Raw genomic sequence first — 117,563 nt, forward strand, 5'->3', positions numbered from 1 at the left:
TTACAAAACAAAGAAACACCAACGGGCTTATGTCTTTCCATGTTTGATTTATTTTTTTAGCCATTCCTAATATAAGTCTGCATATTCTTAGCATTAATGTAACTATGTAACTGTTTGTTCAAGCCTGCTGAGGTCTCAGCTCCCCTACTGCAGTGAGCTCCCCTAGCTTACTGTGCATTTCCTTACCCTTTTAATCCAGTTTAAATTTGTTGCCTGGTTTTGCCATTGACTCCTCTGGCAGTTCTGTGCCTTGCAAGGCAGTAGGTACATGGTCAGGCAGCTTCTGAAGGGCAGCACCAGGGGTAGATGGGGGAGCAGGGGAGGTGAACTGGTGCACCTGCACCCCCCCCCCCCCTTGAATCCTGTTCAGCTCAGTTTAAAGCCTGGCAGGGGCAGCAGCATGTTTAGGCAGGCACTGCTGAGAAGGTCAAGTGACTTCACGGCTCATTGTCAGCTACCTAATTCCTTGTAAATTCTTGGTGTTCATCATGATGCTTTCTTCTTTTTAATGGTCTTGATGTTCCCCCAGCCATGCCAGCCTTTGTTCTGCAATTCTGCTGTCCCTTAGCTGCTCCTGGGCATGCGGCTCCTATTTTAGAGCCCTGTAGTAGGGTGGCCATCATAGAGGACATTCTGGTTTTCTGCTACTCTGTTCTCTGTCCTCTCTTGAGACGAAACCGGACGCCTTTATGTCCTGTATTTTTCTCTTAAAAAAAATAGAGGACATAAAGGCGTCCAGTTTTGTCTCAAGAGAGGACAGAGGACAACTGGACTGTCCTCTATGATGGCCACCCTACCCTGCAGGCTGTTTTTAACTCATTCCAGTGAAGCTACATTTGTTTTTGCTTCAATCTTAAATAGAATAATACAGTCTTAGGCCTCTGGCCTATTAGTGAAGCTCCTAGTTTATATTTAACTGGAGAAAAAGATATGTTGTTTCATATGTGCTGATGCACCTCACACTCTGCACCCCGCTTCCAAAATCCTAGATTCACCTATGGCAGCAGGTAGAACGAGCTGGGACTGGCCCCATGTTAGGCACTTCAGCACGTTTGGAACCTAGCAGCATTTACAGCCAGGCCTGTGGTGAGGAGAGGCGGAGGGAACCAGAAGAGAAAACAGAATTTAATGGCACCCTTCAACTACCTGAAGGGTGGACCCAAAGGGGATGGAGCTGGACTGTCCTCAGTGATGGCAGGTGACAGAACAAGGAGCAATGGTCTCAAGTTGCAGCAAAGGAAGTTTAGGTTGGATATTGGGAAAAACTTTCTCCCTAGACGGGCAGTGAAGCACTGGAACAGGTTACCCAGAAAGATGTAGGATCCCCATCTTTGCAGGTTTTTAAGAGCCGGGTAGACAAAGCCTGGGCTGGGATGCTGTAGGTGGGGCTGGTCCAGCTTTATGCAGGGGCAGGACCAGACCTCCCGAGGTCCCTTCCAACTGGCATTTCCTAGGATCAGGTGGGTGACGCCCCTCGGCCCTGCCTGACTGGAGGGCCGGGCCGGTGGCTTTCCCTGCGGTGCCCCGTGCCCGGAGCTACAGGGAGACACCCAGCCCGGCAGCCGAGCGGGGCTTTGTGACGTAGCGCCGAGGGGCTCTGTGACGTGCCGCCGAACCCCAGCCGGGAGCTGAGCGCCGAGGCGGCCGCGCGGAGCCGGCGGGATGCGGGAGCGGGAGGGGCGGCACCTGCTCCCGCTCCTCCCCGCGCTGCGCCCGCAGGTGCCGGGGCGGCGCTTGGCCGCCGCTCTCCCCGCCCAGCGCCGCTTGCGGCAGCATCTCCGCAGCGGCCGCCCGGACCCTGCTCTCCGCTGCCATGAGCCCGCGCCGCCGCTGAAGGATGGGCGCGGACCGCGGAGCGCTGCCCCCTCGGCTCGGCCTCCTCCTGGCCGCCTGCTTGCTGCGCGCCGGCACCGCCAAGCCAGGTGGGTGGCGGCCCGGCCGGCCCCCGGGGGACGCTGCCGCCGCTGCTGCCTCGAGCAGGGCCGGGGGCAGGGCTGTGCCGGGCAGTCCTGCGCCGGGGGCAACTTTGTGGGTCCGCCGGGCAGTGCCAGCCCTTGTCACAGTCACCTGCCTGCGAGAGCAGGGCTGGCCGGTGTGGTAGCCGCACGCCTTGGCCTTGGGCTTGGCTGCGCCCTGCTCTATGGAGCCTGAGGTCTGTCTGAGACCAGCCCTACTGGGTCCCGGTGGCAGAGTGGGGTGTCTCTGCGGCAGGGATGGAGCTGGTGCCTTGATAATCCTGCTCCTGTGGCGCTCGCGGATCCTTCAACAGGCAGGGACCCACAGAGCAAGGGAGCAAGCTGGAGGTGCATCTGGCTGGGGAGCCAGGGACACCCTAAAGAATTCCCGAGCAGCCTCCTCAAAGCCTTTCCGGGCTCCGGCAGCAGTCCCTGAGCTCCTTCTTGGCTGCCCAGGCGGACACGCAGCCTGGTGTTGACAAGCTAGAGTTCCCTTTGATTGCGTTGAGATTCACTAGTGGCCCAAATGGTTCAGTATCTAGTGTGTCTCCTTCTGAGCTCTGAGTGGAAGTGCAGCATCTTCCCTGCAGGTTTGCTTGGACCTTATGAATGAACTGATGTAAAGATGTCCTGCCGATTTAGAAGCTAAGTGGTTTTGGCCTAGAACTGCTTCTGAGCTGGGGGACTGGGGTGGGAGTGTCTGTGTTCAATAGGCTGGGGAAAGAATTCAGGTTTACGCAGAAGCTTAACTTCATAATCTAGGACAGGAGTGGAAAACGCCCATGTGATTTGGGAGCGCAAATCCCAGAGTCAATCACATAAAGGCTTTGGAAAATTCTTTCTGGGTAGTGTATCCCCTGCTTTTCTCTGTGCTTCTGATGCTTCTGTCCTTTTATTGAATCCTAACTTCCTCTGAGTCACGGCCTGAAGTACTTCCAACATGAAGAAAGGTGACAACGTTTGGCTCATGGTTCTGTGGCTTTCTTCCGTTCCCTCTTTTTTATTTTACCGAAGCTTGATTGTGACTGACTCACTTGGGAGGCTGCACCTAATGGTGTGTGGTGGGTTGATGGTTGTGGTAATAGAGTGGCTAGTGGCTTTCCCTGGGTCTGGTCCTGTTTTGAAATCCTTTCTCCTGCATGTATCTCCCTTGAATGAATCTTCTTTGGAATTAAGATCATTGTGTGCAGGATAAGACCTGGAGAGGAGACTCTCCACTGAAACCTTGAATTAATTTAAGGGGGTTATTTAGAGGGACAATAAAGCCTAGTGATTTTGGCAGCCTCGGGCAATTTAGTACAAATACAAGCTCCCCTTGTGGCACATTTCTGTGGGCAGAGTCTGGTAGGTGCTGCTGGCAGTTGGCACTGCCTGGTGCAGACTCTTGCACTTGGGTAGGTAATTCTGTTTGCTGAAGGACAAAGATGCTTGTACTCATGGGGAGAGGGGGGTGTTTTGAGATCAGTGAGAGACTATTCATTCTTCACTGGGGCAGATTCTCCTTGGGCTTCAGAGCTGGGAAGAGCTCTCTGGCAGATCTCGTTAATAATTTGAGTTCAAATTGTAGCAATTATTTTAGTGATCTAACAGTCCTTCTGAGTTGTCATGAAAATGTACCCACTAAAGCACAAAGCTTGTTCTCCTGGTCTGTGCTGTGATGACTAACTGTGGACAATATATTTGCTTCCCTGTCAAAAAAAGAAAAGAGGAAAAAAAAATTCAACAAAAGAATTACTCAGTTTGGGGGAGTGTAAATTTGCAAAGCTTAAGTAATTAACAGGCGCTTCTCCAGTGTTCTTGTTAGGAAAGTCAGTGGGCTTTTTGCCCACAAAAATGATCTGTGCCATCTTTTTTGAGTGGTGGCAAGTCTGATGAAGAAGCTTGTTTTTCAGGGTTCAAAGATGTTTGGATGTATACAGGCATAATGCTCATTTGAAGAAACGCAATGGCTGCTTTGTGGCAAGCTCATCTGGTACATAGAAATAGAATAAAAAATAGATAACTGCACAGCTGTGCTTGCAAATTGCAGAGTGTGTTACAATGCAACTGTACCAGTCCTCTGACAGCTACTACTGATCCCGAGTGGCTTAAACACTGTCTGTAGAAGCAGTGACTTGAGATGAGCTTTCTACTGCGTCCTTAGCTTGCACTGCAGTCAGATTCTGATTGCTATACACAGTGTGTGTAACTTCTGGTTAATACCAGCCACAGAAAGTCAACAAAAAAGGCCTTGCCTTCTGGGGAGCAGCATGTCTGTAGTGGAATGTAAGCAGTTTCTGTTTTAGCTGTAGAAAGGATATTAAAAAGTAGTCTTGGGCAGGGAGTGCCCTTTGACATTTCACAGTGCCTAGTCACTCGAGATGTGGTATATGGTCAAAACAGTCCTGTCTAGCCCTTCTGGAAGGATGGACATCATACTTAGAAAGGAAGGTGGTGGTAAGGAGTGGTGTGTGGAGGGCATTAGTTGATGAAGTAAAGAATGGGTAGAATAGATCTCTGGTTTTGTCCAGCTCATGGATGATTCCTCCCCATTGATTTAGGCTAGCAGGTGGCTGCTGTGCTTTTCAGCCGGGGGGAGGCTGTGCAAAATGGGAAAGGACACTGGGAGTGAATGCTTGAGGATAAAAAGGCATTTGCTCTGTTGCCTTGCTGGCCACTGCCGCTCCTAGCTTTTCCCCAGTAGTGTATTTCTCTACTTCCCAGATTCTGGAATACTTCTGTCTGCTACTACTGAGGGAAACTCAGCAACTACAGATGTACAGGTAGAGGCCACATACGGAATATAAATGGTAAAGTCTCCATTTTTTAGTTTTTAAAGCCTCCTACCTCTCTCTGGGGAGTTCTCGAGCCTTGTTTGTTGAGGGGGAAGAGATCATACCACTATCTATATATGCGGTATAAGGACATTTGCAGTCCCTAGTGGGTTTTGCAGAAAAGCCTTGTAGCTGCTAACTACAGCAGCAAAGCAATGAAAGCCCACGTTGCACATTTCCCAGTAGAAAGAATGCCAGGGATCACAGTGTTTAAAATCAAGTTGTTGCTGTAGCAGCACTTGCTGGTTTAAAAATGTCTCAGGATTTGACATAATCTCAGCAAGCCACAAGTCAAGGTCATTGCAGAACTGTAAAGTTTCAGCTGGGGTTATAGGCTTTGAATCAGAAACCTTTTCCCTGCCAAGCTTCTTCCTAAGCAGTTTTTCATGGGGAATAGGCTGACTAGGCAACAGGAGCTTCACCTCTCTGGCACCTCAGCTTGCTGATGTGACTTCCCTTGTGGCATCGCTGAGAGAAGAGAACTCGTTATGAGGGCTTTCTCATAAAGCGCTGATTGTTAAGACTGTTTTTAGCTGCAGCTTTGTTGAAAAAGCAGGGCAGCATGGAAGAGACTTGCACTCAGGGGTTGACAAATCCATTTGCCCCCTGTACATCTTGGAGACATTAAACTATGCTCTGTTTCGAGCCATTTTTTAAAACACGCTGTTTCTAGCCTCTCTTTCTTGGTTTCCACATCAGAAGATCCCCATCAAAAAGCAAACCAATGTGGCTGGTTAATGCTTCCCAAGAAAGCAGTATTTCTGCTGCTGCTAATGGTTTTGTGGAACATGCACAGAGACAAATTGGACTGGGCAGTGTCACTGGTGTTGCTCAGAGCTCTGTGGGCAGCTGTCACTTTCACTCCACATCTGGTTGGGGAAGCTGAGCCACAGCATGGAGCAAAGTGGACAGAAGATGTGGAGACTTGCTTTTCTGACCAACTAGCCACCCTCGTAAGCATAGAAACCTTGACTCTTTAGCTCAGTGCACCTGTGACTAACCAGCGGCCCAGGAACAGGCAGTTATTTTGGGCAGAGGGCCGCTTACTGAGTTTTGGCAAGCCATTGAGGGCTGCATGACAGGCAGCCAGAGGCAGATAAATATTAATTTTCTACAGTTTTTAGGGGCCCCGGGGACCAGACAGAATGGCCTGGCGGGCCACATTTTGCCCACCCCTGAACTAGCCACTACTTCACGAAGTGGCAATGTGGGAACACTGCCAGGGGTCAGGTGCTGTCTGGGTAGGAGTGATCTGGAAGGAGAATGAAGGCTTCTGAAGGAATTACCATGGGAAGGATGTATGTGGGAAGCTCATGTATAAGGGTGAACACAAAGGTGAAAAGCTGGGAATCTTGATTAAAGCTGCTGCAGGCCCCGGCAGAGCTAGAGCCCTTAGGTCTGTATCTGGGGCCAGATGGGGTAAAAGACTTTCGTGTGCACTTTGAGAGTGCTGCCTAAAGCCTTGCAAAGCCCAGGTGGGGCAGGGAACGCTTGTTGCCTCTGTCAGAGGAAAGGTAGAGTATGGAAGAGAGTCTGCTTCAGTTGGGAGTATCAGCATCCACAGTGGGGCATTTGTCAGGGGTCCCCACCTCCCACTACCCCAGCATCTGAACTAAGCTGATCTCTCAGGCCTGGCTGATGGTTCTCCCAATGCAGTCGCTGAATATTCCCCCACCACACCTGCTTTAATCTCTGCAGAAAGGTTTGGCATTGGACTTGATTTGACTGGCAGGTGTGCAGGTTGCTTGTTCATCTCTGGCTATATCCAGGAAGTATCAGGATGCAGTGGAGTCCCCAGAATGTGTCTGAATAGTGCTGTTTCCTGAATATATGGGAGAACTTTCTTTGAGCTGCATGTACAAGATATTTCAAAGCTGTCTACCAAGATCAGTCATGGCTTTTCCTGTATTTAATAAAGGACAGTCCAGACCACTGAAAATATCTAGTGGAAAGAGAAATATTTGTTCTTGTTTAGAAACAGGGAATTGCTTACTGAGCGATCTTCGTCTGCTGCTTCTCCACTAAGTCACTGCCTGATTGAAAGGCTCCGTTAGAAAAGACAGATCTTTCCCCACCCACAGGCCTGTCAGACCAAGCTGTGGGTGCCCATGTTTCCTCTTGGCGGCTCCTTGTGTGCAAGGTGCGGTCTCTCCCCTGTGGTATTTGGTTGTCATTCTCTTGACATCTGAATCTGGGGTGTGGAAGCTCAGAGATAAAGATGCACTTGGTTGCTTGAAAACTGTGATTGTTATTGAGCCTGGTTGCTGTAGAGAGAAATGCTATGAAATTGCAGCTATTGGGCAGTGACTGTGAGGCTCCAGGAAGGAAGTTTTTGCTCTAATGAAATATTTCATGTTGGGCCAGTGGAGCTTAGAGTTGGGGCAGTGAGCATGCAGTCTCATGCGGAAGGGGAGGTCTGATTCTCTTTGCATTGTCACTTTCCCTTTAAATTTTATGGATAAATCCTCAGCAGAAATCTAGAGGGGGGAAGCCTAATCTGAGGAGCAGAATAGAAGAGGTGCTCAGTATCGTTTCAACAGAGGATCGTTTTGCAGAAGGGGTCTATTGGTCTGTCCTCATTGAGCTCCTGCTGAGAAACAAGACCTGAACTCCTTATAATAGTGCCTGATACATGCAAAGGGAAGGGGCTTCCACATGGCAAGGAAAAGGACTTCTTGGGGGCTTTCCCCCCTTTTTTGGAAGTTCTGTGATTTGTGCTTTTTAGGGACCTGATTACAGCCCCTGCCCCAGTTGGTGTTAATGTAGGTTAACTTCAGGTACATCTTGTGTCTGCATGTGTGTGTCCTCAGGAAAGGGGATTCAAACCATGGTACTTCCCAGCTAGCCCTGAGTGCCACTCTTCTGCCTGAATCTGACAATTTGTTCCTGGGCAGGGTGACAGGTAACAGGTGTGTCCTGTATTTGCTTTAGGCCATGGCTGCCTGCCTCTGCTGGCATGTATTGCAAAAGTGATCTAGCAACAAGTGTACCTGCATGGCTGGCATGGCCTGGGGCAGGGGTGTCGAACTTACAGCCCGCGGGCTAGATCCGGCCTGTGGAGCCCTGAGATCCAGCCCGTGTCTCAGACTGCCCTGTGAGCCTCATGCAGATCTGGTCTGGAGTGTGGGCTGGACTCATCACTGTGTGCACTGCACATGGCACAGGAGGTCAGTCCAGAGCATATGCAGCATGCACCCACACTGGACCAGCTCTGAGTGCTAGTCCTGATCCAGCTCACAGACTGGCCCAGCGACCCTCACCCAGCCTGTAGGGCCTGATGAGTTTGATACCCTTGCCCTGTGGGATACTGCCTGGAAAGGGAGCCAAAAGCCTGCTTTCAGAATGGTAGGGATGGGAAATTATCTCACTCTGGGGCACCCTGCAGCTGTTTGCACAGGTCTGGCCTTGGCAGCACAACACTTACGAGAGCGTGCCAGGGCTTTAGTGCTTTGTGGGCTAACTAAAGAGCAAGGGGGGTTGGACTCCGTTCCAGTGAGGATGTCTGTAGCCTTCAATTCTGTCCTGAAGGAAGAGTGCCTTATTGCCAGGAAGCAGTTGTTTTCCAGTGAAGTGTTCACAAGGGTGTGAGTATTAGGTTCCAGGAGAGAGCGTATGCATTTGCTGGGAAAGGGGTGGGTGCTAATATAACATTGTGCATTCTGGTTGTTTTATGGAAGACCCTTTGAACAACTGAAATTCCTCAGCAGCAGCATCTCCTGGATAGTAAAGTAGGGAAAGCTGTGACTTTTTAAAATTTTCCCTTCATTGGCCACCTCATGTTGGAGAGATCATCTGTGCATGTTATGGGCAGAAATTACTGCAGCTCCATGGCAGCCTTAAGTTAAAGGATAACTGGCTTGAGATCAGTTCTCTTCCTCCTGGAATGTGTTGTGCTCACTAGCCTGAGAGGGGTGGCAGGGGTGGGGGTGGAAAATGAAGTAACAGACCTTTCCTCCTATGTCCAGGCTCTTGCCTGTGAGGATGGGATGCTTCTCTGCTTTTGGTTCTTTGCAGCTTAATAGAAGCAAAATGCTGCTGGTAATTGCTGCTTTCTGAGTCGTGGGCCAGGCTCTGTCCTTGGTGATGTGAGGGAGGCCAGCTCCATGGTTAATTTGAGTCCCTGGGTGGTGAATTATCGGGGGGCAGGTCATGGTTCTAACACAGCCTGCATGGTCTTGGGCAAGTCACGTCCCTGCACTGCTGTAAAATGGGGATATTTCCTCCTGTTCTATGAATTGTTGGTTTAGATACAGAGCAGGGACTGTTCCTATTGCAAACATAAGCACCTAGCACAATGGAGCCTTGATCCTAGTCAGAGTTATTAGCCGCTGCTATAAAAATGCTAACAACAGGCAGAATAGCAGGGGAAACAGCAGTTGCTCGGGAGCTACGGGGTGTTGGGTTCCTGCACTAGGCTGATTCGAAGGCTGGGGATCAGCACTGGAGGAGCAGGAGACTGGAAGCTGGGAAGGGGGGAGGAGGGAGCCATCCTAAGCAGGAACGTTCCTGAGATGAGTTCAGAGGACATTTGGAAGAATCAAGGAAACCCAACAACATCCCTGGGGAAGGGAGATCACAGACTGCTTTCCAGCCCACCAAAACAATTTCATGTAGGGAACATAGCTTCAGTTTTGGACTCTGAACAACTGATTGAAGTGGCCTGAAAGATAAGAAAAAAAATAGTATTTGCTGTCTTGTTTTGGCTGTATCCTCACAATTGTGTTTTTCAAAAAACCTCTTTTTGTTTTATCCTGTTCTTTACCTTCCATTAGAAATTAATATAACACCTAACCTGTTTTTCTGGATATATTTCCTGGAGAGCTGCTGCAGTTATGATATTGGACACCACAGAGAGGTAGCTTGCCAAGAGAAGAACATTTTTTTTTAAATTGAGACTTAAAAAAACAAAACCTTTTGGTTATCTAGTTTAACTTGTAGTAGACAACCATTGATCCTTCTGGATCATCACGTATGCATGAGAGGTCACTTGAACCTTTGATGTGTGCCGAGGCAGGAACGTGGAGGAGCAGAGGCTGCCCAGACCTTCCATCCCCCTTTAGACCATTGAGGCAGAATCCAAAGGCCAGACTGAGTCTGGATGTTCAGTGCCTCAGTGGCTGTAGTTTGTGCATGTCTGGGAATTGAACCCAGATCACCTGCATGGCAAACAAAGATTCTACCTCTGAACCACAGTAGTAGGGTATTTTAACTTGAATGCCCCCCAGAATGGAAAAACTCATTGAGAAATATTTTCAAGCTCTGCTGTTTTGTAGTAGAGAGTACTCCAAGGTTCAGGCTTGTGATAAATGAAGTTGAAACTAACTGTGTGCCTCTTTACCATATGTAGTCTTTATTGCTCATCTTGCAGTGGAGTTGTCAGCCTCGCTACCTTTAATTATGCTGCTTTGCAGACACCCTGTTGGCAAAGTGGCTCTTTGGACAACTTTTTCCTGTGATTTGTGAGCTGAGCAAACTGGGGCAAGAGCTGATGGGAGCATGGAATCATAGAAAATGAGGGTTGGAAGGGACCTCAGGAGGTCATCTAGTCCAACCCCCTGCTCAAAGCAGGACTGTCCCCAACTAAATCATCCCAGCCAAGGCTTTGTCAAGCCAGGCCTTAAAAACCTCCGAGGATGGAGATGCCATCACCTAAATGCCACTGTCCTAGGGTTTCTCTTATGGCACTTTGTTTACCTCCAAGAAACCACATGCATAGGAGATGCTTCCAGTTCCCTGAGTTAGGCCATAGCCACAGGGATGGGGGCTTCCCTGAGCTTTTGCTGCCAAATGTAGCCTGCATTGTAAATTGTTCCTATTCTAGGATTTTGCATTTGATAGCGGGGCAGGGGTGGGGATGGGCACTTTATGGAGAGCAGCCTCTGACTGTCTGTGGGGCTGCTTCCTTTGCTGTGCATCCCCTTTGAGAGGCCAGGAACTGGAGCTGGGTGGGGGGAGAAGGAAGTTGAATGGCTCTGAAGAGATGATGCAGGGATCACATGGACAATCAGGCTCTAAGTGTAATTATGGCCTTACCCCTGAGCCACTCACTGCATTTTCACTGCAGCCCACCAGTCCCCTGGGAGAATGCCTTGCTTGATTCTGCATACATTGTCATGTGCAATCTGGGATATCCCAGGCCTTTTGCTGCCTATTTCAGTGTTAGTTAATAGTTCAGGCCTTGGGAATTTTTTGTAAGTACTTTGAGGTTGTGTGGTTCATGTTTAGGGCAATGGACTTGCAGTCAGGTTCCATTCTTTGCTCAGTTTCTTACCAGTTGTGTGACCTTCCCCCTGCCCCCCATCCACTGTGGTTAGACAGCAAGGAATATCCATACCCTGAAGAGCTTGCAGTGTTTATGTGCAATATCTAGCATGATGGGGGATGAAGATGATTTCGCAGGCCTCTTTGCACGAGTGCAATGTAGCTACCTGCTAGGATGCACCTCATATGGTTTACTGTTGCTGGAGTGCAGCTCTTCAATCTAAATTTAGTTTTAAAAAAGGCTGCTGGCCAGAGGGGAACCCTGGAACAGCTCTCATGACCACTGCCTCAGATGGGCTGGAGAGTGGCCATGGGGGACTTCCCAGAGCAACTTCACTGTCACATTTCTGCGGTTGGAACATGTGAAAGCAAGTGCTTCTAGCAGAGCAGGGGATGCATATGCAGTGTGGACATACCCCAAATGATCAGCCCAGTCATGTACCTGGGGTACCCTTGTCCTGGGCAAGACCCCAGCTGCTAGACCAGGGGCTGGCAATTATTTTGGGCAGAGGGCCGCTTACTGAGTTTCAGCAAGCCATCGAGGGCTGCATGACAGGCAGCCCAGGGTAGATTAATGTTAAATTTTCTAAATTTTTTAGGGGCTCCGCGGGCTGGATAAAATGGCCTGGTGGGCCACATCCGGCCCCTGGGCTTCATTTTGCCCACCCCTGTGCCAGATAGTCCTTCAGCCATGGTTGTATGTCACAGCTTCTTCCTGCATTGGAAATGCAGCATCCTATGTGCTAAGGGTCACAGTAACCTTGTGGGCTCTTAAGCTTGGGTTTGTAAGCACCTGAGACAGGCCAGCAACCCGAGTAATTCCCTCTGGGCACGGTGAGTGCTGCTGTCAGCCTGGCTCGGCACTGGTGCATGGCTGGGATTTTGGCAACATGCAGCCCTCTACAGCAGAGAAATGCAGCACCATTCACAGTGCTCTGCAGAGGGGGAGGGAAGCCTCACTCGCCCTGCACTGTACACAAAGAAACGCAGGCACCAAGGGAGACCAAAGCCTTATGGAGAGCGGCCTCTGATGGTCTGTGGGGCTACTTTCCCTGCTGTGGGTCCCCCTTGAGACATCGGGGACTGGATCTCTCAGGAGGAGACGGGAGGATCTTCTTACCCTGGAGATCAGACCTCAAGCATCTCAGTTTTGGTTACAACATCAGAGGCCGCTTCTGGCCATCCTGGCCATTACCCTGGTGCCAGGGTCACACAGCAAGTGTGGGGCAGAGCCCTGGTAGAACCGTGATCTCCTCTTGGCTCTGGTTTCTGCTGTCTCCTGCATAAAATGAGTTTAACACATGGGGGGAGCACTTGAGATGTTTCAAGAGGCAAGGATTTTTGTGGGTGATGCCCCTTATTGGATCAACTGTATGGCTGGGGTAGGCCAAAACAAGCTTTCGAATGAGGCACCCTTCATTTAAACGTTGGGTGACCGTACATCCTGGTTTGACTGGAACAGTCCTGGATTTCGTAGGCTCGTCCTGACAAGTTGGTGAAGATTAAAATGAGCGTCCTGGAGTCACAGGGGTGCAGGGCGCAGTCCGGCAGGGAGGCAGAGTGGCGTGGTGTGCCAGGAAAGCAGGTGAGCAGGTACCGCATGCTGCCTGGTGCACCATGCCTCTCTCTGCCTCCGCCTGCTGTGGCACTGCTGAGTTTGCCAGGGGGGCAGTGTCCTGGATTTCCTATGGTCCCATACAGTCACCTTACTTAAACATGTTGCTTTTAAAGGATTTCTCTCTGAAGAAGCCTGGGGGACTTTTATCTTTCTTGGGGTCAAGATAAAGGAAAACATCTGAAAGCAAAAAGAGCTCCGGAGAATCGTGCTCCAAGTCTGTTCCCACCCCCCTCGTGTCCTGTCTCATTGTTCCAGTGAAACCGGAAGGAAAGTGCCGCAAGGAGCAAAAGGCTGCGCCTGCAAACCCGCTGGCTGGGATGTAGCTGCCTCCCCTCTCTTTGCACTGCAGCCTCCTCAGAGCAGGGATCTACTTCCAAGACCTCTGCAGTGGGGAAAAAAAAAATCAGCCCTCCCCCATGGCCTGTTCTCCCCTGTTAAATGGTGGCTGAGTCCAGTCTCTGCAGATTGATTTTTAAAGGGCCACCACTTTTGAATGCTGAACATATGAGGCAGCGTTTGGTTTAATTGACAGATTTCCCCTCCTGTGACATCTGTCTAGAGTTTCAAATTCCGCACCAAATGGCTCCCAATATCCAGAAGGGCCTACCAGCACAAACCAAAGGAATTATCTGCAGAGACAGAATTGCACCACATTATGGGCATTTTTAAACCTATATCTCTCCATGGAAATTCCCTAAAATGATCCTTTGTCGGCCACAGGTCAGTTGCTGCAGATAGATCTAAGTTTTCCTCCTGGCTTGTCCACTGGCATATATTTTGATAGAAAATGACGAGGCTGTGGTTAAATACTAGAGTGAATTCTGTGGCAGCTACTTCTAATTACAATTTGCAGGGAGAAGCCTTTTAAAATGTGTTGCTGCCTCCAGCGCTTTCTTGGGTAGATGTACAGAGCATTGCATTTGCCAGTGGATGTTATCTCCTAGGAGTTCAAAGGCTGAAAAATGGGTGCGTGTGTGTGCTAGCAATGAGCAGCTCCTTTGCAGTAGAAGTTGATAGATCCTGTTGAATTTATAGGTGAAAAACCTGTAGGCTGTGCATGCTTTTCTCATTGAGGGAATTCCTCTTGGGTGTTACCATTTTAGGAAAACCCATTCCCGCATCAGGTTTGTGTCTGCGTGTGTTTGCCAGTGGTTTTCCATGGCTTCCCATTTCCCTGCAGCATATCTCCAGAATGCCAGGGGATGGGTCCTCTGCTGGTATAAACTGTCATAGCTCCACTGACTGAATAGACTAATAACCGTTCATATCTGTGGAAGTGATGCCCCATAGATCGCAGATTGTCACTGGAAGAGCTGGTGGCTTGAATTCCCTCTTGCGCAGGCCAGAGGCGGTTCTCTAATAAGGGATTTCAGCAGGGAGATGTGGATTCCCCTGGGAGCGTTTGTAACTCAGCAACACTGGCTTATGCTTTGGTGATGAGCAGGGCACAGATGGAGGGAGCCGAAGGACTAGTGTGCCCAGTTCGTGTTCAGTGTGCATGCACCAGAGCTGCAGTTTGCAGTGAGTTTGGCAAAGGTACCTTGGGAGAGCAGCACTTCAGAGCATCTGCTGTCAAGGCACTGAGGAGACGATTCTGGCTTCCTTCATCTTCCCTGTGCTTTAAGTGTTTCTGACAGTGAGAGCCAGAAGACATCAAGCCTGTCTCTGCAGGGGTAGCTGTAGCCTGTTAGACCTGCAGAGAGAGACTGGGCAAGGCTTGAAACAAAGGTGCTGTAGGGGACTGTACTGACCTGGTCTCCAGGGGCAAGTTCAAGTGTCTAGTTAGGTTATTTGTGGATCCCTCCTTTCACCGGCGCTTGGATGCAGGAATGATGGGAGGATGCTTCAGAGCTCATCTGGCTGCAGGAACCTGTTGAGTTTCTGATGTGCTGCTTATTGCTGTGACATGGGAACAGCCCTTTGTGATCTAAGCACTGTCCTTTTCCCTGCTCCCCCCTTCCTAAGAACAGGGTAACTAATGCTCCCTCAGGCAGCTGCTGGAGGTGGGTGGCAGTGGTAAATTAGCAGCAGCTGTTAGAAGGAGAAAGGGTAGGTGGAAGCAAGTGGGAGGCTGATCCTTGGGCTCAGCTTGTTTGCTTGGGCTGCGGGAGCTGGGAGAGTCATCCCTGGGAGATGTGGCATGAGGCTTAGATTAATGCTGTCTTTTTGCAGTATTGGCCCTGGGTGGGTGGATGTGTGTGTGTGTGTGAACAGTGCTCTGATTTAGAAGGAAGCAGGCTCCTGATACGTGAGAGGAGAACCAATTACTGCTCAGGTCTGTGAAGGTATATGAAGCTTTGTCTTCATTATAGTCCTAGCATAGCCCATTAGCGGCCCACATTAATCTCCGTTGCCTGCCTGCTCTGGCCTGCAGGTCTTTCCTTGGCTATTACCTTTGGGGCAGCTTTGCCACCTGGCTGCCTGGCTCTTTCCAAAGCAAGTAGTTTCATGTGGTCCTGCCCTGACATCTCTGCAATGCCTTTTATCTGGAGACACTTGTCTTATATCCTTCACCAGGTACAGGCACAGAAGCACATTAGCGGGGAGTGCTGGCTTAGCACAGCGCTTCTTCTGGGGCATTGGAGCATTAAGGGACTTAATCAGCTTTTGTGTCTCCTTGGTGCTTATTTGGGGCAGAGAAGGATTTAGCACTGGGTTTCCTGGGTGTGGGGAGCCCAGCTGGTGCAGGAGCTGCTATGCCAGCTGTAGGCCACTGGTGTGAACCTCTTCTTCCTGGCTGCTTTGCAGGAAAATCATGTTTGTGCCATGCCATGGCTTGAGGCAGGTCTGGGTGACATGGGGGACAGCTGGCTGCCTGGTGCTACTGAAGACTGTTCATGGTCAAGTTCCTCAGGAACAGGCCAATAGTCTTCCAGCTCGCAGGTGTCTTCTGAGCGGTTCTACAAAACCTGGTGCACTTGCTCATCGCCTTGCGGCATCCTTGGGTTCCTTAGATATCAGGGCTCCCAGCGGCAGTTAGGCAGGGCTGGTGGGGAACCCTTCTCCTGACTTTGCCCATGACCCACTGATCTACTCCACTGAATGCTTTGCCTAGGATCCCAGAGATGACAGCTTCATTCCAGGGCATTGATCTTCCTGTTGACAGCAAGCTGGCCTTTCCCCCTGCTTACTACCTGGCAGTGTTTCTGGAATCGGGTCGCGTTCAGCTTCACCTCCCCAGACGCTTCACCTAGGGAAGAGATGTCACAACGCCTTCAGTGCAACCACAGCTATTACAAACACAATAGAAACGTGAAGCAGAGGTGGGAGCCCTATAATTAGCAGTTTCCCAATGTAGCAATAGCTGTAATGAATATAAATGTAGCACAGCAACTGCTGAAGATGTGTGGTAGCTGCTAGTCTCAAGCACTGGCTTTGTCTGGATGAGAGCTTTATCCCACGGCATGTGCAGAAGACCTCTCTTGAAGAGTCAGATCTTGTACCTGTGACTTCTATCTTGCAGTAGCCCAACCCTGCAAAGAGTGTTGATTAAATATTTTCTTGATTGGGTCGAGCTTTGTTGATGTTGGCTCCTTTGTAAGCATGTTTGCTAGGTGCTCTGCCCGCAGGGCTATTGAGCCAACCAAATCCTTAACAAGCTCACCGCTGTAGAACTGGAGCTGTTGTTTTGAACCAACCAAGTATCAGGGTCTCTGATTTCAAAACAATATTTTCAAGTTCTGGGTCATGCTTGGAGCTGGGTGGCAAGTCCGAATTTTCCATCCCATGGAAATCCTGTAAACTGGAAGGAAAATGCCAGATAACATTCTTGAAAGTGAAGAAGCAATCTGTTTTGTTTTTGTTTAAAAAAATGTTGAAATTAAAAGTTTTGATTATAGGAGAGACCTCTTGAGGTCATTTAGTGCAACCCCTGCTCAAGGCAGACAAGGTTCCTTGGGTGAATTTGATATCTTTTATTAGACCAACCCAAATGGTTGGAGAATAGTTATTAAGCAAGCTTTCGGGTTCAAAAACCCTTCGTCAGGCTAAGGAAGCTTCAGCAGTTGGTGTGTGCACCAAGCAGTTGGTGTGTGCACCAAGGAACCTTGTCTGCCTATGTCCTTAGACCAACACGGCTATAAACTAAACCCCTGCTCAAGGCAGTCATCTTTGAATAAACTATCCTAGTCAAGTGTTTGTCTAACCTACTCCAAAATTTCCAGGGGTGGAGATTCGATAACCTCTCTAGGTAGCCTGTTCCAAAGCTTGACCACCCTTATAGTCAGAAGATGCTTCCTCATCTCCAACCTAAAGTTCCTCTGCTACAGTTTGAGGGCAGTGCTCCTTCTCCTGTCCCCTACAGTCACTGTAAATTCTCTCGTTGTCAGATTTGTTCAGTTTTAAGCTTCTTCCTGCAGTGCCTTGTAGGAAGTCTAGTTCTGAAGCCTTATTCCCTCATTCCTCCTATAAACTAGGTTCTTTGGTTAGATTGAGGGTTTTTTCAGTTTAGCAGAGAGAGGTGAATGGACTTGAGCATGGGTAGGGTAGAGCTGGGACTGGGTCTGGACTACTAAGAAATGTTGGATGAAGAAGGCCGTAGAGTCCAAAGCTGGAGTCATGGAACAGAGACAAACTTGGGGGCTGGAGCTGGGCATTTGGCTGTGAGACAAGGATGAAAGACAGGCTCATCCAGGTATAATTTTTTGTATACCTGGAAGAAAGGGGCTTTGGTGGGGAGTGCCAGACTGTTCATGGGAAGTGGCAAGAGTTTCCAAGGAAATTGCAACCAAGAAAGCACCACTTACCTTAAGGGTTTCCATGTGCAGTTGGAAGGAAAGTACAATCGTCAAGTTGTTTTTCTCCATTTGTTCCAAATCTGGCTGTCAGTATCTGAGTTACACATGCCATTCTAATCACCTTGTTCATGGCCTGTTCCCCTTGGCAAAGCACCAGTATAAAGGAGAATTTGCTTTTATTAAACCAAATGCAGCTCCCCTTATAGGGCAGGGGGGAAATGTCCTTGAATGTTTACCTCAAAAAGCCAAAGCTGCACTTAAAACCAGCCTTAATTCTTTTCAGAGACCATCTGATATTTTAGTGCTATCAATAATTCAACCAAATTGCTTACAAGGTAGAACATTAATGAATAGGCAGCCAGGATTAACGAGGAACCTGCGGAGCCGGACCAGAGAAAGAGTTGTGTTTTGGGGGGGGGGTGTAATTCTCTCCCTCTGAAGAATGCCATGTGGAGTTGTGGTGAGGATTTCACAGCAGGGATCCTAGCTGCTCTGCTTTCTCTGACATAGAAATAATCCCTGGGCTGTAATAGCCAGTGTGTGTGATTGGTTGCTGTTGAGGATAGCTTTTATTTGACGTGGCGAGGGGAGAGGCGAAGGCATCTGCAACTCAAATGTGCAGTTGGTCCCAAGGCTGTTTTCTGGTACTTGCATGCTGTCCCTGAGTAGAAATGATCCTGGGACAAGAGAAGAAGCTCTGTGTGAAGTGCTTGGTACTTCTGCCTGAAGTGTAGGGCGCCTGGGAGGTGAGGTAAAGTGTGACTGTCTTGGTCAAAGGCAATTTCTTTGACTCGAGGGCCTCACAAATGGGAGAAGAAAAAAGCAGAGTTATTTTTAGAGTCCAGCCCTTTGCTAGGGCATAACGAGCGTCTAGTACTTTGTCATGTCTTTTCTAGACTGAATGGAGCAGATCTCTGGTAGGCCTAAACAGGCAGTGGAGTTGCATTGAATGCATGCAAAAAATAGGCAAGTAAGATCCTCTGCTTTAAAGGAACAGGAGGGTGAGGTAGGAAGAAAACTAATGTTCAGCTAAAATCCTTGAAGAAAGGTTTTCCTGTGTCTGCTGTTGCTCTTCCAGGCCTTCTGTAGAAATGTAAATGAAACCAGATTTCCTAAGAATATACCCAGTGTCTGCTCTGCACTCTTCTGCACTTCGGCGCCTGGCAGGTTGGCTTCAGACTTGTGCTGCCACGTGGCAGAAGTTTGGTGATGGTGAAGTACAGGGCACTGGCGTTGCAAGAAGACAATACTTGGCCTCTTCTTCTTTCTCCTCCTGGCTTGAAGGACAGCTATCTTGTTTAGTTTCCTGATGTCTCTAGTAGCATCCTTCTCCCCTCTGATGGCTGAGCTCGACAATGTGTGGTAAGAAAGGCCTCCACTTGACTTTGGCAGCCTTACTGAATAGGTCCTCAGGGGAATGTGGTACGTCTCACAGTCAAGCAACCCTGGGCACAGAAGAGCCATCTGTTAAGATGATGGGGGCAAGTCGTTGATGGAAGCATCCCACGTATAGCATGGCACTTGAAAGAAAATACTGTTGAGCCAGTTTAAGTCCTTCCTCAGTGCCCTCTAATTTACAACATTGCTTTATCCTCTGCCCTTTCCGGTCCCTTGTTCCCTAATGTGTCTCTGCTGCAGACACACAAAATTAAGTTAGTATGTTGTCTGGACACTGTCTTGCCTTTTTGTATCCCTTCTGTGAGCTTGAGAGAAGCTGTACCAGCAAGGGAGTGATCTGTAGGATGGCAATGACTGTCCACTGGCATTTAGGCATGTCAGGGATGAGATCCTGTGAACTAGCTTCTTAGCTGAATGAGTAGTAGTCTGAATCTAGCAGTACATGGCAATGGCCTGGCATTTCTGTGACTGGTGACTAGAGCAGGATGTTCTGCAGGGTTGGGAGCATCTGCACTGTCCTGTATACCTGAGAAGGACTCGGCACCTTCTCTCTGATCTGAAATGGGGAAAATAGGGCTTTCTTCCTGAGAGAGGTCAGCCAGGAGAAAATGCTTCTGACAGAACTGTGCTAGCAGCTGCTGCTTGGGAAGGGAAATACCAACCAGAGGAGAGGGTCTGAGGGAGAGAATAGCCAACAAGGCTGAGAATAACCATGAACAGTAGAGACTTCAACTCGGGTCTTTAAGAGAAGGTTGGACAGATATTTGGCAGGGGTGATATGACCACGGCACCTGTTCCTGCCCAGGGCAGGGGGTTGGACCTGATGATCCGTTTAGGTCCCTTCCGACCCTAAGTACTATGAAACTATAATCCGACTCAACCAGGCTGCTCCTGAGAATCAGAGCTCAGAACCGAAAAGCAGAGAGTGATTCAAAAAGGATGTGGAGAAGCTTGAGAGAGTCCGGAGAAGAGCCACGCGCATGATCAGAGGTCAGGGAAGCAGACCCTACGATGACAGGCTGAGAGCCCTGGGGCTCTTTAGCCTGGAAAAGCGCAGGCTCAGGGGTGATCTGATGGCCACCTACAAGTTTATCAGGGGTGACCACCAGTATCTGGGGGAACGTTTGTTCACCAGAGTGCCCCAAGGGATGACGACTAGGTCAAATGGTCACAAACTACTACAAGACCATTTCAGGCTGGACATAAGGAAGAATTTCTTTACTGTCCGAGCCCCCAAGGTCTGGAACAGCCTGCCACCAGAGGTGGTTCAAGCGCCTACACTGAACACCTTCAAGAGCAAACTGGATGCTTATCTTGCTGGGATCCGATGACCCCAGCTGACTTCCTACCCTTTGGGCAGGGGGCTGGACTCAGTGATCTTCCGAGGTCCCTTCCAGCCCTAATGTCTATGAAATCCCCAGTTGGTCTAGTGGTTTGGGCATTGGATTGTGAACCCAGGGCTCACACGTCAGCCCTAGCAATGCCACAGACTCTCTGGATGGCCTTGGCCAGCCGTTTCACTTCTGTGCCTCAGTTCTCCATCTGTGATACAAGCATGATCATTTCTTTGCCATGTCTGTGCAGACAGTAAGAGGAATTGGGGGGGGGGTGTGTGTGTGTGTGTGTGTGTGTGTGTGTGTGTGTGTGTGTGTGTACACAGAGCCTAGCACAGTGGGTGTTGTTAGTCTTGATTGCGGCAATCAATTGTTAGTCTCTAGGTACAGCAGTGTTTCTGTCTAGTAGAGGAGCCAGGGAGGTTTATAGCTGTGCTTGCTATCTGGAGAGCTTGTTGTTTCTCATCTGCTGGGGATTATTTCCAGGCAGCCTGCTAAACTGGGAGAAAAGGGGACAGTGCTATCTGCCTGTAACGTGACCCTGCCTAGTGGCGCTGGGCAGGGCTCAGGGAGAGTAATCTGCTTTGTGCCTCTGTGATTTCCTTGGCTTCGTTTCTGGAGATGGGAAGACTTCCATTAATAATGTACACTAAATAAAAGCATAGATCTGCTGCCTTGAGTCTGTGCAGCTCAGAGCCCACTTCCAAATCTCCATTAGTCCTGGTTTTTTGCCATTGATTCAAATAAAACCTTTTGCATTTGGAGCAGTCCGTTTTTGTGCCTTTATCACAAGAATAATCTAGACACAGTCACTCACGGGGCAGACCCTGGTACTGCCAATATTGACTCTGCATTGATTCTCTATGTTGGTTGTCTGTCAGGAAGAGGTACGTCTACCAACTACATTGTCAGTTAATGTATATTTTTTATCTTACATGATAAAGGATGGTTTACACCGAAAAGTCTGTGCTGGAAGTCTGGGTTTGAATTTCATAGATTCATAGATTCATAGGTGTTAGGGTCGGAAGGGACTTCAATAGATCATCGAGTCCGACCCCCTGCATAGGCAGGAAAGAGTGCTGGGTCTAGATGACCCCACTAGATACTCATCTAACCTCCTCTTGAAGACCCCCAGGGTAGGGGAGAGCACCACCTCCCTTGGGAGCCCGTTCCAGACCTTGGCCACTCGAACTGTGAAGAAGTTCTTCCTAATGTCCAGTCTAAATCTGCTCTCTGCTAGCTTGTGGCCATTGTTTCTTGTAACCCCCGGGGGCGCTTTGGTGAATAAATCCTCACCAATTCCCTTCTGTGCCCCTGTGATGAACTTATAGGCAGCCACAAGGTCGCCTCTCAACCTTCTCTTGCGGAGGCTGAAAAGGTCCAGTTTCTCTAGTCTCTCCTCGTAGGGCTTGGTCTGCAGGCCCTTGACCATACGCGTGGCCCTTCTCTGGACCCTCTCCAGGTTAGCCGCATCCTTCTTGAAGTGTGGCGCCCAGAATTGCACGCAGTACTCCAACTGCGGTCTGACCAGCGCCCTATAGAGGGGAAGTATCACCTCCCTGGACCTATTCGTCATGCATCTGCTGATGCACGATAAAGTGCCATTGGCTTTTCTGATGGCTTCGTCAGACTGCCGGCTCATGTTCATCTTGGAGTCCACTAGGACTCCAAGATCCCTTTCCACCTCTGTGCCGCCCAGCAGGTCATTTCCTAGGCTGTAGGTGTGCTGGACATTTTTCCTCCCTAGGTGCAGCACTTTACATTTCTCCTTGTTGAACTGCATCCTGTTGTTTTCTGCCCACTTGTCCAACCTATCCAGGTCTGCCTGTAGCTGTTCCCTGCCCTCCGGCGTGTCCACTTCTCCCCATAGCTTTGTGTCATCTGCAAACTTGGACAGAGTACATTTGACTCCCTCGTCCAAGTCGCTGATGAAGACATTAAAGAGTATCGGTCCAAGGACCGAGCCCTGCGGGACCCCACTGCCCACACCCTTCCAGGTCGAGACCGACCCATCCACCACGACTCTTTGGGTGCGACCCTCCAGCCAATTCACCACCCACCGGACTGTGTAGTCATCCAAGTCACAGCCTCTTAACTTGTTCACCAGTATGGGGTGGGATACCGTATCAAAGGCCTTCCTGAAGTCTAAGTATACGACATCAACCCCTATTCCTGCGTCCAGGCATTTCGTAACCTGGTCATAGAAAGAGACTAGATTGGTCAGGCACGATCTGCCCGCCACAAACCCGTGCTGGTTTCCTCTCAGCATAATTTGCCCTGCCGGGCTCTCACAAATGTGAGCCTTGATAATTTTTTCAAAGACTTTACCAAGGATGGAGGTGAGACTGACTGGCCTATAGTTGCCCAGGTCCTCCTTCCTCCCCTTTTTGAAAATGGGGACCACGTTAGCCCTTTTCCAGTCCTCCGGGACTTGGCCCGTGCACCACGAGCGTTCGAATATTCCCGCCAGTGGCTCTGCAATGATGTCGGCCAGTGCCTTCAGCACCCTCGGATGGAGCCCATCCGGGCCTGCCGATTTAAAGGCATCCAGTTCTCCCAAATGACTCTGCACCACCTCAGGATCTACGTATGGAAGTCTGGCGCCTTGCTGCTGCCTCTCTACAACCCCAGTGAGAGACTTGTCGTGCCCCTCGCATAGGAGCAATTTGTTGCAATTTGTTGCACTCCAGCATCTCTAATCCCCAACAAGTTACCAAGTGGTGACCTAGGGCATGAACTTGGAGTAACTGCTCATGTGTATGTTCTTAACCCACAGTAAATGTGAGGTAGCTCACTCCTCAGTGAGCACTTACTGTTGGGTGATTGTGTGCCCATGACCAGTTACCACAAGAATAATTTTATATGCTGTAGTGTCACATCCTGATAGTAACTCCATGTAGAAGAACCTGCATCACCATAAATCAAGTCTTAGACTTGGCCTATGCTTTAGTTTTGTGTCCAGGTACGTATTTCTTTTAATGTTATGACTTTACACTGATCAAATCTAGATGCAATTATATACTGGTATAAATGTATCTTTTATACTGGTGTAGTTTTATTCCCTTTGGCTCTGGAACTAAGCTAAACCAGTGTACATGGGCTGTTACTGGTGCTCCTATGCCCGTGCTAGGAGTATTGTGCTGCTTGAATGATACTGGTAGAGTTCAAACTAGCATGTATGGGAAACCGTTTCCCCTGCTCTCTGGCTGGAGCTGTTGTTGGGGTGCCTCTGTCTCCATTTTGGTTTTAAGAGTAACTTTGTGCATTGTTGCACAGGAGAAGACACTTTCCCAGGAACTAGGAGGTTTGCAAGGACTGAAGTTAAGCTCTGGATTTGAGAAGAGCCAGGTCATGCAAAACCTGTGGATGAAACAGAAGGTGCTGATGAGGTAGATTGCTATCAGCAGGTGAGTATTTCAGTGATGAAATGGACTATCAGCATTGCACTCAAAACACCTCTGTCTTAAATAGAGGCTTCAAAACACCTGCTGATGTTCCAGGTAACTTGTAGAACCGGTCATGAGGATGCCAACAAATGTTTGGCCACTCTTGGGTCAGCTGGTGGCATGTTCGCTTCAGATTGCTCTATGCGCTTGTAGTCCCAGGTCGTTCCATTGTTACCATTGTGGGAGCTTCATTGTTTGTGTGCTAATTCAGGGAAGCTAATTGCAAACAAGTTAAAATATAGCAAGGACTTAAATATGCCTTTGCATTCCTGCTCTGAGAGACTAATTCACTCCTGTTTGCTTGCAGTCTCGTCCTGCTCCTGCACTGATGTTAAGCTTTGCACTAAACAATTATCATTTAAACTGCAGCCACATTATATTCATGCCCCAACTGTCTCTTGGTGGACTTGGTATTTCAGTGGCTTTCAGGGTAGGCTGCTACTCTCATGTGTTTGACAGCTTTTGAAACCAGCTCTGCTAAGCGTTTTCTGTGGGTTGCTTCCCAGATCAATAAAAAGGGATGGAGCAGAATCTTCCTCCAGAAGAAAACCTGCCCCTGATGTGGGTCGGGTCCTTTTGGGGAGGTGCTGTTCTGGAAACGTAGCCTCCTTGCTCAGTTTGTGCTTACAGTAGCAGTGCTGTTGTCCCAGCACAATACAGCAGGGTCACTAGTGTACCAGCAGAGCACCCTGGTATGGGTCCAGCCATGCCAGCAGAGCTGTGCTGTGCACTGGAATAGAAAAACTGCTTCACTATAAGCAGAGCTGGCTATGGCTTTGCCTCTATAACAGCTGTCCAGGCCCCAAAGAGGGAGGCACCCTGCCTGATGGCTGCACTACTATTACTCCCAGTGTACGTTTGGACTAGGGTCCCCTTCCTTGCATGGGAGAGGGTGCAGGGAAGTTGTGGATTTAATGTCTTACTGTTGCCAATTGTGCAGAGTCTAGGGGTGTGAACTCAGTTATTCTCTGGCTCTGGGAGTCTTTCTGTTGCCAAGGAGGCCAGGTGCAGAGCTGCTTGTATAAACCCTGCTGTCTTCACAGACTGCCCTCTGAGAAGCTGTGCAACCTCAGCCAGAGGCTATGTGGACTCGATGTTACAGTCAGTGGCTGGGAGCCTAAATGACCTGGGGTGGCTCACCCCTCCTAGGCTGGGTGTGCAGGCCAGGCAGCTAGAGAGAACTACTGCTCGCTTGCAAACTGAAGGCACTTGCCCTGAAGTCTTTCGGGCACGATGGCTGTAGAGCAGGTGTGGGCAAAATACAGCTTGAGGACCAGATTTGGCCCACCAGGCACTTTCATCTGACCCGTGGTACCCACCAGCTAATTGTACCCTGCTCAGCCCTTCTGCCCATGAGGGTGGGAGCGAGGCACCCCCCTCCAACATACCTATTGCACCTTGCTCTCACCCTCGTGGGTGGAAAGACCCAGCCCGGCCAGCAAACAGCTTTCAGGTGGGGCTGCTGCTGCCATTGCTGCAACCGCCAGGGGATCTGCTCAGCTTCCCCAGAGTCCCATTCGCTCTGGGCAGCAGGTAAGGAAGTGGTGGGGGCAGGAGCAGAGCTGCAGCTGGGCAGGAGCATGGGGCTGAGGCTGGTGGCAGCGTGGAGCCCACACCCAGGGTAGGGGTGGCAGCATGGAGCTCAGGTGGGCAGGGTGTGGATGTGAGGGATGGTGGGTGGGGGTGGAGACCCCCCGCACTCCCCCCATGGTGCACAGCGCTGGCAGGCAGCAGTAGCAGCAGGTGGGGGCACTCAGGGCACTGGTGCCCGGCAGTGGGGCACTGTTGCCCGCCCCTGCTGTAGAGAGGCCTCTGCACTGTGACCTGGTAGCTGAACCTGTTTTTCTGGGGGCTGCTATTGCCCTACATTTCTCCTAGAACTGCAAGTGCCCAGCAGGGCCAGGTAGTGAGTTCCCTGCGTGGTCCCGCTGTGTGGCACATCCTTGTAGGAGTACTGGTTGCTCTGAACTCCAAAGCAGGGCAGGCTCCATACTTGGCTGTTGGGGCCCCTTTTATTGTGTTTTGCCAAACTAGTCCAGCCTGAAAGGGTTTCCCTTAAGAATACAGTTCCTGGAGAGTTCTTCAGTCTGGCAGCATCTGCGTACAAGAGCTGAGCAGCCGCCTCTTGTCCTCGCCAGTACAGTTCCTGTCTTTTGTGCTCCTTTCCTGTTTGCAATGGCAGCATATCAGCCAGGCGTGGCGATGCTGGGCTCTTGGATTTACTGCTGCTTTGGGAGTTGGGGATCTGCTGAGCACACTTTGCTAATTAAAGGAAGGAGCGCAGTTGGAAATTCCCATCTGCTAATGGAGAGAGAGAGCGAAAGAGAGCAAGCACATGTGTGTAAGAACTGAATCTATTGTTTACCATTTTTACTCATCAGCTCTTTCCTTTTCCTGTCCCTTTTGAGGGGTAGCTGCTTGCCCATCCCTTAGGAGGGGAATATGGCACCTTCATGTCTTGAGGCAGGTACTGCTTTTTCCCCCTGAATGCTGATTCCGGGTGAGCTTCAGACAAAGCAAAACTTTGCTTTTTCCTATCTTTTGAAAGCAAGTGGTTTTGTTAAAGGCCTGTCTCCAGTGTCTCCTGCAGCAGTGATATGAAGGGGATGTATAATCTTGTGTAAAATTAAACCTCACCTAACAGTCCACAAAGAACAATGTGTTTAATGGGAGGGAGGGAATGGGCAGCGATGTACAAACCCAAATGGTTGGCATTAGACTCCAGAAAGTCTCCCCAGAAAAGTTGCAATGGGATACCTCAGAAATGGGGATTTTAAAACACATCTGGCATGGGGTATGAAGGGAGTTGGTAGGACCATGGGCTTGAGACAGGCATGGCTGGCTTAGCAGGATCAGCATGACATTAAGTGTGGGATATGACCAGAATCCTCTCTGCTGGGTTAGGACATTTTGCTTATATGAAAAGTTATGAGATGGACATTTGCTGCAACTTGCATCTTTTCCACTTTCTTACCAGCTCCAGTTCATATCCAGCTTTTTGTTTATCCCGTCATACTAACAGACGTGTTTCCAGTGTGATAGTGCTATGAGTCCTCCATTCAGAGGTCAGGAATGTTTGGTGCTGGGTGCAGTACAATAGAGGCATAAAAGGGCTGCCTGTGCCCCAAACAGCTGCTGGTTTCGGGGTTGAGTGTGTTGGCATCCCTAAGGCATTGCTGATGGTTTAAAGGCGCCTTCTGAGCAGACTGCAGCTACTATGAAGTACGGGGGAGGGGACTTCAAGTATCTCTTCCAAGAAGAGCTGGAACTTATTGCTCTGGCTGGCTTTCTATAGGGGAGTTAGCTTGGAAATGGTGGGGCAAGGGCTGTTGATTGCTTTCTTGTGCAGCTGTGCAGTGGCTGTTGTGATCAGGTAGATAGTGGTTCTCAACCTCTGCCAGTCCCATGGACCACATGCCCTGCTTACCTCTCCCAAACCACATATACATTTCCAGAACCTATCTCCTTGATGCTGCTGCAGATCTGCATAGCTGCATTCGCAATCCTGCATCTGGGCTGGTTCGCACTGTCTCAAGGTGAATTATTTCACCTGAAGCCCTGTGCTAAGGCGGCTCAGCTACTTCCCATTTTAGCTAAATTTGTAGAGCAGCCTAGTCTGGGAATGTTTACAGGGGGTGAGTGACCCTCTTGTCCCCCACCACAGCCATCCCTGGAGTCCCTCCATGGTGCCTCTGTGGCTCAATAGTTGAAAACAACTGATGTAACTCTAAGGATGAGCGTAGCACGGCTGAGCATGGTGGAGTCAGTCCCATACGCTGAAATCCTGCTTAATGCAGGTGCTTTAAATAAGAGCTGGCAGAAGCCAGCAAGTCTGGGGAAAGAGCCAGAAGCTCTGGCCAGGGTCATTTGTCCTTCTCTAATGCTTTCAGCTATTAAGTGGCGATGGCCTTCTAGTTTTGCCCGGGCCTGATGAGGTAGGAGCCTGCTGGCCTTCCTCTGACAGGACAGAGGTCACCTGGATACACTGCATCCTGTGGTGTGCTGATGAGGAGCTCTCTTCCCCCTTCCAAGTCTAAGGGTGGGGTGAAATAGCCAGTCTCCGAGTCTGTCTCTGCAATGGAGCTTGCCCTTCATTTCGGATGCCGCAACTGCTAATCCAGAGATTTGAAGGGAGGGGGGCATAGGTCATTGTCATTTGCCTCTCTGTAGCTGTGTGCTTCTGTGTTTAACAGCCAAACCTTTTGCCCTGGTGGACTGGGGATCTGGCAGGCTCACGGGAATTGGGCGCTGACCTTCAAGGCTCCTTCCTTTACTGGTGCTGTGGTTCACAGGAGTTGTCTGCATCCCTCCTGGTGCTGCATCCCCTTTCTGAAGTGCCCATTAATTGTGCTGCTGTTTCCTTAATGCGTTAGGCCAAATGCCAAGGCAACAGATAATCATTTTTTTTTTTTTCTATCCAGTAAAGGTTTTTAGTGGCAATGATGTGAAACACTCCTGCTTCTCTTTGACATAGGGAGGCTGCTGGTTTTGTGGGCTGAATACTCTAAAAGGCAAGAGATGCCTGGTGTTTTAAGGGGTATGTGCAAGTGGGGTCTCATGTTTTATATTGCCGCTTGTGCCTTCTGAACCATAGTAAAGGCATTTGCCCCATCTGTAGGGGTGTTGCTCCATTTTAACCAAGAAATTAAATGTGCAAAGAAGCAAGGTCAAAGCACCCTGTTCGAGTTGTTCAGTGCCCATGGTCTGCCCAGCCCTCCTTGGCACTCCTCTCTATAGACTCCTTTCCAGCCAGGATAAAGTGATTTCAGTATCTGTTTCCTGATGACTAATTGAAGCCTGCTTCCCGCCTTGTCCCACCCTGTTGTGGCTGTTCACTGCCAGAGCCAGCTGGGGGATATGCTCTCCATATTGGGCCTGTGATGGAGACACCAGCCACCTTTTGAGAAGCGTGAAATTCTGCTAATAGCAGTGTTCCTTGACCAGACCACCAGATTGTGGCACTGGTGTATCACGTATGTTGCAGTGTCTGGACAATGGGATCCCCATAAAATACAATGGCAATGAAAAGGGAGCTTGCCTTGATTCATTTAGACCTTTGCCTCCTCCCAAATGGCTTGTCCAGTTTGACTCAGACTTTCCAGAAAAGTGTTTCCCAGCAGGACTGTTCCAGGAAGTTTGTGACTGGTGCTTACATTGAAGGTAGGATTGAAAAAGTGCTTCTTTGTTGCTTAAATTCCAGGGCTTGCTCTGTGAGAGATGCTGTTAGACATCTCCAAGTCAGGCAATTAAATTCTTTGTCCTCTCGTAGAAGGAACAATTTCCTCTTCCATCCATAGTAGAAGAGCAGGTGCAATCTTAGCATCCTTTTCCAGTGGTCTAGGGCACGGGTAGTCAATCTCAGGCATGGGTGCCAGAGTGTGGCACGGGCAGGCATTTCACTTGGCACAAGCGCCTTGGGACAGATGGCAGGGAAGGGGCTGGGGCTGTGCTGCCACAACAAGGATTGGCTCCTCACAGCTCCCCCACTGTCTATTCCTGCCATGCCAACAACTTACAAGTCGAGGTTGTGGGTGTTTTTGGCACTCTTCTCAAAAACATTGCTGACCCCTGGTCCAGGGGCATGTGTGCGGCTGTCCTCCAAAGACATGGTCAGAGATCCTGCTGCAGCTGCGTCTCTGACTGACCCTGGAAGGGACAAGGGCATTTGCATTCCACACTAGCTGAGGGCTTCAGCTTCTCTGCTTAGTCCCTCTGGTGCCCTCATCACATCAGACGCAGTCTGGCTGCCTTTAGCATCTGTTCCCTCCCATAGTGCCTTGCCCTAGAACAGGTCTGAAAACGAGACTGACAGGTTGACATTCACAGTGACATTGGCTGCTTTATTTTTCTTTCCAGTTTAGCAGTAATTTCTTTTCCTTTCCTCCTGCTCCATGCTCGCCATTTCCTCTGTTTGTTGAGGCTGCATCCACAGGTACCAAGAGACCTGGTGTCACAACATGTCATTCTCTTGATTAAACTGCTAGGGAGGATTCTTGTGCGTGTCCTTGCTCTTGGATTTGAATTCTGGGGAGACCAGGCATTAGTGTGACTGACACTTTCCTCTGAAGGGAGAGAAATACTGAATGGTTGAGAGAATGCACACCACCCATCCAGGTGCCTGTGGCAAGCCAGCCAATCTGAATGATTGCAAAAATGTTGTGGCCGTGGGGGGGGTTGGTTGAAATGTAAAACTGTTTTTGGAGGAACTCTCTTGTGGCATTAAGTAGCCCAAAGAGCTTTCTAGTGAAATTAAAATTCTCTTCTAGTTATTATACTGCTGGGGGGAGGTTGGTGAACTGTTGGACCTCAATGGGAAATGGTCTGCAGACTCTCATAGGAGTGAAAACTACAGTATTGAAATTGTACAGTATTGACTATTGAAATTGCTGGAGGCAGGGATAGTTAGCACTGGAGCACTAGATAGGACTTGTGAGATCTGGGTTCTGATCTCTGGCTGGTTTGCTTGGATGCTTTGGTTAAGCTATTTGACCTGTCTTCTTCTAGCCTTCCTGTCCATAAAAGGGCTAATGATACTGCCACCTTTTTGTAAAGCACTTTCAGATCCATGGATGAAAAGGGCTCCATAAAAGTTAGTGGTTATTGTTGGACCAGGGTCAGAAAACAAAACAAACGCGCACAAATTTGCTGGAAATTTTTGTAGCTGGCTTCGAATGGAACCAAAAGCCTCTAGAACTTCAGGACTGATATTCTTGTTGCAGAATTGCACCCCATGTACTACTTCATGGCAAGGACAGAGATCTCCTGTTAGGGCCTTGTTACAGTACCTTATGCTGAAAGCTGCACAAATGTTAATTGGCTTAGTGTTGTTCTGCTCAGTGGAGCAGTCGCACCGTAGAGCAAAAAGCCATCTGACTGTCCTTCACCTGCACATCTGTGACTTGCCACTAGAGGCCTGGCGAGCAGGGGCAGGACTAGGAGCCTATGTAAAATGTTTCTTAGGCACCTCCTGGCTTGCCAGCAGCCTGGGCAGGGGCAGTGTGATGGGGCTTCAGAGAAAAAAATTTGAGCCTGAACTTGGAGAGGCCTAATTCTGCCCCCCCCCCCCCAAGCTGGCTCCCACACCACCCCAGCCTGGACTGAGAGCCAGCCAGGTGCTGCCAGAGGTCCAAGGGGTCCGATCATTTTTTCCTCTAGAGCAGTGGTCTCCAATCCTTTTAGGTACCAGATCACTTTTTGAATTAAAGTGCAACCCAGGATCTACTGAGTGCCACCCCCCCCCCCCCCCCGCAGGTCAGTCTGGGGCGGGGGGCAGATTGATGCCCCCACAGTGAAGGAGGAAGGGGCTGGGGTGAGTGGGCTGGGTAATGGGAGGATCGGATCTTGGGCAGCTCGTCCAGGTATGGGGGTATTCCTGCTGCTGCATGCACACCAGCGGAGGCCTGGGGGGCACATGTCCCTCCCAGTCTGTGCGAGGGGTGGAGGCAGCTGCTGCTGCAGGCTGGGCTTTGTGCCCTGAGTCCCGCTGCAGTTGCCCTGGGAGTGGCATGACCCCATGTGCGTCCTGCTGCTGGGCTGAGTCGTGCCCCCTGCCCACCCGGCCCCAGGACGTGGAGCCTCTGACAGTTGATCAGACTGAGAGAGACTGCCAGAGGCTCCACAATTGACTAGTTGATCACGATTGACTGGTTGGTGACTACTGCTCTAGAGCTTGCCTCCTTTCTGTTGCAGCTGGCAGGAGCAGCAAGCTGGTCCGTGTGGTAGGAGGCTCTGTAGCCGCCAGGCACTCTGGGGCTGTGGCACTCGCTCTGCCCAATGCGCCTGGGGGTAAGATGCCATGCCCTAGGCCTGCTGAGCCCCACCATTCCCATTGGCCGTGACTCAGGAGGGGCCACTGCATCCTGGGCTGCTGGAGGACTTCAACTTGGGTGGAATCGCTGTCTGCAGTGGCCACATCTTAAAGGGACAGGAGCAAAATTAGGCAGATTAGAGATCATCCTGCCCTGGAGTGGCATAACTTTAAAATGAATAATAGGTGTTTTAAGACACTTAAATGTGTTAATGTGCCGCTAGACCAGGGGTTAAGAGCTCTGGAAGCCACCTAAACTGACTGTGTAACAAGGCCCTTAACTTCTACAGGTGTTTTCCATGAGGGTGCTGATGTATATTTTTTTTTTCCTCCCCGTGTGAAGGGATCGCTCTGTATAACCTTTCAGCTCATCTTTCTCCCATTGTTACAACACCCCCTTCAGCAAATCTTAATTTATCGCTTCCATTTGGCAAAGAATTTTTTTTCCCCTTTCAATCTCAGGCCAGCATGGCTGTTTATCTGCTTCCTTATATAACAGCTGTTTCAGTAGTGTTAAGTATTCTAGTAACAGGTTTGGTTCAGCAGACTTGTGTTGTTCCAGAGAACTCATGCAATAGCAGAGAACAGCCTGTTGCATGTTGAGTGGTTTTTTTTGTCTATAAATAAAGTCTACTGTTGAAGTTAAACAATTGGCTGGACAGCCCAAGGTCAGTAGGGGATATTTTTTCCAGCTCTAACAATTGCAGGGAAAGTTGCAATTTAGCTTTCAACTACTTGGCAGTGTGTGTGTAATATATATAGTTAATGTTATATAATTATATACACACATAAATATTTTGTGTGTCTGTATATACGTATATAATATAATTTTAGTTCTTGTTTTCAGTACTTGATCCAAAAATGGGCTTAAGTTGTTGAGTAAAAGTGATGTAGAAAAGAATCAATATTCATCTTCAAGGGAAATAAATAGCTATTGGACCCTTCAGAATCCCTCAGCCTGATAGGTGCAGGCAGTGACGTTGATGTGGAGCGTGTTCTCAGCTTGAGCACAGAAGTGGATGGCCATGTTCATCCAAAGTCAGGCAGAAGGCAGAGCAGAGTGGCTGGCACCTTAGGAAATCATTAGTGTCTTAAGGTGCCACTCTACCCTGCCTTCCACCTCTTCTCTGCTTGGGAGACAGATCCCATTGTTATCCCACTTTGAGCATCAGAAAAAAGCCCAGTGCCTGAAGATGGCAGTGCAGGAAGTACTTTGTTAAGGAACATAGCACCAATTTAGAGTAACACCAGAAGATCCCCTCATGATGGATGATTTCTCCGATTCTTTCGGCTTGTAGCACACAGATGTCAGCAGAACATAAGTGGTCTTGGTTAGTAAGCGGATGCTGAGCAGAGCCTTCTCTGTCAATGCAGAACAGCTGTTCTTCATGCCACGCAGGGGAATTCATGCAGCTGTTTGTCCCCTGTGGTGGGTACATTGCAAAAGTATCTGTGACCTTGTGCCACGTTGGCATCTGACATCTCTGCTTCAGTTCAGAGAAGGGGCGGTTGTGTCTCACTGGCCCTGGGTAAAACTGCTCAACTTTGTCCAACGTGAGCCTTTGTAAAATGGCTGGTGGCTGTTAACGCATTGGTTCTTAGCATGCTCCATCCCCTTACAGCTCTCAGCACTGAGCAGAGAGTGCATGTGCTGTCCTTGTAGAGCAGTTCAGTCTGCTGCAGCCCATGGACTTGCTCTCCATTTGCTTCTGGGATGAGGTGGGTGTGGGCACTGGAACTGAGAGTGGGACCCCTGCCACCACTAGCCCCAGGCAGCAAGAATGAGAGAGACCTCTGGCTATCAATGTAGGGGGGTAAACCCTGGACTTGGGTGGGATGGAGTAGAATGGGACAAGAAGTCTGGGCCTGGGAGTTGATGGGAGTCTGGGACTGAGATCAGAAGTATGGTAGGGAAAGGGCTTGGGGCTGTGACCCAATGACCTTGTCGAGCAGGAACTCTGCCTCACTTGCCCATTGCCTCAAAGGACTGTGGAGATGGGTTAACTGTCTCTGAAGAAGTTCACTTGCCTTAGTGATGAGCCCCGTAGAAAAGTCTTTAGAGAAGCTAGTAATCCAGTCTTTCAAGCAGGGTTGGAGTACAGTAGACCCCCATTTTATGCGTATTCGACTTACCTGTGTCTCGCATTTATGCAAATTAATATCAACACTCAAACGGAAAACTACACCCTGAGATGCACGTCATTCGCGTCTATATGCGAACGCCTTGCGAGATGCGCAGACTGTGTCAAACAGAGTTGCGCGCAGCTTGGATTCCCAAGCAGGATTCTGGGGGCTCGCTCGGTTTCAGTATCACCATTGTGGTAGCAGCATCTCCTCTTAAGTGTTCAAGATGAGTGCTTCTAATAGTGATTCTGCAAGTGCTTCTGCCTCTACAAGGAAAAGAAAAGCTGTAACTTCAGAAGAAAAACTTGAAGTTGTGAAGAGATACGAAAGAGGTGAGAAGGCAAAGGAAATTAGGCGTGCTACAGGGCTCAGTGAGTCAACTCTCTGTACAATTAGGGACAATGCGGAGAAAATTAAGGAGTCCTGTGAGAGTGCTACACGTTTATCTACTGCCCGTGTTTCATTAACAAGGTCGGCTATCATGGAGAAAATGGAACGCGTGTTGATGACACGGATTGAGCACCAGAATCAAGAACATGTGCCGCTTTCGACCCAGGTGATTCAAGCAAAGGCACACAGCATTTATGAAGTGTTAAAACATGATGATCCTGAAGCCAAGCCAGTTAGTGCAAGTGCGGGATGGTTTGATGGATCTAAAGCATGCCATAGGTTTCATAATCTCAAACTGACGGGTGAAGCAGCAACTGCTGATAAAAGTGCTGCAGATAAATTTCCTTCAATCCTGCAGGCTGCCCTTGAGGAGGAAAGGTACGATCCAAGGCAAGTTTTCAACTTGGACGAAACCAGACTCTTCTGGAAACAGATGCTGGGTCGAACGTTTATCTCAGTCGAGGAGAAAACCGCCCCAGGGTTCAAGGCAGCGAAGGATTGCTGCATGCTGCTGCTTGGGGCGAGTGCAGCTGGTGACTTTAAGCTCAAGTCATTGATGGTTTACCACGCCGAAAACCCTCGGGCGCTTAAGGGTTATGCCAAAGGGACACCGGCCTGTTTATTGGAGAGCCAGCCAGAAAGGATGGGTTACTGGATCATTGTTTGAAGATTATTTTCCAAGGAAGAGCCCATGGAAGAAAATGAAAGGCCGTCCCCCCGAGTTTTCACAAGGGAAGGCATGGCTGATGCGTTCAAACTTTTGGGTGGTTACCTAGCCTTCTTTGATGAAAACGACCCCAATCGTGAAAGAAGTGCTAAGGTTGCCAGGCTGATGCAGGAAGCCAATGCTTGCTATGCAGAGCTTTACAGGGAGAAGCAGCGCTGCTCAGTGCAGTCTTCCTTGGACAAGTTCTTCAGGAAGCAGAACAGCACTATCTCGACTCAATCAACCGACTCTCAGCCCTCTGCTTCTGGGGGAGAGATACCACTGCCATCTTTTGATGTGTTCGACCTGGATGAAGACTCGGCTCCCCGTTGATGGATGGATTGAAATTTGTTATACGTTCATTTTGTATTTTTTGTGTTCATTTCTTATAATGTAACTGAATAGCTATTATGTTAAAAAACCATATTGTAAACATAAATAAGTATTGGTTGAAAGGTTTTATTTTGGTACCTTTGGTGTCATAAATGTAAGGTCTAAGGAATGCAACCCCTCACTTTTCTATTTTTTCCTCTGGGAAAGTTCACCTCAAGTCATGCAAATTCGACATATGCGAGGTTTCTCAGGAACACAATATATCGTAAGTCAAGTGTCTACTGCAGTAGGCAGTAAATAAGGCAGGTCCTATGCCTTAGACAAAAAGAAATCAAGATACTGAATGTCCAGTCACGGAGCAAGCTCTAGTCATTCTGCGCACTAACAGAAGCAAGGATCATGTAGGGAAACATGTGAGCAGGTAATTAAAGGCTGTATAACAAGGTGCACACCCTAGGAGACAAATGAAGGTTGAGCATGGCTTGTCCGAACCCTTCAGCACTTGACTTTGCATCCATAGACTATTGGTCATGCACAAAAAATAATACATGAAAAGAGCATTACTAGCACCCATTTGAAGTCTAGTTGCCAGGCTGAGGGCTATGCCAGCACCTGCTTGGAAAGGTGGACAGACAACCAGATCTGAAGTTGCCTTTTGACTGATGTCTTTTGCTTTGCCCTGTAGAAAGGGCCTGTTTGGGAGACAGTTGCACCGTTCAAAGTTTGAGTCCTTGTCTCAGCTGGAGTGGGCAGGATTGTGAATCAGAACCCAACCGAGAATCAAAACCGGGATCTCTCAGTCTTTTATATAAATGCATCACCAGGGTAGGTTGCTGCCCAGGGAGCAGGAAGTTATGTAGCCCAGCTGTAAAAACGCCTCTATGCAGGAGTGTCATAGCATAAGATAATGCACTCTAGCAGCTGGGTGGGCCTGTGCTAATGTACACTTCTGCTAAACATCCAGTCTGAGCAAACACGTGCACACCCTTGGTGAACACTCGGATACCAGGCTCCCTCCTAGCTTCACCAGGGTGCTAGGTGTGTAGCAAATAACACCTTTTCTCTCCAAACCTTCATTTCTTTCCTCTTTCTAGCTGCAATTTGGAAGTCAGCTTTGTCTCTGGCTGATACTCTGCAGCATAGGCAGCTTGGCTTTCCCTTGCCACATGTGCAGGGTCTTGGGGCCAAAACTATCTCAACCTGTTCTCAAACTCTAATGGGATGGAGCCAGGTGTGGAATGTGAGTGCCTAGTGGGCCACTTGGTAAGCAGAACTGGTGCTGTGGGATGATCCGAACACCGGGTTAAGGTACCCCTGTACCGATGTTCATCAAACCCCAGAAAAAGGTGTTGGTCGATATAGACAGCAGGATGGTTGCCTTGGACACTGGAATCCACTAAGGAGTGTGTAACAACTCCCCTGCCAAATCACATGCCCTGCAAATAGATGGCTCTGGAGCTTCAGGCCCCTACCAGCCATCACCAGTGAACAGGCTTGGCGGAATCAGTGGAGAAAGCAGACCCTGTTGAGCTGAACTCTAGTCTGACACCGTGAAGAGATGAGAGGTGTATAAAAAGTGGGAGGTCCCCAGGCCACTGGTGAAATACCACTACTATCATTTTTTCAATTGGCGGGGGGGCAAACCCTGAAGGTCTCTTGCATGTGGCTCCAAGCACCTGGCACTTGCTGGGTGCAACCTGCTCTGGGTACTGTCAGATGGGGAGATTTTCATGGAGCCATACACCTGTCAAACTGTAACACGGGTGTCCTAAGGTGAGCTCAGGAAGGACAAAAACTTGCCATGGAGCAGGAGGAAGAAGGCTCGCTTGACTTTGATTTTCAATATGAATGCAGACCGTGAAAATGGGAACTTGCAATCCTTCTGACTTTTTAGGGTTTTAAGCAGGTGTCAGAAAAGTTACCACCGGGATAACTGCCTTGTGGCGGCCAAGTGTTCAAAGCAACAGCCCTTTTTCATCCTCTGATGTCAGTTCTTCCTAAGGTTGTGGAGGAAGATTTACCACACACTGTTCGCCCATTAATTGGGAATGTGAGCTGGATTTAGACTGTTGTGAGACAGGTTAGTTTTACCCTACTGGTGATGTGCTGTTGCAATAGTAATCCTGCTTAGTACATGAGGAACTGCAGGTTCAGACATTTGGTGTATGTGCTTGACAAGCCAATGGGGTGAAGCTCCCATCTGTGGGATTATGACTGAATGCTTCTAAGTCAAAATCCCCCCTAAATATAATAATATTTCAGTGCCTTAGAGCCTCAGTTGGCCTTGGACAATAGCTGGCCATCCCCCGTGGAGAGGCAAGGCCTGGTGCAGGAGCCGTATGTCTTGGGACCAGAGAGTGGACAGAAGGAAGATGCCTCTCACCTATAGCATGTGCCATGTTCCTGAGGACCCTACAGCCGCATCATTCATAGATACCTGATTCTGGGTCAGGGTTTCATATGCAGCATAGCAGGTGCCTTGCTGCGATCTATTGAACATCAGTCCTTGATACAAGCTTTTGTCTTGGATCCTATGCCAACATCTCTCCCTGCCTGGAGTAGCCATCCATGCCTACCCCAACAAAGGCAGACAGTGTTCCAGGAATAGTGGTGCAGGGGGAGGGAGGGGGCAGGGGGCAAGGTAATCCTTGTGTGGGAAGGGTTGGGCCATTCTCTTGTTTCTCCCACCCTAACCTGGACTGTCCCTGTGCTCATCTGTGGCTCCCCAGACTACAGGTCAACCCACCACAATTGCATGGGGGTGACCTGCTGCCCTGCCACAGCTCCCCTGACTACAGGTCAGCCTGTCATAGGAATGTTTTGGGTTGACCTGGTGGGTGGCCACGGCTCCCTGGACTAGACAAGAGGACAACCTGCCTTAGGAATTCATTGGGTTGACCTGGTGCCCATATGGGACTTAGGGGTTTTTCATGAAAGAAATGTTTTTCTTAGGAATGTGTGGGGATTGACCTGGTGGTGGAAGTGGGCACCACAGCTGACTCAGCCCTTTGTGCCCTACCACCCCTGCCTACCTTCTGTGACAGGGAGGTGGGCACAAGTGAAGCATCAAGGAGCACAAGTTGGGCTATGGCGATAGCCTTCTATTAGTGGTACAAGTTCCCCAAAGTGGGTGCTTGGGAGGATGGGGGGGAGGTGGTTAGGGGCCCAGGCCACGCATTTCCCTGGCATGGGGAAATAGGAAAGCCTTGGACCACCCCATTTGCCTGCAAGAGACCCCTATGTCGGAGACCAAAGCACGCAGCTAGCTGCCAGAATGATCGACACACAAGCCAAGGGATCCATTGCTAAGGCTCGTCATGCGCTTACCAATGGCTTCTCCCACTTGTTTGGCCTGGATAGGGTCACCTTGCCACGTGCCAAAAGCCAGGTGTGTGTGGGGGGGCTTTTGATCCACACCAGGTGGGGGAGGAGGCAGATCCCCAGGCTGGTTATCCTTCTCTGGCAACAGAGGGGTGGGGAGGCATTCCTGCCCAGCTGCTTCTCTGCCTTGATGGAAACCAAATGGCCCTTACAAACATGGTATGGGAGTGAGGGAGGGAAAGGGTGATGTGGGTTGCCACTCCCTCTACTTCCAACTTCAGGGTCAGTCCAGGTATTTGGCTCAGAGGGGCCAACTGGCTGTGCTGGGGGCTCCTGTGGTTTCACTGTGTATGCAAATCTGTACCCACAATCCAGTCCCTTTCCTCCTCTCCTGACCCTTGCCTGGCAGCTTGGTTGCTGGGAGGGTGGGGGTAGGGATGGACCTGGGAGGGGGCAGAGTTCAAGGTAAGGGTGGTAGATGCCTCTGGACATATTCCAGCCCCCTCCCAGCTGCTGCGCAGGAGTAAATCAGGAGAGAATATGGCAGCTGGGTGGGAGCTCCTGGGCTGTCTGTTAACCCTTTGGGGGCTGCCAGTTAGACAGCCCTGCCCTAAACAAGCTCCCAGAACACACATCTATGTTGCTTCTTTCAATTTTGTGCTTTTCCTCCCCAAAACATCGAGACTCTTATCTACCACCATTTTTTTTCTCTTGTAAAAATCCATGCAGGCTTTGGGCCTTTTGGGAAGATTTCTTCCCCAAGACAGCTGGCTGCCCTGGAGAGTCTGGCTTGTAGTATGGCTGAGAGAGGTGGCTGTGGTGCCAAGTAGAGTGTAGTGTGTTGTGGTCTCATTGGATCTTGTTTATTAACTGCGCTTCTCTGTTTCCTTTCACTTCATTCATTTTTGCTGCAGTACTTTTCAGGGAGGTGCCTGGAAGGGAGACGAGATCTGAGATGCAGCAGCCTTGCTAAAAGGTATCAGCTGCACTTGCCATAAAGTCAATAGGGGAGGGAGCCTCACACATTCTCTCCACCCTTATCCCCAGCATTTACTTTCTGCAAGACCATTAACCAGTTCTGAAATGAGAAGGGAAAAGCAACTGAGTGCTTTGTCTGCACTTAACTCTGCTTTGTGCCTTAATCTTTTCACAGACGTCACTTCTTGACCAGCAAATTGTATTCTATTGTCACAAGCTACAAGGGATCTTATTATTCTCTCCTATCTGGGATGGACCAGGTTATTGTGGGGGCTGCAAAGGGCTTCAGAGGCATTCACAATGAAAGGAATCAAAGCCCTAAAGGGGATGCTATGTCTGGGCATGTTTTCACTGGAAAGCTATCCTGCATGGGCAGCACCTGGCTGTGAGCAGCCACCATGCACAGCCCTGCCTAGTCTGTGTCCCCACGCTAGTCTCTGCTGGGAGCCCATCCCATAGTTCTTTGTGTGGCAATAAACTGAGCCCATCTTCTTTCCAGGTGAATGGTAGGGAAACTCATCTGTCCTGAGCATATGGAAGGAATTGTGGGAAGGCACTGGAGGACTGTCGCTAGTCTCTGGTCAGGGAGTTTAGCCTGGATCTTTGCTCACTAGACAGGATACCATCCTGTGGGGAAGGAACCCCCAGACTCTAACCTATGCTCCCAGCTAAAAAGGGCTGTGCAAGCCTGGACAAGCTGGGGTGTGGATGGAAAGGGTGTGAAGGGGAGTATGATCCCTGTTGAGCTGTGTGGGGCACACCTATACCCAAGTGGGCATTGTGTTAACCCTGCATTGCACATCTGCTTTCTACTTTGACTCCACAAAAGACACCAGAAGATGAGCTGTCTGTGCTGGGTGCAAACCTCGCTCTGCGGTAGTAGCATTTCTCTTCAGCGTAATGCGTATTGATATTGCAGCCACTGGGGTGCAATGTTCTCTGCTGTCTTGTCATGGCCAGCAGGCTTAGCTGACAGAGGTGGGGAGAGACATTGCCTCTAAATGCTGTCCTTTGAGGGAAGCTGTTCTTGCAGGCTCTGTGTGGTCTATGGGAGCTGTGACTGGTTGTGGGCAGGCAGGAGCCTCGATAACCCACCCAGCAGATTAGTCTTTTGTTTTCCTACCCGACTTCCCCCGTGCCCTGTTTCTTTTGTGCAGGTATCTAATGTTGCTTGTGCTGGGCCCTCAAACACTGCCTGTCCACGTGGCACTCCCAGGGATATTGGCCCAGGTCTTGACTCACAGTAGGTCTCAGCCTAGCACTCCTGCCCCTTGACATTACGTGCCAGGACCAAAGAGCATGTGAGGGACTTAGAAACTGGCTGGGGGTGGCTGTTCAGAATAAGAGCAGCTTTACATGATGCTGGGGAAGAGGTGGTGAAGATGGGGTCTAATTGCTTGCTAAATTAAACAGGAGAACAAAGCCCCCTCACTGGGGCTTCTTGCAGCATTGTAGCTGTTAGCTTGGTCATAGTCATATTGATCTCTGGTATAACCACCCATGCAGAAACAGACTTCATCACTGGTGCAGCAAAGACCTTTTTGTATTGCATTTAACAGCAGACACGAGCCCCCTCCCCCATTTCTTTTTTTGTACCCTGGAGCAACTTCCATTGATCTCAGCAGTAAACCTGATTTTAAAAATCCTTTGTTGGAGCCAGCAGTTCCCTGAGATCAGAGGGTGGGATATCGGGGATGATGCTGGACTGGCAGACAACAGCATTAGATCAGCAAAGGGATCACAAGGCAAGCAGATGGAATCCACTGTGATCTGGAAGCCTGGGAAGCCTAGTGTCATCTAGGAAACTAGAGCAGGAACAGGTCCCTGATCTCATTCTCTTTTGGCATGCTTACAGCCCATATGTGACTGGAAGCCATCAAAGGAAGAGGAGGGAGCTCCTCATCATCCTGTATCTGGCATGATTTAGTTGGGGACGGTCCTACTTTGAGCAGGGGGTTTGACCTCCTGAGGTCCCTTCCAACCCTAACTTTCTATAACCCTTTCTGCTACAGTGTTTCTGGGGAGTGAGGGGGGAAGGGGAGGGAGGGAAGCTTTTTTACAAGGGAGCATCAGCAGCACCTGGAGAGTTTTCTCCAGTTAAAATCAACTCTGAACTCTGCCAATTGATTGAAGTTAACAGCCCCATTTGAATGTACTGCTCTGGATGTCGGACCTTTTATCCCAGAGTGGAGATGTCTGTGGTTTTGTCCCTCAGTGGAACCACGCTTTCTTGTGGATTATCCACATGAACATGTTTCACGTGCTAGCTAATGGTGGTTTGTTGGCAGCCAGTCAGCATGAGTGGGGGAAGCTCTGCAGAGGGGGTGGCTGCAGCATGCTGGGGTGTAATAGCATGGTGCCGTGGCTGAATAATTCTGGGCTGTGGTGTCAAACGCGTGCAAGTGTCATTGCCCCCACCCCTGCAACAAGTGAGAATTACAAGACAGACTAACTTTTCTGGCGCCCACTTTGGCACGAATGTGACTAAAGCTATAAAATCTTCTGTGGCTAAACTGACTTCAGCCATTTTTATTCTAAATCTAGTGTTCCTCACCTCCCACCGCCTCGTGCACACATGCAGATATGTGCTAGAGTAATCTGTTGGGATCAGTGCAGTTTGTATGTTGGTCTGTGTAGATGGCAGCAACTAGCATCTGTCCATGGCCATCCTCTGAGTTGCCGCTATCCAGGAGTCTGAACAGGGAGCTGGTGGGTTCCTCCTGCTTGTGGTGTGGTACTTGCACAACATAGGACACTGTTCAAACATTATAAGATTTGAGGTCTGTTATAGGTGTGGGAGCTATCTTGGCTGGCACATGGGGCTGTCTAGCTGTGCTTGCTCAAAGCCTGCACGTCAGCCTCAAGCATGGCTGCTTACAAGTCCCTAACCAAATGTGAAAGGTTTCAAATCTCAGCCCTTGGCCAGCAGAAGGATCTGCTCGGTAACCACTCCTCTGTAGGCAGAGGACTACTTCAGTGAAACCCGCTTAGGTTAGTGCCAGCTGCCTCTGCCCTGCCTTCTGCCAAAGCCCTCTAGAAACAAGCAACGAGTTGGTATCTTGGGTTCTGGTTCTAAGTAGGGCTCTTTGTACACCACCTCCTGCCACTGCCCCCTATGGAGGAGAGTCCCACTAGGTCTTCATCTTATCCTGGCATCTTTGTGGCGATGAATTGCCCCCTGTAGCTGGACAACCAGCTGCACCCTCGTCCTGCATGATGCAGTTCCACGAGTGCAGTGCCTTTGTGGCTCAGGTAGGACAGACTAGCAAAGCCTATTCTTTATAGGGCTAGTCTAACACATGAGGTGGCCTTGCCTTGGGCTGCTCGGGAAGTAGTAACAGAGGCAGGAGGGCAGGAGTGTCTCTGGGTTGCATTAGTGCCGGATGTGGAGTGCGTGGCTCTTGTTCAAGGAGGGTCCTTACTTCATCTGTTCTTGTTGGAAATGTGCTCGGGCAGGTGAGCTGGGAAGTGAGGAAGTAGTGCAGGCCTGCCCCTTTTGTCCTGTCTTGTTCTCCGTCTCCCCTCCCCTGCTCCTTTTTTTACACTGAACTTGGTGACTCTGAACCTAGAGACGAGCTGTCTTCCGATGACATGCTGAGCTTCCTCTGCACGCAAGCTCCCGTTGGCCTCCTTTTGCCAGTGGAGCTGGGGCAGGGGCAGGGGCTGAGGGTGGGCATGGCTCTCTCCTGGGAAGCCTTTCCACTGTCACTGGAGGAAGGGTCTGGGAGCTGGGGCATAAGGAGTGTGACCTGTTCCGGGAGCAGCAGGAGTGTGAAGTATTATGCTTAGACTTTTGTTTCTTGTAAGCCCTGGAGCAAGGAAGGGCATATATGGCAAAGCCCTCTGAGGAGACGATGGGAAAAGGATTTGGCTTTTGATACCCCCAACCCTAAGTATGTGAGAGCCCTGTGTTGGACCCAGACAGATAAGGTTTGCTTTCTGGGGTTTCGCTGTGAGCAAGAAACGTCTTTTTCTTAAATTAAAGCCAAGGTTCTCGCCTCCCCACATGGGTCCAGGAGCCATGGCACAGGGGGTGGGAAACCATTAGCATTACAAAGTCTTGATCAGACCAAGGGCTGGCAACACTTCAGCCTCTGAACGCAAAATGACTGCATTAAGCCAGGCTACATCGCTTTGCCCAGTCCTCCTTCCAGGGAAGAGGAGCTGCTGTGGGACCGTACTGCTGGGGCCAGAGCTTGAGGTAGCTCATGCTGGAATTGCCTTCAGGCAATAGCCAGACACAAGGCTCAGCTGCCAGTTTTCTGATGCCCCTGTAGCTCTTATTTGTGTTTTATTTCCCAAGTTTTTCCTGGCTTTGATCAGCAGAAGCTTTGGTCCATCTCCAGACCTGAGAGGTAGCATCCTTCTCTCTGCTCTGACTGGCCTCCAGGCTAGTGATTGGAGACCCAGTTGGGCCATTCCAGCGTTGCAGCGCAAGGCGGATCTGGGAAGGGCCGTCGGACCCGAGGAGAACAATGTTATGGGTGGAGAACAAGACAGGAAGATGGCTGAGGCGGCGGGACGACAAGCGCTGGGCACGAGAGGCAGGTGGGCCAAGGGAGGGATTCAGCATTGTTCTCAGTCCTATTATTCTGCTCACAGAAGGCCCCAGTGAGGCGCCGGGGCGGTGGCATGGCTAAAACAATTGCAGCAGTAAAACAAATAACTTGGGCTTTGAGGTTGGTTGAGGAGCAACATGCCAAGTTGTTGCCCTGGAAACCTCGACTCCATTTCCCAGGGAGCAGGGGTAGTGAGGCTGTCTAGGCAGCCTTACTGTTCAGCTTTTGTCCTGTGCACGATTCTTAGCCCTCTTTCACATTAGCCTTAACCTGTCGCTGAAAGAGAGCCCTGCTTGGGGCATCTGCAAGGTGGAGTCATCAGCAGCTTTCAGGTGCATGGGAAGCCTCTGCCAGTGTCTGAGCCACGTGGTAGCAGCTTGGCTTGGCATGGGTCTAGCTGGGGGCTTTTAATCTTTCCCTTTTTAGCAAGATCAGGCTCCCAGTCTGGCAGTCGGCCTTGAGAACAGCCACTTCACTTCTGTGCCTCTGTAGGCAGGAAATGCATCAGGGATCTGAGCAGGGCACTGCTTCCTTCCTATCCCGTTTCTAATTTTACTTGAAAAACCAAGGGTCCCAGCTTAGTGCCTTAAGCATCTGATTTGCAGATCTGATTTTGCACTCCCACCCCTGCCCCTACCCCTGGAAAGGGCCCGCAGAGTGAGTGCACTTATCAGTCGCTGCTGAGCTGCTGAGCCAAGCTCTGCACAGCTGCATGGTACGTGTGTGCAGCTTCTGATTTCCAGGCTGAAGAGAATTCACCCAGGGCTCCTAGGCTGGAGAGATGAGCCCTGTGAAGAGCTGTAGACCTGCCCTGGGTGCAGTCCGTTTGTTTGCATTTCCTGTGCCTCTCCTTCCCCAGATCTCTGTGCGAGACGGGTGAGCACGCCAGACCCATTTCCAGACCAGCATGCCTGGCCTGGCTGTTTTGTAATTCAGGCACAAGCACTATTCTCGCCTACTCCGCAGGGCTGCAGAACGCACTCCTTGAAAGGATGAGATGCAGCTTCTGTGTTTCAGATTGCAAGGGTTTACTTTAAAAGCCACAGTCTGGCCAAGCTGACTCCTTTTGGCAGGGGCATGTGTGTAACAGGGTTGATATGACCATCAGTCCTGGTAACCTGAGATATTAATATGTTGGACAGAAGTACTTTTCCATGCTTTCTCACTGGTCTTGGGTTTTAATTACCTGGCTTGTTATCTCAGCATTGCTGGTCCCATTTTATCTGATCTGATTAAATACCTGGATTACGATAATGTTGTAATGTCTTGTGTGTGCCCTTGGTTAACTACCAGGATGTTGTATTTTCCTGCTACAGCACTTTCTTCCTACCGAAGGTATATTGTCATTGTAAAACGTTTATGTGCTGCCTTAAATTTAGGTGGTCCATTCATTACAAAAAGGAACCAAGGCATGTCCTTTGAGTTTACAGTCTTGTCTTATGCTGTAGGCCTATGCGATTAGGCAGCTATTTGATCCGGCTTCACATCCAGCCACTTCGGATGCCAGCGATCCGATCTGGAGCTCCGGACCAGGTTCCTGCTTTGATCTGGCTGAAGCGGCTTCAAGGCTTCGGAGCCGCCTCAGAGATCTGGCCATAGGGTATAATGGGGAATCAATGAAATATCTATAACTTTGTTTTTTATCTGATTTGGATGAAACTTGCAGAGGTGGAAGCCTCTGCTGAGAGCATGAAGCCTGCCAAGTTTCAAGAAGATTGGTGTGGGGGTTTGGGGGGAACTGTACCCCAAATTCTTGAAAGCAAAACTTATGTCACGTGTATGTGTTACAGGGGGTGACAGCTGCAGGGATGGTGGCCCCTGCTGAGGCCATGAAGCCTGCCAGCTGTCAAGGAGATCGGTGCAGGGCTTCTGGGTTCTGGGGCCCTGCACCTCTAGCTGCTGACAGGCAAAACTTGTGACATGAGTGCTCGTTCAACTGACTGTCTCTGTCTTGGGGCGGTTGATTGTCTGTATTGATTATTTCCTCTCCATAACCTGTGGTTTTGTAGGTGTTAATCCTTGCTACTTAAGGTTGTTACGAGTTAATTGTTGTTTCCAAACGGCTTGGGAAAGCCTAACGAGGCCAGCGCTTCGACCCAGACGTGCTGTTTTGGATTCCGAAGTGTCCGAAGTTTCTCCGGATCCAAAGCACGATCCGAAGCGTCGCATAGCCCTAATGTGTTGTACCCTTATCATAGCTGTTGATGTACCCAGTTGCCTCAAGAGAATAACTAGAAGGGTCCAGAGGGTCTGATGGGGAAGGAAGGTAAAGAAAAATGTGGAGGGGCGGGAATGGTCAAGTTGATCAGAGCTGAGGCTTGGAGGCTGTTAGAAATCTGGTTCTAAACACAAGAGCTTAAGTTGCAGCTGTCTGTTTTCTCCCTCCCTACCCCCTTGCTGCACTTCATAGGCAGACATGTTCTGTTTTCTTTGCCAGTGTTTCCCTGCTGTGTTTGTGGTAGTCTCCTGTGAAGACATAGGGGAAAGAATTTCTTTAAAGGGTCTAGAAAAGTGAGAGAGAAAATTAGCAGGGGGATTTGGGGATGGAGGTCAGGTTAATAACCATCAATATAAGAGAAGTTTGATGTAGGTCTAAGCGACTTTTGGCCCTTTCGGCTCCGTGGGGTGCTAACCTAGTGCGTGCTGCCTTGGGCTTCAAGCAAGTGGTGTGTGTGGCTTGCTGGTCCCCTGGGTTTGAATGCCTTATGGCTGGATTTTTTTCCTCTTTGTATACACAGCCCCCGCACCGCACATGGGGGAGGCAATCAACAGGCTTGACTCACTCCAGGAGCCCCAGCTGCTGTTTGTTCCACGCCGATGACGGGCTGTGAGGCACACGTAGGAAGCGCTGCATCTCAGAGGAGAACCAAGTGGGTCAATGGGGTTGTTTGTACCACTTGCCTATTACATGAGTATGCATAAATAGGAGCTGCATTTGCATTCTGGCCTAGGCAAGTGTGTCATTGCCTGGCTCCAGAGGTTTCTATTTCAAAGTGCTCTAGCATTGAAATTGGGGCATGTTCTTATGCTTTGGTCATGCAGTGTTTAGCTGACTGGATCAAGCAGGTGGGCATCTCACAGGGCACCATGCTAGTCCTTGCTTACAAAAAAGATTGTAAAGGCTGAGAGCAGGGATGCTAAACTCCATCTGCAGCAGTAGCTCTCAACGGGCTTTGCCAAGGTCATTGTTTTACCATTGACAATACTTCGGCTGCTGGTGCACTGATACCTCTGCCAATAATGCTCGTAACGTCTCATTGCCTTGTGCTCCCCCATCCTTCTGTATCCTGTTCGTTCTTAGTTTGTGATCTCTGGGGCAGGGCCTGTTCTGATCAAACAGCCTCTGGCAAAGTGAGGTCCAGATGCATGTCTAGAGCTCGGAGGCACAGAAGTGTAAGCGGCTGTTCTCAAGGCCGACTGCCAGACTGGTAGCAGTACAGGGGAAAAAAACCTCAGGTCTCCAGAGTCTGGCGCTCCATAGACACTGCCTCCTGTGATGGAGCGTTGACCTTCCCATTTGAATCAGGAATGCAACGGGCATTTCCCCAAAGCATCCCATGCAGAGAGGTGGTTCCAGCAGTTACTGCTGATGGTCACCTCTGCTGAAATAAGTAGCAAAACATTTAAGATGTATGCTTGTTGGGGGAATTGCTTTGAATGTGAAAGAGCCTTCCTGCTGGGCAGGTCAGTCTAGTGGAGGACTGAACAGGAACACTTGGACTAGTCAGGAATTAAATTAGAGGGAGGGGGACTTAGGGCAACAGGATCTCTGTCACTGAAGTGATGAATCCCACAAGGCAGCAGCAGAGAAGGAGGTGAGGTTTGAAGGATGGTTTCCAAGGGGGGTTGTCCTTCCTCTCTGCACACCTGTTCCCTGGTGAATTTTTCCCTTCCCTTTCTCCTCATCCCTGCTCTGATGTGGGGGGTACACTCAATCCAGTTGCATGCTTACAGGGTGGGTGGCTGCAGGAACACTAACTGCTAGTGCAGGAGGCCCCATCACTGAATGAGCTTTCTCTTGGGAACACTCATGGCAGCTTGGCACACCAGAGAGGCTGGTGTCCAGCAGCCAGAAGCTCCTCTTGACTCTTTAAAGCATGTCCTCAGGATGCCGCTCCTCTGCTTTTGGAGTGGCATGCTTGGCACTGGTGCGGGCCGAGTCTTCCTCCCTATTCCCAGAGTTTGTGCAGCTTAATGATGCTTCCGTTTTGCAGCATAATATTAGTCACTGTCCTGGTTGTCAAGGAACCTGTTCAGTCATTACCCAGGCATTGTCCTAGCAATAAACCTGTCTGTCTAGGCTGATGAATGGCAGGGAGCTGTGGAGTAGTCACTGGGCAGCTCTGAGAAGTAGCTTCTAGCAAAGTGGGGGTGGCAGGACCATTTGTTGCCTCCCTTGCAGAGGGTCTGTTCCCTTCTCCGTGCCCTCATGACTTTTCTTAAGGGGACACGCATGCTCACACTCCCCTCTGCTTAATTGGACCTTCCCCCTGCCCCATTGTTCTGCAGGTGCCAATTTATACAGACAGCGCTTGTACTGGCTAGGATGCCTTTGGTAACCGCATTTCTTTACTATGCCCCCTCTTGCTTGTCAAGGATGCACAGGTCTCTGCTGCCCTGACCTCCTGGGCACATGATGAGGACAGAGCTGTCCTTGCTGTCCTCCGCCTCTCTGCTTCCCCATGGGCCTGCCTTGCCACTCTTTCAGGCTGCTGCAGAGAGGAATGGAAATGCTGCTCCTGTGGTCTGCTGGGGACAGGCCTGCTGCCTTCCCCATCGCCATAGAAGAATTACAGGCTCTCCCAGCTACACTGACTGTAAGACGCACGCCAGTATTGATGCTCTTGTGTAGCCCCTGGTCAGCCAGATGCATCCTGGACAATTAGATATATCTATATCTATATATAGATATATCTATATCTATATCTATATTTCTAATATTAAAAAAGTCTATGTCTGTCTGTCTATCCATAACGCTTTATTTGTGCTCTGATTGGCTGATGGAAGTAGGTAATCTGAGTGCTCCAAGCGTGGGGGAGCGCCGCCATGATTCTGACGCCGTGCCAAGGACCGGCCGGAGGGTGGGGGAGCCGAGGTCAGCAGTGCTGGCCTCAGCTCCCCGACCCCGCTCCCTGCAAGCGGCAGAACAGTGGCAGCATGGGGCGTTAGGTGGCGGCACACCATCCCAGCCCCCACCACCAGTCATTCTTGACAGACAATTGGCTAGCCTCTGGGTCATGAGAAATGCATTTTATGCTGCCTGTGACTCAGTTGCTGAGGGCACAAATGTGCAATCAGCCAAGGGCAAGAGCTGCTGGCTTTTCACACGGGAGTCTAGGAGCAGATTCCCCTGTGATGTGTCAGGGAGATGGAGCCGTGGTTCCTGTGCTGAACCGAAGAGCAGCCTGGGAAGCAGGAAATGTGGATGCAGAGCTGTTCAGGGGGAAAACACCTAAGGGTGTAGTCTGGTAAGGAACTCGTGAATAAGGAAAGAGCTTTCTCTGAGGCTTGCAGAAATGCTAAAGAACCAATCTGTGTACACTGCATGTAACTTCAGACATCGGGTACACCAGGTGATCCAAGCTCTCATCCCCCAGCCTCTCCATTTTATGGCCTGTTTTTTCCAGCTTTTCTCACCCTTTGCTCTGTCTGGCACCCCATCTAATATCTACATTGTGAGCTGCCTCGACCCCTTTCTGTGCGCACGGCAGTTAGCCCAATGGGGTCTGATCCAGGAGTGGAGCTGAACATCACTTTGGTGTAACATAGTCATGCTATCCTCTAAGGTGCTTTTCATTTGTAGAGTTGCTGTACAAATGAGCCCATTTTATGGATGGGGAAACGGAGGCACGGAGCTGCAACATGACTTCCCCAGTGTCAACCAGCAGGTCAGTGGCAGAGTCAGAGATAGACTTGAGGTTTCCTGTGTCCACGTCCAGTGTTCTGTTCATTGAACAATACTACCCACATGCAGAAGTGTGAGCTCTGAGTGTGTCTTGTTCCTGTGAGCAGTAATGGTACATGGGGCAAGTGCCTGCCTTGGGGCAAAGCCTGCCCCTCACCTGCTGGAAGGGCCACTACTGAGCTGATCCCAGGCTGTGCATAGAAAAGGGGGCCACCTGCATCTGGCATCTGTGCCTTTGCTTTCCTGGGATTCTGGTACAGAAGGACTCCTCTAGACCCTCTTCCCACCTCCCCCATTACAAAGAGAGCTAACTTCTCCATGCTGTTGTGTAGTTGTCTGTCTCTCTGTCTCCCAAATGGTCTAACAATATGAATAATCTCATCAATTGAGTTGCCAAGGTAGTGCTAATCCATTTGCACTTCAGCCTACACCAGGGCATTTGTGTTGTCTATGCAGACACTTACATAAGACTCTTGTATGCATCTTCATGTAGCTCTCAGACACAAGAGGCATTCTTGCTTGGGCGCACCTAACTAGAAACAATGAGCAAAAGACATGACAGCCAGCTGGACCAGAAGCCTTCCACGGAGGAATCTTTGCAATCTCTTTAATCTTTTGAATGGTCTTTCTCTTGATTTGATCGTACTCAGGGGATCCCTATAATTACTAAACTGTTCCCCCTTGTCCTCCTCCAAGATGATGATTATTGTTATTGGATAGCTCTTGCTAACAAAATTTGGAAACTAGAGCCCTATTTAGAGATAAGAGTTTGTTTAACAAAGCTGCTGCCTCTTGGACTTTAACAAAATGGCTGACCCAAAATATCAAATTAACCAACACAACTGTTCGGTTTTAGCTGCCACTCATTGAAAGATTGTTGCATAGAAGAAGCTAACATGTGAGCTCTTAAAACAGCAATTGATAAACCATGGGGAGTTTAATCTGATCAATAAATGTCATTGACACTGTTAATCCTCTGACCTGATGTACAACCCCAGTTTATTCTTTCATCAAGCAGAACTATTGCCTCCTATTTGAAGCACTGATGTTTGTTTCTATCTTTGCCCAATATGTACTGAGCACATGAGCTGCTGCCTTGGGCTTGCATCTGTGCTCTCGTGGAAAGGCACTTGGATGCCAAAAGTGTACAGTCCCTAGACTCTACAAGCTCTTCATCAACCACCTGGACTACTGCTTGCCATGCAACTGTGTTAGTACTGAGCTCAGGGCAGGCTGCCAAAAATACCTGGGATCCCAGATAGATAAATGCTGGGGCAGTTCATCTCTCTTGATCTTAGTCAGCTGCAAGTGGTATCTGAGCTAGCTGGTGTGTGCCTGGTAGATATGCCCTAAGGCAGTAGAAGCACAGTAGCTTTGCTTCTCCCTTCACCCCGGGTGCAGGATGTACAGGTGGAAATCTCTCTACTTATTCCCTCCCTTTCCAAATACACGGGAGGCTTGTGAGGAAACTTGCAAGGATCCTTTAAAAAGAATTCAAGCTGGCAGTGACATCTCATTTAGTTTGTCCTCCTTAAAAGCCTTCTGCCAGCAAATGCTTTAATCCATTTTCATTTTCTGAAGCCTCTTACATCTTCTCAGGACAGAGACTTGCACTGCCTCATGTACGGCACACCATACAGGGCCTTGGAAAGCCTGGGATCTGTTCCGGTCTCTGACCTTGGTCTCAGTTCCCCTGCCCCTGCTTCAATATCTGCGCTTTACAGACATAGGAAAAAGCTGCCGCTGCCCTATTCCATGAAGCACTCTGAGCTCTGGGGAGAGAAGAACCATAGAAAACCTAGGGATGGCTATTGTCGGGAGACCGGGAACTGGTAGGAGTGTTTGTGCCCTGTGTGTAAGTGGCTATAGCAGGATGTGTGTCTCTTCCAGCAAACTGGGGAAGGATTTCTCCTGTGTGTGTAGAGAGAGATGAAACCCAGGCAATTTGGCTCTGCCACTGCTTTGCTGTATGCCTTGGGCAAGTAATTTAACAGAGATGGCTCCCCAGTGACGTGTGCAAGCGTGCTTTTGGAGTCTGAATGGGAAGAGGGGTGCAGGGCACAGAACACGGCTTCCGGTGTTGAGCCTCATGTTGCATTTCATTGCAAACTAAAGCTCTCGTGCCATTTATTTCTGGCAGCCCTGACTCGGGCGCTCTTGCCTCTCTGAGATGAGTCACATGAATCACTTTAAATGGGCAAAAAAGCTTTTTCATGCGCCTAATGCCTCCCACGTCTCAGAGCACAAATCCAACGCATCTCTTGTGTTTCCTTGCAAAGTTGGTCTCATTTGCTTTCCTAAACGCAAATGATTACTTCCCCCCCGCCAGCTCCAAGCCCCACAGCAGTTCTCAGCAGCCTCCTCTGCTGCCAGCAAAGAGGGGGTTGAAGCTACGCTAAGAGTGTGAAAAGTGGACAAATTAATGTAAATTGCCATTATTTTGAGTGGCTTTTTGACCAGAAGTAACATTTACTGAAAATCCAGCTCCTGCTGTGTGCCAAGCCCCAGATCAGAAGGTGGCTTTTGAAGCTGAGCTTTTGACAGGTTTATTGCTGGCTCCTGCCACCTCAAACTTCCATGAAATTGCGCCAACTGTACACACGCTGGCCTGGGTCTTACAGCAGCACTTTCTGCATTGCTTTGGGGTGGCAGGTCTGCAGACAATTAATATCCAGGCCTGGCCACGTGAGTGCTCCTCTTATGTAGCGTTAAGAGAAAGGCACAACTTTCTTGTTCTCATTCTTCTGTGTAAGTTGTTGTGGCAGCTGGCCTGGGGATATTGTGGTGTCTGTCTGTGGGGACAAACTCTCTAAAGGTATAATCCTTTCTGTGGAGCAAGATTAGAAGCAGGCATTTTTGCAGCCAAGGTAATAAGATGGGTAACTGCCTTGTGTTTTCTTTGTTACTGGTTTTCCTTGGAATATGATGGGTCCATGCTCAGAGCCCTCTAGCCAAACACAAAGCATGGGAAAGAGAACTGCTGAGCTGGCCTCTGCTGAAATACGGGAACAAAACCTACTTACAGGAAGTCTTCAGGAGGAGCTGGCACCAAAGGCATTGCTGATTGAGGACTTTTATACCTCAGCTGCCTACAAAATGCTTATAAACTACCATCACATTGTCCTGGGAGACTGGATAAGAACGGAGACCTTCACTTCAGAAATGTTGCCGCTCGGGTCTCAGGAAAGCCAGAGAGCACATTGTAGCTGAACTACCCCACTCTCTCTACTGGTTGGGTTTCCCAGCTGGACCACAGAGCACCAGGCCAGCTCACAGGGGCCGTTTCCTGGTTTGTCCAGAGTTGCCCCAACCTTGCATCAACTTGGCCGGCTTTCTTTACTGCTGTAAATGGGTTCACTTCCACCACGTGAGTGGCAGTCTGGTGCTTGGGAGTGGACAAAAGCACCTAGTCTCCCTCGCTGTGGAGACCACCCACTGGCTACAGACCTAGATTAGGGTGGCTATCATAAAGGACATTCTGGTTTTGTGCTACTCTGTCCTCTGTCCTCTATTGTTATGAAACCCAGTGCCTTTATGTCCTCTGTTTTTCTCTTCAATTTTTTCATTTTTGGACCAGTTTTATACAGTCTGCCTGCAGGAAGACATTTTTTTTTTTTTTTAGAGGATGTGGGAAGAGAAAACCAGTTTGACTTACAAGTAGACTCTGACTCTGCCTGTCCCCCATAGCAGTACTCAGCCTGGGCATGTGGTCTGTCATCTTAGCAGTGAGCCACTGCCATTATCAAGTCAAGGATAAACTGTCCCTCTCTGCTTCTCCTGCTGTCTTGTTGCTGAGCCTTCTGGGCTGTGGCGTTTCCTGCAGGCACAGCTTTCTCTGAATCGCTCTCCCTATTTCATGCAACTGCGTGGGAACCTTGTTCAGAAAGAGCAGCCCCGGTCTCCGTGCTGGTGTCTCGTCTGCATGCAGAGCAAACATTTAAAACACTGTTGCTTCCCATTGCTTTCTGCCCTGCGTGTTTAAGCCTGCTGTTGCTTTTATTTCTTTTAATAAGCAAATTATCAGGCTCTGGAAGCAGCAGTGACTTTGTTTTCACCCCTTTAATGCTCTTAAACTCTTTGCATTAAGCGCTCCCAGCCTTTTTTCCAACCATTGCGTGCGGAATAACATTATGAGCAAATCACATCAGATTAATTCTGCACACTCAGTGCTGGGCTTTGGCAGAGCCTGGCTCCTGTTTCTAATGGGGCCTAATTGGAAGGCGTTAAGAAAACCACCACCTGCAAAGCAAACAGTTCCAAGAAATGCAGCTCTGGGTTATTATAACTTTAAATGAGGGCAGGTTTCTTTGTTCATTGGCACACCCTTTCTGCTGTTTTGGGAATGGCAATAATCTGGACGATACAAGCACTTCTTTGCTCCAGGTGGGACCTTACACAGAAACAAGGCAGGTGCTGGGAATGGATGATGATTGATGATAGAGATGAAGCATCAGGGTTTTCTTGTCTCTGTCCTGGGGAAGGTATGGAGGGAGGAGCACAGAACTGTCTGGCTCCACTATAATGTAGGGAACTTTAGTCTCAAGTGAAAGCTCAAACTGAAATAGATATTCATATATCTATGAATATATCTGCTGCTCTTCTGGGGCTAATCAGAAAAGGTTGGCACAAGAGCCTGGGCAGGGTTGGAGGTGGAGCTGTGCATCATGCTTGCTGGCAAAATAGCTGCTGGCCACATGCATTCCTGATGTATACCTTTCACTGTCACTATAAGGTAAATACATCCTTCAACCATGTCCCAGCTAAAGTGAAAACTCTGGTTATACTTCAAGTTGTGAGCAAGTTTGTTTTCAGGAATATCTCTCATGGCGTCTATACATGTGCCCCAGCGGGTAGGGTGGGGGGCACTTTCAGTAGAGCAGTTCCAAGAGCTACCCTAATTAAAGCACCAGGAGCATCAAATGAGCTTTAGTTAAAGTGCCCCAGCCTCTGTTTTGAAGGGCAGGGACACTGGTACACGAGACATAGAGGCTGGCTGGAGTCTACTCTGGCGAGTTTTAATTACAGCATGTGGGAGCAGCCTCCCAGCTCATGTATAGGCACCCTCAGAAATAACTGAGTTGCTGCTTTGTTGCTGGCCCTGGGGTTAGTGAGACTACCCAAAACCAGGCAAGATGGGTCTCTTCCTGACTTCTGGTGACATGGAGTTAAGGGACAGCCCCCTGCCCCTGGCAGCCATGAGGTTCACCTCCGATGTTGGAGATGGAATTGCCTTTCCACATAGGGCCCTGTTTGACATGTGCTATTTCCCCACGTGAGCCAGAGCACAGCCCTGAAGTGACTGTGGCTGTTGTTCTGAACTTGGCAAGAGCTGACATACTATCCTAAATGACAAATGCTCACAGAAGGTGGCTGGTTTCCTATGACAGATCTGGACCGGACCAGAATTTCGCAAAGACCATACATCCCTGAGGAGCAGACGTGGGAGCCCCTGGAAGTCTTGTTGTGATGCATATCTTGCTAACTTCAATCTTATCTGCAGTGAGAGTACACACCAAACACCAGCTGATATTTTTAAATCCTAAAAGGATCCTTTTCCAGCTGAAAAAGTAACCTCTTAATGCCCTACATACAACCTGATAAGCTCACCGGTGAGGGTGATTTTTGCCGGCTAAGCAGGGTCATAACTGATCGGTACACAGATAAACCACCCCCTTCCTCCTTTATTCCCCTCCCAGGAAAAATGCAGTGTGCTCAGCAGAGGGCAGGTCATCTGGGAATAGCATTTTAACTGCCATCCATTTAGGATCTGTGCACGACTCGCCAAAGATCTGCTGGAACGGGTTCAAAGAAGGGCCACTAAAATGGCTAAGGGTGGACCTTTTGGTATGAAAGAAGATTAAAGGAGCTTGACTTGTGCAGCTTAACAGATTGAGAAGGGATACGATTGCTTTTTACAAACATATTTGTGGGATGAGTATTAGAGGGGGAGAAATGTAAGCTGAAAAATGCCAGCCCAGGACCAAATAGCTACAAACTGGCTATGAACAAAGATAGCCTGGAAATTGGGAGTGAAGTTTTGGAATAGTCTGGTGAGCCAGAGAGTGAGGGCAAAGGACCTGAACGGCTCTGAGCCTGAACTGTATGTTTTACGGCTGAGAGAGTTTGACAGGAACTGGGAGTTCTTGGTTCAGCAGTCGGCAGGTGCAATGTGTAAAATCTGCTATTTTATTATCTCTGTGTTGGGGATTACAAGTAGCTTGCAGTGTGTGAGGGACCTGGTAGTCTTATACTCCAGGGCTTTTGTTGATTGCCTGTGGGGCTTTGAAGGAAGTACCCCCCCGCCCTCCCCCCCCCTTATGAATGCTGCTGTCTTTGTTTGGGTGGGGAATTCTTTCTCTGGGTCCCTGAGATGGTGGCCATGCCTAAGGCTGTGAATGGGATGCACTGCTCATATTTATAAAAAAACAAAACCCTCTGATTTGACCCATAGGGTCCTGTTCTTCTACTCAGGGCTGACTGGTTTGTCAAATTTAGGGTCAGGAAGGAATTTTTTCCCTAGGACAGACTGGCAAAGACTATGGTGCATGTATGTGGGTACAGCTTTGTTTGCTTCGGTGCTGCGCTGTGCTTTGGCAAGCACAGGAGCTGTTTGCCTCAGTAGGCAGCTGTGCTGGTGGGAGGGACTGTGATAAGTAATAATCCACCTGGATGTTTGTGTTCCTGACGACAGTGCACACAACATTACTTGGACTCCTGCAAGTTTGAGGGAGGGGGGTTGATGTGGCAGTTCAGAGCTCAGAGCAGTTCCTCCCTCCTGTCATGCTTCCAGCTAGTCACTTCTGGGCTGTCTGATAGTGGGCTGCTGCCACCGAGGACAGCTCCCTGATGGGTCGTCGTGAGCTTACTTGACTCCACAGCGAACATTCATAGGGACCTCTTCCTATAAAGCTGGGGTCTTAAGTGCTAGCTATGCAGGAGCCAAAGTCTTGCTGTGAGCTGCCCTAGCCCTGGAGCTGGAATACATTAGGTTAGGGTCCTGCTCACTGGGGCCGTGCAAGGCTTCGAACAGAGCTTTGGATCCAGAGAAGCTTTGGACGCTTCATCATCCGAAGCAGCACGTCCGGGTCGAAGTGCTGGCCTCATTAGGCTTCCCGAAGTGGGAAACAATAAAATATCTATGCCTTTGTTGTTTTTTGTCCGATTTGAATGAAATTTTCAGGGCTGGTAAACTCTACAGAGAGCATGAATCCTGCCAAGTTTCAAGAAGATTGGTACATGGGTTTGGGGGGAACTGCACCCCAAATTCTTGAAAGCAAAACTCCTGTCACGTCTATGTTACACCACAGGGGGGTGAAAACTGCAGGGCTGGTGGCCCCTGGGGAGGCCATGGAGCCTGCCAAGTTTCAAGAAGATCCCTGCAAGGCTGCCATCCCTGTAAGTTCCATCCAAGTCAGACAAAAAACAACAAAAATTGGCTGATAGGGCGCACCCAGAGAGTAGTGGTGGACGGGTTGTACTCAACCTGGTGAGATGTGAGCAGTGGGGTACCCCAGGGCTTGGTCCTCGGGCCTGCACTGTTTAACATCTTCATCAGCGACTTGGACAAGGGGGTGGAAGGCATGCTGTCTAAGTTTGCCGATGACACTAAGATGTGGGGCGAGGTGGACACATTTGAAGGGGGAGAGAGGCTGCAACTAGATTTAGACTACAAAAGTGGGCAGATGAGAATAGGGTGGGGTTCAACGTAGACAAATGCAGGGTGCTGCACCTTGGGAGAAGGAATCCACAGCGTACATACAGGCTGGGGAGTTCCCTTCTTGAAAGCAAAGAGACAGAAAGGGATCCTGGAGTCATTATTGACTCCAAGATGAACATGAGCCACCAATGCCAGACCGCAGCCAGCAAGGCCAGCAGCCATACCTTGTCATGCATCCAAAGATGCATTTCAATCTGGTCCAGAGAGGTGGTCCTCCCCCTCTATGCGACTTTGGTCAGGCCGCAGTTGGAGTACTGCGTCCAGTACTGGGCGCCGCACTTCAAAAGGGATGTGGCCAGCCTGGAGAGGGTTCAGAGGAGGGCCACCCACTTGGTGAGAGGGCAGCAGGACAGGCCCTATGAGGAGAGACTGAGGGACCTGAACCTGTTCAGCCTCAGCAAGAGGAGGCTGAGGGGGGACCTGGTGGCTGCCTTCAAGCTCATCAGGGGGGATCAACAGCAAATAGGCAGAGCTCTTTTCTCCCCAGCACCACCTGGGGTGACGAGGAACAATGGTCATAAGCTGTTGGAGAATAGGTTTAGGTTAGAGATCAGAAGGCAATATTTTACAGTTAGGGTGGCCAAAATCTGGAACCAACTTCCCAGGTAGGTGGTCCTTGCCCCTACCTTGGGCAAATTCAAGAGGAGGTTGGATGATCACCTGTCTGGGGTCTTGTGAACCCAGCATTCATTCCTGACTGTGGCAGGGGGTCAGGCTAGATGATCTGTTCAGGTCCCTCCTGACTCTTGCTACTATGAAACTATGAAAGTTATAGATATTTCATTGTTTTCCCCCATTATACCCTATAGCCGGATCTCTGAGGTGGCTCCGAAGCTTCGGAGCAACTTTGGCCAGATTGAGGTGGAAACCCCATCCAGAGCTCTGGATCAGATCACTGCCATCTGAAGCCGGATCGGATTGCTGCTGACTCGCACAGGCCTACTGCTCACTGGTCCCATCTCTGTTTCCTTATGTTTTGTTAGCATTTACAGTGGTAGGAAAGGAGAGTCTTTTGGGTTTTGGTATCTGTCCTAGGTGCCTGTTTTGCACGTGGCGCTGGTGAGACTAGCATTGTCCTCAGTGCAACCTGCCATCACTGTGTGAGAAGCTGAGCTGCACCCAAGACCACTATGTCTGGGGCCAGGATGGGTATCCAAGCAGCAACACGGCTCACTCCAGATGTTCTCCCTGCTGAGGGATCCCAGCTTGCCCACATTGGGGTCAGGGTCACCTGGCAGACATTGGGATGTGCTAGGGACTCTGCCAGGGTCACTGCCTCTCTGGTCATGATTCTTACACAGTTAGACCATACTTCTCTTAGCCGTTTCGGGAAATTTTCCTCCGAGCTTATGCGAGGGATTCCAGGAGCCTTCTGAGCTCTCTGCTGTCGAGACTCTGTAGCTCTGGTGGAGCCATGCCTGCATGGGAGACTTTTTTGGTATGGTGAGTTCTGGTATAAATGTAAATTGCTCCCTGTGGATGCATCTGAGGGACAATAGTAGGATAAGGCCTCTGACTGGTTTGCCTTTCACTTATAGACATGCCTTTGCTCTCTGCCCCCTCCTTCTACCTTATCCTCATTTGTCCTTGGATTCCCCACCCCGCATTACTGTCTTGGAATTATTTAAGTAGGCCATAAACCCAATACTGCAGCATTGCAAGGGCGGATCAGATCAGTGTCCATTTGCTCTGCACTGGCTGGCGCAAATTGTTTCAGAGGAATGTGCAAGAATGAACATGGGGGAAGAAGCAGTCCCTTGTTCTCCCCTGCCCAAGTCAGTGGCATGTTCCTGCTCTAAAGGCTCCGTGTTTCTGGTCCTCTCTTTGTAAGGAGCTGATCAGATTGATTCATAGATTGTAAGACTGGACAGGACCTCAGAAGATCATCAAGTCCAGCCCCTGGCACCAGGCAGGAAAGATAACTGGGGTCAGGTGACCCCAGCAAGGTGACAGTCTAGTCTCCTCCTGAAGATTTCCAGGGTAGGTGATTGCGCCACCTCTGGAGGGAGCTTATTCCAGTCTGGACACCCCGACTGTGAAGAAGTTTTTACTAATGTTGAGCATGAAATAGTCTTGCAGGAGTTTGTGGCCATTTCTCCTGGTTTTCCCCAAGGGTACACTGGTGAACAGATGTTCACCGAGCCCTTGATGTACTCCTCTGATGTAGCGGTAAGCTGTTACCAAGTCCCCTCTCTGCTTTCTCTTTTTCAGGCTGAAGTGTCCCAGGTCTCTCAGCCTTTCCTCATATGGCTTGCCGTGCAAGTCTCTGATCATATGGGTGGCCCTTCTCTGGACTCTCTCTCAAGGTTTACTGCATCCTTGCTAAAGTGGGGCGCCCAGAACTGGACACAGTTCTCCAGCTGGGGTCTCACCAAAGCCAAGTAGAGTGGAAGAATCACTTCCTTGGTTTTGCTGGAGATGCATTGATTGATGCGTGCCAGGGTATTGTTTGCCCTGCTGGCTACAGTGTCTCACTGCCGGCTCATATACATACTGTGGCCTGTTATTACCCCCCCAGTCCCTCTCGTTCGTGGTGCTGGTCAGTTTGGCACCACCAAGCCTGTAGATGTGCAGGGGGTTGTTCGTCCCCTGGTGGAGTACTTCACATTTCTCAATCTTGAACTTCATCTGGTTCCGACTCACCCAACTTGCTAGCCTGTCTAGATCCGCCTGTACTTGTAGCCTATCTTTAAGCGTGACCATGCTTCCCCATAACTTGGTGTCATCTGCGAACTTGGCCAGTGAGCTCTTTACCCCCACATTCGAATCATTGATAAAGATGTTGAAAAGTACTGAACCAAGTACCAACCGCTGTGGGACACCGCTGGCCACTTCTCTCAAGGATGACACTGGCCACTTCTTGATTAGGACTCACTGCTTGCTGGCCACTTCTCGATTAGGATTCTCAGGATCCTAGCCCGCAGCCAGGTTGGACACTCAAGCTGGTGACCTGCTTGGAGAAACGACCTTGCCGACTGCTGTTCCCTGTGTCGTGTATCAGGTGGACATTCCTCATCTGCAGGGGAAGAGGTGCTAGGCTAGATTTCAGCACTGGCCTCTTGCTCCTACCCATGCCTGGGCACCTCCCCGAGTCATCTGTGCTGAAAGCAAATGAGAGGCGTCTTGTCTCGGCGTATGGCACCAGCTTGGACAGGTGTGGCCGGAGGCCTTTTTAAGCTGTATACTGTATGGTTTAAGATGTTTGGTTTGGCAAGCAGTTGTCATGGAGAGTGTCCAGATGTTCCTGAAGGCAGTGGTCAGGGCATTGCGATGTTTAAGAGACCTGAGTTCAAGACCCTCCTCTGCCCCAGGCTTCCTGTGTGCCTTTGGGCAAATCACTTCATCTCTCTTTCAGGGCCTGTTGGTCCAAAGGTTAATAGCCTTCCTTCACAGAGTTGGGGCCTCAAACAAGGAGATGCCCAGAATCTGCAGTAAGGTAGCAGACAGATGGGGTGGGCACAGATTTGGGGTAACCAGTGGAATGTCTCAGTCTGGAGTTCTTTCTCCCCCATCGGTGGAGGTTGTTTGCAGGAAGGTAGAACAGCCTCCATCCCTGGTCTTTAAACAAAGGTGCATGGGTGGAAGGTGGTCAAACGGTCCCCTCCCTCATTATTCCACATTCTAGCCTTTGCCTGGGGGCTGCTGCTAGTGTGGTGGGAGGCACTGTGCTCCAAGCCCCCTAATTCATGCCAAGCAGAGCTCTGTACGTAGCAGCGCAGCTGCGCTCGGTGTCCGGACACTGCAGCGTGGGTGGGGATGCAGCTCACTGGGCTTGTTTATCAAGTGCAGGAACCTGTTCAGGTTTGTCACGAACAATCTCTCGTGGTGACTCATCGCTCTTTCCTCCTGCAGGCAAGGGGCAAGGGCTGCTTCTCTCCCACTTCCCCGGCTGTCCAGAGGAGACAGCTGGGTTTTCTTTGCAGCTTGCCCCAAATCAGGCAGATGCTTCAGCCCCTACTGCCCAGGAAGAGAAGCCTCCCAAAAGTTGCAGTTTGCATCCCTGAATGCCTGTTGCCTGCTGTTTTGCTTTCTGTACTGGGAAGGAATGAAAAAGGGGCGGATGTAGACATGTCCCCAAGGAGGCAGCTGGTAATGGAAGGAAGAGCTACCAGCTTCTTGGGACAGGATCTGTCTTTGTTTTGTTCACGCAGCACCTGGCATGCTGGGGTCCTAGCGTGTGCTTGGGGTTGCTAGCACAATATAAATGAGAAGTGTTCTGGTCCTTAGCTCAGAAGTCCCCCAAAGCTGGGGTAGGAGTGTCAAGACTTACAGTAAATAGCTGGGTCAGCCTGGTTTCCAGTGGATGTGTCTACCCCACAGAGGCTGCGCCGGGAGTGCTGGCTATTGAGCACTTCATGAACACCTCCATTGCCGCTGGCCTCTGCAGCAGGCTGTAGGAGACCAAGGCCTGCAGGGGTCAGTGGTCTGAACCAGCTCCAGCAGTGTCACAGGGAAGGGCACAAGGCAGAAGGGCAGGGAGTCATGCCCAAAATTAATTAAGTACAGTCCTCAGAGGGGCTTCTGCTTCTGGGCAGCTTGAAGGGGTTTTGTTCTGTTAGACAAAGGGGGCAAGGAGCAGTTCTCTGTCCCCTAACTCCTGCCCAAGCACCCCAGTAGGAAATAAAAGCAGAGCTCTGACAGGAAAGGTGCTATGCCAGCAACATCTATTTTACAATCTCTTGTGTTTGCTTTTGTGCTGGTCACCACCCTGGAGACTTGAGTTGCTTTTGCCCTCATTTGGCATCCTGCCCAGTTGTGTGAATGTGCTCCTCAGGTTGTGCTTGGGGTAGAGGGCTGTGGAGCATGGTGTGCAAGTGGTATGCCAGGGAGCTCTTGCTACCCAGGGGGAGGATGGCTTATTCAGGTGGGGGAGGGGCATGGAAAGACGGGGGTCAAAGTAAGGGACTAGATGAGAAAGGGATGCCAGCTTCTCCCCTCGTCCTCCTGGGGTAGGGGGAGTTCTCAATTCACTCTTGGTCCTATGAGATGCATCAGACATATTCAGGAGCCCCCCAACCAGTGCCCTTTTTTCCTCTATCCTGTCTGCTGCATACAGCCCCTTTTTCCCCCTGAATTGTCCAGTCACAGTGAGATACAGAGATACAATGAGGTTGGCCAAGGGGCTGTCAGCTGGGTGTGTGGAGTTACCTCTTTGATGCATTTCCTACAGGGGACTTACTAGGGGACAGTCCCCTGAGGGAGAGGCCAGTGATAGGGAAAATGTGTAGGCCAGGCAATTGATGTCCCCAGTTCTTGTGATGTTCAGATCCAGGCCAAGAAGCCTTGTTAACCAGGGGTGGGTGAGGCCTGGAGCAGTTAGAGTAGATGTGAGGTTCCTGCTGGGATTTTTTGTCATGATGCAATTTATGATTAACAGCCAATTTTGTGGCCTTGGCCATTCTACATGTGCCTGGTGTGAGCTGTGCCTTTTGGAAAGAGAATGCACCAGAGCTCCAGGGACAAGGATTAGGGAACCATAGCGTAGGCGTGTCTGCCATGGTCAAGCTGCCTCAGGCACTCGTTAAGTCACGCATTAATCTTGGTGACTAATCTCTTAGCTGTCAGCATCTGCTGTTGCCGCAGCAGTGAGCTCTACTGGTGGTGGGTCATGTGGTCAGCTAGAGAAATCAGGCATGCAAATTGGTCACACCAATTAGGTCTCCAGAAGTTAAAGTGGCTCCCGCCACACAGTGCCAAGGCAAGACTTGTGTGTTAGCATTAGTGCATCCTGTTACACAGTTATGCTTCTCTCCATTGTATGGGTGTTCTCCAACAGCGCTTGGACCCCACAGTTGAGTACTCCACATGTGTTAACAGATTTATCCCCATAGCTCCTCACTGTAACAATCCCATATTAACCACAGGGTACCTGAGTCACAGAGCTGCTAAGTCACTTACCCTTGACTGTAGATGTCACAGAGCTGCATTTTTCAGTTTAACCACAAGACTAGATCCATTAACTCAGCTCCTTTTCAGACAGACTGAGTTGGCAGGGGCTTGATAGCACTAGCAGAGTGAATCACCCTTCTGCCCTGGTGCTGTGTTATTCTCCAAGGGGTGTTACTTTTCCAGAAATGGCAGTGTTTTCCCCTTGCAGCTCCTGTACTCAGCAGCACTTCCTCACCTCCAGGGGCGTCTGAAGGACACCAACCTCATTGTGACATTGTTTTCTCTTCCTTTTCCCAGCAGAGTCCTGCCCACGAAGCTTGGACTGTGCCCTGCAGCGGAGGGAGTTCTGTCTGCCCGGCGCTCACTCCTGTGGCCCCTGCCTCCCGCAGTTTCTGGAAGATGACCAAGGGAGATGTGTCCAGAGGAAGCGCGTACCTAGTGGTATGTATGCGTGTTTGTGTGTGGTCCTTCCTGCTGACTTGTAGGCTACCCCCAGACAAGTCCCTGTCCAGAGAATCTTCTGGATTGCCTGAAAGCTCCTGGGTATTTCAGGGGTTTGAATGAAGGCATGTTGACATGGTACCTTGTAAAGAGAAGCCGTGCAGGCAGAGCTAGCTGGGGTAATGCAGTTGCTGCACTGGCTAGCTTAGTGCAGACTACCCTTAACCCAAGCCTAATCGCCACACTGAGAAGCAGAATCTTCACCCACGTGGAGCACCGAGTGGCTAGATGGCTTCCAGCACCCGAGCAAACTTAGGAGTCTCTGCCTGGCACTGCTTTTGCCATGTAGATACATCTCCAGCTGTATTCCAGAGAGGGTCTTCTTGTCTGTGCTCCAGGCTGCCCTGTTGAAGCAGGATTCTGGTGCAGAACACGCTAGTACTCTATGTACCCAGGAGCCGACTGTAGCCAGCTCTTTCCCAAGCGTAGATGCCCTTCTGAAGCATCGGAGCTGTGCTGCTCTGCTCAAAATCTCCAACTGCTTTGTTGTTAGGTCATTTGTCACAGCACAAAAAAACCCCCATACCAGTAGGACAATGCCAACAGTTGCGTCATTGAACATTGAGAAGCAATGGAACATGTTTGGGAAAGGGACGGGGCCTCTTTGTCCTTGAACTGGACACAGTAGCTCGGAGATAAGCTTGTAGCTGGAAGCATGAGTAATGGGCCTGTGCTAGTAGCAGAGAGGGCTTTGTGTGGCTGAGGGATGCGTCTTTGACTATGGCGCCCCCATCAAATTGCCTGCTAGTTGTGTGCTGAATTCACCAGTTGAGAAAATGTTGGCCAAAGAGGAGGATCAGCTTTGGGAGCTGGCCTGTTGGAGTCACCAGTCACCATGGACTAAACCAGGGGTGGACAAAATACAGCCTGCTGGCTGGATCTGGCCCTCCAGGGGATTTTATCTGGTCTGCAGCAGGTCCCTTGGTCTCACCCGGCTTAGATGCAGGGGGCAGCACAAGGGCTGTGGCACTTACAGCTGATCCCACTTCCCCCAGGCATGCAGTGGGGTGGGGCAGCACAGAGGCCAGACTCGCTTCCCAGCACCCCTGTAGCATCGGGTCCTTCCAGCTGCCGCTGCTGGTCTCTGTCACTGGACCTGGCCACACTGCAGGCACCCTGGCCCATCCGCCCCACTCCCACTGCTAGGGGTGCCAGACAGAGCGGGTGGGTGGGGTCTCCAAGGAGACTGGCCTGAGACCCATGTGGGCAAGGTGCGCTCAGTTGGCAGATGAGATTGGTCCATGTGCAGGCAGGGAGTGGCATCCAGGAGTAGGACAGGCAGGTGGGGCCAGGGCCAAGCTTGGGATCACAAGGCAATGACAGTGCAGGGCCAGGGCCCAGGGCAGAGCCATGATCCATTCCCTGCACATCCCTGCAATGGGTACAGGCAGGAGCATGCCAGGAGTGGATCAGGGCTTTGTCCCAGACCCTGGCCCCATGCTGCTACCACCTCCTGATTCCAGCCCCGATCCTGGTCCATCCTGCTCCTGGATGCTGCTCCCCACCCCCCTGGCTGAGTGAAGGGCCAAACCATGTAGGGAGTTTTGCTGAGCTGTTGTGGGTGGGGGGTGCTGACCTGGCCTGCAACAGCTTACCAGAACTCCCTAAGTGGCGTCTGGCCCAAATAATTGCCCACCCCTGAACTAGACTGTTTCTGATCTCATCTGCACAGGGAAGTTGCACTAATTTAATGTCAGTGGCTCTTGCAGTGATCTTCTTCCCTCTTCTCTGCGGAGCACCAGTGTCACTTGCTGTGAGGCGGGTCTGACTGTGTCAGTGGCTGGCAGATGAGGCGTCACTTCTTTCTGACAGAGACATTAGTCACTGCCTCCACTCTGCTGCCCTGCATGCTCTGCCACTCGGCTCAGCGCGGGGATTGAAGGAAGGGGGATGTGGTAAGATACTGCCTGAAATTGGAATCGCCCAGGTAGATTCAAACTCACCTCCTTATCTGTGAGGGATGCTTGCAGCCTGTGTGAGGAGAATGCAGCTCTCAAAAGCTACCAGGCCACCTGTCATCTAGCAAGCCAGCACTACAGGGATTGTGACATGCTTTCTTGATGACAATGAGAACAGGGGGTGGAGGACAGCTTGCTGCTCTCCCTTTTTGAGGTTTCCTCTAACACCTTAAGCCATTAAGGGGGTTCTTCTGGATCATGAGTGGACTCCTTGTTAGCTACCGTGGCATGTATGAGCCTTAAAGTAGAAATTAAAGTTTATCCTTTCAGGGAAGACAAGCGCCTATCTACTGTGGTATCCAAGGGCACCTATACACATGCACGGAGGCTGCTGCAACACTCTGTAATTGCAGCATCTCAGAGCAAACTCAATGAATCAAGTCTGCTGGAGCGTGGTAATTACCGTGCTTCTTTAGATTCCAATGTCATGTGTATCAGTGTCCCCACACTGAAAAATGGTGGCAGAGGCACTTTAATTAAAGCTGGTTCTACAAGCTTTACTTGAAGTGCCCCGCCGCCATTTTTCAGCACAGGGAAACTGATGCACATGACACTCTGGGCACTTTAATTAGTGGCTCTTGGAGCTGCTCAAAATAAAGTGCCCCTCCACCCCCTCCAACTTCTGGGGCATTTATAGATGTGCTCCAAGCTTGTATGCACAACCCAATTAATCTGCAAAGTATCAAAACATGTTGCTGGCATTGGCATAGTCCCATCCCTCTGGGCCAGCCTTGGCTCCTCTCTGCTATGTTGTCCCCTTGGTTTGTAGTGTCCTGGTGGGTGGGGTCCCTGGTTGGGTACCAGAATCCTGTTTGCAGCTGATCTGCTTTGTGACCTTGAGCCAAATCATTTCATTTCTCTTTGCCTTGATTTCCCTATCTCTAACCCAGGAGAAATAAGGATGTACCTTCCTTGGCAGAGCAGCCAATGGCTGCCAGAGCGAGGTAGCTCTTGGCCCACTTGTCACAGGCTTGGCATTTGACTGCTGTTTCATGCCAGTTTGCGTTTAGTTTTAAAGCTTATCTAGAGCAGACGTGGCTTTTCAAATATACCAGCAAGTTTGAGAGCCTTAACCTGCTGCCTGTTCTTATACTGTCACATTTGCCATCCCCCCCAGCACTCCTGAGCATTTTTCTACAGTGTTTTTCTTTTGGAGGCTTTCAGGCTTCAGCCTCTGGTCCCTGTAGACCAGTGGTTCTCAGCCTTTTTAGACTCAAAGCACCACTGAATAGACTGGAGCCACCCATTGGAAAATGATAGCTCTTAATGTTTGCTCTTTTTTGGGTACAGAAAAACAATAGAGAATTTTTTTCTGTTACAGAACTCAGAAAGACAACAACTAAGGATTTCTATTTGAAATCTCTGAATTTGTCTTGTAAATCATGTTTGTGTGGCACCTTGCAGCACCCTTGAAAGGATCTTAAGACACCCCAGGGTGCCATGACACCCTGACTGAGAATCAGTGCTGTAGACACTAAATTTCTTCTAAAAGATGCCCTGAAAGCCTTCTGGTCTGTCTCTCAGCAGCTATGGTTCATACTATTGCGTCACTCCATTTCTGGCCTCTCCTGGCACTTTACCCTACCCTACCCCTTATCCCCAGCCCTGGGAGCAGTTTGTTGTCAAGGTGATTGGGCCATCTGCCTCCTTCATCCTCCTTGGATCCATTTCCAGTGCCCATTCTTGATGCTTTTGGGAAGCCAGTAATGCTATGATGCCTAATGACCGAGCTCACTGAACTAACTGTAGCTGGCGTGTTCACCCTCTGTGCCTACAAGGAGCCCTTTGGGGCAGAAGAAATGAACCTACTCACATATGCAGTGTGTCAGCCCTCCTAGGAAGGACTTGGGGCTCCTCCCATGGAGGAAGAAGAAGAAATTGGGCAAAATCCAGTAGTTGCCCATAAGGCAGTTTAGAAAAACAGCCTGTCCCAGCATGCTTCCCTAAAGTGATCCTGCCACCCCAGTTCAAGACAGACACCCTCCACTGCAAGGTTTAGAAGGCTGGTTACTGGCCTGGGACCCAGGAAATAGACCCACCTGCTTCTTAGAGCTCACACGATGGCCTGGTGCTTTTGGCTGCCCTGTTCAATGTCCAGTTCTCACTGGCTGCTATCCTGTAATGATCCTTGGATGATTGAGGACAGATCAGTTCAGCTGAACTCAAAAGGAGTTGCTTAGAGCTGTAGTGCATTTCAGCTGCCATGTGACTGCCCAGACAATGTCAGGGTGCTGGGATAGGTCTAGATCAGCACTTGTACACCAGCTGAAGATAGCTTTGCATTTAAAGTACAAATAAGTGCACAAGGTTGCTTGTGCCTGAAACAGTCACTAGGACAAGGAGGTGACTGTGATTACTGCCCTGGAACTAGCCATCATACAACTGCTATGCTAATACACCAAATTTGCAGAGCCAGATGGCTTGCAAACGTATTGCCTGAGATTTACCTCTGGCAACTTGGTGGTGACCCATGTTGCAGTTTGGAAAAGGGAAAAACTAGCTTTGCGTCATTGGTTTATTGCAAACTTAAATAAGAATGCAAATTAGAAATTTAATTAAAATCCTAACTAAACGAATTGTCTTCATTGAACTAAGAACTGAACAATGTTGTTGCTTGTTTAAAAGGACCTTAATTTAATGAGCTAACAATTTTGGAATGATGCTAACAAATGGTTAGGTGGTTTGATGAGCCCAAGCAGGGCTTGAATGACAAAGTTAAGTACTTTATCCATCATACTTTAGGTTTCTGGGGTTCAAGTTTCTTAAATAAAATGTCTTGCTTAACCCTCAGGCCCTTGAGGCAACAAGTAGGCCCCTCAGGATTGCCATTTAAGTCTTGTGTCGGTAATTCTTATTTTGTGTTATGTTATTTAGGCAAAATAACTTACAATGTTCAGTGTTTCTGGCAGTGAGGTCTATGTGGGCAATCTGTTGCAACACACAATGACTGTAGGGTGATTGAATTTGTATTTGCTGGAAATCTGGATGCATACGTGCTATCGTATGTATGTATGTGTGCAAATTATGCCATGTTCCTTTGACAATAGGATGCCCTTGAATTCAGAATACACCCATGTTTTGACTTTCAGCTTAAAAAACAAAACAAAACACACTTGCAAGGATATAACCTCTGCAGTGCATATGAAGATTTTTTTAATTAACTCAAATATTTAAGGTGGGCCACTTTTAGAAGAAATATTTCTTTTTAAGGTGTCTTTGAAGGAGTGTGGCATGTATTTGTTCACACAACAAGGCAGCACAAGAAAAAGAGAAGCTCTTGGCAGTAGAGAAGTTCTTTACGGTAGACCAATAAAGTCAGATTGGAGACGCAAAGGATGTCCTCTTTGGTCAGTACCTCCCACGGGCAGGCATCCCCTGGGCAAGCGACGGGTCAGGTTGGCTTGTAGCTTCAGGAGTGATGGTCTCCTCTGCCTTGGCTTGTATCAGGACAGTGGGAACATGAACAATCCTTGGTACTCTAATGATTCTGGACGCAGCACTTTCAGCAGTTACCTGTACCTTATAGCTGTGATTGCAGCTTATTCCAGCTCTCTGAAAACCTAGTGAGTCTAATTCTGGTTGAAGGGTAAGAATTTAGGTCCTTTTGGCATATTTTCCACATCACCATCTCTTAGGTTATAAGATTCTTATCTCCTTCATTTAAAAAAAAAAAAAAAGAGGAGCAGATGTATTTAAAAAACAGAGCAGATGTGTTTCCAAAACATGGGAGTGAGAAAGAGGACTTGGCCAATGTGACTTTGGACACCCCCTCCTAGAGCCACAGCTGGAGTACAGATTACTTCAGTTCCTATGCTTTGGAGCATGATCCATGGCACCGTTGCCTTGTTGCTTGTCAATTTTTCATTCATACTGTATTTTCATACACTCAGCTCCAGAGATCTTGGTCCCTTCCAACAGGATTTTCTAAAGCAGTCAGCAAGGGGCTGCTTCTATCCCCTGCTGAAGTGAATTTGAGTGCTGAGTGTTGTCCCTTCATGGGCCTCCCTTTCCAATAGCAGTGGCCAGGAGGGTAGGTCACTGGGCCAGGAGGGTAGGTGGCCAGTCCTGGGTGTCAGGTTGTGGGGTTCCAAAGCCTTGTGTGCACATACAGGGCTTCTCAGCTCGCTCTCTCGCTCACGGCCAGACCTGATTGGTCCTAGTAGCTTCAGACTGGGAGAGAGAGAGAGGCTTTGCTTGGCCCAAGTCAGATAGTTGAGGTGGTAGATTGGTCTTATGCCCCTTTAAAGCCTCTCTGAAATGGAGGGAGAGCTTGAAATAAAATCCCCCTCCTTCCACTCCAGTAGCAGTCATGAGCCCTCCCTGCATTACTGCTATGAGAGTGTGCTACAGAACAGTGGGAGGGCACTGCCAAGCCTTAAACACAAGAGCAGCTGAGTTGGCAGCTGCGTCAAGCCCATCACATGATGTCTCATCCTTGCTCCTTGTTGCCATTTCCCACTCAGCAGGTCTCCCAGTGACAAATGCACTAGCCAGGAGTTGCTGTGGTCTCTGCCCCTCAGAGATGTTCAACGCACAAGCCTACACTAGCACAGCACTCGGGCCTGGAGTCTTAACTGATTAATCTACTGTGAAATTGCATCCTAGTTCCCACCTTGACCCCAGCTTTGCTTCCCTGAGCTAATGCAGCGTGGTGACTGGCTGCACTGTAGCATTTGTTAGCAAAGGCCATGCGCTAGACCTGTTCTGACGTACTTGCAGTTCACCCAGAAAGCTTTGCCCTTTTTTTGAGGTGATGAGACCATGTGAGTGTAATGGTGCATGGTTTGACCTGTTGGTTCATTGCACTGATCTAGTGAGACATAAGCTCTGTCTGTTCCTCATTCTCTCAGACTCCTTACCCAAAGAAATTGCATCAGGGAGGTAGCAAGACAAATGACCCCATCACAGACTGTTCCATGCCTTCCCCTGGATCTTGGTTCCTGCTATCCAGTGTCTACTCTGTGTTGGGGTAGTAGGAAGAGGGAGATGCACTGTGTTGTAGAAAGACTTGGAGAGTCTTTGCAGGAGTCTGTACCAGGATGCTGGGATTTTGGCGTGCACCAGGTCAGAAGCCCCACATTCCCACGCCTGCATCCTAGTGAGCTGCTGTTTGTGCACCCCTTTCCCTGTGTGCCTAAAGTTTCTGTCCGAGTCCTATGGGCCCAGGAGGTCATTGCTACTTTGGGAATCAGCCAGTAAGTGGTGCCCAAGAGACACTGAAAGTCTTCCCCACCCCCCACCTTCCCCATTACTTCAAGACTACAGGGCTTCCTGGCCTTTTCTCTGTTTGCTGGTAAGGATTTTTTTTAGCAAGCCACCAAAATCGCAGAGCCCTCTGCTTGGGGATGGCCTGAAGCTGCAATTTATTTACCCTGATTAAGCCTGGGGAAGCCATTAATCCACACTTAAGCCATTAATCTACATGTTATTAAGTGTGGATTAATGGCTTCCCCAGGCTTAACAAGGGTAATTAAGCCATGGTTTCAGGACATGTGGCAATCTGCTGGGAGGGGCAGAACTGCGGGGGCCCCTTGGCCAGTCAGAGGTGTGGGGGGCCCTGCCACACTCAGCCTATGAAAATAGCAGCCAGCCCCAGGATCTGCCTGCAAAATCATCTGGCTGCCTCCTCGAGTTGGGTAGACTAGACCCCTACCCATGGAGCAGATGCCAGATGGATGTTGCTGTTCTTGGCCTCCTGTGCCCAGATACCGGGCAGTCCCCTAGGAGGCAAGCCCTGGGCTAGGTCTCCCACAAGTGTCTCTGCCTGACTGTGACCCTGGGCACGAGCCATTTAGATTTGCTCTTGTTTTGGACTTGGCATTGGTGGTTTCTTAGTGAGATGCGACTTTGCTCCCAGAACCCCACGCCCCAGAGCTCCAGCGCCAGGGCATTAACTAGCCACGCTCCATTGAGGCCAGTGGCACATACAGCCCTCTGCATCCACTGAGGATCTGGTTGTTAGCTGTTTGGGCCCAGTCCTGGAAGAAGATGTGCCTGGCTGAGCACTCAGTGCTGCAAACTGGGTCTCTGCTACAGTTGTCCTGCCATCTACTCCTTTGCAGTGTAATGCTCTGAGGGAAGGGAGGAAGTCAGTTTTCTCTGAGCTCCCAGGACCAGCTGTACTTCTCTATCTGTTTAATGAATGCCTCTGGCTGGGCTTTCACTGGAGATTAGTGAGGGCCACATTAGTTACTCTATCCTCAGAGCTGCAGTATCAGCCAAAACACTGTTCTCATGATACAGACCTAGCCACTCTTTGCTCCTTGTGTGTTCCCACCTGCTCCTTTTGGTTTCAGTGTCTGAAGCAGGGACATGTAAAGCCACAGGGGACAATTGCCACCCCATGCCAGAATTCCTTGCATACTGCTCTGATCTAGGAGTACAGGGAAGGTGAGAGCTGATGGTCCAGGATGAAGCCTAGTACTATGGGTGAACTGCTGGACTTCATCCTCTGTGTAGCTATTTGGTGTCCCCTGCTGGGAAAAATGCTCATTGCAAACTATGCCGGGGAACTGAGGAATCTCTTGTTTTATTATTGCTTAGTGCAGTGGTTTTCAACCTTTTTTTTCATTTGTGGACCCCTAAAAAATGTTGAATGGCAGTGTGGACCACGTTGAATTGTAAGTATGGGTATTCATATACTTTTGATTAATCATATTTGTCTTTGGTGGACCCCTTAAATATAGTCTGTGGACCCCCAGAGGTCCACGGACCACAGGTCAAAAGCCACTGGGTAGCCTGTGCTCAGTGAAAATCTGTGCCCTGTCCCATCTGTAGCCATTTTGAAGGGCTCTTCACTGCTGTCTGAGCTGTGCTGGCAAAGGGGTTACTTTATTAAGTTATGGGCAGCTGAAGATATCATGCTTTCGAGGTTTGCTCTGCCCACAGCATCACACAGGTACACCAGTGGAGTCTTGCATGAGACTGACACTGCCAGCAGCAAGACACGTAGAGACCACTGCCAAACTGTTCTAGGCCCTTTCTGCAAATTGCTGTAAAGAAAAAACAACTCCCTCCCACTCCTCCCTGCAGTCCACTGATGGGCAGGAAGTAGTGAAACAGCTGCTACCTCTGATCAGCTACAAAGGTCTGTTGTTGCTGTATGCTTCTGGCTCTGCTGCTGTTTTGTCTCTCTTATCAGGGCTGACACATGCAGGGGACAGGGTCCTTTTCAGACTAGGAAAGGACTCCTAGTTGGATAAAGTAGCTGCCTATCTGCTCCCTGGTTAGAAGGACACAGGAGAGCTCTGGCATCAAAAAGCATCAGACAACAATCTTGGGTTATTTTCTTTTCTTATGCTTGATAAAGTCATGCAGCATTATGCTGCTATGGCCAGGATCTTGGCCAGCCTAGGGGAGATGAGATGCTTGCTTGAAGACTGGTAGGGACCGGAGAGCTGCCATCTGCTTTGGGGAACCAGGCTGCAGTGAACAAAAGGTCTGGAAGTGGGATGCCCTACCCCCATGCATTATTTCAAGCTGCTTTAATGCATCAAACTTTTTTTATATGCAGGGAAACACGACAGGCCCATGAAATATTCACAGGAGCCTTCAGGAAATGCTCTGAAGCCTACATGAAATTCTCAGTTCTTTATTTTTCATGCAGCCTCTTTTGGATTCAGGGGATTTGGGGAAAAGAGCGAGTGTAGATCTGGGTTTCAAAGACCCAAATCAAACAGCAGGTGGACTCCTTCTCTGGTATCAGAGCCCCAGACCCAGACCCTCTGGAGATCCACCAACAACCAGATGTAGCCGCTCATCATGAGCAAAATGCTGGTTCCTGAAGTGAGAGGTCTCTGGACTGGAGTGAGAGCTCTTCACTTTATTTGTCTCTCCTAAAAATGTAAAGGCCTGGTGGTGTGACTGATGGATCCAAATTTTAGACATGCTGGTATCCTCTCCTCCACCTTCTGTATGTCCCCAAAGCCTCTGTGTGTACATGGTATAATGTATTGGTGGTGCGGAGAGGAGCCGGGACACGATGACATGGGAATCCTGCTGGCACCACCTGTGCAACATTATCTTAGTCAGAGTTACTCAGCCAGCAAACACACTCCCTGGCCATAATTTCTTAGAAGAACTGCACTGTAGCCAGCAGTGCTGTACTGCTTCTTGGAGCCAACTGCCTGTACGTGCTGTTAAATATTTGAAACTACTAACTTGCATTACAGTAGCACTTGGGAGCACCAGTGACAGACAGGACACATTGTGCTCAGTGCTGTACAAACCTGGAACAAGAACACTATCCCTGCCCCAGAGTGTAGGCAGTCTCTGCAATAGTGCAGTCCTCCGATTCCCCAGTAATGTGGGCCCTGTGTGGGTGCTCTAGTTGAGGCTGGTTGCTGAAATAATTTTTGGATAGTGGAAGCCACTTCAAAATTAAGGCTGCAGCTGTGAATGTCTTGGCACACAATGACAGGCAAGGATATTTGTGGGTGAGACCCTTTATTGGACCAACTGCATAGTTCAGATGGACTGAGACCAGCTTCTGAATGCAGTACTTTCTTCTCCAGGGCTGAGGAGAAAGCAGGCACAGCAAAAACTATAAGCAGACTAGAGAGGTATTTCCTGGACCATCATGGCCACAACATGAGTCCAGTACAACCTTAACACCCTGGGATTGATTTGGGAGGTGAGGGGTGTTTTTTCTCCCATGTTTAAAGGAGAGCCCTGTTTGATCAACTCCTACCTAACTACAAAGGAGAAGGCCATCATGCCTGGTAGAGCACATCCCTGCCCTCTGTTTGCAATGCCAGACAGTGACAGTGATTTGGAAGGTGCAGCACATTCTTTGATTGCCAGGTAAACCAGGCGCAGAATGAGCTGTTGTTGACAGTCTGCTGTGATCTCTGCACGTGCCTGTCCATGCCTGTTTGGTGAGAATCAATGATGGGCAATACCTGTAAAGTACATCTTTATATACATAGGACACAGCCTCTGTATGCCCTGTCTAGAATGCCAGCAAACACTTCTTGGATGGGAATGCTAACAAAACCCCTTGGCAAGTGCTCATCTTTGTCCATCAAATCCCTTAATCACTCCCTATTTCAATTTACATCCGCAAAATGGGGACAGAGGCAGCACCCTGTCAGGTGCATTTGGGAGATGACTGGATGGAGATGGTTAGATACTATAGTGTTGAAGCAACACAAATCTCTGAAATGCACAGTCCCCCTAATGGACTTGTCACCCTTGTGGAGACTTGCCAATCTGATGTGATGTTGTGATGTTGCCAAGCTGTGTGGAAGTGTCTGTGTCTCTGCATGGCATGATGGCCTAGTTTCTCTTGCCTGTGAAATCTTCTCTCCAAGCTCTCAGAGAGCACTTACCAATTCTTCCCCTCTTCCCCATTCCCTATCCCCAGCAATTGTCACCTGTAATAGCAGGTGCTTCCATGTAGTGATCATCAACCACTTGGGCTCTCAACTATTCCATAAAATGCTAAGTGCCCGGGGCAGGTACAATGCTTCCAGTTCAGGGCAAAATGAAGCAGAAATTGCTGTCGTTGATGTTGCAATGGAGCATGGAAAAGGTCTCCGATGGTAAGCCTTCGAAGACACTGCTCTTCTCTGCCATTCTCCTGTTTTGCTTTTCAGCCTGACTTTTGAGCTATGATAACAGGTCCCAGGGTTTGGGATTCCTTCACCTCTACTTACTTCTGCAGCTTGGAGTTTGCACTTGGGCTCTGGAGATTCTGTAACATGAAGGTCGTGCTGTGCATCAGTTGGAAAAAGATCCTGGTCTCTGTATGTCCCAGAGGAGAGGTCTTGGGAAGGATTTGAACTGAGAGCTTTTCACATCCAAAGTGGGTGTAAGCTACTTTGCCCTTAGGCAGGCTGACTGTGTCCTCACAATAATAGTCTAGCAGTATATTTCTATGTACTTGAATTGCCTGTGTTCAGACAGGTTAAAAACAGTGAGGCATCTGTCACCATTGGCCTCCCCCACACAGCTTTTCTTAATCCTGTCACCTCAGTAACTTGTGCTCATCCTTTCCAGGTAGAGACTCTTCTCGGTGTCCCAACAGCAGTCAGTCCTACTGGTCCTCCGTTGTCCCAACTGTGGATTCAAGGCAGAGAGATGAGCAAGTTGAATAACCCATCCTTGCTTCCTTTTTGTACCCCCACCTGAGAGCTGGGCGGTGGGTTCTGCTGGTGTTGAAGGACTAGCTGGAGTAAGGAGAGGCGGAAGAGATAGTGATGATGATGGAGCAAGGGAGGGTGGAAGAAATACAGAAGGATTTCTCCCTCTGGGGGTGGCAGCTGAGAGCAGGTGGCAGGGGCAGGAGAAGCTGGGGGAAAAGGAAGAGTGTACTTCCATAGGATCTGCCCCAGGCCCCGCCTAATGGCAGTGGGCATTTCATGTTCACATAATTTCCTGAACATGTTTTGTATAAGCTCTGTGGAGGAAGAGTAGGGTAAGATGCACATTTCTCCCCATCCCCATCTCCATGGCAACATGCCTTTGTGTCTGCACTGCCATAGCAAGGGAGGCAAGGATGTCAGCAGTGATGCACGCTTCCAGGACTGGATCCGTCCGCTCTGTACAGGACCACTGGGTAGGGGAGCCCCCCCACCAATGAGCAGCGCTTGTTCTGTACAGTGATGGGACTGCTGCTGTGTCAGCCACAGCTTACCTCCAGCTGGCACCTCAGCTCTCTTATCTCCTAGCCAGCCTAAAGACTGTCTCTTCACAGCACCTTTATAGAGGGTGGGCCATGAAATGTGCTTCCTTTCCTCTCTATCCCCACCCCCCCCCCAAAACCACACACACCTCATCTCTAGATCTGCCTAGAGAAGTTGAAGTTATTTGGGCACCCCTGTGGATTAGGCATCCAAGCCCTGTTGAGAATTGATGGCATTTGGGCATCAAATTCAGATAGAGCTCCTTTAGAAATCCCAGTCACAAACCAGCTCTTCCTTCCTTTCCCCATCTCTGGCTGATCTCCCCATCCTTGCACTGGTGGCAGGAGCTGTAGCATTGCTTGCAGCACCTGCCTCCTTGCCCCCAGCCCAGCCATAAGATGGACCCACCCACACCAGATAGGTGTTGAGCCCCCATTGGCATAACTGCAGGAGCCCTTGATGAGGCTGCTCGCTGTAGCACATCCAGAGCTCAGGGTGGGGATGAGAGATGCAGCTCCCACGGAGCCTGTTACTGCCAGCAGGGATCTGCTGATTAATGGCAGGATGTCTGTTTGGGGTGTCCCTGTGTAACACCATACATGGAGACACTTGTGCATGTGGGGAGATTTCTGGGAACACCGCCTGCGTAGGAAGGCTCTTAGATAGGGGGCTCATTATACAAAGGCTCAGGCTTTACCCTGGGGGCTTATCATGACTCATGTACAACACTGATCTGGCTTCCCTGCTGTCACCTTCCTTTCCCTCCTTCCCCAGCCCCATTCCTATCATTGGCTGCTGCTTCTGGCGGCAGAGCGTGGGAAGGAGCAAATGTTGCTTCCCCCTCAACATAGACACCCGCACGCAGGCACAGGAGAGCAGGAGGAGAACACACAGCCTGCGCTGCAGAGGTGCTGCCAGTGCCTTCCCTCTGCTGCCTGAGAGCTCTGCACACGGGGCCTGGGATTCCCACAAGGAACTGTTGGGCTCGAGATGAAAGTGAGTCAGGTCTTCCTTCCTGAGTGCCTGTGTGTCCTGGTGACGGTGTCCGTCGGCTCCCCGGTGTATGTCGGGTGGCGTGCGTTGCACCACCATAGAGGTAAGGGGCGGGGGGGGAGCGGGCCTTCAATGCATGCACAAGACATCCCATTTATTCCATTTTGCAGGCAAGTTTATTTCTTCCCTGAGTCGGGGGTTGCAGCAGGTTCCTGTAGATTAAAACAACTTGGCCTGCAAGAGATCAGCGGGCCAGGGCCGTCTTTCCATCCTGTGTTTGTACAGTGCTTAACACAGGGGGGTCCTGGTCCATGACTGGGATTTCCAGGTGTTACCCCTACTGCCAGTTGTACGTGCTAACAAAAGAGCCCCTGGTCACTGGATTAGCTTTGTACCTTGAGCCCCTGGTCACTGGATTAGCTTTGTACCTTTCAGCCTGAGCTCCTCTGTAAATCCAGGCTATTGGACTTGAAAAGCAGTTCGAAGAATGACTTGGTAGGGGGTTTTGTAATGTGTGATAGAAGAGCCAGATTCTTGGAGCAGGCATCTGGCGGGTGTAGCAGGGGCAGGAAAAGCCTGCCTAGTTTTGTGATGGGGCTTGATCAGTTCCTGGTGGGGATTTGTAGATGTGCCTGCCTGCCACAGTTCATTGTGTTCTCTGCCACCGAAAGCCCATACACAGTCCAGTGGTGTTTGCTGCATTCAAAGAGCTGTGGAGAAAATGGGGCACTGGGATACGATAACCCTGGCAACTAGGTCATGGGTGTCGTCAGGGGTTGCCAGGTGACTGTGAAAAACCCGAAACAGCTGTCAGGTAAACAGAGCTGTATCTCGGGCAGGTGGATGGCTGTGTTTGCACTGCCTCCGTGTTTGTGTAGTTGTTTCCCGAAAGCAAACACTCACCTGCTGCTGGGCTGTCTTACTGTGAGCTTGGAAAACTTGCCTAACTAGAGCTACGGGCTGCTCTCCTGTATCCACAGAGGACCAGGCACCTTCCCTGCCCAGGGGTGGGATTACACTAAGCGTGTCAAGGCTCTGAGCAATGGCCAGCCTAAGATGGACACTGGCGTAACCCAGTGTAGGAGTCTGATCCTACTATACAGTTCTCATACCCTTTTATCTATTACACTGCCCTTTATTTTGGACCGAGTCCTGCTCTCCTGGTGCTGTAGGCTGAGCTATAAGTGTCTGCTTTGATTTCAGTGAAAGCTGAGAGCCAATTTGTCTTGAGCTCGCAGGGAAATCCCAGTCCTGAAGGATGAGTTGGCAAGTGTGGAGTGAGAAGGGGCATCAGGGGTTTGCATCATTCCTGTGTCTATAAATCATGCACTTGCTTTTGCTCCAAGCAAAATACTTACCTGGCAGGTGAAATACCATGACCACTAGAGTGGTTTTCCTACTGGCAGGGGAAAATCACTTTCTTGGCAGGGGGTAGTATCTTGACTGAAGAAAGGCATAGATAGTCTCCCAATTTCACTTCCAGTGGGAAGAGCTTGGCTGTGTGCCAACTTTATGGAAATGGAAAACTCCTCCTTAGCTTGCTCCTGTGGCCATATGGCTGAGGGCAAGCAAAACATGAGGGCATCTGAACCCCAAGCCTTTGGGCTTGGGCCTGCACGTAGGATGCCTGCCAAAGGATTTGGAAGCATCTGAAGCCACAGGCGGGGGTGGAGGATGTTTGCCAGTAGTAGGGCCACATATAGTTCTTGAACAACTCATGGATTTGGAATTGATTTGGTTGATTTGACTTGGGACACACACATTTTTTCTTAAAAAAAAACAACAAAAACCTGCTTTTGCTCCAAACAGCGCTTTTTCTTGTGCTGACTTCAAGCTTGGGGTCATTAGGCTTTTTCCTTTGTGCTCTACCCTGTTCTGTGCATAGGTCTATCATGCGTAGGGGGTGGAAAAGGGAACGTGTAGACAGAACTACAGCGAGGAGAACAAGGGAGATTCTCAGGCAGGTGCTGTTCAGCTCCTTTGTCCTTTTTCAGATTGGCACTGTGCTGTTGATGGAGTACATGCAGCCCTCCACCTCTGGTGCCACTCAGTCTGGGTAAGACCAGCCTGCAGTTTTCATTTCATAAAGGCCACTTCCTTTCACTAATGAGCAGGAAGCTCTGCTTAGAGCAGTGGTCCTCAGCCTTTTCAGAATCCAGGCCCCCTTTCACCACTCTTTCGAATGTGGCAGCATCCCCACTTGAGAACCATGGTTGTGCTCAACTTGACCTCAGTGCTTTTCAACTGAGTGCTGCCACCGCCAGATAAAATTGCCCCATGTATCGGAGAACCCTAATGCAAGAGGAGTGTGCGCGCTCCAGCCTTGTGCAGGAAGTTCTGTCTGGGCACTGCTGTAGAAGTGCCTGTTATGGCACTCCTGAGGGGCTCTTGCATCGCCCTGGTTGAGAACCACTCTCTTTGAGGAACTTGCAGTCCACTAGCAGAAGCACCTGACCATCGAAAAACCTTGTGGGATGGGTGAATAAACCCAAGAGAAACTACATAGGAAAGAGCAAAGGTAATGCAAGCCTACTGAAATGCATCCTCTCAGTGGCAGTTTTCCTCTGGTGTCTGGAGGGTGGTACATGACTCATGCAGCCAGTTACTCAGAATTTACTGAAATGCATTTAACTGCCAGGCAGTAATAAAATGCTTCAAAGAGACCCAAACATCAGGTGCAATGAACCTAGCAGCATTGGAAATGTTGCTGCTAGTGGCTTCTCAGTCCCTGGTGCTCTGAGTTGTGAGTGGGCACGTGTGTGTCGAGAGAAAGTCCTTAACTCCCATACACAAGCCATGGTGGTAACTCTTGAATTGGATCTGTTCTAATGTCTATGCTCTTATGCTACCTAAGGGTTGTTTCGTGGAGCTACTATGAGCCGCTTCCCTTAATAGGTGGACACGCTGGGACTGAGGAATGCCTCTGGCCCAGCCGGCAGTCTCCCTTCCTGAAAAGAGTACATCTGTGTCTTGCCTCTAGTATGCATGCCTAGTAAGCCTGTGATCTAGGCTTCATGAAGTCTCAGCAGCCCTTACCTTGTTGCTGCTATTTTAAGGGCAGGGGGACTTTTGAACACAGAGAGATGATGACTTTCACAAGTCACCCAGGGCATGGCAGCATCCGAAATAAAATCCCATGTCTCCTGTCTCCCATTTCTGTGCCCTCTTCCTCCTGCAGCCCAAATGTATGCTGGGGCATAGGAGTCTGAATACAATATTCCCAGCCCTGGATTTCTGGAGTCCTTTCAGCTTGGAAAATGAGATACTGTACTTTTCAAACCCTTACACTTACTACTGGAGCCACGGGGTTTGTAGCACAGCAAAGGACCCTTTGCATCTCTGCCAGCATCCTCTGTAATCCCTTCAAGTTCTGCTGGTCACTAGAGGTCTCCCTTGACTTCAATATGTTTCGCTTGTCCTAAGGGTGAATTTATGCGAGGCCCTCGGGTTCCTTCCAAGCAGGGTTTACAGCTACTTTCCTACTTGGGCAGAATCTGTCCTGCTCAACCCATTGAGTGCACAAGTTGGGGTCTTCTTTAGCTTGTTGCTTCCTGAAAACTTGCCCAGTTTTAAATGCCAACTACATTTCAATTTCTAGGTTTACAAGCAGCTGGGCAAAATTAGCATGTGTGTGATTCCTGCAGTGCAGTGTGCGAGGCCAGAGACTGCTACTTTTCTTCTCTGCGGCTTATATAGACAAATAAAAATGCAGCGATTATGATTAGAGATGACCTAGGAGGGAGTTAGGATGGACTTCTCCCTGCAAGTGCAGAGCTTGATTAGCCAACATGGAGAAGCTTGAACACCCTCTGAACAGGGGTAGGTAGAACTAAAGTTAACATGCAAATATGGGGATACTCCAACAATGCAAACATTGTGTACAAATGTAGAGGAAACTTTCAGACTACAGAGCATCTGCTGGCCTGCCCACATGTAAGGGGAGCCATGCACCAACGAGGACCTCTCTAAGGCTACAGATGGAGTGATAGCATGGGCCCATTTCCCAACCTTAAATTTGAACACAGTAACAAGACATGAGAAGATGATTTAGACATAGTTGCACAGTTTAAATCCATGTAAAACCTGAATGTCATTTTGCTTTGATTTCCTGCCTATATGCACATCTTGATTTAAAACCAGTTCCATTAGTGAAACTTGTTCTAAGTTTTTAGAGGTACAAGTTTAAATAGAAGTCAGACTTGTATTTGAGCAGCCACACTCAGAGTTGTCCCTAAAGTTTAACTATATCACTTCAGTGTAACACCTAGTTAAATCAGTGAAGCTTTATATGCAGACCAAGGGTACTTGATATCACTGTAACCAAGCAAACTGAGAGAGCCCTTCCTTTTACACCTGGACTGATTTCATTACTCTGTTTGTGGAGCTCTGTGTCTACATGACACATCTCTGTACTGATACAGTAGCCTACCATTGTGTTGCTATAGGCGGATACCCTTTTGGCATTCAGCTTTGTCTAAGAGGCTTCTGCAGATGTTGCAGAACCCACTTGGAAAGAACATCCATGACCAGGAGTTAAAAATCTCTTATTCTGTCTCCTCTCTACATCACAGCTCGCTGCTAGTGATGGGCCATTACAGGTCTGACTCTTGTGGGTACAGATGCAGCCTCTTAGAGGCCTGTGGTTACCATGTTTGTTATCCTCCTTAGCCTCTCCAGCACAGGCTGCCTTTGCAGTGACAATAGCCCTTGCTTTGAAGAGTGCTGCTGTTGGAAGCCCTGACAAGTGCTTGCTTGGGGCAGGCAGCCTACAAAACAGGGTTGTCTGTGCTTGAGATATTTGTGGCCTCTGGAAGGAGGTGTATGCATGGTCCCAAACCAGGCCCTAAGTGCCAGATGATGTTATGGATAGCCCAAGCTGAGCCATCCCAGACGCCTCCAGCTGCTCCCCTTCGTGGGTCTGTTGGCTTGTTAGCAGCGGTCTGACAGGGTACTCCAGGATCCATCTCACTTTTTGGGCTATGATGAGGGCTGCTGTCCTTCTCTAGCCCATGTGCTGAAGACATCTGAGGCCCCTGACAAAGAGGCCACAGCCACCTGTAGCTGCAGATCCAATTTAGAAATGGATGCCTTTGTGCTAATTTAATTCATGTTACCCTGTCTCTTTAGATCAGACTTTCAGGAGAGAACGAGGGTTTACTTGCGTCATGGATATTTTAGCCAGGCTACGCTACTAGCCTGGATGCAGGCCTTGTGTGGACCAGCTAGCAGCATAAACTGTTGATCACCACTTTCTTGGGACAAAACTTCCCCCAGCCCATGAGCCTGAGCCACTTTTCCATAGTATGGTTGCAACAAAGCTTTGTGCAGCTCCTATATATACATACATATATACGTGTGTGTGTGTGTGCGTGTGTGTGTGTGTGTGTAAAATATATAATCCTCCCTCTCCCACTCATAGTATGGTCACTGTCAACACAGAGATAAGTTTAAGTGGGTCATTATAGGGCTGCCAGGCTCTAATGCTGCCTTCCCTCCTGTTGCTGGTCTGTTAACCCCCTCTGACTCCATCCAATGGATTTAATGGCCTCTGCTTCAGCAGGCTGGATATCCTGAGCTCTATACCAGCCATCAGTGAGCATTGAGCCCTTTGCTGAGTGACACAAAAAAGTTTTGCAGCATTTACTTCTCCACAGAATTGCATGCAGCTGAGATTAGAACCAGCCCCTCTTCCCTACTGTGCAGTTGCCTTCTCTTCCCTCTTGCTCCTGGTTCCCGTATGCTGGGTCATCCCAGCGCAGCTCCATACTTGATGAGTCTAAGGAATAGTGTCCACAGAAGTTTGTTCTGAGCTGTTTGGCTCTAAAGCAGATCCTGAGTTTAAATGCAACCAGGCACAAATGCTTTGGTAAACTGGTTCTATTCAACACTCAAAAGACTATCAGAAAAACTTGCTGTGGAGGAGTGTCTCTTTGTTCACAGATAAGTCAGCTCTGGAACAGCTTCTCAGCTGGCATAAACAGCATAGTGCTGTTGACTTGAGTGGCAGAACTTGTCAGATCATTGACTGCTTACATGTGAACAGAGCTAATGTCCTTCATTAGTTCTTTCTGACCTTATGGTGGTGAAGGATGACCGTAGTCAAAACCTGTGCAGTCAGGGCATGATAAGGATGCATCCTTGATTCCTGTTAGAATCCAGAATAAGTATGGAGGAGGGCAGGTGACCCTGCCATTGCATTGCCCTGCCAGTGTGCCTGGCAGTCAGCATCCTAGCACAGCATTTCTTAACCTGTGGGTCATCAGGACCCAAAAGTGCGTTGCAAGAATGAATGAAAGGGTCACAAACAAGCTTTAAAAATTGATTCTCCTTTAAAGGAGAAAAACATGGAAAATTGTGGCTTTTCCCTTGCAGGCTGGCAGGGTTCCAGCCTGTGAGGGGCTTCTTGGGGCTCCCCTGCCCCCCCCCCACCTCCTGTCCCCACACACTCTGGGGGGGCTAGAGCCTGGGGGCAGGGAGCAGCAGGTGAGGAGTGAGAGGCACTAGGTCAGGACTGGCCATTGATGTTTACAAGCAGGTCCTGGTACAAAAAAAGGTTGAGAACCACTCTCCTAACAGTGCTGTTGTGGGAGACGTGTTTCCACTCATCCTCCCAGAGTGGAGCAGTCCCTTTTTAAACCGCTCTTACTGGGCAGGTGGAAATGAGGGAGAAGTGGAGAAAAGCTAGAGAATCAATGAACAAGAACATGTAACTTCTGGATTCTACCTTGTGTAGAGCACTTGGCAAGCATGTGAGTGTGGGGGCACTGGTAGCCCTTTAAAATAGTTTCAGTGATGGTTTTGTTACAGTGGTTTCTAATGTGGCTTGGATCCCTACCAAAGACCTGCAGCTTGGGCTAAAAGTTTCTTAAAACTACTTCTGCAATAGGACTCACTGATTTATCAACAGTTAAATGAAAATACTAGCCCTTAAAGGGACAACACCAGGGCAAATTTGTCCTGCAATTTAGTACTTGTAAATTGAAATGTGAAACCTATTAGCAGGGGAAAAGTTTCTGTAACTTTTTTAATTCCAGCAGAAAGGAACGGAGAGGTGAAACCACCCAACTCTACTGTGAAATTGATACGGTTTGCTCATTTGAAGCAACAAGCAAAGGGCAGAACTATGGTAGCTCTAAAGAAACTTCCATCTTTAAGTATGGTAGAATCTTGATTTCTGCCCCCTGTGAAGCAATCCCCATGCATACTCCCATGGCACAGAAGCAGGCTAGGACTGTGCTGGTACTCGAAAAGGCTGATGGTATTTCCTAAGGTGAGATGCATCCAGAATGTCATCTCTATACCGAGTTGGAAGTCCTTGACCTCCTTCCACACCAGCCCTTACAGATTTGTGGCTGCAGTATTGCTGGCAGATGGGTGCTAAATGTGCTTGTGTAGATTTGCCATCCTTCCCTTAGCAGCTACTTTTAGCTTTGCCTGTGGCAGTTTCTGGCTGGAGGGCCCAATTGCATCTTCTCACACCTCCTCTTTCTTCCTATTCAGCTGGTTAAGTGTCTTACTATTCTGCCGGGAATTGACTCGGCCCTTTCTTCAATGTGACTGTTGGTCCTGCAAACAGGACTCCTTTTGTCTGGGAGACAGAAAGGCTTTTTCAGATCTGGACCTTATTAAAGTTCCATTGAGTTTTAAAAGCAGCAGCCCCAGCATTTTCTCCAGTCACTCCTCCGTGTTTGGTTTGTGTGCCTCTGATTAATCCTCCTTGAAACACAAACTCCAACAGTAACATCTGGCCAAAGTAATGAGTAACAAAGAGGAATTACAGAAAACAACGTTTCTTGTTAATAGAACTATAAATAGATCCAGGTTCCCTCCTGGTCTAAGAGGAAAACATTTTAATAGGAATGAAGTGTGTCTCCTTTTGGCTTTACCTTTTTAGAGCATAGATGAGGAAAATAATTTATATGAATGCTCCACAAACAAGCCGTGAGCTGCTTTTGTTTTCAGGGGCTTGGTTTTCATGTTATCTGCTTTTAGCAGATTTCATGCTTAGATGTAAAACTGTACTATATCCTTAATTCATTGCTGCAATGTTGCCTACTAACCCAAGCACATGTTTTACCAGCCAAGATCACACACGCTGTTTGCAAAGTACCTTGCAGATGAAAATTGCTGTGCAACTATAATCCAGTTTGGCAGAGAGATGAGCGTTCCTCACTTTTCTAAATAGATTATTGACTATCCATCTACAGGAAGGTTTATTCTTCTTGCATCTCTGCAAACATTGCTTTCTGATGTGATCAAAGTAAATATGCAATAGATGAGTCAACATGACTTCTTTTTTTCCCTTTTTTTTAAGAAAAGGAGAGAACCAGTTATGCCATGTCAGGTACTCCACTCAATGCTAGAAGCAGCTGCTTTTGTGCACGAGATTGCATCCATTCAACAGATTTTAAAATTCTAATTAGTTCAGAAGCCTTTAAACCTTTGCTTAAATCCTCACCTGTGACTACATTAAAAACAAAATCAAAGTGGAAGCTAGTCTAATATAGATGAGGCCACTGAGGGGCAGCAAAACTTTTTTTTTCTTAACTCCATATTTTTAAACTGACCTTGTTCAATCAGAGCAGAAATCTTGCACGGGGTACCCAGTTAAATGTTTGCTTAAATTAGTGTGACCTTTAATTAAATCAAGTTACAAACAAAATTGCAACCAAGTCACAATCAAGTGAGTTAAATTAAATTAAAAAAAAAAAACAGCTTAAAAATCAAGTGGTTGGTTGGTTGGTTGGTTTGATTTAATACATTTGGGTCTCTGTCTTTGTCTCCTGGTTTCTGAGCTGTCAGGGAGCACTTGGCCAAACATTTCACATTTTCCTCTGAAAAAGGGCTAGCTTGGCACTATTTTTAGCAGAAGCTGAGAGTCACAGTTAAATCACAGGATTCCAGGAGTTGGGGCTTCAGGAAATACTCCACAGAGGAATCTGTAGTAAAATCACAAGACCTAGGAACACTCCAGGCACAAACACTGGATCCTGCTCATTTTCCTATGACTGAGGTCTGCACCAACTGGGACAAAATCCGTTTTTACAATCAGCTTCATTACACTGGTGCCATTTTACTGGCCAGTGTGCATCTGCTGTTCTCTCGTGCTGTTTTATTTTTAATGCAACTGGTTTCTGCTCCAAACCGCATGGAGAAGTCGATTCAGCTGGTCTGTGGCACAGCTAACGCAACTGAGTCACTGAGATTAGGCTGTGGGGGTCGGGAGCTCTATTGCACAAGGACCCGGGGAGGGGATTGATGTTTATTTCCAAACATTCAAAGTGACAACAAATTCCAAAGGGGTCAGTAATTGCTATAACCTTGAATTATCCAGATGCTGAGCTGCCTGGGTCCCGCTTCCTCCTTTGTGTGTCTTGATTCATCCGTCAGGGCTCCCCACTGAGGACAGCCCTGGCTCAATGAAACAATTGAAGGGTGGGGAAGAAAAAAAAGGAGAGAGAATTTAACATCTTTTGACTTTGAAGTTGAGTTTAATCCTGTTAAAAGGCCAGTGCCTGAATTGCAGGCTCTGATATGCGCCTGGCAAAATTTTCCCTGTGGTTGAAAGCAGTAACAACTGCTAGGCTTTCTCTTCTGGCATGGGTGGGTGGGAGGTGTGTGTGTACACACAATTACACAGTTGTGTGTACTCTGGGGCAAAGGTTTGAAACAGCTGCTGTAGCAGTGAAAGCAGGTCTTACACAATGTACCTTACTGTCAGATAAATGTTTCTCAGCACAAGTTGCACAGTGCTGGGTTTTGCCAGACTTATTACAGTAGCAGCTTGCTGTTGGGTCACTGACTCGAGCACGTTTTATTTGTTAAAGCGTCATTCACTGTAAACACATCCGCCTTCTGATAGTGGTACAGTCATGCCTGGGAGGCCCAGCGCATCCCAGCCACAAGTTGGCTGGGCTGGTTTAGTCAGCGATGATTCTGCCTTGAGCAGGGAGCTAGATTAGATGGCTTCATGAGGTGCCTTCCAGCCCTGCTTTCCTGTGATCAGGCCTCCCTGTCCCAGGGGCTGTACAAACTGATAGCAAAGGTAGCCCGTATTCCTCCCCCACCCCACCCCTGGGAAAAAAAAAAAGTTTCTATTCTTAAGTGCAAACAGATTGGGATAGGAAGGAGGGGACATGGGGACATGGGCATGATTTCTTATGACTAGATGGGGATTTTCTTTCTGACAGGGTGTCAAGGGCCAGAGTCTTCCCTGTTGGAAGCAGGTGTCACTCCGTGGCCGTCAAGGCAACTTTGTCAGTTTGGCCTTGAGTTTATTCTCCAGGCCTAGATACTGTTAATAACTGAACTGCCTTTAGCCAAAGGCTCCTGTTCTCCTTGGCTCAGTGTTCCCCTGTCACCATGCACTCCCTGGAGTAAGACTTGTCCATGGTGCAGGCTCTTGTCCAGCTGTTGGCTCACAAAGTTTACCTGCATGTTTAGCTGTCGCTTGCAGTTCAAGGTTCAGCTGGCTCTGAGCTGGACTCTCCAGGGACCTCCCCCTTGTCATATTGTAACCCTTGCAGTCTACCTGGGGCAGCTGTGTGGGAGGACCGACCCCCTGATGTCACAGAGAAGGGAGGCTGGGTTTGAAATGCCCCTTGGTCCCACCAGTCTGGCACTGTGAACTTTCCTGACTTGCCATTGCCTCCCACACCTTGTTGGTGGGATGCAATAAAAGGGGCAGCCTCCTAATTGCAGTTGGGCTTTTTACAACAAGTACCATATGCACCACGTTTTATGGCTGTAAATACAGGGAGCTTGGACAGATGCTTAAAAAACAAAATCCCAGGGCCAAAAAGGGGCTGGGTGATACCAGCAGGTGTCAGAGGTGAGGATCACAATGCAAACCTTTCCCCACCATCTCCTCAGGTCTGAGGCAAATCTCCAGGTGCGTATCCTCCTTGCTTGTAATCATCATTGGGGGGGTGGGGGGTAGGAATCCAGTGACTAGACCGGCCAGGAAACAATGTGCTCCGGGGCAGCCATTGCTGTGTGTTGGTGCTATGCTGCTGCGCGTGTGAGAGCAGCACGTACTCTGCAGAGCAGCAACCTTTGGGGAAGTGGGGTAGCATGGCAGAGGGCACAAGGTGCCAGGTTGCCACTGGGCAGGAGGAAGGGAAAGCTGCAGAGGCGTTCGGGAGGTGGTAGCCCAATCTGGGCTGGGGCTCCTGGTTCCAGGGCAGCACTGGCTACAGGCTGCATGGGCCAGGCCTCCTCTCCAAGGGCACTTTGTACCCAGCTCCTGCTAGGAGGCAGAGAAGCTTCCCATGGAGCAGCCTCTCATAGACACCCCGTGCAGCTCTGATTACAGGGTGGGGAGCTCTGTCACAACAGCCATCCATCTTGGAGCCTGCAGCGTTCGCCCTCCGGCACCGCTAGCTCATTAGCATGTGTACAGAGGGCTCTGGGCGGCCTCTCACTCACTGCCTTGTCACTTCTGAAGCCTTGTTTGCTCCTGTCTGAGGGGACCATGTGAGGTGATAATTTAGCTGAGAGCCCCTGCCGGCTCATGCTCCTTGCTCCACGCAAGCTGGTCCTCGGTCTCCATAGGTTACCAGCCTGGCTGTGTGGCATCTCGGGCTGACACCCTCCTGAGCAGGAAAACTAGACACTATTGTGCTGGTTTATAGCCCCCTCCTTGTACCCTCTAATGGCCCCACAGCCATCAGGAGCACAATGCACTCTGCAGGCACCTTCCCCCTGCACATCCGAGGGCATGGCCCAGGCCCGGGAGGAGCGGGGAGGATGTTACCTGCCTTCCTGTGTGCTGGGCACAGTGTGGGCTCATGCCCTTTGGATGGCAAGCTGCCCTGTGAGCTGCCAGCTTCTGGTTTCAGCACTGTTAGGGCAAACCCCTCCTAGACAGTGGCTCCTGGGGGAGGCTCAGCAGTGTGGCTTCTGGCCTGCTGTATGTTTGCGGCTTCACAAGCTGCACTCTGAGTTGCAAAGCTGGGATGAGCTGCAGGCAGTGCCCACCCCCCTTCCCCCCTCTCCCCCCCCACTTGGGGCTGTGAGTGCCACCATTCCTGACCTGCCTGCTTCCCCCCACCTGCAGCTTGGAGCCTGTCCTGACTTTCAAGCAGGACCAGCCTCTGGGGTGGTTGGAGCGGGGGTGTTGCTGGGAGAAGCACCCAGGAGAGGGCCCTGCAAATGCTGGTGATGCTGCCTGATTGATGAGCCAGCTGGGAGTCAGCAGGGCAGTGCTGATGCCCATTTTTATGGCTGGGGGTTGTGAGGCCAGCCACGCTGCGCAGCCAGAGCTTGCTGTTTCCAGTTACCCTTTGCTCCCCATGAACTTTTCTGCCCCACTTTTTGGTCTGTTGTCACTTGTTATTCCTGGCTGAGTCACCGAAGTGGGAACAGATCACTGCCTCTATGCTATGCAGCCGTGGGCAATAGCCAAATGCTGCATCTCCAAGCGCAGCACAGAGTGAGGTGTCTGCTCAGCTCAGCCTTGCCAGTCTGAGTCAGCGTGGTTGAAGTGTGAGAAGCAATGCTAGAAGAGATGGTGATGAACCTAAATCACTGTCTTGTGCAACACTCACTTAGTTCCCATTTCAGGGAAAGGTTGTTTGCTGTTTCCGGGATGCACAGCACCACTACGTACTTTCATTACTTCATTTCCTCCCCCTGGCCAGCTGTTTCATCATGCTTCTCTTTTCCTTTACTTTCTCCATCATGTTCAACTTAGTGATTGTTCAGATTTTATATGTAGCACAGGATGGGCTTGTGGCCCTCTGAGGAATCAGATATGGAAGAAATATCACTTTTGCATTACCTGCCCACTGCGTGATTCTATCTGGGACTAGCATTGTAAATTCAAAACAGCTTTTACTTCCTTTAGTGTTGCTCTGTTTTTTCTCTTAAGAAATGTAGCTGGACTGTTCTCAGAGGACTTCAGCCCATTTCTCTACCTAGTCTTTGGTTGTTTTCAGATGGCTTTTTCTTGCCCTTTTAGTTTTGGTTAAGATTGGGCATAGCATTTACCATCTGATGCACCCTCCTGGATCAAATCCAGTCACTTGTGGGTAATGGGGTTTTCTCTGTAATTAATGGCTATGGCCCTGATGTGGGAGATGCATAAGGCTGTCTCAGTTGTGAGTTCCCCTCCTGCTTCTCACAGCCTTCTCAGTCCATCACTGATAAATGTACTGCCCAGTTGGAATTTTTTTCCAAGGTCTTCTCTGCTTATAGGTCTTTTCACGATGATGGGAGAGGGGGGCAAGGAGGGGTTATCCCTGGATTCTTAATTCTGGGATCATCTGTGCGTTTTGGGAGTGGTGGGATTGAGGATAGAGAGTTGGAATAACAAGGCTGAGTAGGTGCAAGTTGGACAATTAACTGTCTGGTGTCTATCTGCTTCTTGGGTAGGTCCCCAATGAATGGATGCTGAGGTGCTTAAAGGGAGGGGGGCAGGTGCTGACTGCATTTCTTGCACAAGTGATTCCCTTTCTGGCTAACCGATCCTACAGGCCTTGCCACATGGCTTAGTGGCTGCATTTGGAAAAACACTTCTCTAAGGGGTGCAAGATATAGCATGTCTGAGCAGGGTTTGAGCTGGCCCTGCTTGCTGGAGGAGATCGCTCAGGCAGGATCCTCCTTGCTATAGCTTGTTGGTTAGACCATGGAGCTGGATTCTCTCACCCTATGCACTGCCGTACAGCAGATACGATGGGATGGGATGGGATGGGATGGGATGGGATGGGATGGGATGGGATGGGATGGGATGGGATGGGCAGGGGGTGTTGAACTGTGTTCCTTTGGGAGGTGTAATGTACCCGACTCCATTACAATGAATTCATTATGCTGTTTTTTCTCTCCTTAGGGAGGACTTCTATTCCCAGCTTAGAGGAAGAAATTGACTTCTTAGCCGATGTGCTGTCCCGGCAAGATGCCACTTACCAGTATCTGCAACAGGATGGTAAGTCCAGGAGAAGCCTGCTCCTCTTAGCCAATATGCTAGGCCACTTCCATGCAGCTGTGCTGTACCTCAGGGTCAGGAATTTGGGGGTCAGAGGTCCCCGTGTTCAGTCGAGGCACTTGTAACTGATCTATCCAGTGTCCTCGCAAAGGCTTCCAGAGGTAGGAAGGAAATAAACTTGGGCCCTCTGAAGAGTTCTGCTCCCAAGCCTGACTGTCCCAGTGGCTGTTTTGAGAGGTTGGCACGTGTGTGCTACATTAATGACTTTCCAATCCAGCATTGTTTGGCATTTCCTTGGTGGCGGATGTGTCAAGAAATCAGTGACTGGACCATTCAGCACTGTGGGAACATCCATCATTCTGGTTTCTGATGAGGGTCCTGAATTCAGTAAGACCGGAGCCAAGGGGGGAGTGAGCACTTCCCTTCATCAAGCAAGAAACAGCGTCCTGCTTTCTGGGCATGTTGTAGCGCCTAGTGGCTTGTGGTTAAAACAGGGAACCAGGAATCAGGACACTTGGTTTCTATTCCTGGCTCTGCTACCAGTTACAAAGCGTGAGGAAGCCCCTTTTTGAAGCTTCATGACCTGGCAGCAGAGCCAGGAATAGACCCCAGGTGTCTCCGTTTCTGTCATGGTAAGACAGATGGCTCTGCCTTGAGTTTCTTCAATAACAGACGATTCTCTAGACGCACACGGTATTTGACTGGAGGGAAGGGGAGCTGGTGGGCTGTCTTCTGGTATGAGGAGCTGGAATATTCTTGTCCCTCCCTGCTCCATCCCATAACCTGGAATTTCTTGGCATTTATCCTCCTTTTCGGATGAACCAGAGGCACACGAGCTGCTGATGCTTCTTATGGGTGGAGAAGGGTGTGTTTGGCTTTGCACGTCTTTTCCAAGGGACTTGCTGTCTAATTAAGGCCTGCCCCTGGACTACAGGAACAGCCAAAGTCTGACTCATGGGCTGGATTGCGCCTGAAATGGACTTCATTTCCTAGCAGTGTCACTGTGGCCAGTTTCCATGGACACCCCAAGAGCAGCTGGGCCGTGACAGTGCAGGGCCAGGCTTCCCATGGAAACTGGCCCCAGCAGTGCTGGCAGGGCACACAGCTGGGCAGAGAGATGCTCTGGGGCTGGGATCTTGCAGTGGTGACAGCATGGTCCAGAGCCAGGGCAGAGCTGTGATCCGCTGCCCGCATGCCCTGGGCAGGGAAGTGTAGGCAGAGGATCATAGCAGTGTCCCAGCTCTGGACCATGCTGTCACCGCTGCAAGATCGTAGCCCCAGCCCCGGAGCAGCTCCCCTCCCAGCCGTGCACCCTGCCAGTGCTGCTGGGGCCCTGGTCCTATGCTGTAGCAGCCCTGCACTGCTGGGGTCTCCATGGAAACTGGCCACAGTGATGCTGGCAGGGGTTGCTGGGAAATGGAGTCCAGACAGATCCACCATTTTGCCCACCCCTGCTGTAGTCCATACATAAGACCCAGGCTCACCCAAGGGCTGGAGGAGTTAGCAGCTCCAAAATGGACTGTTTTATCAGCTTTCCAGTGGCTGCATCCTGGATTTATAGCGTCCTCCCAAATGGAAAGATGGTGTCGTTTCTCACTGATCTTTAGTGCATTAATAACACACGCTAAGTATCTTCAGCAGAGAGCTCTGTTCTTTTTCTTCTCCTCTTCAAACATCTGTTTGCTTCCTTCCTCGTGTTAGTAGGCCCACCCTGTCTCTGCTGATACCTTTGTTCTCTCCTCTCTCCCACAGCAACGCCAGCCCCTGCAAGGAAGCTGCCTGAGGCCAACGTGCTCAGAGGGGAGCCCTTGCAGAAGGACGCAACAGGCCACAAGGCAACAACATCTCATCCCACTGCTTCCACCAAGCCAGTACAGAGCGCTCCAGTTGAGGCGTCACCTGTCCCTTCCAGTGACATCCTGATACTTGGTAGGCCCTGACTCTCTGGAATTAGAAGTCAGAAATAGGCCCAATCCAGCCTTGGGTGGTGAAGGAAAAGGTTAAGCAACTGGTGCTTTGATCTCTGTCTATGGTGGGCCAGCAAGTCTGGCTCGGGACCAGAGTTCTACAGCCCATGCTGAAGCCTTGCTGGAAATGTAGTATACGCTGCAGTACAGCAGGATTTTTCCCCTTTGGCAGGGATGTCAAAGGTGCAGCACACAGAACCCCAGTGCTGGCCCTGGGTCTTGTGTGGATTCACATGTGGTATGCCGTGCGCACAAGACCACCTCATATACAGGACCTAGGACACGCCTCACATGGTACCTGCTCCAGGACCCACAATGCATGCGGCACCCACTCAGGGGCAGTCCAGGCCCCCCCACCCCATCACTGTGTGCTGGGATCCAGTGCCCATGGTACCTGCTTTGGCCAGTCCAGGACATGAGCCACAAGCAATACCTGCTGTAGCTAGTCTGAGGTGGATGCTTCATGCATGATGAGGTTTGTAATGTGCACAAATGCAGCACACCCCTAGACCAGCCAGAGAGTGCAGTGAGTCCAGCATGCCAGGGGGGTGTCTGTGGGCCTGATCCAGGCTGCAGGGCTGACTGACCCTGCACTGTTCATCCAGCCCGTGGATTGGTCCTGGACCAATAATCTGGCCCATAGGGCCAGATGAGTTTGACACCCTTGTCCTAGAGTGTCTTGCAGAGAGGCTTTATGGGATTGCCAGCTGACAGAACAAGCTCAAAGCTTGCACATGTGAAACCTGAGTCGCACCAGCTTTGTTCCCCTCCCATGCCAGTGCCCTTTGTAGTGCACATCATCAAGCATCACAGGACCATACATGCATCTGTACCATTTCTGTGTGCCTGGCAGAAATGCATTTATCAAAGCGGCTGCATCTTAAGTGTATGTGAACGGTACCCACAAAAGCTGACATGGGAGGTATGGGGGCTTGGCAGCAAAGGCCACCCCCTCCTCTTTCAGCAGGTATCTTAGCCCATAGCTTTTCCCTCAGTCCACTTCATGATACTCTGCCCAGTAGCATCAAGGTGAGCTGGACTGACTCCCTCTGATCTTTCTGCTTTACCTGCAGGGATGATAGTGGCATGCACAGTAGCTGGGATATCTGCTTTAATCGTGGCTGCCATCTGTTGGTGCAGGTAAGTTTATCCTGGCAAACTGCCGAGTCTCCCCTTAATGTCAAACATGACTTCTATGAGGTGAAGGGACAGAAGGTTTTAGAGCAAGAGGGGTAGCTGTCATCAGACTAGTGACTGATCCCTTTGTTGGCCAGCCCCCAAGACATGCTCACACGTGTACATGCACGCACACGCACACACACACACACACACCTGGCAGAAGACACTAGATCTGATTAAGTGAATTTGGGGTCAAACAGCTAGTGTTCTAAGGCCGAGCAAATCTGTGTGCCTGAATAAAAGGCTTTTCCTTTTATTCAATCCAGTTAGTACCATCTAATAATATACCCTGGCAGCAATGTTGGCAGGAACCTGTTGGGTCTGTTAAGATGTAGGTTATGGTGGCACAGGAGCCCCTGTCACAAATAGCTCATAACCTAAGTGCAGGTGTGTCAAATGCCATTGGCCCTGCCAATTGAACAACTCACCACTGGTAGGGAGTGGTGGCAGCCTCAACCCCCAGGTATTCCTCTGGCAGGCACAGGGTTAATTTAACACTACTGCAGCTCATCCCACCCCCACAGAGTTGTGTCCCAAAGGGAAATCTTGGCCTGTAAATTTAGGGGCGGGTGGGGGTGATTCACTCTTTCCTTGTTATTGTTTAATAAAGAGGAGATGTGAAGTGCCCGTATCAGGATAGATGGTGAAAGGGGCATTATCAGGAATAGAAGGATGTTCATTTTTAAAGCATCTTTATCTACTGTTCTAAAATAACAGGTCCAATAGTGCTGGGGGCCAAGTACTTCCCAGATGACAAGCACCCCACAGGGAGGGACTCTCTAGAACAGCGGTTCCCAAACTCTGACAGATTGCGCACCACCAATTTAAAACAATACAACTTTAATTACCACCAGCAAATTTTTGTCATATAAAGCAATTATAATAAATCTGTTAACATGTACCACTGACAAGTTGTCTGCTTACCACTGGTGGTACCTGGACCACAGATTGGGAACCACTGCTCTAGAACAAAGTCAAAGTGCTTAGCCCTGCAGTGAACAAGGTTAAGCTCATAGGGACATAGGAGGTGCAGACAGAAGTGACATTTTTTTGCCTGATCTGGCCACAGAAAGCAGTTTGTAGCTGTGACCAAACACAAGTGAATAGCTACAAACAGCTTTAAAAATGGCCGACTGGGTGAAACACTGACCCCTTTGTTGCATGAGGTATCAAATAAAGATGTTACAAAATGTCAAGTCTTTTGCAACTTGTGTTTGCAGAGCTCCCAGCCTGTCCCTGTTTTCAAAATGGGAGTGGGGAAAGGGAGGAGAGGGAGTTCAGTTTGGGGGGTTTTCAGCCCCCCTAAAGGGTGAGGCAGGTGTCTTACCTCCCATTCTGAAAACAGCAAGCACTGGCAGAGAGCCTGGCCATAGCTACGGGATCCTGGCTACAGGCTGATTCCTCTCTTCCCTGGAACCAACAGTGAAATTCTGTTTCTTCTGGGGCAGTGTTGTAACTCAAAACACTTTGCAAACATTTTCTGAGTTACAGCTGGGAGCTGCACTTCTGTCTGTGCCCAGGAACTGCTAGATGGGATCAGCCCCAGAGTCCATCCAGCCCAGGCCTGGCCTGCACTACAGAGTCCACATTCAGAGCTCCTCTGCAGTGGCGGAACACTCCATGCTGCCTGCAAAGTTGCACACCCTCTGCTGAATGGAGCAAGTTTTCCATTGCCCTCCCTTTAGCAGCAGGTGACCACCCAGGGTTCACTTGATATCATGGCTGCTGAGTGGAGCCATGTAAAGTCACCAAAATGCACAAATGTGCACGTTCTCTGGCTGCTTGGCAATAACACCTGTCTGTCTCACGAAAAGTTCTGCCAACAGATCATGATAACTAGACAAGGTCCCAGTGGCTGGTGTTGGCCAGTGACCAAAGAAGGAAAAAACCATATAGTAGGCAGATGTAGGCCTCCATAATTGTTTCCTTGTGGTTGGTGCCACTGAGGGACTGGCCTAGGTGTTGAAGCTTGACATTTTTCATTTTTCCTTGTGAGCCTGTAAGCATTGAAAGTCACTTACGGTATCAGTGTCCCTGTATCTGTCCACTCCCTCTTTGAGCCTTCCTACGGTCTTGGCCTCCTTGCCACCTTATGAGGGTGAGTTCCACACTCGAATCACATTCAGTTAAAAAAGCAGCTCCTGTCACTTGTTCTGAATTTGCAGTGTGCACTTTCACTGAACATCCATGTATCTTGTACGCTGAGAGAGGGAGAACATCCTCTAAGCTGTCCATAGAAACCCACTGGCCCAAGTCACTGCTCTGCCTCTCTTCAGCTACAGGGAGCCAACAGGCAATTGAAATGTTCCAGCATTTCTCTTTCCAAGCATGTCAGAAATCATTGGGATTTTGTGTATTTCCGTGACCCTGCATGCCCAGTACCAGCAGGGAGACAGATGGGCTGGGAAGATATCTCAGCATGCACTCAAATACCTGCCAAGGCTGAGGAACTCAGGCCCTTAAACTGTTCCATGGCAAGCTTATTACACAGTAGAGGCTGGATGTGCTGCTGCAGTTGTAGCCCACAGCTGGGGTGGGGTGGGGTTTTTTTGCAGGGGGATGACACCAAAGGCTGACAAAAACAGTGAGTAAGATTGAACTTTGGGCCTGTCCCTGCTTAACCAATGTCTCTTCTCCATGGCAGGCTGCAGAAAGAGGTCAGACTAGCTCAGAAAACAGACTACTCGGCTCAGAAGCTATCTGCCCCCCTGCCATATGACAAGATCTCGGTAAGACATTAGGCTCCTTCTCCCCAATCTTCTGGCAAGGCGGTTCGTTGTTAACCCCACTGAGTTGTGCCTGAAAATTAGCAAAGTAGAACGGGGGGAGAATATTGCTACCAAGATGCACCTGAGTGGTAGAGAGTCTGGGCTTCCAGTCATGTTGAATTTTGGCCAGCGTGCTTCAAAATGATGTCCAGAGCAGTCAGTGCAAGGCACTGTGGGACTGCTAATGGGGGACTGCTACAACTGTTAGAAGTAAAGCACTGTCCACATGTGCTTTGTCAGCTGCCCTATGGTAGCAGAGGGCTTGTGTCGCCCTGGGAAGTGGTGTTACAGCCATCAGAAACCTGGGGTTTTGTCAGTTCAACTTTTCTGTGGGGACGCAGGTAAACTTCCATCAACAAAGCTTTCTACTGTAGAGCAGGCCTCAGCTGCTCTCTGCAACTTTGGGTTCATTGTTGCTGTTTTTCTTTTGTAGCCAGGGGATAAGAAGCTGGCTCAGAGTGCCCAGATGTATCACTACCAACACCAAAAACAGCAGATGCTCTCCATGGAAAAGTGAGTGACTTCTTTCTGCTTACAGAGAAGGCAGCATCTGCTCTGCATGTTGCCACTGTTAGCAAGCCTCAACACAGACTAAGAATTGCCCAGAAGTCTAGAGCCAAAAGCCAACCTCTCTGAAGGGGTTCTCAGTGCAGGTCATGAGGGGCCAGAGCAGGGCTTGAAGATGATGCAAATTCCCACTGGCTTTGTTAGCAGGAGGTCCGCTTTGCTAGAGAGCAAGCTGGGCTTCCACTGTTGAATCCAAGAGGAAATTACCCCTCTGAATTTCACATACACTTCTCTATGTGCCTTCCACCCTGCAGACATAAAGAAGAACCCAAGCTGCCAGACTCTGCATCATCTGACGAAGAGAATGAGGATGGAGATTTCACTGTATACGAGTGCCCAGGGCTGGCTCCGGTAAGATGGCAGCTTGGGCATTTGATAAACCAACTCTTGGAAGAACTGGTATCTCTGTGATATATGCCCAACTAGCTGAATACCATGGCTGTGGCCAGTTGTGGTGGAGAATTCAATATTTACAGTCAGCTATGAGGAAGTTCTATCCTACCAGGGATTGCAGATTTTTGCTATTTTTTGCAATGAGACCTTTAAAAAGGACTCGCAGGAGTTAACCCCTCCTTTTATCCTTCCTTCGCACCAGCTGGGGTATGACCATCTCCCAAGCCCAAAGATGCCTCCCAAAAAAGTTCCCAGACACCCTGTTCAGAAGCAGTGCTGCTTCACTTCAGGTTTCCTTGAAAGTTTTCTAACAGTGACTTTCTACTAAAAGATCCTGATTTGCCAAATTATAAACACTGGAACATACTGGTGTGAAGCTTCCCTGGGAAATTGTCAGTAGGATCAAAATTTTTATATTAGGGTTTTTGTTTTTATCATTTTGACTGTTCATATTTTAAAAGTCCAAACTAAACATTTTGTCCTTGTTGGTGCAATTTTTGTTTTGTTTTGTTTTTTTAAATGGTTTTTGCAGAAAATGCCAAGATTTCGCCATCTTGGTCCGATTTGGGTCTTGCACAATTCTGAAACTTGACTCGGTGCTGGATGATGGTTCTTGTTTTCACAACTTACCTGTCCAAAATGGATCTCCATGATCAGCTGTTTCTGAGACCTAAACACTGGCTGGCTGTGCCTGATCAGTGATCACTGGCTCTGAATCTTTGCACCCCCACTCCTTTCCAGAACAAAAGGGGTGGGCACTTCCTCCCCAGCTCCTCTCCATGCAGAGGCAGTGTGGTGTTGATTAGTCCAGATAGGAAAACTAGATCTCTTCTTCACCCCCTTCCCCAGGGTACTGACCAGTGTAAAAATCCAGATGAGGGTTTTTCTGACCCATTTCTAGGGGACCTGGTTTTGCCTCCCTGGACAATGGCAACTCCTAACAGCCCTGTTACAAGTTATGGTGTAAAGGACACAATAAGTCAGAGGGGAGCTTTACTGCAGCTTTTCACATGGTAATAGCCATCCCTGCCAGGCCATCAGGACCTAGATTAAGGGTCATCATTACATCTTTACAGGCCCATTAAAGAGCTGTTTATCCCTCACTGGCAGTCTGGGGAATGCACAGTCAGTTCCTGTCAGATTTTTCAGCTCCCAGGCCCTGCCTGGCTCTGAAGCTGACTCAGGATTTAGTTTTAAAGCTGACCAGAAGTAGCTTTACCAGAATGGGACAGCAGTTAGGTCTCTGCAGGGCAGCCATTTCCTTTCTCCTTCCCCCCTGCTGAGAGTCAGAGCCATCTGCCTTGTTCTTCTAAGAGATCCCCAGCTGTGTGGGCTCTGCCTGCCCAAGCCCTCCCCTGACATGGCCTGGGGCTGGTTGAATTGCATCTCTTTTGTCACTTGGCCAAGCCCAGGTCAAAACACTGGGATCAACCTAGCAATCGGTTGGCCAAAATACTGCCACCACAGGGAGGAGAGGCAAGTGTTTGGCAGCCACTGGAGCCTGTAGCACTTCCACGTGTGTTCCCCTCCCTGGGAATCTAGGAAAAAGTCTTTGTGTGGTTTCATCGCCTACTCCAGTCCGCCCCAGAATGGAGCAATAACATCTCTAGGGTTGGCAGACAGAGCACCAGGTTCAGGACACCTGGGTTCCCTGCCCAGCTCTGCTACTGACTCAGGGCAGGTCATTTGCCTTCTCTATCTGTTTCCTCTTCTCCTTTTGGTCAGATGAGTCTGTCTAGGCTTTGTGCTCTTTGGGGCAGGCATTGTTTCTTGTAGCCTGTGCACAGTGGGGCCTAGTTGGGGTTTCTAGGGAATGCTGTACTGAGGAGATAGTTGTGGGGGGGGGGGGGACCTGCCCTAATAAATGCTGTGTTAGTGTGCTGTGAGACTAAGCCATCTTGCTGTGAACTCTAACGCCCTGGTTTTTCCCCAACCGCTGCAGACCGGAGAGATGGAGGTGAAGAACCCCCTGTTTGACGACTCTTCCTTACACCCTCCGAATACCAAGCTACATCAGTAACCTCTCCCTTCTGAGCTCGCTACGGACTTGTATGCACAATGCCAAAAACCAGCCTGGGCAGAACTCCAGAAACTCCCCTCCTCCTGAGGGGCTGTACAGATGAGGCCGCCACCGCTGCTCCCACCAGGGGACAAATTCCCAGGATCCACTGCCGGGCTGTTAGATGTCCACCGAATAAACACCTGCTCACGGCTTGGGGGAGTCACTCTTGGCGTCCAGTTTCTCATTGTTCTTTCTGTTGTGTTCATGTACCCCAAATCTCATGCCCCATGTTCTCTGCACCATCCCAGTTGCTTGCTCGTTCCCAGGCCCCCATGGGGCCTCTGGTTCCCCTGGGGGGCAGGGAAGGGCAGCACAGGAGGCAGCAGTGTCCTCACCTTGGGCTTCTGTTAGTCCTTTCTCACTTCTGGTAAAGGGAGAAGAGTTGTTGCAAAGCTATGGGTGCACAAGAGTCTCTAGAGAGGATGGAGGGAACAGGGAGACACCGACCTTGCTCAATTGCCCTTGGTTCCATAGAGCATCTCACCTTTGCCAACAGCTCCAGTGCTGGCACTCACAGGTGGCACAGCTTAGAGCTGACACAGTGGAAGACTAGCTCTGTCTAGTGACTTGGGTTCCCAGATTTCACCCCCTCCTTTGCTCCACCAGCAGAAATCCTCCCAGGCCCTGGGGGCCTGGGGCAGAGTCAGCAAGCTAGAAACAGGAGCAAGGGGGAGGTTGAGAGAAATGGCAAGCAGCCCTCCCCAGAGCACCCTACCCTGGGCATGCAGATTTTCTTATTACAGCCACCAGGATTGTCCCATCCTGTCAGCTGTTGGGCTGGGGGTGGGGGACACCCATGTCATCGCAAACCAGGCCTGGTTTTTGGCCTTTCAATTTTGGGCAGCCCAAGGCCAAAAAGGTTTAGATGCCTTTTATCTGTGGGGGCTGATGGTAACAAGCTTGCCCTGCTAATGGTTGTAGCCTGACACACAAGGTTTTATAAACTCATTAATCCATGTTTGTAGCACTTTTTGACAGAAAACCTGGCCAAGACTTACCTTCTGGGACTCCTTCTGTCCTTTGTATCAAACCGTTTGTCCAATAAACCAGCTGTTTGGGTTTCTGATGGTGGGTTTCTCCAACAACTGCTGGCTTGTTTTGTTCTTCAATATAAATGACATGCCTGGGCCTCTCCTGCTGTTTACAGGGGCCTTTCTGGTTGCTTATCAATTGCTAAGCAACAGAAAGCCAGGTGCAGCAGGTGCATTGCTAACCTCGGACAACTATGGATGGACATACCACTGCATTGGCTTATTGTCAGAACCTGCTCTCTGGCCACCTTGGTCATTTTCGGGAGCAAGAAGGGAACCCGCAGAGACATTTTGTTTTCCTATGGAAAGAGTATTGTGAATTTTACTGATAAACCCCAGTAAGAAATAACCTTACCATGTGTAACACCATCAACATGACAAGCATATTCAGCCTCGAATGGGCAAGTTGCAAAGTTAGTTGTTCAGAAATGTTAAATATGTTATTTTTGGACCATTATTGCTCCCTGGTGCATGCTGTTGGGAGTGCAGAGGGAATGGCGGGGAGGGGGAGAGGAAGGGGACTCACCAGCTATCAAGAAATGAGGCAGAAATCTCCATTTATTTCTGAAGTTTTTTCCTTTCCCACCTCCTGCAATAGAGAATGGGGGAAACCCAATGTCCAGCCACTTCAGAAATGCTAGTAGCAGGGCCCAGAGACTATTCAGCTTATTGCCCACTTTTCTAGCCAGGATCTGCTGTGTCTCATGGAAATGAACCTTTTCTGTTAATGAGCACATGGTGCTTGCCCAATCTAAGGCTGCCAGGAGCCCAAGTGTTGACAGCTAGTTTGCAGAGAATGCAGATTTCCTTTCTTCATCATCTTTAACTCACAAGCCTGGCCTATTGCATGCTGGGCCTTACAGTCTTGGCAGGAATTGCCTCTGTACTGAAGATGAAGATAGTCTTGGGTACTGCTACAGAACTGCCCAGGCCATATCTACCTGATGGTTCACAGGTGTCACTAATGAAGCAACACTTCTTGCGAGTGTAACAGGCAAGCGCAGTCAGTCTATAGGAAGCGTGCCCTTCACAGCTCGGCTCCATTTGGAGGGCAGAGTGGGGAATGGTGGGTTTCCTCTCCTTGTTGCTAACTGCCATTGAAGCATCCTTGTTTTGTAGTAGTGGTTCTCCCCATGGCTGGCCAGATCCAGTACATAGACCCATGATGGAATCAGCAAGGATGTACAGCCCAGTGTTGAGCCTCAGGTCGTTTTGCACGTGCGGGTCCACAGTAGACTCCCACGGGTGGAATGCCGAGTTCTCTTTGTGGTTTCCTGCCCTTGCTTGTCCATACGCAGCCCCCACGTTCTCTCTCCAGAGAAGAGTTGTAACGTTTGCATGTGTGTGATGCACATACAGACTTGGAGATGCTAGTGAACCGGACTGCATGAAGCTGCCACAAGGCAGAGCCTGGCTGGAGTTTGCGTAGCACCAGTGACAGCGTGCGTGTGAACACCTGCGTGAAGATGGCACGTCAGTCCTTAGATTAAAGCCTCTATCTTGTTTTAATAGCAGAAACTGTCACTTTACAGTTCCTGGTTCTTGATCGTACTATGTTCAGTGTGGTTTCTTCCTGCACCCCAGCCCTAAATGTTGTATGGATTGTAGTAATTTTAAAAGAAAATTTTATTAAATGACCATATTTCAAACTGATGTCCAGTGCGTGGTTTGGGAGGGGAAGGTTCTTTATTGCCATGTGGTGGGAATTTTAGTCCTAAAAAGAATTTCACCCCAAGCGCCAACAGCTGCTACAGTTGGGATTCTGAGCTGTGAGCATTTTCATACATACTAGTGCAGGGTGCCAAGGCCTTTCCAGTCGGTGCCTGCACTGTTATACAGGTGTGAGGCATCCTTCTATCAAATAGGGGGCAGTTAGTTTTGCAGAGTCCTTCCCTGTACTTTGCACACATAGCCAGTCCTTACAGTTGTTTTATACCAACGAGGGCTTTTGAAGTGTTGCCGCCTGCATCACTTGTAAATGGGCATCCCATGCCCTTAGTGAGCAACATGGAACAAACCCCATGTCAGTTCACATGGTGGCTCCCTTATGAGACTGTACTTTCCCAAGGAGGGGGGGGTGGAAGGACCACAAAATGCATGTTGGGGCCGAAATACCTGGAGTTCTACCCCAAGTTCGGGCAGACTGGGTTCTGCAGTAGTTTCAGACCCTTCCGCTCCTGTTCCTATTTCCTATCACATAACCTGACTTAATTGACAGGGAGTTGGGCTATGTCAACCTTTTCTTCCTTACAAGCTGAATGCAGTAACTAAAAACTGGATCTTTCCATAGAAAGTGCTGGGCAGGCTTTACAATAGGCAGTTTCAGCACCAAGAGTACGAGAGAGAGAGAGTTCCCTGTTCAATTCTGTGTCTGGAACCATGGTAGCCCCAGGAGGTGCAGATGCAATGAAACCCCAGCATAATTAAATTGGAACGTACTCTACATAGATGAAATCTTAGTTTTCTGGTGCTAACAAACTTCCAAACAGGTAGAAGCAGCAATTGCAGGCAGCTTGAAATGCCTACATTTTGGGTGACTTTCATAAGGATCCTAACAGGCACCTCCCTGATCCCAGGCAAATTTGCAGGTCCCTGCTCTAAATTTCAGAGCCACTAATGCTTGTCAGAATGTTGACAGGGTGAATTGTTATATTTCCCTGGTGTCATTCTCTGAAACATCTGGGCATACTTGGCTGAAATTCTCCAAAAAAGTTTTAATGTGAGGCATGCTCTAGTAGTAGTAATAAATAAATAAATGTTGAGCTCAAATAGTGTTAAATTTGGCAAAGTTACAAGCAATTAAAAACTAGACCTTCCAGTGGAAAGCCAACACAAGTGTCAGCCAAACAAGAGCATCAAATCTGAAAACTAATCTTTTCTCACTCTGATTCTTAAACATGCGTGGGAAGAAGATAGCTAGCTAGGAAGGATTTGGTAGATATTCTGCTTTATCTATATTCACAACCCAGCTTCTGCTGCTTATGGTATGTCTACACTGCAAGCAGAGTGGAGAGAGGTGCCTGAGCTAGTTCTCAACAAGCTGGTTTGTTACTCAAAGCAGTGTAGCTACATCTACATGGAGCTGAGTGGGTTATTTCACCCAGTTTACGAGGTAAGTCTAGTATCTACACCACATTATAGGGCACAGTGTAAGTATATCCTTAATCCACCCCATCACTGTCCTTTGAGTGCGTGCTTTTCCCTGTGTGTAGAGGTTACTGGAGCCTGTTGCATGCACAGCAGTTGTAATAGCTGAAAGGGGCTTTACTTTCCATCACAAAGTACCTCCCAAATCCATGACCAATGAATAGTGCAAAATGATCTTACACAGACTTCTAGAGCCTTAGCCAGCCTATGTCTTAACAGCGTATCCAGCAGGTTCCCTGGGAGACCACATCACTGGCTGGTCACTCAGTCACCATCAGCACATTGCCCTCAATATTCAGCATGATTTTCCTTCATTCAATTTAATGTCAGTGCCTATACATCCCTCAGCCATCCCCTTCACTCCCAGGGCTCTATCTCTTTGCAGTGATAACTATCATGTCCCTCACTTCCTTCTCTAATTAGTCATTGTTTAGCCAAGCTAAACATATTAGTTCCTTTATCCTTTTGCTCCAAGTTAGTTCCTTCTGCCCTTTGATCATTCTACATCAAGTCACCGCTGATACCATCTTTATGATTAATACCTCAGTAACACTTAAAGGGCATGATACTATTGTCTGCTATTAGTGTATCAGCTCTGTCTGTCTTGCAGTAACACACCTTCCTAGACTGTGTTTGCAAAATCTGTGGGAACTTTTCTTTTAAGTCTCTGTTCCTTGGCCTTTTGCAAAAGCTTAAAGATGCAAACTCTTCCACCGTTTCCCCCAAATCACTTGTAGTTGCTATATAAGTACCTGAGTGGTATTGCTAGCTGAGGAGCTCCTGGATCTTTTTGCACTTAAGTGCTTCATTTCTAACCCTAAACTCATGCGGCTCTGGATGAATTGGTCTACAAGGTGTCACACTGTGCTGCCTAACCACCACATCAGACAATTTCTCGAGAGCCAGCACAAGAAAACATCATGGAAAATGCAGGTGGAGCACATCTATTAGCAGTCTGTGTTTCTGGGGCAAATGCAAAACTAATTGTCCCAATGCATTTGGTTTACTCCTGGCTCTCGGGCAACCATCATCCTGTCCTTTTAAAGGCAACCTGCACCAGAATAAATAGCTGGATGTACTTTTTTTGTTTCTTTGGGTCAAGACTTGGAAAGGATTTTCCTTCTCGCCTCCAGTGGAAGGCAGGTCTGTGATGATGATATGATTTCTACACTGGATGTGGTTTTACAACTAGGAATTCAAGTAGGATCTACAGTGAGGCTCTTCATCCCTAGTAGCTATGTTAATACAGCTGCATTGAGCAAAGCCCAAGTGAAGTGTTATTGCACTGATACATTTTGCTGCAACACTCCCAAGTAGTTTTTTTTATACCAGTGCAATATGTGCCATCTAAGCATTGGTAGATGTCCTTACGTAGGACCTACCTGGTAATTTCTGTATTAAGCCCATAAGGTGGGAGCTCAGATGTGATTTTTGGGAAGAGATTTACATACTTTTCTAATGGTTAATAGCTTTTCTATTAAGAACTTGCTCCTTATTTCTGGCGTTAACCTGTCCAGCTTCCAACCACTGGATCTCATTCGGTCTTTTGCTGGCATCACATATATCTCTTCCCTAGCAGTTAGTTGAACATGTTCAAATCACGTCTTAGACATCAACCTTTGTATGGAAGACTAAGGATCACGGTAAGGGTGTTTTGGATATTGTTTTTGGACCCCTCTTCTGAATCCTCTCCAGTTTTCCAATCTTCTTTTGAGGGTCAATATCAGAACTAGACCTGGTATCTAGGAACAGTCTTGCAAATACCATTTGCAGAAATAATACTGCCTTCTTACTCCTGCATTTCTTTGTATTAGCCCCGCCTGCACAGCCTTGGGAAATTCCTGTTCAGGTGGAATCTCCCATTGCCCCAAGTCCTTTTCAGAGTGACTGCTCTCTACAGTCATCCTCCATCTTGTATGTGTGGCCTGTATTCTTTGTTCCTGAATTGATCACTTTGACTGTCAAAAGGCATATTCAAGTACACTCATTTGACTAAGTGATCTATGTAAGAACCATGTTATTTATTACTTTGTCAATTTGTCATCTCTACATGTCATGGGTAAGGAAGTTTGGTTAACTTTTCTTTTCTTTTCTTTTCTTTTCTTTTCAAGAAGGTCACCCAGTTTCCACACTGATTTTTCCCTAACCTTTTTTCTTGGTGCTGCTAACACATTGAGACTCTCTCTCCAGTTGAAATGTTGGGACTGTCTCTCTGAACAGGGGTTTTACACTGTGCTGAAGATCTGTGAGCTATTATGTTTGTCTGACTAACCTCCTATTAAGTGCTTCTGTGCCCTGACAGCTTCAGCACTGTCCCATTCACCCTACTCCATCCAGCAGTTCTGCCTGCAGCAAGGAAGTTCATACCTCAATGCTTAATCCAGTAATCCATGCAAAGTACACCTTAGTATGGAAGATGATGCTTTGCACCAGGACAGTACATCTATATTAAGGGGTTGTGTGGGTGTAATCAGGATAAAAAAACATAGGACTTGAGCCCTGGGTTCAATTCTCTGCTCAGCTGCAGACTATGGGTATGACCTTGGGGGAGACACTTAAATCTGGGTTGTGGTTGCCCACTTGTGAAAAGGGACAATGCTGTCTCTTGAGTGCAGTGACCAGACACTTTACTGAGTTGGGTCACATGTATATCTAAGAAGATTATAGAGTCACATCACTGTGAATTGTACATTTGTTGGAATTAATGTATAGAGTCAAAGCTATAGTGCACCAGCCTCAGTATACTTCATCTTGCCCCAACCTCAAAAACTACCAATATTCCTTTCTTCTACCAGGTGCCATGAAACTGCATCTTCCCAGCTGAACCCCTCACTTAATCTTTCCAGAACAAAACAAGAGCTGAGCTCTGTCTGCAGAGATCACCACCACCTGCTTGAGTACAGCAAAAGCTGGGCATCAGGACACAGCAGGAGGGAGGAGGGGTGGAAGGGGGAATTTACTGCTTTCCTTTGAAATGAGTCAGTGGGAAACTTGAGGGGACTATGTGAGAGTGGCTGTACCTTGCCTACCACTGGCCTGTGCTTGCTGCTGTCCTAGGCTAAGGACAGCAAGGCTTTGCTTGAGAGACTGGCCCCCATGTCCAAGCACAGGCTTAGCCACACTCCAGGTCCTATTTCTACTCCCAGTGTACCCCCATGTGCCTATTGTAAGGGCATCTGGGAATAAATCCCATCATTCTTTGCACTGCAGAGCTGAGCCACTCTGATTTTTCTCAGTGAATTCTTGGAGAGCTTGTCTGTCTTTCTGGGCACTGGAGGGGAACTGTGTGAACATAGCAGAGGACTAGTTTAGCTTCACTGGAGGTGGACTGGTTACCAGGCTGAGGGAGAGTGGGACCTGAGTATTAACCTGTACTCCTAGCCAGGTTGGCCAGCTCAGGTCTAAATGCCACAAAACTTAGCTAAGAGGTGATGGAAAAACCCAGATCAGAGAGCTCTGCTTTCTTCTTACTTCCTCTCTATATTTAATTGCCTTCTCTTCTTGGGGACAGGGGGATAGTGTTGCTTGGTGGGTCCAGTGCAGTGCCATTCACACTGGAGCCACATGGATCTAGATAAATGAAGAAGACCAGAGCCAGTAGCAGCGGCTTCCTGGAGTTGGCTTCAACAGCTGTTTGATTAGTACTGAAGCCAGGCCTACGTTTGGGGTCTCTAACCGTGTCTGCTTGAATTCAGTGGCAGCTACTAGATCAGAGATCAGGAACACCAGGATGGATACCTACAATGCAGTGCTACCACAGGTGTGTAGGGATTGCTGTGCAGGCTCGTGGTAGGTGACTAGTCTGGTGGCTCTGTGCCATTGCAGCACATGCTGGTTCTGTGGCATCAGCGTGGTTTGCAGTAGTTCTGTAAGCAGCAGGTCACAGCAGGGCAGGGTTTTACAGCAGCCCACATTAGCGTGCAGAGCTCTTGAAGTACTTAGGGACAGAGAAGTGAGATGTTCTTGAGTCTGCTCCCTGCTGCTGGCTGGGCAGAATACTTACTCTTGAGATAACTTCTTGAGGTTCTGGTCCAGAACTGGGGCTTCCTGAGTGCCAGGTGCTGGTCAAACAAAACAGTTTCCTTCCTGGCTTGATATGTACCGGATTCAATGTGAGAGAAAGCATCTGCTTTGTGTGACTCATCTGTTCTCCTCACTCCCTGGCAGAAATCCATTATGTGCCATTGCTTGTAAGCTTGGGGGCATCCTCCCGGCCCCCCAGCACTGGGGCTGCCTCCATCCCACCCCCGACATGCATTTGAGGACATATCCCCTGGCAGTCGGATGTCCCTCTCCTGTAGGTGAAAGTCAGATGGACTGTGCCAGTGCAGTTCTTGGGGGTGACCCACAGACACCACAGCTCATTTCTCCTCTCACAACTGCAGGATGTTACTGTTCTGTGGTACCTGCTAAGGAATTGTTCTAGAACAGGGGCGGGCAATTATTTCAGGCAGAGGGCCACTTGCTGAGTTTTGGCAAGCCATTGAAGGCCACATGACAGGCAGGCAGGGACAGATAAATGTTAAATTTCTACATTTTTTAGGGGCCCTGCAGACTGGATAGAATGGCCTGGCGGGCCACATGTGGCCCACAGGCCACATTTTGCCCACCCCTGTTCTAGCACCACACAAGATCAATGCAGCTTCTCCCTCCTGCAGAGAATAAACTGTCCTGCCCCTAGCACCCTCAATGCAGCAGAGCTGCTCTGGCAGGTTTTCTTGACTGCTATTTGTGTTCACCCATCACCATGGTAGATAGATGTGACATAAGAGTTAGAGACAATAGTGGGATTTATCAGGGAAGACTTGGTATTTTGTACACAGGTGCCCTGCCATGTGGAGCAATTAGTTCTGTTGTGTGCAGAGAGCTTCTATCATTCCTAAGGCTTGTAAGCCTGAAGGGCTTGTGCTTCACAAGTGTCTCCTTGTGCTTCGTTACCTGTATCTACCTATTCTGCTGTCTTAGGCCTGGACTAGGAGCTCCCTAGAGCAGAGATCATCTCTTTGTTCTGTGCAATGGGGCCCGGATCCATGGCTTTAGCTCCTTGATGTGAATGCAAAAGATGGTGTATCTGCTCCTAGCACAGGACTTTACGAGAGCTCATTGTAGCTACGTCCAGGGAACTGGGAGCCTGGGGTAGCTAATTACTTCACTGAAGCTTGAAATGCCTGATACCTGCTTGAAACACCGCCACTGCCAGTATGCAGAGACCTCATGGTATGCTGCTGCATGGAGTCTTGTTCCTAGCAGCCAAAAGAACACAGCTCCTCTTCTGCAAAACTCTTATCCCCTTTTCTTGCATCTAGGAACTGCTATTTTGTGTTAGCAGAAGCAGCAGCCTGGTCCAGAGAACCACACTGTGGTCTCAGAGGCCTTCCCCTTGGTTAATATAAACCATTCAGGCTAGTCATGGATTATGTCCTATGTTGTTATTGGTTGAGAATTCACATTTCTAGTGTTGTATGAGATATAGCCTCAGATGTGGTGCCTCTGCTAACACACTAAGTTCCTGGTAAAAAGATGGAGAAAAGGATTCACACACAGGGCAGTGTGGAGGGAGGAAGGGCTCTCTGCCAAGGCCCCACCAACAAACTGTCCCTAGATATTTTCCAGACAGGAAAGAGCTGCTGCTTGTATCCTGCTTCCTGGTCCAGCAGGCTTTGCTGGAAACCCTTTTGTTCACATGCTCTTGGGATCTTCAGATCCTACGACAGAAGTGCAGGGCCCAGGACCTTTCGTTCCAGAACAAATGCTTTGGTTCAGAATGGCCTAGAGTTCTCTCTTGCAACTTGTCCATACTAGGGAAATTTTACTAAACAGTTCCAGCTGCTCAGGGGAGGAACTGTTGGAAGCCATAGTATAGGCAATGGCCCTTAATTTCTACCTCTGGTTGGATAGACCAGGCAGTGAGTAGCCTTAGCAAGAATGGATGGGTTGTCTTGCAAGAGCCTTAGCTATAGTATGGCTCCCGGCAGTTCAGCTGGTAGGACTTCGGGGCCCAGTCCCTCACTCTGTAAACACCAATGGTAGCCAAGATTTTCAAAAGAAACCAGTGATATTTTCTTTTAACCTTACTTTTGAGTGCCAAACTGGAGGGAACTGATTCTCACAGTAGCTACCTTGGAAAACCAAGCTTGTTTTCTTGGGGACACCCAAGTCCACTTTAGAAAGCCTGGACTTTTACAGCATCCCATGTGCAGGGGCTTTGGGACACACACTGATGTTCTACTGAAATAGGTTCCCACTTGTGAGCATGATAACAAACCAAAATCTGCTGTCCTTACCCTAGCAAACCCCACAGAGGTAACAGCTGGGTTTTGGCTTGTATAAAGACTACAGAATGTGGCCTGCTAGAAACAGCTGTAGTTATATAGGACAGGTCTCCAGCAAAAATGCAGGACTTTTTTTTGCAACTATATAGACTGTGCCTCTAACAACCCATCAAGTGACCACTGTGATTCACTTGGCAGACCAAAACACACTTTGACAGTCAAACTGTTTTAGTCCTGTTATACAGTTTGCACTGCATGCCCATCACCATTCCAGTGCTTTCACTCGTTCTCTTTAGAGGACTTGCTTCTTAAAAGTCTATGTCAGTCCCCTCCCCACCATATGAGGTCTGCTATTTCTTTCCTGTTGTCTTCTGTCTTCCTGTAGTACCAGCATATTTAACTGCAAGCCTGCAGGAGCCCTGGGTTTGGTGTGAGGCCTGGCTTTATGGAAATGCCCCTTTAAAAATCTTTGCTAAGCTGGAACGTGCAGCTTTTAGCAGCAACTTCTCAAAGATGGTCCAATCAGCCAGCCAGAGGGAGCTGAACCCACTGATCCAGCCACACAATGACCCCATGACAATGAGGAAAACACCTTCTGTAACCCAAGAGAATTGCTGCATTGAAATGGACAAGGGGCTTGTGAGGAACCCCACTGACCTGCTCCACATCCCCAAGGAAAAACATTGCTCTCCACAATAGGCAACCTCTCTACAAAGAGCCAGTTCAAAGTCAACGTCTCCCCTTCCCCCTGGTACTGTATATGAAAGGGGAGCTGGAATGTGTTTGAGCTCTTCCAGGCAGGATGGGTTGGTGTGCTTCCTGGGGGGATGGAGTGAAAGAGCAGGTTGGGGAAGGAGGAGGAGGCCAGGCTAAAGAACAATAAATCAAAGAGAAGGGGGGAAGGGGGTTATTGTGGAGCTGAAGGATCTCCTAAACATGTCCCAGGCCCAGCTGGAGCCCGGGAGGAGCAGAGGTGAATCACTGGCAATTGGAATCCTGCAGTGTGACTTCCTCCTGGACCAGGCCTCAGAGCTTCCTGCTTCAGGGACAGGCTGGGGACGTGGCCCAAACCACTCTGATTGTTCCATCTCCAGAGGCTTCAGCCATGCTACACAAGTATTAAACTACCTCCCTTTCTGAGGATGTCACACCAAGATCCAAAGCATGGGGCTGGAGTTTTACGGGTATCAGGGTTTTATTTCATACCCATTTCCACTTCATAGGTTTTCTAGGAAGCCAATGTAGCCTGAGGCCAGAGTCTGCATCCATAGGTGCCCCAGGTATTGACCATTAAATGGAAAGGAATTGCTGCAACGTAGATCAGGAGGATTAAAAACAGCACTCCTTCCCACTCTGCTCCCAGTCAAATCACAAGACTCCATGAAATTCTTAGAGTTAGTTATTTTCTCCCACTCTACTTACTTTACGCAGGAGTCTTAGGGAAAAATAGCATGGGGTCATGTAATTAGTTACCATTGTCATGCACAAAGTGGCCAATTCAAGTGATACAGTATTTAACTCAGGCATTTTATAATCTAAAGAATGACTGACCAGGCAACCTCAATATACTTTCAAGATTGTTTCTTGGTGGACAAAGTATCCTTTATATTGCAGCAATGGCAATCCAAGCAGGTCTTGTGCTATGTATAAATACTTAGGAAATGACAGTCTATGCCCCACTCCACTCACAGTCCAAACATTTTGGGCTAAAACTTGGCCTTGCTGGAGCCTGCTGGAATCCTGCTGGGACTGGAGTTTCTCCCTGTTTATGGGGTGTAGGTTGTAACCGTGTTGGTCTAAAGACATAGCAGATACCAGATTTACCCCAAAAACCTTGTCTCCCTCTGTTTCTGTTATTTTACTTTTTAAGTGCAATGACAGAATTAGTGCCTGGGTTGCCCCCCACCAATGTCTTGTGGTATGAAACCCATTGACCTGAACTGGAGCTCAGGGTACTTAAGCCCTTTGGAAACTCAGGCTTTTTTCAGGAACTACAAACTGTAGTTTCTGTAGTCACAGCCCACCAGCTATAATCCAAAGCCATTGTTTCATAAATCAGTGACAAACTACCCTCCATTCAGGCAGCCCTGTCCCAAAGACAAAGGAAATGGGGCCTCTTCAGACCTATCTGTTTGGCCTATCTCAGAGTGAGAGACTCCAAAGCCAGTTGACCAGCAGTTATCAATGAAGCAGGTTAATCAATAGGTAAAATCACTGGTAGCCTGGGACCCCTCTCTACTCCACAGTGCCTCCAGGAGATTCTTGCCCACATGCTGCTGGGGTCACCCTGCGTCTGCCACCTGATGAGCCCTTGCTGCAGGGACTGGCTGTTGGAGAGGGCTGTTCTCAGTTGCATGTTAATTATTTAATGGGCTGAAAGGATAGTCCCACGGGTTGTAATCAATATGATGAAGAAGAGATGGGGGCAGGGAGGGCTTTGTGTTTAAAATAAGCCAAGGTGCAACAGCATCACTGTAAAACTGGGCAATAGGGAAGAAAAGTCCTTTGAGATAGAGAAAACAGTGCTGCTGGCTTCTCCTTGATTAGATCATCCTGAGTGATAAGAGGGTCACGATCAGCTGAGTTCAGAGGCCAGCCACCAGCCAAGCAAAACACCTCCACCCCAGGTGACCATAGCCCTCAAGGCTGCACTCACCTCCTGAGAAAAAAAACTCTTGAAACAGAGTAGGCTGCCCAAGAGGAGCTGGGATTCTGCAACTAAAGCCCCTTGGGCCATCGGGCAGGGTGGGGGAGAAGAGGGCAACACTCGAACCATCAGGAGTGGCGCCAGCTCTGTGATGTGCTACCCCTCTCCTTATCTAACCCTGGTTTCTGTAGGAGGCTGCCATCGGCCAAGCCCGTCTCAGCCATTTTGGCTCTTGGCCTCCAGCTATCCAGGAGCAGGCCCCGTCCAACCTCCACCCCAAAGAGTGACTTACCCTGATGAATTGGGGCAGTCTAGGTTGGATATTAGGAAAAAAAAAAACTCTCACTAGGAGGGTGGTGAAGCCCTGGAACAAGTTGCCTAGAGAGGGGGTGGCATCCCCATCCTTGGCCTGTCCTTACAACACCCTCCTGGGATGAGCCTGCTTTGAGCACGGGTTGGACTTCTTGAGGTTCCTTCCAACCCTCACTTTCTATGATCCTGAGCCCATCAAGCCCGATGTCCTGACGGGGGCCGGCCCCAGACACCCCCGAAGGTGCCAGAGGCCTTGTAAGGGAGCGGCCCCAGGCAGGGGCTCTTCTTGGCCCAGGGGAGAGAGGCCTCAGCCCCCTTTTCCACTGTGGCTAATGGACCCTCCTTCACGCTGTCCCGGGGGTGCCCGCGGGGGGCCGGGAGGGAGCCCAGGTGTGGGCGAGGGGCCGGGCCGCCCCGGGCCACGGGAATCAAGTTCATTTACAAGCCATTGGCGCCCATTGTCTCGGCGGGGCCAATCGCGGGCGGCCCATTACCATAGCGGCCCAAGCCGCGGGCCCGCCGCACGTCGGGGCTCAGAGGGGTCCGCGCCGCCCCTCGGAGCCAGGGCAGCAGCGGCGCGGGGCGGCCGGGCCGGGCCCGGCTCATGGCGCGCTGAGCGGAGCGGAGTGGAGCGGACGAGCTCCCCGCCACCATGTTCAGCCCCGACGGCTTCGGGCTGGCGCCGGACGGGGGCGGCTACGGCGCGCTGCCGCCCCAGCAGGGCTTCTTCGCCTTCCCGGCCGTGAAGGTGGAGTACGGGGCTGAGCTGGCGCCGGCCGAGCCCAAGCCCTGGTACCCGGAGCCGCAGCTGGGGCTGGCCGGACCGCCGCCGCCGCCGCCGGGCCCGCAGCTGCTGGAGGGGCGGCGGGCGGCCAAGGAGGAGCCGGCGCCCGAGGCGGAGCGCCCGGCCGGCTCCCCCGACGCCAAGGGCACCCCGCCGCCCTGCTGCGCGCCGCCCTGGGCCGCCCCGTTCTGGCCGGCGCCCGCCTGCGGCAGCCCCGTGCCCAGCCAGCCCTTCCCCGGCCTCGGCGTCTTCCCCGGGCCCCGCGCCCTCTACCCCGGCGCCCTGCACCAGGGCGCCGCCGCCCTCTCGGGCCTGGGCAGCTCCAGCGCCAGCTCCAGCTCCAGCGGCGCCGCCAGCGAGGGCGGCCACTCCAGCGACAGCGGCGACGAGGTAAGCGCCCGGCCCCGACGTGCGCTCCGCTGCGGGGAGCCCCGGGCACCGCCTGCCCCGGCCCCTGCGCTCTCCCGGCAGCGCTGGCTGGTCCCGGCCAAGACCGCCTGTGCGCCGGGGAGCCCGACCCTCTGCTGGCCTGTGCCGCATGAACATCTGGCTGCACCTGCGTGGCCTTGTGAGGCTGCTCTTTCCTCCAGACCTTGAGCTGGAAGTTTGTCTGCAGACTTTGCCTTGTCTTTATGTCTCCCTCCAAAAGGACCCCTGATTAGTGGGGTTAGGGCAGCGTGAGGCAGCCGGGTATGGAGCTGGGAGTAGGGGGTTTAAAGATCAAATGAGAAGCTCCAGTCCAGGGAGAGCACAGCTGGGCCCCATGCCACGAGCGCTCTGTGTGGCAAGCAGTCTGGTTACAAGGCTGCTTTGTACGGTAGGTGGGATGGTTCTACTAGCCTAAACCCTCCAGGTCTCTCTCTCTCTCTCTCTCCCACATCAATTCCCAATTTTCTCTTCTCCAGGCTTTTCTTTGTTTTCCTTTTGCTTCTCCATGAGCCTCTAGTTTTCAGCCTCTCTGTTGGTCTGCAGAACTTGAAGTCAGAAGAGGCTGTGAGGCGATCTGGTCTGACCACCTGCACAACGCAAGGCAGAACCTTTCCTGGGGAGTTACAGAAGGAAGAGGCTGCAGTGGCAGGGCTGAGGAGATCGGGGTTACCAGAAGTTGGGTTCAAACCTGCAGAGACTCATGCTGCTTGTTGGGACTTGGGTTCAGTGCCAGAGCTGCTCAGTGGTCTTGGCTCTGTGGCGGTGGCCTTCCCTCATTCTGCAACAGGCGTGCAACCCCCCCCCACTTTCTTCCTTCCAGTCTTCTTACCAAGCTCTCTTAGGCAGAGTTTCAGTTCAGCCCCCTAAGGGCTTTATGACCTTGTGTCTTACAATAGCCATAGATGGAAGAAGCTGATTACGGACACTGAATCAAGAGCCTCAATAGCAGAGGATGTCAGGTTTTGCAACCGCATGCTTTCACCAGGGCACAGTGTTACCCTATTGCGCTGTATTTCAAAGCCATTTTTCCTTCCCACATCACCTCCCCTCTTGCCTAGGTTTGGCAGTGGTGTTAAAGTCCCACCTAAGGTACAGGATGAAATGGCAAAGCAGCCAAGTGTCTGTGGCTTTGCTCTTAAATGCAGCTTGCTGCTCTGGATGTCCTTCAAGGAGGGGCCTTACCAGTTTCGAAAGGCTTGTACTGTGGCTACACTGCCAGGCTGACGGTGGGTTTCTGGATCCCATCCTGAGCCATAACAGTACTGTTCAAACTCTCTTCTGATGCTTTGAATAGGACTTACTTCCATATTTGTCTCTGGCTATCATCTAAACCTGGATGATCTTCAAGATAAGAACACGGCTTTTGCTTGGGTTCCCTCTGCTGGCTGCTGCATACCAGAGCTGCTGTTTCCATATAATTTTCCAAGGAATGTTTCAGATTCTCTGGATGGCAGGCCATTTTTTGCCTCTTCTGTGCAAAAAAGCTATCAAGGCTCATAACACCTGCTTTTACATTCCCCCGCCCCCTCCAACTATTGTTGTTGTTTTAAGTGAAATTTTTAAAAATCCAGCTACTTTGGCTGTAGAAGTTGGATCCTGTCAGGCAATCATAACTTTAACCTGTTCAGTTTCTTGATTCACAGGTAAATTAACCTCAAACTATTTTAGCTTGGTGCAAATTGGCTTAAGCTTAAGCTCACCTAGGGTTTGCATCACTAACTTTGGGGAGGAGGTGTAAATTTGGTGCAACTCAGTATGGAGAAGCCTGGAGGTCTCTTGGTGGATCATTCAGGAAAGTTGGGGACAATCTACATCTCTGACAAGTAAGGCACCCCCTCCTCAAGCAACAGAAGGAAGAACTTTTTTTCTGGATCTCTGGGATGGATGGAGCATCTGAGAAGGCCCAACTCTGTATGCAACTAGCCCTTGCATTACTGGACCCTTATTTAAAGCGAGAGGGGTGGTGATTACGTGTGCCAGAATAGCTGACTGGTCAGAATATTTGGGAACTGAGGCAAGATTCATAAACTGTGCCACAGCAGATCTGGGAAGGGCTGCTCTGAAAATGGTGTGTAAATGAGAACCCGAGTATGGATGGTCTGTTGTGGCTCTCCCTTTCTTGCAACCTTTATAGTTCTAAGTGTTTCTCAACCTTTTTTAGACTCAAGGCATGGCTCTAACTTGGGAATTGAGTGGCACCCAAGTCCAAAAATTAGCTTTATGTATTATAGTGCTTATCTCTTTACAGAGGGATCCAGGCAGTGGCCATGGGGGATCTGCTAGGCAGGGACAAACCTGAGCCTGCATCTTATCCGCTTATTTCCTCGCTTCCCTTACCACCTTGGCATGCCCTTGAAAGGATCTGGTGGCACTCTGGTTGAGAATCACTATCCCAAAGACGTTATCCCCTGCCTTTGACCTTTATCTCTGTCAAGCAGATGTGAAAAGCCGTCACATTGCTTGGCTAAGTTTTGTACCCATTGTACCAGTGTATGTGATGCTGTAGGTTATAGAACATTAAGCCTATGATGTTTTCATCTTTGCTGTTTAGAGCAGGCTGCTGTAGCCTGAACATTTTAGAAATTGGCCCTTTGGGCAGCAGAGCCAGCTGAAAGTCAGATATGGACCTTCTAGTAGCAAATATTTTGCTGCCTGGGACACTGCACCTGCTGACTTGGGTTGCACCTTGTTTCTTTTCCCCATGGGAGCTCCCA

At 49.5% G+C, this 117,563-nt stretch overlaps 2 protein-coding genes across 4 annotated transcripts in view; both read left to right on the plus strand.

Moving 5' to 3' along the window:
• The first annotated feature begins 1,749 nt into the window (after positions 1–1,749).
• Positions 1,750–102,907, plus strand: NPDC1 (neural proliferation, differentiation and control 1). Of its 2 annotated transcripts, none has more exons than XM_014602647.3 (9): positions 1,750–1,922; positions 63,588–63,731; positions 91,196–91,291; positions 93,044–93,220; positions 94,332–94,398; positions 97,082–97,166; positions 97,639–97,718; positions 98,027–98,123; positions 100,108–102,907. In XM_014602647.3, exons 1-9 carry the CDS (start codon positions 1,838–1,840, stop codon positions 100,183–100,185), a joined length of 909 nt encoding a protein of 302 aa, XP_014458133.1. In that variant the 5' UTR covers positions 1,750–1,837; the 3' UTR covers positions 100,186–102,907. The 2 variants fall into 2 exon arrangements, with proteins under 2 accessions (XP_014458133.1, XP_019331445.1); XM_019475900.2 differs by having other exon boundaries at positions 63,591–63,731.
• Positions 102,908–114,112: 11,205 nt separating this feature from the next.
• Positions 114,113–117,563, plus strand: part of LOC102569083 (POU domain, class 5, transcription factor 3) — a 15,855-nt gene continuing 12,404 nt past the window's right edge. The window contains exon 1 of one of the 2 annotated variants that reach the window (XM_059715512.1): positions 114,113–114,810. In XM_059715512.1, the coding sequence (XP_059571495.1) occupies positions 114,289–114,810 (522 nt within the window). In that variant the 5' untranslated portion in view covers positions 114,113–114,288. The remainder of the gene's footprint in view (positions 114,811–117,563) is intronic. The other variant, XM_059715513.1, reaches the window with a different exon arrangement.

Source organism: Alligator mississippiensis, chromosome 12 (genome assembly GCF_030867095.1).
Source record: "Alligator mississippiensis isolate rAllMis1 chromosome 12, rAllMis1, whole genome shotgun sequence".
In the NCBI taxonomy this organism is placed as follows: Eukaryota; Metazoa; Chordata; order Crocodylia; family Alligatoridae; genus Alligator; species Alligator mississippiensis.

Excerpts from the sequence above, each read along its gene's own strand:
- NPDC1 (XM_014602647.3), top strand. The coding sequence starts at position 1,838 with ATGGGCGCGGACCGCGGAGCGCTGCCCCCTCGGCTCGGCCTCCTCCTG. Across the intron at positions 1,923-63,587 it reads CGCCGGCACCGCCAAGCCAG|CAGAGTCCTGCCCACGAAGC; the intron begins GTGGGTGGCGGC and ends TCCTTTTCCCAG. Across the intron at positions 93,221-94,331 it reads CAGTGACATCCTGATACTTG|GGATGATAGTGGCATGCACA; the intron begins GTAGGCCCTGAC and ends CTTTACCTGCAG.